Below are 144,179 nucleotides of genomic sequence, written 5' to 3'. Positions count from 1 at the left end.
GTGGATTTTGGGGGGGGTTGTATCATTTGCTTTACACAACATGCCTACCACTTTGAAGATGCAAAATGTTTTTTATTGTGAAACAGACATGAAATAAGACAACAAAACAGAAAACTTGAGCGTGCACAACTATTCACCCCTCCAAAGTCAATACTTTGTAGAGCCACCTTTTGCAGCAATTACAGCTGCAGGTCTCTTGGGGTATGTCTCTATAAGCTTGGCACATCTAGCCACTGGGATTTTTGCCCATTCTTCAAGGCAAAACTGCTCCAGGTCCTTCAAGTTGGATGGGTTCCGCTGGTGTACAGCAATCTTTAAGTCATAACACAGATTCTCAATTGGATTGAGGACTGGTCTTTTCCAAGACATTTAAATGTTTCCCCTAAAACCACTAGAGTTTTGATTTAGCAGTATGCTTAGGGTCATTGTCCTGCTGGAAGGTGAACCTCCGTCCCAGTCTCAAATCTCTGGAAGACTGAAACAGGTTTCCCTCAAGAATTTCCCTGTATTTAGCTCCATCCATCATTCCTTCAATTCTGACCAGTTTCCCAGTCCCTGCCAATGAAAAACATCCCCCAGCATGATGCTGCCACCACCATGCTTTACTGTGGGGATGGTGTTCTCGGAGTGATGAGAGGTGTTGGGTTTGCGCCAGACATAGTGTTTTCCTTGATGGCCAAAAAGCTCAATTTTAGTCTCATCTGAACAGAGTACCGTCTTCCATATGTTTGGGGAGTCTCCCACATGCCTTTTGGCGAACACCAAACATGTTTGCTTATTTTTATCTTTAAGCAATGGCTTTTTTCTGGCCACTCTTCAATAAAGCCCAGCTCTGTGGAGTGTACAGCTTAAAGTGGTCCTATGGACAGATACTCCAATCTCCACTGTGGAGCTTTGCAGCTCCTTCAGGGTTATCGTTGGTCTCTTTGTTGCCTCTCTGATTAATGCCCTCCTTGCCTGGTCCGTGAGTTTTGGTGGGCGGCCCTCTCTTGGCAGGTTTGTTGTGGTGCCATATTCTTTCCATTTTTTAATAATGGATTTAATGGTGCTCTGTGGGATGTTCAAAGTTTCGGATATTTTTTTTATAACCCAACCCTGATCTGTACTTCTCCACAACTTTGTCCCTGACCTGTTTGGAGAGCTCCCTGGTCTTCATGGTGCCGCTTGCTTGGTGGTGCCCCTTGCTTAGTTGTGTTGCAGACTCTGGGGCCTTTCAGAACAGGTGTATGCAGTTGAAGTCGGAAGTTTACATACACTTAGGTTGGAGTCATTAAAACTTGTTTTTCAACCACTCCACACATTTCTTGTTAACAAACTATAGTTTTGGTTAGAACATCTACTTTGTGCATGACACAAGTAATTTTTCCAACAATTGTTTACAGACAGATTATTTCACTTATAATTCACTGTATCACAATTCCAGTGGGTCAGAAGTTTACATAAAATAAGTTGACTGTGCCTTTAAACAGCTTGGGAAATTCCAGAAAATGACATCATTTGAGTCAATTGGAGGTGTACCTGTGGATGTATTTCAAGGCCTACCTTCAAACTCAGTGCCTCTTTGCTTGACATCATGGGAAAATCAAAAGAAATCAGCCAAGACCTCAGAAAATAAATTGTAGACCTCCACACGTCTGGTTCATCCTTGGGAGCAATTTCCAAACACCTGAAGGTACCACGTTCATCTGTACAAACAATAGTACTCAAGTATAAACACCATGGGACCACGCAGCCGTCTTACCGCTCAGGAAGGAGACGCGTTCTGTCTCCTAGAGATGAACGTACTTTGGTGCGAAACGTGCAAATCAATCCCAGAACAACAGCAAAGTACCTTGTGAAGATGCTGGAGGAAACAGGTACAAAAGTATCTATATCCACAGTAAAACGAGTCCTATATCGATATAACCTGAAAGGCTGCTCAGCAAGGAAGAAGCCACTGCTCCAAAACCGCCATAAAAAAGCCAGACTATGGTTTGCAACTGCACATGGGGACAAAGATCGTACTTTTTGGAGAAATGTCCTCTGGTCTGATGAAACAAAAATAGAACTGTTTGGCCACAATGACCATTGCTATGTTTGGAGGAAAAAGGGGTGCTTGCAAGCTGAAGAACACCATCCCAACTGTGAAGCACGGGGGTGGCAGCATCATGCTGTGGGCGTGCTTTGCTGCAGGATGGACTGGTGCACTTCACAAAATAGATGGCATCATCCGGAAGGAAAATTATGTGGATATATTGAAGCAACATCTCAAGACATCAGTCAGGAAGTTAAAGCTTGGTCGCAAATGGGTCTTCCAAATGGACAATGACCCCAAGCATACTTCCAAAGTTGTGGCAAAATGGCTTAAGGACAACAAAGTCAAGGTATTGGCGTGGCCATCACAAAGCCCTGACCTCAATCCTATAGAAAATGTGTGGGCAGAACTGAAAAAGCGTGTGCGAGCAAGGAGGCCTACAAACCTGACTCAGTTACACCAGCTCTGTCAGGAGGAATGGGCCAAAATTCACCCAACGTATTGTGGGAAGCTTATGGAAGGCTACCCAAAATGTTTGACCCAAGTTAAACAATTTAAAGGAAATGCTACCAAATACTAACTGAGTGTATGTAAACTTCTGACCCACTGGGAATGTGATGAAAGAAATAATAAAAGCAGAAATAAATCACTCTCTACTATTATTCTGACATTTCACATTCTTAAAATAAAGTGATGATCCTAACTGATCTAAGACAGGGAATTTTTACTAGGATTAAATGTCAGGAATTGTGAAAAACTGAGTTTTTATGTATTTGGCTAAGGTGTATGTAAACTTCCGACTTCAACTGTATATACTGAGATCATGTGACAGATCATGTGACACTTAGATTGCACACAGGTGGACTTAATTTGACTAATTATGTGACTTCTGAAGGTAATTGGTTGCACCAGATCTTATTTAGGGGCTTCATAACAAAGGGGGTGAATACATATGCATGCACCACTTTTCCGTTATTTATTTTTTAGAATTTCTTTTAAAAAGTAATTTGTTTAATTTCACTTCACCAATTTGGACTATTTTGTGTATGTCCATTACATGAAATCCAAATAAAAATCCATTTAAATTACAGGTTGTAATGCAACAAAGGAAAAACGCCAAGGGGGGTGAAAACTTTTGCAAGGCACTGTAGAGAGTGGAAGAGAGAGAGAGAGAGAGAGTGAGGGAGAGAGAGAGAGAGAGAGAGACCCAAACCATGGTCAAGGTCCGTGACAAAGATGAGAGGAAGAGTCTGGTTTTGAGATCGAGAGGAGAAGTAGACTCCTGAGGGAGGCCTTACGGTAACGTGTCTGTGGAATTCAACCGTTTATCCAACAAGAGACACTTAATCACCCATCCCATTCACAACGTAAATAAGACTGCTGCCTTACTTCTGCTGCGCCCCAGTCCACCTAACTGCCTAACTACCATCTGCAAAAAGACCTCCACTCTAAATTAGCCAAATGCCATATTTTTTATACTTAAATTTGTAGACATTAACATACAGTATAACGGTAGAATATCTGTGCTATGCAAATGGAAGTTCGTTTTACTAATGAGAACCACCTGGATCACCTGACCTGTGTGACGACTTCATCCTGGTACCTCAGTGTTGTTTGTTTAAACAGGAAGCTCCTATAAACTACATAAACAATATGGTTGACCTGTGACCTTAGATCTCTGCTGATGGTCCAATTGAAAGCAGGCTCGATCTCAACGAAACGAAGAAGAAGAAGAAGAAGAAAAATAAACTACTTTCTGGCTGAGTGAGTTTTCATTTTCAAAAGCAGAACTATTGCAGAGGACAATGTGAAAAACAAACAACAGCTTTTCATTAAAGGCCCACAGGCTCCCACTCTCCTACTGCTGCAAAGTCATTGGATGAGCCTGAGCCCTGATCAACAAAGCCACCTCTTCTTCTCCTAGAAACATTAATCACAGAACAGCTCACACAGGTAAAGGTTTGTCATAATAACACACACACAGGCTTACATGGCTAGAGGTGAGTCAGAATAACAGGCCCAGGCCACCCTGTTTCTGGCCTCATGGCACATGCATGATGACCTTAACGAGGCAAACATTTCTTGCGTTTATCTTTGAACTGTTCACTGCCCCAGGTCCCTCGGGAGGCAAGACACACAAAATATATGACCCCCACTTCCAACCTCCAACCTTTCACAGCTCCAGGCGTGGGATTTTGGATTGTTGACCCCAGGAAGAGTAGCTGATGCTTCTGCAAAAGCTAATGGGGATCCAAATAAACAAATAAATAAATCTGGGATAGACCCTAGCTATGGACTGGAGGGGCCATGCTAAGAGGAGGGGGTGTTCAGGTATGGATTAACTTGTAACCAAACCCGAATCCTCTAAATAATCTTTGATGCTCTTGTACTAAAGATGATAGAGGAATCCCATTCAGATTGATGACCATCATAGAGAAAAGAGAAGGAAGTAGCACATCTTAGATCAGTGTTTCTCAAACCTCTCCTCCCAGACATTTCACAATTTTGTATTAGCCCTGAACTAGCTCACCTGATTGACAAAGGCTTGATGATTAGTTGACAAGTAGAATCAGGCGTGCTAGCTCTGGAATAGATCAAATACATGGAACGGCTGTGGGTCCCCAAGGAGAGGTTTGAGAGCCACTGTCTTAGATAAAGCACATCTGAAGGGTGTCAGTGTCACGCCCTGGCTCTGGGGACACTGTTATGTTGAGCCAGGGTGTGTAATTCTATGTTTGTATTTTCTATGTTGGCCTGAGTGACTCCCAATCAGAGGCAACGAGTGTCAGCTGGTTGTCTCTGATTGGGAGCCATATTTAACTGTCTGTCTTTCACTTTGTGTTTGTGGTTTCTTGTTCTTATTTGGTTTGTGTTAAACCGTAGACATCACGTTATCGTCCGTTGTTTTGATCGTGTGATCATTCTATTAATAAATATGTACGCATTCAACGCTGCGCCTTGGTCTCTCCCTGACGATCGTGACAGAAGAAACCACCAAAACCGGACCAAGCAGCGTGTCCAGGAGCCATCGCTAGCAGATCTCCGTGGCAACCTCGACTGGGTCAAGCCTAGTGAGGAGCAGAGAGGGTGGACTTGGGAACAGTTGAGGAAGAGCTTCGACTGGGTCAAGCCCATTGAGGAGCTGAATAGCGGGAGTTGGAGACAGAAGAGCGAGAGTTGGGCGAGAACGATAGAGGCCTGGCCCACGGGGAGGAGAGAACCCCAGAAAATTTTTAGGGGGGGGCTCACGACGTCGGACCAGCAGGAGGCCGCGATAGAGCGGCCCAGCGGGTTGCCAGAGGAGGCCGCCAGGTTACGGGGGCCACTGGTTGAAGAGGGGGTGGAAGATGTAGAGGCACGGCGAGAGGTACTGGCGTGTGTTGCCAGTCCGGTCCGGCCTGTTCCTGATCCCCACGTAGGGCCAGTGGTGTGTGTTCCCAGTACGGTCCGGCCTGTTCCTGCCACTCGCACCAAGTCTACGGTGCGCATCGCCAGCTCGGCCCGGCCCATTCCTGCTCCCCGCACCAAGTCAGTGGTGCGTTTCGTCAGCCCTGTCCGGCCCGTTCCTGCTCTCCGCACCAAGTCTGTGGTGCGCGTCGCCAGCCCAGTCCGGCCCATTCCTGCTCCCCGCACCAAGTCTGTGGTGCGTTTCGTCAGCCCTGTCCGGCCCGTTCCTGCTCTCCGCACCAAGTCTGTGGTGCGCGTCGCCAGCCCAGTCCGGCCCGTTCCTGCTCCCCGCACCAAGTCTGTGGTGCGTTTCGTCAGCCCGGCTCGGCCCGTTCCTGCTCCCCGCACCAAGTCTACGGTGCGTGTTGCCAGCTCGGCCCGGCCTGCTCCCCGCACCAAGTCAGTGGTGTGCGTCGTCAGCCCTGTCCGGCCCGCTCCTGCTCCCCACACCAAGCCAGTGGTGTGCGTCGTCAGTCCAGCACGGCCCGTGCCTGTTCCCCACACCAAGCCAGTGGTGTGCGTCGTCGGTCCGGCACGGCCCGTGCCTGTTCCACTGGTGCCTGGTCCGGCACCGGTCAGATGCGTTACGCCGGAGCTAGAGCAATCCGCTCCATCAGTGTGCAGTCCAGCTCCGGCCAGCGGGGCCAGACCCGGACCAGGGGTACATTGGGGGGTTGGAGAGGGAGTGGGGATCAGGCCCGAGCCGGATCCGCCGCCAAGGCGGAGTGCCCACCCGGTCCCTCCCTGTGGTAGTTTAGTTGGCGCGGTCGGAGTCCGCGCCTTTAGGGGGTACTGTCACGCCCTGGCTCTGGGGGACACTGTTATGTTGAGCCAGGGTGTGTAATTCTATGTTTGTATTTTCTATGTTGGCCTGAGTGACTCCCAATCAGAGGCAACGAGTGTCAGCTGGTTGTCTCTGATTGGGAGCCATATTTAACTGTCTGTCTTTCACTTTGTGTTTGTGGTTTCTTGTTCTTATTTGGTTTGTGTTAAACCGTAGACATCACGTTATCGTCCGTTGTTTTGATCGTGTGATCATTCTATTAATAAATATGTACGCATTCAACGCTGTGCCTTGGTCTCTCCCTGACGATCGTGACAGTCAGTTGGAAACACAATATCACAATCTCTTTCAAACATGTCTACAAGTACATAAATACAGACTATGAGCAATCGGCCGTAGAATGTGTGCATACATGTGGACATTCGATTTTCCAGGCACACACAAACACTTTCTCCACCTCAGCACAGGTTTGCCCTCTTTTCCCCATGTGATTTCCTGTCAAGGCCCAGCAGACCTGTGGTGTGTATTTCCATCATGTCATATTTATACCTTTACCTCTAACTGCAGGTCAGTTCTGCTCCACTCATCTTTCAGTGGTGCCCTGAGCTACAGCAGAGTTTCAGCACTCTCAGCCCACCCTTCATATCTGTTTTCTAGTTGACAGCTTTCATTGATCGACTGGACATACCCTCGACCAATCAGAGCGGAGGTGTGTATTTGATGTGATTATTGGTTGAGAGGTTGTGTTTACAGCCTGGTAAGTAGTGCTGCTGGAGTGTTTTTATTCTGTTTGGTTGTGGTGGTGCAGAGTGAAGCAACAGAGCTCAGAGCCTTGGCAGGGCAGCGCTCTCTCTCCCTATTTCTTTCTCTCCCTCTCTCTTTCTCTCTCTTTCTCTATCGCTCTCTCCCTCTGAGCCATGTCTGGGATGGAATAACACATTTTAATACAGTCTGGCCCTCCTTTCCTACTTCCCTCCTAGTCCCAAAAGGAGCACAACATCTGTATCCAGTCTCAGGCAGAGAAACCAGGCAGGCAGACAGGCAGGTAGGCAGTCCAAGCAGGCAGAAAGACAAGCAGCCAGGCAGACCAGGCAGACAGGCAAGCAGACCAAGCAGGCAGTCGCTGGCAGCTGGTATCGGTGTGTTTACAGCCCTCTGCCATCCTCCAGGAAGATGGGTTTATTTTCCAAGAGGGCTTTAGTTTACAGTTTTGATTAAATTAGACTTTGCCCATGGTTTAATTAAGACAGGTACTTAAAATCCACTCCAACACCAGAGCCTGAAAAATGAGCCAAGCGCCTTAATGGCTCCAATTTTCAGTAAAAGCACAATAAATCAAATAAATGTTCATATTATTGGAATAACATTTTGGTGTTACCTGTATCATAAATCTAATTTTACATGAAGTACTCTGCATATATATGCGAATCTATACATAATTGCTTCAATGCTCAGTATTTCCTTATGGACTTTGATGGTCTTTAAATCGTCATCAATAGCTGTGTGTTTACTATAGTGTAATTACACTGTAACTACTGTCATAATGATTGAGAAGAATACAAATGATCACAGTCATTTAATTGATCCATCACAAGTGGTCTCCATTCTGGATGATTTTCTGTTTGAAAGATAAGCTTGCTTTGGTGCAAATCATCATGACAGAGTTGACTGTCAGTAGAAAATAAACAGCAGTAACCACACTCTCTGCCCATCTATAATCTCTCCCTGCTTCACAGTTTACACATAATCAAAACAAAGTCCCTCAGAAACAGCTATACAGTTTACAGATGTGTTCTATGTATGCATTCACATTTTCCATAATACTAACCAACTGTATGTTTATGCATACTACTGCATTGTGAAGTCTCACGATGTATTTGAACAATAGGCATTCCCCGTGAGCGTTGTTGTATTTGTGTTTGGTTTCAGTTTGCTGGGGAGAGTAGGGGTATTGGCCGTAATAGACCTCTTGGTTTAAGGAAAACATTGTCATGTCATAGTCAATACCGTGGGTTCACTTGAACTCTGTCATTGCCAGCATTCATCTCAGGGCTTGCAATCCTGCATTTGATAAGCAGATTTATAAACAGTTACTGCGATAAGGCTGGTTGCCCAAATAGAAAGGCCACAATGAGGAATTTATTTTTGTATAAAAACAAATCTGTGTTGTTTTGAGACCCATTTATGTGCTGTGTGCGTGTGCGTGCATGTGTGTGGTTGTGATTGGGCTTTTCCATTATGTGCAGTGGTGTGATTCTCTGTGGTTCTGAGGCTATGGATATTTTATTGGAATCGTTCCAGCTATAAAAGTGAGGCCCTCCAACCTCGCAAGTAAATATACACGTAGTACCCATGTGCCACAATCAAAACACCATCTGCAAGTCAGCAGAATGAGACTTTTTGAAGGACACTGGTAAGCGATATCAAATGTACCGTAGTCATTTCTCTTCATGTGTGGAGCGAACGGGGGCCATCTGTGCTAGGAGGCTAAACTTAGATTGTCTACTACTATGTCAGGTGTGGTTGGAATTTATGTCTGGGTCATACACATCAGCAGGGTAAACCTGTGGGGTTATCTTGGTGTTTAAGATTTGTTTGACGTTCGTGTTTCTGAGGGCTAGTGTTCATATCTAATGAACACTAGCACGCAGAAATCACTGATCATTAGTTTGGAGTCTGTAACAGGTGCTATGGTACACTGTATCTAAAGCCTACTCCGAGCAGTGTTTTTGGAAAAATTACTTTTCATAAATGCAGCATTGAAATGACAACTCCTGATCAGTATCTAAACCTCATAAGATAACCTCCCTCCAATCTCACCCACACACAACCTCCCTACCTCACACACACACACAACCCCCACACCTATCTCACACACACAGACACACCGACATGCACACACACCGATACGCACACACACACACACACACACACACACACACAAACACACATACAAACACTCCACACCAAGACATTACCCTGTTGTTCCACCTCTCTAACCACTCCAACGACCCCCCTGGGGATTGACCAATGGCTACGAAGCAGGATGTGGGTATCTGCTCTGTGAGGAGGTGCCCCAGACCACCTTGATAATGGTATTATAATGATGACAGAACTCGTGAGTTTGTATTTCAAATTTCGTGGTTGCACATTGAGTTTCATGGTTGCAAGTACGATTCACAAATGTGTAATTTAATTTCGCAAGCTTGTTTCATGATGTGTGAAAGATTGAATAACGGTCGCGAACTTGCAACTTGACATTTCAATACATTCAGTAAAATGTATTATTACAAGTCCATTTACGAGTATGAATATTCTGCTGTGAATCAAAAATTCATTTGCAGATTTTGAATCTGTGCGCTCTGAGTTCTGTTACTGTCGTCAAGTTAACGAGATTTGTAAGCTTGCAAAACGTTTTGTAAATTTGTAGAAAGACCTTTGCAAGTAAATCATGTATTTGCGCTCTGGGGGTAGGACCTTTTACTCCTGACCAATCAGTTCCCGCTGCCAAAACCACAGTCGCCTAACCATTGGCTCGATTGTTCCATCCATCAAATCTCAGGAAGTAGCTCCCCACATGCGCAAGAGAGGATGAGGTAAATGAAACCAAAACAATCTACTTGAAAGTAATCTGTGTTCATCGATTGTTTTGTGAAAAGGCATGACAGTAGTTTGCTTATCATGTGAAATCTGTTTGGATGTTAGGGATGTATTTAAACCTGAGGAAAAGAGAAAATCTCACTGCTCAAATGTCTGTGCTGGTTCAAGTTGCTGAGAACCACAACTACCTTTTAATGTGCCATCATTTTGTAAACAGTTTTACATAATCATAAGCTTGATCAAGTTGTCACCAGTTTACTTTTAGCTAGCTAATCTATTTGCAGTGAAATTGAGAGGGGCGTTTTTCTTAACCAACTTTTTCAGTCACCAATTAATCAATAAAAAGGCAGTGGAATGCTAGTAGACAATGCTAGTAGACAAGTGTTCAAAAGTCAGTAACATGTCTTTAAAATATAGGTAGCAAATATATAGTTTGTATTTTCTAGAAACCTAGCTACACTGCAGTGATGGTGGTGGGAGTTAGCTAGATAGCTTTCCCCCAGCAGTTTCAATTTAGCTAGCTATCTAGATAGCTAATGGCATTTATAATCAACTTTATCAATCAGATGGTTAACTAACAAATATATTATTTTCCCCCTCGCATCCAAAGCTGCCTGATAAAGCTAGCCAGTTGATAGTACAGCTAGGATGAATGTCAGTGGCCAGCTAGCTAACACAATAGTAGTTGCCAATGCAATAGTCTGGAGTTTGTCTGTGATGTACCATTATATTTCACATGAGCAAACTACTGTCATACCTTTTCACAAAAAAATCGATGAACACAGATAAAAAAGAAGATTTTCAAGTAGATCTTTTTGGTTTAATTTGACCTCATCCTCTCTTTTGCTCATGTGGGTAGCTACTTTCTGAGCTTTGATTGATGGAACAATCCAGCCAATGTTTAGGCGGCTGTGGTAACTGATTGGTCAGGAGTAAAAGGTCCTGCCCCCAGAGCACAAATCATTTTTACTTGTCAATCTCTTTCTACAAGCTTACAAAGGTTTTTACAAGCTTATGAATCATTTGGTAACGTGACAACAGTGACAGAACTCCGAGTGTGTGCAGATTCAAAATCTGCAAGTGTATTTTTGATTCACGGCAGAATATTCATACTCGTAAATGGACTTGTAATAATTCTGAAAATAAATTATACTTGCAAATATTATTGAACGTATTGAAATGTCCCGTCACAAGTTTGCGAACATTGTTAAATCTTTCACACATCATGATACAAAATTGCGAAATTGAATTACACATTTGCTAATTGTACTTGCAACCACGAATCTCAATGTGCGACCACGAAATAAAAAATACAAATTCACGTATTTCTGTCATCATTATAATCCCATACCTACTTGGCCATGTTCACTAACTAGGACATAAACAAACAAAGCCCCAAAAAACTTCAGAGTAATGGGTTAAATCCCAAATGGCACACTATTCTCTATGCCAGTGGTTCTCAAACCTCTCCTGGGGACCCCCAGATGTTTCACAATTGTGTTGTAGCCCTGAAATAGTTGAATCAGGTGTGCTAGCTCTGGAATAGATCAAATCAAAGCTGGGACCCAGAGACTGAAAAACAGCTTCTATCTCAAGGCCATCAGACTGTTAAACAGCCATCACTAGCACATTAGAGGCTGCTGCCTATAGACATAGACTAGAAATCACTGGCCACTTTAAGAAATGGAACACTATTCTACTGTATCTTAGTCCATGCCGCACTGACATCGCTCGTCCATATATGTATATATTCTTAATTAATTCCTTACTTAGATTTGTGTGTATTGGGTATATGTTGTGAAATTGTTAGATAATACTTGTTAGATATTACTGCACTGTCGGAGCTAGAACCACAAGCATTTCGCTACACCCGCAATAACATCTGCTAAACACGTGTATGTGACAAATAAAATTTGATTTGATTTGAATATATGGTACAGCTGGGGGTCAACGAGGAGAGGTTTGAGAACCACTGACCTAAGCAGTGCACTATGTTCTCTGGTTAAAACTAGTGCACTACAGGGAATAGAGTGCCATTTGGTCTTCTGGACAGTAGAGTCTGGTCCACATTAAAACTGGCTTCCCCAATATACAGTGGGGAAAAAAAGTATTTAGTCAGCCACCAATTGTGCAAGTTCTCCCACTTAAAAAGATGAGAGAGGCCTGTAATTTTCATCATAGGTACACGTCAACTATGACAGACAAATTGAGATTTTTTTCCTCCAGAAAATCACATTGTAGGATTTTTTATGAATTTATTTGCAAATTATGGTGGAAAATAAGTATTTGGTCACCTACAAACAAGCAAGATTTCTGGCTCTCACAGACCTGTAACTTCTTCTTTAAGAAGCTCCTCTGTCCTCCACTCGTTACCTGTATTAATGGCACCTGTTTGAACTTGTTATCAGTATAAAAGACACCTGTCCACAACCTCAAACAGTCACACTCCAAACTCCACTATGGCCAAGACCAAAGAGCTGTCAAAGGACACCAGAAACAAAATTGTAGACCTGCACCAGGCTGGGAAGACTGAATCTGCAATAGGTAAGCAGCTTGGTTTGAAGAAATCAACTGTGGGAGCAATTATTAGGAAATGGAAGACATACAAGACCCCTGATAATCTCCCTCGATCTGGGGCTCCACGCAAGATCTCACCCCGTGGGGTCAAAATGATCACAAGAACGGTGAACAAAAATCCCAGAACCACACGGGGGGACCTAGTGAATGACCTGCAGAGAGCTGGGACCAAAGTAACAAAGCCTACCATCAGTAACACACTACGCCGCCAGGGACTCAAATCCTGCAGTGCCAGATGTGTCCCCCTGCTTAAGCCAGTACATATCCAGGCCCGTTTGAAGTTTGCTAGAGTGCATTTGGATGATCCAGAAGAGGATTGGGAGAATGTCATATGGTCAGATGAAACCAAAATAGAACTTTTTGGTAAAAACTCAACTCGTCGTGTTTGGAGGACAAAGAATACTGAGTTGCATCCAAAGAACACCATACCTACTGTGAAGCATGGGGGTGGAAACATCATGCTTTGGGGCTGTTTTTCTGCAAAGGGACCAGGACAACTGATCCGTGTAAAGGAAAGAATGAATGGGGCCATGTATCGTGAGATTTTGAGTGAAAACCTCCTTCCATCAGCAAGGGCATTGAAGATGAAACGTGGCTGGGTCTTTCAGCATGACAATGATCCCAAACACACCGCCCGGCAACGAAGGAGTGGCTTCGTAAGAAGCATTTCAAGGTCCTGGAGTGGCCTAGCCAGTCTCCAGATCTCAACCCCATAGAAAATCTTTGGAAGGAGTTGAAAGTCTGTGTTGCCCAGCGACAGCCCCAAAACATCACTGCTCTAGAGGAGATCTGCATGGAGGAATGGGCCAAAATACCAGCAACAGTGTGTGAAAACCTTGTGAAGACTTACAGAAAACGTTTGACCTGTGTCATTGCCAGCAAAGGGTATATAACAAAGTATTGAGAAACTTTTGTTATTGACCAAATACTTATTTTCCTCCATAATTTGCAAATAAATTCATTAAGAATCCTACAATGTGATTTTCTGGAATTTTTTCCTCATTTTGTCTGTCATAGTTGACGTGTACCTATGATGAAAATTACAGGCCTCTCTCATCTTTTTAAGTGGGAGAACTTGCACAATTGGTGGCTGACTAAATACTTTTTTTCCCCACTGTAAATTCAGTGTCAACAGTGCCGTTGGCCAGATTTAATCCAAGGTTTCGTTTCCATATCTGTGATTCTATGGTTCTACGGTAATCCGCTCTCTGGGTTGTTGATATGATTCAATACTTTCTGATGTACAGAAAGTCTGTGGCCGCGTCCAAAAGGGCATCATATTCCCTATATAGTTGCATGGGCCAAAAGGTGCCATTTGGGATGCATCCTGTGTCTGAGTGCTTTAGCTTTGGATTGAACAAACTGATCTGGTCTGTTTGAATGGTTGTCAAGGGAGAAAACTTTTTCTCTGTTATAGAAAAGAATCATATCAGTGATCTCAACATCTGGCTGTGGATCTGAGGAGGTGTATGAATAAAGGGTTGGAGAAGTATGCAAAACAAATTAGTCATAATTTGGAGAGGGGCCTGTCTCACGGAGTGAGAAATCACTCCTGGACTGGTTCTGGGAGCCTTCACACACAGGTAACATAAAACAATGCTTGAAGCCAACTGTCGATCATACAAAAAGGGCTGAGCACCTTCATTCAGTTGCAATTTAATATTTGTTTGATTTTATTTTATTTTGCAAGCAGCATGTCTTACTAAAAGCCTATAAAGCCATGGGGAAACTGAAGATGTAGGGGCTGACAGTCAGGCACTCAGGCCAGCAGAGTGACATAATCTGCTAAATGGCATATTATTATTATTATTATTATTATACAGGCAGGGCCACATATGCTTTTTGCCCTCCAGTGGTCAGTAAGTTTTGAGAAGTGTGGCCTGGACTGGTCAACTCACAACATGGTTTGGGATGACATCATTATAAGATCTCCTATCCAACTTGTGTGTGTGTTTGCGAGCGTGCATGTCTGAGTGTGGGGGTACACGAGTGCACACGTCTAGGTGGTCTCCCCCTCGTCCCCTGTGCTAGATGGCCACATGGTCTGCATCATGTAATGACCTCACCCAAGAGGGGCCTGATGTCATCATCAACACGCTGCCAAACCTAACACATCATTACTACAACTCATTAGTATAAGACAAGGCCCACAGGACTAGGGATATCTACACTGTTCTGGGATAGATAATGACTTAAGTAAAGTACAGTATGTAGCATATGGCTCCGTCCTCACCAACATTCAATAGGCCGAAATTTACTTTCAGCCTGATGTTATTTTACAAATTTGCCGCTTGATAGAAACATAAGAAGAACTGTTTAATCAGAGGAAGACAACAGACCGAACAAGTTATGAAGGATTATAAGAATTTATTAGGTATAAAATTGTGGATACAAAATGTTATGCATATTTACAGCATATTTTATTTACAAAAAGCTTTGGAAAACAAAAACAAATCTTATTAACAAATAGCTTTGAGAAGAAAGGTATTTCAACTAGCATTTGAGAAGGGACTTTTTTGGTTGTGTTATGAAACTACAACAAAAAAAAACATACATATGTTTTATTGTCACATACACCAGAAAGGTGCAGTTTTAAAGGGTCAGTCATAGCAGTACTGCACCCCTGGAGTGGAGCAAATTAGGGTTAAGTGCCTTGCTCAAGGGCACATCGACATATTTTTGACGTTGTCGGCTCGAGTATTCAAATCAGCAACCTTTCGTTTATTGGCCCAACACTCTAACCGCTAGGCTACCTGCCGCCCTACAGCCAACTGACCAATTGTAGGGAGAGGGCATCTACAGTACATTGACTATCGAATTGTGGAAAAGTTTGAAAGATTTTAGACTTGAACATATACAGGGCCTTTAGAAAGTATGCACACCCTTAACTTTTCCACATTTTGTTGTGTTACAGCCTGAATTTAAAATGGATTAAATAGAGATTTTTTTGTCACTGGCCTCCACACAATACCCCATAATGTCAAAGTGGAATTCAGTTTTTAGATTTTTTTAAACAAATTAATTAAAAATGAAAAGCTGAAATGCCTTGAGTCAATAAGTATTCAACCCTTTTGTTATGGCAAGCCTAAATAAGTTCAGGAGTAAAAAATTTATTAACAAGTCACATAGTAAGTTGCATGGACTCACTGTGTGCAATAATAGTGTTTTAAATTATATTTTAATGACTACCCCATCTCTGTACCCCACACATACAATTATCTGTAAGGTCCCTCAGTGGAGCAGTGAATTTCAAACAGATTCAACCACAAAGACCAGGGAAGTTTGCCAATGGCTCGCAAAGAAGGGCACCCATTGGTAGGAAAAAAAACACTAATATTGAATATCCCGTTGAGCATGGTGAAGTTATACTTTGGATGGTGTATCAATACACCCAGTCACTACAAAGATACAGCCGTCCTTCCTAATTCAGTTGACGGAGAGGAAGCAAACCGCTCAGGGATTTCACCATGAGGTCAATGGTGACTTTAAAACAGTTAAAGAGTATAATGGCTGTGATAGGAGAAAACTGATGATGGATCAACAACATTGTAGTTACTCCACAATACTAACATAATTGACAGAGTGAAAAGAAGGAAGCCTGTACAAAATACAAATATTCCAAAACATGCATCCTGTTTGCAACAAGGCACTAAAGTAATACTGCTACAAATGTGGCAAAGCAATTAACTTTTTGTCCTGAATAGAAAATGTTATGTTTGGACTATATCCAATACAACACATTACTGAGTACCATTCTCCATATGTTCAAGCATAGTGGTGGCTGCTTCATGTTATGGGTATGCTTGTAATCGTTAAGGACTGGGGAGTTTTTCAGGATAGAAAATAAACGGAATGGAGCTAAGCACAGGCAAACTCAGAGAGGAAACCTGATTGTCTGTTTTCCACCAGACACTGGGAGATGAATTCACCTTTCAGCAGGACAATAATCTAAAACACAAGGCCAAATCTAAACTGGAGTTGCTTACCAAGAAGACAGTGAATGTCCCTGAGTGGCCGAGTTACAGTTTTGACTTAAATCTACTTGAAAAACTATGGCAAGACCTGAAGAGTTTTGTCTAGCAATGACCAACAACCAATTTGACAAACTTGAAGAATGTTGTAAAGAATAATGGGCAAATGTTGCACCATCCATGTGCGGAAAGCTCTTAGAGACTTACCCAGAAAGACTCACAGCTGTAAAAGGTGCTTCTACAAAGTATTGACTCAGGTGTTTGAATACTTATGTAAATTAGATATTTCTGCATTTCATTTTCAATAGATTTGCTATAATTTCTAAAAACATGTTTTCACTTTGTCATTATGGGGTATTGTGTGTAGATGGGTGAGAACATACATCTACAGTGGGGAAAAAAAGTATTTAGTCAGCCACCAATTGTGCAAGTTCTCCCACTTAAAAAGATGAGAGGCCTGTAATTTTCATCATAGGTACACGTCAACTATGACAGACAAAATGAGAAAAAAAAATCCAGAAAATCACATTGTATGATTTTTTATGAATTTATTTGCAAATTATGGTGGAAAATAAGTATTTGGTCAATAACAAAAGTTTCTCAATACTTTGTTATATACCCTTTGTTGGCAATGACACAGGTCAAACGTTTTCTGTAAGTCTTCACAAGGTTTTCACACACTGTTGCTGGTATTTTGGCCCATTCCTCCATGCAGATCTCCTCTAGAGCAGTGATGTTTTGGGGCTGTCGCTGGGCAACACGGACTTTCAACTCCCTCCAAAGATGTTCTATGGGGTTGAGATCTGGAGACGGGCTAGGCCACTCCAGGACCTTGAAATGCTTCTTACGAAGCCACTCCTTCGTTGCCCGGGCGGTGTGTTTGGGATCATTGTCATGATGAATGACCCAGCCACATTTCATCTTCAATGCCCTTGCTGATGGAAGGAGGTTTTCACTCAAAATCTCACGATACATGGCCCCATTCATTCTTTCCTTTACACGGATCAGTCGTCCTGGTCCCTTTGCAGAAAAACAGCCCCAAAGCATGATGTTTCCACCCCCATGCTTCACAGTAGGTATGGTGTTCTTTGGATGCAACTCAGCATTCTTTGTCCTCCAAACACGACGAGTTGAGTTTTTACTAAAAAGTTATATTTTGGTTTCATCTGACCATATGACATTCTCCCAATCCTCTTCTGGATCATCCAAATGCACTCTAGCAAACTTCAGACGGGCCTGGACATGTACTGGCTTAAGCAGGGGGGACACATCTGGCACTGCAGGATTTGAGTCCCTGGCGGCGTAGTGTGTTACTGATGGTAGGCTTTGTTACTTTGGTCCCAGCTCTCTGCAGGTCATTCACTAGGTCCCCCGTGTGGTTCTGGGATTTTTTCTCACCGTTCTTGTGATCATTTTGACCCCACGGGGTGAGATCTTGCGTGGAGCCCCAGATCGAGGGAGATTATCAGGGGTCTTGTATGTCTTCCATTTCCTAATAATTGCTCCCACAGTTGATTTCTTCAAACCAAGCTGCTTACCTATTGCAGATTCAGTCTTCCCAGCCTGGTGCAGGTCTACAATTTTGTTTCTGGTGTCCTTTGACAGCTCTTTGGTCTTGGCCATAGTGGAGTTTGGAGTGTGACTGTTTGAGGTTGTGGACAGGTGTCTTTTATACTGATAACAAGTTCAAACAGGTGCCATTAATACAGGTAACGAGTGGAGGACAGAGGAGCCTCTTAAAGAATAAGTTACAGGTCTGTGAGAGCCAGAAATCTTGCTTGTTTGTAGGTGACCAAATACTTATTTTCTACCATAATTTGCAAATAAATTCATTAAAAATCCTACAATGTGATTTTCTGGAAAAAATAATCTCAATTTGTCTGTCATAGTAGACGTGTACCTATGATGAAAATTACAGGCCTCTCTCATCTTTTTAAGTGGGAGAACTTGCACAATTGGTGGCTGACTAAATACTTTTTTTCCCCACTGTATATTGGGGAAGCCAGTTTTAATGTGGACCAGACTCTACTGTCCAGAAGACCAAATGGCACTCTATTCCCTGTAGTGCACTAGTTTTAACCAGAGAACATAGTGCACTGCTTAGGTCAGTGGTTCTCAAACCTCTCCTCGTTGACCCCCAGCTGTACCATATATTCAAATCAAATCAAATTTTATTTGTCACATACACGTGTTTAGCAGATGAAAATTACAGGCCTCTCTCATCTTTTTAAGTGGGAGAACATGCACAATTGGTGGCTGACTAAATAATTTTTTCCCCCACTGTATTTAATCCATTTTGAATTCAGGCTGTAACACAACAAAATGTGGATTAAGTCAAGGGGTATACTAGAGATCCTGGTTCGAATCCAGGCTCTGTCGTAGCCGGCCGTGACCGGGAGACCCATGGGGCAGCGCACATTTGGCCCAGCGTCGTCCAGGGTAGGGGAGGGAATGGCCGCCAGGGATGTAGCTCAGTTGGTAGAGCATGGCGTTTGCAACGCCAGGGTTGTGGGTTCGATTCCCACAGGGGGCTAGTATGAAAAAAATAATAATAATGAATGCACTCTAACTGTAAGTCGCTCTGGATAAGAGCGTCTGCTAAATGACTCAAATGTAATGTAAATATGGGTATGAATACTTTCTGAAGGCACTGTACAGAAAAACATAGAGCCTTTTCAACCATTACAACGTATTAACTCTCTCTCTTTTTCTCTCATACACATTCAGTACACACACACACACAAAATGAGGTAGATACACATTGATAAAAGCTTCAAACAACTAAAGCAATACAATTTGTAATTCAGGGATGTTCAACTCTGCTATTATGTACTGTATGTAAGTGGGGCCCCTCTTACGGGGTGGCTGAAACCAGCAAACCTCCCCTGATCTACTTTGCACAATACTGTATCACTGTAAGATTTACTAACAGTGATTTGCGATCTTCATTTACAAATACAATATCTAATCGAATCCAAATTCATAAAGTGTAATTTCAGATGTAACTTCCTATAGGGAGGTTATTCCTCTTCATAGGTATTTGGACAATAATGGGAATGTGATGGTCCTCATCCTCCTGTACCCCGTTAGACAGGGAGGAGACAGATTTATGGGTAAACGTCCCACAGCCGATAAGAAAAGCTAGTGAACTACAGGAATGTAATAAATGCAAATGATTAATGAAGACTGCCATTCCACTAGAGAAAGCAACCTTTCAGAGAGAACTCACATACACTATAGCTAAAACAAAAAAGGAAATACTTTTCTGGCACAATCACAGAACAAGACATTGACTAAGACCAGAGTTCAGAGAGCATGAATACAACTAAACCTGTAATATGACAGCTGAAAATGTGATAGGAACAGACATTTATTTTGATTCATGGAAATACAATGTACAATGTTATACTACTATTCCATTGTGTTTATATAGCACTTTAGTCTTGCTTACTTACAGTGAGGGAAAAAAAAGTATTTGATCCCCTGCTGGTTTTGTACGTTTGCCCACTGACAAAGAAATGATCAGTCTATAATTTTAATGGTAGGTTTATTTGAACAGTGAGAGACAGAATAACAACAACAAAAATCCAGAAAAACGCATGTCAAAAATGTTATAAATTGATTTGCATTTTAATGAGGGAAATAAGTATTTGACCCCTCTGCAAAACATGACTTAGTACTTGGTGGCAAAACCCTTGTTGGCAATCACAGAGGTCAGACGTTTCTTGTAGTTGGCCACCAGGTTTGCACACATCTCAGGAGGGATTTTGTCCCACTCCTCTTTGCAGATCTTCTCCCAATTCATTAAGGTTTCGAGGCTGACATTTGGCAACTCGGACCTTCAGCTCCCTCCACAGATTTTCTATGGGATTAAGGTCTGGGGACTGGCTAGGTCACTCCAGGACCTTAATGTACTTCTTCTTGAGCCACTCCTTTGTTGCCTTGGCCGTGTGTTTTGGGTCATTGTCATGCTGGAATACCCATCCATGACCCATTTTCAATGCCCTGGCTGAGGGAAGGAGGTTCTCACCCAAGATTTGACGGTACATGGCCCCGTCCATCGTCCCTTTGATGCGGTGAAGTTGTCCTGTCCCCTTAGCAGCAAACACCCCCAAAGCATAATGTTTCCACCTCCATGTTTGACGGTGGGGATGGTATTCTTGGGGTCATAGGCAGCATTCCTCCTCCTCCAAACACGGCGAGTTGAGTTGATGCCAAAGAGCTCCATTTTGGTCTCATCTGACCACAACACTTTCACCCAGTTCTCCTCTGAATCATTCAGATGTTCACCTTGCGGGCGCTGCAGGATTTCAGTCCTTCACGGCGTAGTGTGTTACCAATTGTTTTCTTGGTGACTATGGTCTCAGCTGCCTTGAGATCATTGACAAGATCCTCCCGTGTAGTTCTGGGCTGATTCCTCACCGTTCTCATGATCATTGCAACTCCACGAGGTGAGATCTTGCATGGAGCCCCAGGCCGAGGGAGATTGACAGTTCTTTTGTGTTTCTTCCATTTGCGAATAATCGCACCAACTGTTGTCACCTTCTCACCAAGCTGCTTGGCGATGGTCTTGTAGCCCATTCCAGCCTTGTGTAGGTCTACAATCTTGTCCCTGACATCCTTGGAGAGCTCTTTGGTCTTGGCCATGGTGGAGAGTATGGAATCTGATTGATTGATTGCTTCTGTGGACAGGTGTCTTTTATACAGCTAACAAACTGAGATTAGGAGCACTCCCTTTAAGAGTGTGCTCCTAATCTCAGCTCGTTACCTGTATAAAAGACACCTGGGAGCCAGAAATCTTTCTGATTGAGAGGGGGTCAAATACTTATTTACCTCATTAAAATGCAAATGAATTTATAACATTTTTTACATGCGTTTTTCTGGATTTTTTTGTTGTTATTCTGTCTCTCCCTGTTCAAATAAACCTACCATTAAAATTATAGACTGATCATTTCTTTGTCAGTGGGCAAACGTACAAAATCAGCAGGGGATCAAATAATTGTTTTCCCTCACTGTATATATTATCAATGTCACATTTGTGTTCATATGTATTACTTTTGAAATGCTATACAACATCTAATCGTCTCTATGTTTACATTGAACAAATTCAGTAAAAACAGTATCCTTTTAAGGTAGTGTGAGAACTATTGGGTTTGGAAATGTTCTTCAAATCAAAACATCACATTAAGAAAATTGCTAATATTTTAATATTTTTTTTTTAGAAACAGAAATATATAAAGTAATATACAGTGCATTGGGAAAGTATTCAGACCCCTTGACTTTTTCCACATTTTGTTACGTTACAGCCTTATTCTAAAATGGATTACATTGTTTTTTTCCTGATAAAATCTACACACAATAACAAGGCAAAAACAGGCTTTTTTTATAACTTGTTTGCCTTTAAAAAAAATACATTTCCCTTTATTACTTTCCAACCCCACCACGCCTTCCTTAATTGGAGTAAACAACAATGCTTAGGCCTCTACTTCCAGCTTATACATACCATATACATTTTATGGACACAGTCAATTTTACAAGAATTCAATTTTGTTTGTTTTTACTCCTGAACTTCCTCTACCCTCAACCTCTCCGATCATTTTCATGATGTCAATCCGGTTTGCTTCTATATGCCATATATTTCTAACTGTGCTCTCTCACAAAAGCTCTCAACCTATATACTTATTATGGACACAGTATGCTTACATGATTAGTTATCTTGTTATTATTAGTTGTTGTTAGTTGTTATTAGTCCCATCCTTCAACTCCATTCAACACCACCCATCTATCTCTTAACACCATATTGGATTTCAATTTGCCATCTATTTTTCAACTGTACTGTGATGTTTTACAAAAGTTCTGAACCTTTCTATTCTCATTGTTTCTACAGATTGTAAATTGAAAATAAACATTTAGCAAAAAAGTATTATTATTGATCGATTGACTATGACTTTTCAGATCACCCAGTAATGCTATCTGCAGGGTTAGCTCCAGGTAAATATTGCAATCCTTTAGCCATTCCTGGAACTGTGTCCAAAAACAAGCTACAAATGGACAGTACCAAAACAAATGATCTAATGATTCTGTCTCTTCGCAGCAAAATCTGCAGAGCTGGGAAGATTGTATCCCCCATATAAATAACATTCTATTGGTAGCAAGAATTTTATATAGTAATTTAAATTGAAAAAGTCTAAGGTTTTGTGTATCAGTTCATAAACACTATGCCATGGAATCGGTACATCAAAAATCTCTTCCCAACTATTTTGCGATCTATATGGGATGGCTGTCAATCCTTTGGTCCTTAAATGAAACTGGTATACTTTTTTATTTATCATAGTTTTCTTTAAGCAATTATGTTCTTTAATGCAAGGCCGACAGACAAGTACTTTACTTTTTCCCTCTTCCACTTTCCTCTTCCATTTTTGCGGTAATGCTGCAATTATTTGGTTGTAATTTTGGGTAGTGCAGACATTTCCTTATGTTTTTGTTAGCTGCATGTCCTACCGATGATATTATTTACGAAGATTATACCTTTAAAAAAAAAGTTTTTATCAATTAGCATATTTGAGTTTAACTACAATATCTGTTGCATTATTTGTTCTGTCGTTTCTGGAGGATTAAATTGAAATTGCAACCAACTTTCTATGGCTTGTTTTAGAAATAGATGATTTACTTTTCAAATAACTGAAAGTGAGAGGTTGTAATCTGAATAAAGGGAAAAAGGCCATTCTTGAACATTGGGTGAGACAATCTTACTAATTTGCTAGAGAACCAGTTCGGATTTAAGTATAACTTTTGTATGACTGAGGCTTTTAGTGATAGGTCTAATGCTTTAATATTTAATCATTTCTGTCCTCCGAATTCATATTCATTATTAAAAAAAAACCTGTCTGATTAGAATTAAAAAGGTATTGTCGGACATTATTCATTCTATGCGCTATACATTTTGCTAGAATTTTGGCATCACAACACTGAAGTGTAAGTGGCCTCCAATTTTTTCAATGGACTGGATCTTTATATTTACCACTTGGGTCCTGTTTCAGTAATAATGAAATCAGACCTTCTTCTTGAGTGTCTGATAATCTACCATTTACATACGAGTGGTTAAAACATGCTAATAACGGTCCTCTGAGTATATAAAAAAAGGTTTGGTATACCTCGACTGGTATGCCATCCAACCCTGGAGTTTTTTAGAAATGTTTGCAAATGTATTACAAATAAAAAACAGAAATATTGCATTTACATAAGTATTCAGAACCTTTACTCAGTATTTTGTTGAAGCCCCTTTGGCAGCGATTACAGCCTCAAGTCTTCTTGGGTATGACGCTACAAGCTTGGCACACCTGTATTTGGGGAGATTCTCCCAATATTCTCTGCAGATCCTCTCAAGATCTGTCAGGTTGGATGGGGAGCGTTGCTGCACAGCTATTTTCAGGTCTCTCCAGAGATGTTTGATCGGGTTCAAGTCCGGGCTCTGGCTGGGCCGCTCAAGGACATTCAGAGACTTGACCCGAAGCCAATCCTGCGTTGTCTTGGCTGTGTGCTTAGGGTCATTGTCCTGTTGGAAGGGGAACGTTCACCCCTGTCTGAGGTCCTGAGCACTCTGGAGCAGGTTTTCATCAAGGATCACTGTGTACTTTGCTCCGTTCATCTTTCCCTCGATCCTGACTAGTCTCCCAGTCCCTGCCGCTGAAAAACATCCCCACAGCATGATGCTGCCACCACCATGCTTCACCGTAGGGATGGTGCCAGGTTTCCTCCAGACGTGAAGCTTGGCATTCAGGCCAAGGAGTTCAATCTTGGTTTCATCAGACCAGAGAATCTTGTTTCTTATGGCCTTTTGGCAAACTCCAAGCGGGCTGTCATGTGCCTTTTACTGAGCTCTGTCAGCGTGACCATCGGGTTCTTGGTCACCTCCCTGACCAAGGCCCTTCTCCCTTGATTGCTCAGTTTGGCTGGGCGGCCAGCTCTAAGAAGAGTCTTGGTGGTTCCAAACTTCTTCCATTTAAGAATGATGGAGGCCACTGTGTTGTTGGGAACCTTCAATGCTGCAGAAATTCTTTGGTACCCTTCCCCAGATCTGTGCCTCGACACAATCCTGTCTCGGAGCTCTATGGACAATTCCTTCGACCTCATGGCTTGTTTTTTGCTCTGACATGCACTGTCAACTGTGGGACCTTATATAGACAGGTGTGTGCCTTTCCAAATCGTGTCCAATCAATTGAATTTACCACAGGTGGACTCCAATCAAGTTGTAGAAACATCTGAAGGATGATCAATGGAAACAGGATGCACCTGAGCTTAATTTCGAGTTTCATAGCAAAGGGCCTGAATAGTTATGTAAATAAGGTATCTGTTTTGTATTTCTAATACATTTGCAAAAAATTCTAAAAATCTGTTTTCGCTTTGTCATTATGGGGTATTGTGTGTAGATTGAGGAAAACATGTATTTAATCCATTTTAGAATAAGGCTATAATGTAACAAAATGTGGGAAAAGGGAAGGGGTCTGAATACTTTCCAAATGAAAAATAGAAAGAGCACAACACAAAAAAATTCACAGTATTCAAAGAGTCAACAATAGATTGTCTCTAGGTAAATACTTTCAAATATATATAATTTTATCCACAAATATATTTATACTCTGTTTTCTTCTATGGAGATCGCTACACATGTTTACATACAACACAGGCTCAAAGCTTTGAGATAACATACATTCTCTATCACAATATGCAGCAAGAAACACTTAAAACACTTAACACATAAAAGTAGGATCTAATGCAAATTACGTTTGCTTAATGTATTGGGTTTTCTTTTGCACTTCCAAACATACAAACACATAGTAAAATTAGTACAAACCATCCCTTTTCTCCTAAAAAAAGATATTTATATTCGAACCCCCCAAATACTAAAAGTAAAGGTATACCAAAGAACATTCATGGATTCTATGACGGTGGGACTCTTTTGGCTTTGCATTAGCTTTGCATGGCACATGACATTAAAAAGAACATGTTGTATCGTCACATACACCGGATAGGTGCAGTGAAATGTGTTGTTTTACAGGGTCAGCCATAGTAGTACGGCACCCCTGGAGCAAATTAGGGTTAAGTGCCTTGCTCAAGGGCACATCGAACAGATTATTCAGCTTGTCGAAATATAACTGAAGCAACACAATACAACACAATTACGTACATCTAAGTGCCCATATGTCTATAAACACAGAGAAAAACAATACATTTTGAACATGACACCAGAGCGTAAATAATCAGGATGTGGAATGTTTGTCGGAACAAGTACACCATTAAGATTCTAAGGTGGAACCAGTATATGGCAACGTTGAACTATTTCATGCCCTGGTGAGTAAGATTGCCAATGTATTTATCACATATAGCAAATAAACTTGAAAATTGAGAATCTGAGTCAGATTTACTGAACATTAGAACAGCAAAACCAGACAATGACTTTTTTGGCTTATATTTTCATTCCACAATCTCAACCATATCAGGTTCACAATTATTTGGTTTGAAAAATTTAAATATTGGTATGAAATTGTGTACAACATTATTATGTACAATCAGAATTAAAACAGCTGAAGGTCTAGTGGTGTCGGACCCAGATAGAATGGCACATTGTTTTGTGGTTTAAATGTAATGCCCAATTACAATACTGTATATATTTATGATCCAACACTGCAGCATGTAGCATTTTAGTTACCTCACAGTGGATACAAACATAAAACATTATAATATATTTGGGAATACTGGCCAAACATAGCCACTTTACAATGTCTTATTTAACAACATAATATGTATAAGGCTTCTAATGCACACAACCTTGCACTTTATATTTTGACTTTCTCCTTATAACATTTTAGATTATTTACAATAGTCGCAAAAATATATATAGCTTTACAATGGCTGTTTTTATATAGTATAAGAGAAACCCATAATGCCGAAAGCCAAGCTGTGTAACACTAATCAAACTTGAGACTAAGGACTGCAAAGTAATCATCACTCAATATAACCAAATACACACCGCTGATACTTTATCATCAATGTTGTAACAACAGTATGTTTAGATTGATGCCTTGCCAAAGTCCTACTATGACCGATGGTCATGACTAGCTGGCTTGCAAACAGGGTTCATCAAGATACCATTCACATTACTTCTGTCTTTCACATTTATTGGTATCTATCCATCTATGTATACATCATGCTTGGTTATTAAGTCCTTCCACATTCCAAGTGATTAATAGCGCATGGCAGGATGCTTTACTCTATCTGGCTTTGAGGGGAAAATAGACTGCTAAGAGGGTCCTTCTCACACCATTGCTCTCTGATTCAACTAGTTTATTTGACCATCTCCTATAGCATGTGGATAGGAGGTAGCATCTCTTATTTATATAGCATATGGATAGGAGTTAACACGCAGTCCGGTTGACGGCCATGCTGTTAATCTCACTAGTCTTGCTAACACCCACAGATAGTGTGTGCAGACAGGCAGCTTTACTGTCTCCAGTGCTATTGGTGTACACTAGCTTGTTTACAGCTTAAACTAGACATTTAAGATCAAAACAAAACTCTCTGTTGTGGTTGCAGAAAAAAAAGCAGCATTTGGATAAGAAAAAAGGGCTGGTATTTCACTAACAGTTGTTTCTTGTCCGTAGCTAGAGTTCTATCGCTCTAGCGATGTGAGGCCTTGTTGCCATTCTGGGTATTAGTACCATTTCCCCTTTCTGACCAGTCCTTCCAGTACAGTAGCTCAGTCACAAAACCTTAACGACTTGTGTTGAAATAAAATGGCACACATTGAATTTAACCAGGGACATCAGATGTTTTTTTTCCTTCTATCTTACAAAATCCTTTTGTTGTTTTTTGTCTTCTTTTCTAATAAATCATTCTTCTTCTTTGTTTTCACAAAAAAAAAAAAAAAAACTTCCTTTCATCCAGAGGGGAAACAAATGTTAGCAAACCCAGTTCCCTGTGACCTGTGTGGCCCTTCCTGTGGCCCTGCAGAGGGGTGGGGGGCTCTCCTTCTCCGCTAGCCCTGGCCTGGCCCTGGCCCCTAGGCTACGCTGTGCTGCTGCTGGAACAGGGCGTGCTTTGTGTGCTGCCAATACTGTGGGCCGCACTGCTGTTCTCTGAGGCTGGGGGCTGGGGCTTCTGGGCCTGCTGTCGGCCAGCTGTATCACCTGGATGGGGAGGGGAGGGGGGAGAGATAGGGAGGAGCGAGAGAGAGGGAGAGGGGTGGGGAAGAAAGGGGGATGGAGAGAGAAAAATAGAGAGGGATAGAAGTAAAACAAAACAGAAGAGTGAGAGAAGATTGAGTGAGGGAGGGAGGACGAGAGAGAGGGGAGAGAGGGAAAAAGAGAGAGAGATAAGGGTTGATGCAATACATCACAATTATACACATTTCAGCTATGTTCTTCTGTGCCACTGCCATTTATTCAAGATTTCTTGTTATCTAGAGGCCACAGGCTCAATCTGGTAACAGACTGATGTTTAAACGAATCTCCTTAGTTCTCCCAGTGCTGCTGATTGTCCCATGTGGTGACCATCACTTCACTGCGAATCAAAGCGGAGTGTCTCAAATGGAAAGAACTGAACTGAAGATTCTCAATCCAGCTCTCCCCTCTCTGTTATCTGCAAGCAATTAGCATAGCTTTAGCAGATGTAGCAGAATAAACATGAGACAGAGGCCTTCTGCCTGGATCTCAAACCACTGACTTATTATTCTGTGTTTAAATGAGCATTCCCGCTTGTAGATTCCTGGGCTATAGAGCTGGCAACAGAAAGTTAGGAGGCAAATTAAAATGCTTCCATTTTTTGGGAAAAGCTTGCCTGACTGAAAACTGAAGGCATCTGAAAAAAGCCCTGTGTTTGTTTTACATATCTGGCACACTGTGCTTCTGGTATTTAAATGCACTCTGTCTGTTGTTTGTTTGCAAGCTCAGCTGTCTTCTTTCCTGCATAGCTTAGTGAGGACCATAGAGGATTCTATGGAGAGAGAGATTGGAAAAATGTGGTATTTGGTTGCATCCCAAATGGCACCGTATTCCCTATATAGTGCACTACTTTTGACCAGAGCCATATGGGCCCTGGTGAAAAGTGGTACACTATAAAGCAGTGGTCACCAACCTTTTCTGAGTCAAGATCACATTGAGTTAAAAAGCAAGCCAAGATCTACCGCTCAGATTTTTCTTAAACATAAATTATAGAATATAAGCCTATGCAACATTAACCAATTAAAAACAGTTCTGTAGCAATGAGGTTTGTGCACTAAGCTATAGGCCCAATACATTATCACTGCATATTAGCTACAGTTGAAGTCAGAAGTTTACATACACTTATGTTGGAGTCATTAAAACTTGTTTTTCAACCACTCCACAAATGTCTTGTTAACAAACTATAGTCTTGGCAAGTCGGTTAGGACATCTACTTTGTGCATGACACAAGTAATTTTTCCATCAACTGTTTACAGACAGATTATTTCACTTATAATTCACTGTATCACAATTCCAGTGGGCCAGAAGTTTACATACACTAAGTTGACTGTGCCTTTAAACAGCTTGGACAATTCCAGAAAATGATGTCATGGCTTTAGAAGCTTCTGATAGGCTAATTGACATCATTTGAGTCAATTGGAGGTGTACATCAACGCCAACCTTCAAACAATGCCTTTTTGCTTGACATCATGGGAAAATCAAAAGAAATCAGCCAAGACCTCAGAAAAAAAATTGTAGACCTCCACAAGTCTGGTTCATCCTTGGGAGCAATTTCCAAAACGCCTGAAGGTACCACATTCATCTGTACAAACAATAGCACGCAAGTATAAACACCATGGGACCACGCAGCCGTCATACCGCTCAGGAAGGAGACGCGTTCCGTCTCCTAGACATGAACGTACTTTGGTGCGAAAAGTGCAAATCAATTCCCGAACAACAGCAAAGGACCTTGTGAAGATGCTGGAGGAAACAGGTACAAAGTATCTATATCCACAGTAAAACGAGTCCTATATCGACATAACCTGAAAGGCCGCTCAGCAAGGAAGAAGCCACTGCTCCAAAACCGCCATAAAAAAGCCAGACTATGGTTTGCAACTGCACATGGGGACAAAGATCGTACTTTTTGGAGAAATGTCCTCTGGTCTGATGAAACAAAAATAGAACTGTTTGTCCATAATGACCATTGTTATGTTTGGAGGAAAAAGGGGGTGCCTTGCAAGCCGAAGAACACCATCCCAACCGTGAAGCACGGGGGTGGCAGCATCATGCTGTGGGGGTGCTTTGCTGCAAGAGGGACTGGTGCACTTCACAAAATAGATGGCATCATGAGGAAGGAAAATTATGTGGATATATTGAAGCAACATCTCAAGACATCAGTCAGGATGTTAAAGCTTGGTCGCAAATGGGTCTTCCAAATGGACAATGACCCCAAGCATACTTCCACAGTTGTGGCAAAATGGCTTAAGGACAACAAAGTCAAGGTATTGGAGTGGCCATCACAAAGCTCTGACCTCAATCCTATAGACAATTTGTGGGCAGAACTGAAAAAGCGTGTGCGAGCAAGGAGGCCTACAAACCTGACTCAGTAACACCAGCTCTGTCAGGAGGAATGGGACAAAATTCACCCAACTTAATGTGGGAAGCTTGTGGAAGGCTCCCGAAACGTTTGACCCAAGTTAAACAATTTAAAAGCAATTCTACCAAATACTAATTGAGTGTATGTAAACTTCTGACCCACTGGAAATGTGATGAAAGAAATAAAAGCTGAAATAAATCATTCTCTCTCCTATTATTCTGACATGTCACATTCTTAAAATAAAGTGGTGATCCTAACTGACCTAAAACAGGGAATTTTTACTAGGATTAAATGTCAGGAATTGTGAAAAAATTAGTTTAAATGTATTTGGCTAAGGTGTATGTAAACGTCCGACTTCAACTGTATGCTTGAATTGCCCAGCCAATGTTGTTCTTCTCAGACCAATATGAAATTAAATTTAACAAAAATGTAGGTATATGATCACACTGGTAATAGATCATTTGTTGTATTACTTGTGAGGCACAGCTGAGTGAGCAAAATCATTTGCTTAAAATGTGTTTACTGGACTGATGGCCTGCATCTGATGGTCAGTCTGAGAGGGGGGGAGCAGCGATGAGGCTGCCTCTCACCCGACTCACTGTCCCTCTGCTCTCCCTCCCTCGGCTGAGAAAAGGGGACACAGTCTTCCAGCTGATGGCGAAACTCAAGTCAATATCCAAAAACAGGTAGTTTTTTTCCGCAAACCTGCATATCATCATCTTCTCTCTTTTGTGGCACCAATGTGAGGGGTTATGGCAGGGGAAACACTGTTGCAGTAGTCTAGTGTGTGGTGCGGGAATAATGGCAAGCGAACATGAGGAGCTTTGTGTTCGCATTGCCCTAAAAAGGGGAACCGAACCACAGAATTCAAGCAAACCGAACTCAGACCACCTCTCGAGATGGCCTCAGTTCGGTTCACATTGAGGGCTCTTCTGAGGGGTCTGAGTTCCTTTGGAGTGTTCACACAAAATTGAGCGAACTGCACTGAGTTCACAAAAATTGTCTGAAAGGGACCAAGTGTGAAAACATCCTAAGAGAAAATTCAACATAAATGGAAGTTATTATTCACCCCTAACAACATACTTGGCTTTCCACCATACACTCAGAGTTTGAACAAACAAAAAGCTTATAAACAAATGTATCTATAAATCTCATGATGAGCCATCCAAATAGGCTATATAAATCAAATTGAATGTTGTTGTAAATGTAAAAAATTGTGAACCATCTGGCCTGATTGAGAAGTGTCTCATATGGTGACATCACTTGTCATTGAAGTGAAGCAACAGTCTATTGACCCTTTTCCATCACACATTCCATTCAGAGTCCGGGTAACTCCCACTCCCTGTCTCCTGGGGCAACCTCCTTAACCTTTGGTGTGATCTATCCCAACACAGTCCGCAAGATCACAGCTCCTCTTTTATAACAGCATCCTTCCTACACATCTGCGTCCCAAATGGCAATAGAGCTCTGTTCAAAAGTAGTGCACTATATAGAGAATAGGGTACCATTTGGGACGCAGGCCAAATTCCTACCGTACCATGCCCTAAAATAGAGGGACACTGGGGTTAGTACTTATCACGTCCTGTATAAACAGGATGCACTACTGTACTGAAGACACTCACATTGCTTTAATAAACCAGCGAGATCACACCAGATAGACTTCAGTATTCAACGTTTGTCCAGGTCAATAGGACATCCGGAGATGCCTTCAATACCGTCCACTAGGCGCAACGTGTGCACATATTACCATCCAGTAGGCTCACAGCTTGGCCGTTGTGGATGGGGATAGAGAAAGGGCATAAACCGCGCGCCTCGGCTCTGAGGATCGAGGGTTCAAGCCCAGTGCAAGGCACTCGTTCTATTTTTTTTCTCGGTTTTAACCTTCTCCCAAACCTTAACCCTTACCTTAACCAGTCGGAATTAATGCTTAAACTTAAGCGTCAAGTTTTTTCTTCTTTAACAACCTTAATCCTTACCTACTTTTACTTCACCCATAGACGTTTATCCTCCCCCTGGACAAACATTGAATACTGAAGTGAGACTGTGAGAGCTTGTTGAATAAACAACTTTCTCATAGCTGTTTCAGTTTATAGTTCAAATAGCTCTTATTTTTTATTAAATAAATGTCCCTTCCCTGTGGCTGCAAACACAAGGTAATGATAAAGAATACTTGAGAGTAGACCCTCCACTTCCCTGGGTCTACTTGTGAACTTCTATACCAGTTATGGGGAATATCAAAGTAGGAGCTAGCTGTCCTATCTGCAGAGTCTGATAAGGGAAACCACAGTGCACACTGCTACCTGATTAGAATGTGTTCTCATGCCTAGTCTGTTGAAACGGTCAGTTTTGAGCCATCAGGAGAATGCTTCAGTCATCTTAGAGTTTTCTTTAAAGGATTTAGCCAAATGGGGTCCACACAGACCAAGGTGAGTATTTTGTAAGTGGGTGAGACAGTGTAGAATTTGTTAGTTTTTTGTGGTTTTGGCTTTTAATGTGAACAAACCTCTATCTAGCATTGTCCCTCGCCTCCTGAGGGGATAAGTGTGGGGGGTATATTTGATGTTTCATCATTTACTGGTTTTTTAAAAAATTAGTTTATTTTTTAGAAAATATATATTCTTGGAGTAAACTTCACTATGCCAATGTTTCCATGTAGGGATATGTTGGTCTTACAAGTCAATAGTTTCCAAGACTACAGCAGAATAGAATAGGGATGCATCCCAAATAGTACCCTATTCCCTATATAGTGCACTACTTTTGACCATAGCTACAGTGGGGGAAAAAAGTATTTAGTCAGCCACCAATTGTGCAAGTTCTCCCACTTAAAAAGATCAGAGAGGCCTGTACTTTTCATCATAGGTACACGTAAACTATGACAGACAAAAGGAGGGAAAAAAATCCAGAAAATCACATTGTAGGATTTTTTATGAATTTATTTGCAAATTATGGTGGAAAATAAGTATTTGGTCAATAACAAAAGTTTCTCAATACTTTGTTATATACCCTTTGTTGGCAATGACACAGGTCAAACGTTTTCTGTAAGTCTTCACAAGGTTTTCACACACTGTTGCTGGTATTTTGGCCCATTCCTCCATGCAGATCTCCTCTAGAGCAGTGATGTTTTGGGGCTGTCGCTGGGCAACACGGACTTTCAACTCCCTCCAAAGATTTTCTATGGGGTTGAGATCTGGAGACTGGCTAGGCCACTCCAGGACCTTGAAATGCTTCTTACGTTGCCCGGGCGGTGTGTTTGGGATCATTGTCATGCTGAAAGACCCAGCCACGTTTCATCTTCAATGCCCTTGCTGATGGAAGGAGGTTTTCACTCAAAATCTCACGATACATGGCCCCATTCATTCTTTCCTTTACACGGATCAGTCGTCCTGGTCCCTTTGCAGAAAAACAGCACCAAAGCATGATGTTTCCACCCCCATGCTTCACAGTAGGTATGGTGTTCTTTGGATGCAACTCAGCATTCTTTGTCCTCCAAACACGACGAGTTGAGTTTTTACCAAAAAGTTATATTTTGGTTTCATCTGACCATATGACATTCTCCCAATCCTCTTCTGGATCATCCAAATGCACTCTAGCAAACTTCAGATGGGCCTGGACATGTACTGGCTTAAGCAGGGGGACACGTCTGGCACTGCAGGATTTGAGTCCCTGGCGGCGTAGTGTGTTACTGATGGTAGGCTTTGTTACTTTGGTCCCAGCTCTCTGCAGGTCATTCACTAGGTCTCACCCCGTGTGGTTCTGGGATTTTTGCTCACCGTTCTTGTGATCATTTTGACCCCACGGGGTGAGATCTTGCGTGGAGCCCCAGATCGAGGGAGATTACCAGTGGTCTTGTATGTCTTCCATTTCCTAATAATTGCTCCCACAGTTGATTTCTTCAAACCAAGCTGCTTACCTATTGCAGATTCAGTCTTCCCAGCCTGGTGCAGGTCTACCATTTTGTTTCTGGTGTCCTTTGACAGCTCTTTGGTCTTGGCCATAGTGGAGTTTGGAGTGTGACTGTTTGAGGTTGTGGACAGGTGTCTTTTATACTGATAACAAGTTCAAACAGGTGCCATTAATACAGGTAACGAGTGGAGGACAGAGGAGCCTCTTAAAGAAGAAGTTACAGGTCTGTGAGAGCCAGAAATCTTGCTTGTTTGTAGGTGACCAAATACTTATTTTCCACCATAATTTGCAAATAAATTCATTAAAAATCCTACAATGTGATTTTCTGGATTTTTTTCCCTCATTTTGTCTGTCATAGTTGACGTGTACCTATGATGAAAATTACAGGCCTCTCTGATCTTTTTAAGTGGGAGAACTTGCACAATTGGTGGCTGACTAAATACTTTTTTCCCCCACTGTATCTGGAGTGAAAAAATGTATTAACACCCCTCCTTCCACACTGCAGATACAGATCAGTACTAGTAATTACAAATTACATTGGTCATGAAATGAATGCATGTAAAAAAATATATATATATTTATTTGAATTGAGACTGATTAACTGAATTATACCTCAGTGGAGTTTTCCACAATAATCCAATGTGCACTTCTCAGGAGACGGCTGTATTCTAGTATGACTGCCTGATGCCTAGGGCTGGGAATTGACCTCACGATACAGTATTATCACGATACTTAGATGCCGATACGATATGTATTGCGATTCTCACGATTCTATATGTACTGCAAATCAAAGCGATTTTATTGCCATTTGATGTTCCAAACATATTGATCACTATATGTCTGCTGCAGAGAGACAAGAGAGAGCATGAGAAAATGAGTTTTGATCAGTCATGGGAAAAAAAGTGCCGAAAACATGTTGGCTCACTATTTAAAAAGAAGATGGAAAGCAACATCTGACTAGCGCTAGCTAATGCTACCTAGCAAAATTGTGATACTTGTAGTCAAAGTATCGATATAATATCGTCCCCAAAAAATATTGCGATATGCAACTACTGTTGCCCTACTGCTTCTACATTATACTGTATCTGACACACATCTATGTAATGACCTCACCTAGATTAGATACACTTTATTATCCCACCTGAGGAAATGCATTAGAACTCCCTGATCCTATTCATGAAGAGATTTCACAGTTTTCCACTGAGAACACATCAGGGATTGGTGAAGAGTGGCCAAAAGCAGCATAGTAGGCATTCAGTATATAGGGCTGGCTAAACCGGCAGGCAGAATACAGTACTGGTCTGTTCTATGCACTCTTACAAAAAAGGTGCTATGTAGAACCAGGGTTCTTCAGTTTGTCCCCATAGGGGAACCCTTTTTGGTGCTGGGTAGAACCCTTTGCAGAGGGTTCTACCTAGAAACCTCTATGAAGGGTTCTACCAAGGACAATTGTATCTTTGGAGGGTTCATCCTAGAAAGCTCTATGAACAGTTCCACCAGCCTTTTTACCCTTTAAAATGTAATTATTTATGACAACACATGTCATATAAAAGGCCTTTCTTTGAGGCCCTAGTTATACTCTAACACAGGGGTGTTAGGAATCTCCTGGTTTACAGGCCACATCAGGCCTGCAAGTCACATTATGCCGGCTTGCAAAGTGATGTGTAATTCCTATTGCAATCCAGACAGAGTTAATCACCCGCAACCTGTATTCTGAATGACTGCCAGAGTAGGGAAGATTGACTACTGAGACTACCTCAATCATCTAAACAGGAACAACCATCTCAGTAACGGGTGCAATAAATCCAATTACTAACAGATTGGATTAGTTTAGGAAACTGTATGTTATTTATCTTTGTGTAGCATAAAATTAATCAACCAATCAATGCAAAAACACAGATATTACAGTAAAACAAACAATTCTGAAAATCTCCCTGCAATAAAGCATGCTGGGAAATATTATATATGGTTCTATGTAGAACCCTTCTTGCCTTCCAAAGAATCATCAAATAACCCTTTCTTCCAAAAACAGTTCTTAGGATGTTAAAGGTTCTAGGTAGAACCCTTTGCCTTACAAAGAACCCTTTTGGAACCCTTTTTTCTAAGAGTGTGTGCTGCCGGGGTACTCAGCACATAATCCACTGATCCTATGAATGATTTCATAGTGTTCTGTGTAGAACACATCAGGAATGGATGATGAAGGGTCACCAACATCAAGGCAGGCCAGGCAGATCCACGGTCAGCTAACCAGCACAGACCGGCCTGTTTTGTTCTACAGTATGTGCTGGAGTGTCCTCTACAGACCTCAGGGACCACCTCACTTCCTACTAGAGGTCAGCAGGGATCAGAGGTCATCAGAATGTGGATGCTGGAGGGGAAGGTATTGGCATCTAACGGACAGATTGTGTCTCTTCCTGCGAGCCGAATGGCGAGTGCCCCACAAAATGGCCAGGGGAAATTCCAGCTTCCAGCCAGTCCCCTCTTTGTCCGAGACGAGGCCATTGTGTCCGAGAATACTCACTGACCACTCCTGACCACCCCGCAGGACCCGAGACCCATTCAAAAGGCAGGAAAGAGAAGAGCCGCTTACGCTGACAAACAGGATATATTTACAGTAGAGGAGTCAATGTGTTATTGTTAACTCGCCTCTGTCAGCGCTTGGATGTTTTCCGATTATAGAATTGCAGCATTCTGGCACTGTGATGTTTAGGACATTCTTTAGATAGTCTTATCTTTCCATCAAATAGTCTGGCTATCCGGACCATTTGCATTGACCCCCACCCTCCCTTTTTTTTACGCTGCTGCTACTCACTGTTTATTATCTATGCATAGTCCCTTTACCCCTACCTACATGTACATATTACCTCAATTACCTCGACTAACCTGTACCCCCACACATTGACTCTGTACCGGTACCCCCTGTATATAGCCTCGCTACTGTTATTTTATTGTTGCTCCTTATTTATATATTATTATTTTTTAGTTTAGTACATATTTTCTTAACTCTTATTTTTCTTAAAACTGCATTGTTGGTTAAGGGCTTGTAAGTAAGCATTTCACAGTAAAGTCGACAACTGTTGTATTCGGCGCATGTGACAAATAAAATTTGATTTCATTTGATCAAGGTTGGGCTCAATTTGAATTGAAGGCAGTCAATTCAGGAAGTGATTTGAATTTAACATTCAGAAATGTAAAAACTATTGAAATAAATAGCTTCTACTTTTCCGTTGATTGAGAAGTCATTGAAAATAAATTCCCTTTTTTCGATTATTGAATTGTAATTTTAGTTTACTTCCTGAATTGACTGATTCAATTCAAATTGAGCCTAACCCTGGTGGCGAGAGGTTACCAAGGGAAACCTTCAGTCTTACATGAGGGCCAGCAGGTTGGACCTCATGCAGCAGCAGGTAAAGGGACAGTTTACAGATGTATACAGTACGTTCCAATGAGGGTCTATGTTCCAAACTAGCATACCACTAGTGAATGTTCCAATGTCCATACTTTCATAACACTTGAAATGAAGCAGTGTATTGGGAATACATTCTAAGTAGTATGCCAATGTAGATGTAACTGTATGATGTATTTATTTATTCTACCTTTATTTAGGCAGGGAGTCCCATTGATTCCAAGGTCTCTTTTTAAGGAAGCCCTGCATGGCAAGACCTACCTGTGTCTCCAGATACAGTAGGTAAAGGGACAGTTCAGAGAGACGTACCTGTATGAGAATAGATGAACCACAGGGCTCCGGTCAACAGGGCCCCGATCACAAATGCAGCGAAGGCAATCCCAACCACGGTCGGCGTGTCCAACACATACAAAACAGCTGAGGGAGAGGATAACGACGATTTGTTATTCAATGACTTGAAAACATGACAGCACCTTGGTTTGAAAGTGAGGTAGCGACACCATTTCATTTTCTTTGGGCACGACAGTATGAAAACAAGTTAGATGCAAATGACATAACTCAATCTGGTCAACAATGATTATTTTAAAGTGATCTAAGATCCTGACATATAAAAACCATTGGTTTAGAATCTCCTCGCAATGATTGACTTACTTTCTCCTGGCGGGTCAGGAGGGCCTTGTGATGCCGTGCGAGTGGGAGGCACTGAAACATAAAACACAGACTGGTGTTAACACAGAACAACAATGTAACACATTTGTAGATGCATGAAAACACCACATCTCAACTACGTGTTGAAGCATCAAGAACACTTGCTTTGACATAAAGTGACAGTGCCTATGAATGGAAGCTGAGCAACCCAATGAACCTAACTACCTTGGGATAACCAGATACTGAAAATGACATTGTGTAGATAACTGTAGTTCTAACAAATGTGGTACAGAGATCTGATGTAACTCAAAGCTGTTCCAATTGCTAACTAACAGAACCTTAAGTCTATGTATCAAATGGCTCCCTATCCCAAATAAAGTGCATTACTTTTGGCCAAAGCCCCACGGCCCTGGTCAAAAGTAGTACTCAATAAAAGGAATAGAGTGCCGAGATGAACCTGTTGACTTCTAACAGGTCTCAGCTTACTCCTTCATTTCCGGTCATCTGGATGGCTTTCAAAAGTCAAATTAGCTTCTAATTACTTCTGAACAAACAATACAATGGTGCTTATTGTGTAGAGGCGAACTCAAGAGCAGGCTTGGTCCGGGTCCAAGACTCCGGCACAATGACCAGCTATTCTGGGAAAGAACACCTTTGGGTTTTCATTCCCTCATGACAGACGATGACAGAACCATCACAGGAGAGTTTGATTTCACAAGGGGTGGTGGTAACATGACAGCCCCCTCTTTCTTCAACCCTCCATCCCTTCCCCCTCCCCTCCATCCCTCAATCCATCCCCTCTTCACCCCTCCCTCCCACTCCTCCTCCTCTCCAGTCTTATCTGTTCCTTCGGCTCGTTATTTAGAGAATGCAAAGCTGACCCGTCAACACCCAGGTCAGAGGAGAGGATAGAGGAGCCAAAGACAAGTTGAGACCAGCAAAACTATCACACTGTGGTTAAAGGAGTTACATGAACCACTACTCGTGGAGATTAGTTTTACAGTACAGTTGTAGTTTATGAAGTATGAAACAACGTATGAAAAGACTGTAGCGGAAGATCTTTCCAAGCCAGGTCAGACTATGAATGGATAGCCCCACCTCTGTTGGGGTTTTGGGCCAGCTGAGGTTCCAAGTATGGGTGAGAGCTCTGAGGTTCTGTGTAAGGGTCATAAAGATGGTTGAGTAGTCAGCTATCCCTGTGTCTTCCTCCCAGACCAACTCTGCAACTAGCAAATCTGACAACAGTATGAAAGACACCCTGAGATCCAACCATTCTCAATGTAAGAAGCAAAGCTTTGTTCTTTATACTAATTTAGCTTTCACAATGATCTCAGCTCTGCTACATGTGTGAGAGGAAGAGCGAGAGAGGGGGAGAGAGAGAGAGAGAGTGAAAGAGAGAAAGGAAACTTAAGGCAAGGCGATGTTCTCATCTCCGTATGGTCTAGGCACAGTTGACCCTGAACCGATTGTCGCTCAATAGAGTCAACGTCATTTGTTTGCCCAGAGTTTTCTGTTCACAGAGTGGAACAGAAGAACACTTCTTTAGTGGTGTGGTGCCTTGTTTCTCTTAACCTCTGAACCCTGAACTCCAACCTGTCTCCCCAAAGTGTGTAGAATTGACTAATGGCGTCCCTGTGAGATCCTTGACATCCGAGGTCTGTATTCAGATAAATGATACGCCAGTTGACTTGGTTGCACAACTTACTGCCAGTCAGTCAGCTAACAGGCACTCAGTCAGACAGTTTTGTGTGTTGTATAATTTATGTACTGTAAACAAGTCAAAGGAAGGGAGATATGGAACAGGGGATTCAAAATGGCGGCGCTCTAAAAAAGTTGGCTGTTGACTGAAAGCTTAGCAAATTATATCTTGTATCTGAAGCTTAGCACTGAAACCTGCATCTGATTCAAGTGTGGGGAGACTTATTTTCATAGCTCAAGGTTCTTACCACTATTCAACACTACTCACTGTCTCTTTCACTAATACCCACATGACAAAATACTATAGTATACTATAGTATAAATACTATAGTATTCACTGTAGTGTTTTTGCAGACTTTCCTGTAGTATTCACTGTATTGTTTCTGTGGACTAAAGTCTACATAAACACAGTAAATACTGTAGTATTTACATATATACCTCTATCACTCCAGTATCCCTGCACATTGTAAATATGGTACTGGAACTAACTGACCCTGTATATATTATGCTTACTTACTTTCTCGTATTCTTATTATTTGTATTTATTGTGTATTTTTGTACTACCTTATGTTATTTTTAGTAATACATTGTCATTGATTACTGCATTGTTGGGTTTAGAGCTTGCAAGAAAGTGCAAATAGTCCGGGTAGCCATGATTAGCTGTTTAGGAGTCTTATGGCATGGGTCCTCCCGCTTGCCGTGCGGTAGCAGAGAGAACAGTCTATGACTAGGGTGGCTGGAGTCTTTGACAATTTTGAGAGCCTTCCTCTGACACCGCCTGGTATAGAGGTCCTGGATGGCAGGAAGCTTGGCCCCAGTGATGTACTGGGCCTTACGCACTACCCTCTGTAGTGCCTTACGGTCGGAGGCCAAGCAGTTGCCATACCAGGCGGTGATGCAACCAGTCAGGATGCTCTCGATGGTGCAGCTGTATAATTTTTTGAGGATCTGAGGACCCATGCCAAATCTTTTCAGTCTCCTAAGGGGGAATAGGCTTTGTCGTGCCCTCTTCACGACTGTCTTGGTGTGTTTGGATCATGATAGTTCGTTGGTGATGTGGACACCAAGGAACTTGAAGCTCTCAACCTGTTCCACTACAGCCCCGTCGATGAGAATGGGGGCGTGCTCAGTCCTCTTTTTTTTCCTGTAGTCCACAATCATCTCCTTTGTCTTGGTCACGTTGAGGGAGAGGTTGTTATCCTGGCACCATACGGCCAGGTCTCTGACCTCCTCCCTATAGGCTGTCTCATCGATTGTCGGTGATCAGGCCTACCACTGTTGTGTCGCCGGCAAACTTAATGATGGTGTTGGAGTCGTGCCTGGCCATGCAGTCATGGGTGAACAGGGAGTACAGGAGGGGGACTGAGCACGCACCCCTGAGGGGCCCTCGTGTTGAGGATCAGTGTGGCAGATGTGTTGTTACCTACCCTTACCACCTGGGGGCGGCCCGTCAGGAAGTCCAGGATCCAGTTGCAGAGGGAGGTGTTTAGTCCCAGGATGCTTAGCTTAGTGATGAGCTTTGAGGGCACTATGGTGTTGAATGCTGAGCTGTAGTCAATGAATAGCATTCTCACGTAGGTGTTCCTCTTGTCCAGGTGGGAAAGGGCAGTGTGGAGTGCAATAGAGATTGCATCATCTGTGGATCTGTTGGGGCGGTATGCAAATTGGAGTGGGTCTAGGGTTTCTGGGTAATGGTGTTGATGTGAGCCATGACCAGCCTATCAAAGCACTTCATGGCTACAGACGTCAGTGCTACGGGTTGGTAGTCATTTAGGCAGGTTATTTTAGAGTCCTTGGGCACGGGGACTATGGTGGTCTGTTTGAAACATGTTGGTATTACAGACTCAGTCAGGGACATGTTGAAAATGTCAGTGAAGACACTTGCCAGTTGGTCAGCACATGCTCGGAGTACACATCCTGGTAATCCGTCTGGCCCTGCGGCCTTGTGAATGTTGACCTGCTTAAAAGTCTTACTCACATCGGCTACGGAGAGCGTGATCACATAGTCATCCAGAACAGCTGGTGCTCTCATGTATGCTTCAGTGTTGCTTGCCTCGAAGCGAGCATAGAAGTGGTTTAGCTCGTCTGGAAGTCTTGTGTCACTGGGCAGCTTGCGGCTGTGCTTCCCTTTGTAGTCTGTAATAGTTTTCAAGCCCTGCCACATCCGACGAGCGTCAGAGCCGGTGTAGTATGATTCAATCTTAGTCCTGTATTGACTCTTTGCCTGTTTGATGGTTCGTTGGAGGGCATAGTGTCACGCTCTGGCTCCGGGACTTTGTATGTTGAGCCAGGGTGTGTTCGTTTCGTTGTGTTCTGTTTGGTTGAGTTGTCTATGTGGTTGTTTCCTTGTTTGGTCGTGTGACTCCCAATCAGTGGTAACGAGTGTCAGCTGTCGGCTCGTTATCTCTGATTGGGAGCCATATTTAAACTGTGTGTTTTCACCTTGTGTTTGTGGGTTTTTGTTCCGTATCAGTCTTTGTCACTGTGGACTTCACGTCTCGTCATTGTTTGTTGTTTTGGTGTTCAGTACTTTAATATAATAAAGTCATGTTCGCTCAACGCGCTGCGCTTTGGTCTCATTCGTCAGACGATCGTGACAGAAAAACCCACCATCAAAGGACCGAGCAGCGTGTCCAGGAATCGGCAGCCTGGATGTGGGAGCAGCGTCGGAGGGACGAGAGGCACCCCCAATAATTTTTTAGGGGGGGGCACAGGGCATGGACGACGGGGCTGACGGAGGCAGAGAAGGGGCGAATTCAAAAGGCCACCAGGTTACGGGGGCCACTGGTCAAAGTAGGGAAAGGAGGTTTAGAGGCACGGCGAGAGGTACTGGGGTGTGTTACCAGTCCGGTCCGGCCCGTTCCAGTTCCCGGAGTAGAGCCAGTGGTGTGTGTCCCCAGTACGGTCCGGCCTGTTACGGCCCCTCGCACCAAATGGACGGTGCGCGTCTCCAGCCCGGTCCGGCCAGTTCCTGCTCCACGCACAAAACCTACGGTGTGCGTCGCCAGCCCAGCCCGGCCTGTTCCTGCTCTACGCACAAAGCCTACGGGGTGCGTCGCCAGCCCAGCCCGGCCTGTTCCTGCTCCACGCACTAAGTTAATGGTGCGCGTCGCCAGCCCAGCCCGGCCTGTCCCTGCTCTACGCACTAAGCCTACGGTGTGCGTCGTCAGCCCAGCCCAGCCGGTCCCTGCTCCACGCACCAGGCCCACGGTGTGCGTCGTCAGCCCAGCCCAGCCGGTCCCTGCTCCACGCACCAGGCCCACGGTGTGCGTCGTCAGCCCAGCTCGTCCTGTCCCTGCTTCACGCACCAGGCCCACGGTGTGCGTCGTCAGCCCAGCCCAGCCGGTCCCTGCTCCACGCACCAGGCCCACGGTGTGCGTCGTCAGCCCAGCTCGGCCTGTCCCTGCTCCACGCACCAGGCCCACGGTGTGCGTCGTCAGCCCAGCCCAGCCGGTCCCTGCTCCACGCACCAGGTCCACGGTGTGCGTCGCCAGCCCAGCCCGGCCCGTTCCTGCTACTCGCACCAAGCCAGGGGTACGAGTCGTCGGCCTGGTCCAGCCCGTTCCTGCTACTCGCACCAAGCCAAGGGTGCGAGTCGTCAGCCTGGTTCAGCTCGTCCCTGCTACTCGCACCAAGCCAAGGGTGCGAGCCGTCAGCCTGATCCAGCCCACTCCTGCTACTCGCACCAAGCCAGGGATGCGAGTCGTCAGCCTGGTGAGGCCCGTTCCGGCTCCACGCATCAAGCCTAGGGTGCGTATCATCAGCCAGGTCCGGTCCGTTCCTGCCTCACGCGCCAAGCCAGGGGTGCGCGTCGTCAGTCCAGATCCTACCAGCTGGGTCAGATCGGACCGGGGGCGCTACGGGGGGATTGAAGAAGGGTGGTGGTCAAACCCGGAGCCGGAGCTGCCTCCGAGGAGTAATGCCCACCCAGCCCTCCCCTGTTTGGGGTTTTTGAGGCGCGGTCGCAGTCCGCGCCTTTAGGGGGGGGTACTGTCACGCTCTGGCTCCGGGACTTTGTATGTTGAGCCAGGGTGTGTTCGTTTCGTTGTGTTCTGTTTGGTTGGGTTGTCTATGTGGTTGTTTCCTTGTTTGGTCGTGTGACTCCCAATCAGTGGTAACAAGTGTCAGCTGTCGGCTCGTTATCTCTGATTGGGAGCCATATTTAAACTGTGTGTTTTCACCTTGTGTTTGTGGGTTTTTGTTCCGTATCAGTCTTTGTCACTGTGGACTTCACGTCTCGTCATTGTTTGTTGTTTTGGTGTTCAGTACTTTAATATAATAAAGTCATGTTCGCTCAACGCGCTGCGCTTTGGTCTCATTCGTCAGACGATCGTGACACATAGCAGGATTTCTTATAAGCGTCCGGGTTAGAGTCCCACTCCTTGAAAGCAGCAGCTCTACCCTTTAGCTCAGTGCGGATGTTGCCTGTAATCCATGGCTTCTGGTTGGTGTATGTACGTATATGCAAATTAAATACTGTAGTATTTTCTGTAGTGTTTTTGCGGACTGTGGCATTTTTGCGGACATTACTGTAGTATTTACTACTGCTTATTTTTAGGATAAAACTGTCGTATTTACTATAGTATTCTACAGTATACTATAACATTCTATAGTAAGTACTACACATGATTGAGGGATACTGCAGTGTGTAGTATAGTATTCTACAGCATACTACAGTTTACTATAGAATTCTATAGTAAGTACTGCTATATTCTATAGTAAACTGTAGATTTTATTCATGTGGGTAACTAGGAGGAAATGGATGATTTTGTTAAAATGTTCCTTACAGCTCGCAGTTCCGTAGAAATTGTGAAAATGTATTGATGTTGTGAGGCAGTAAATGTAGCTTTGATGGCTGAGCTTTGAGGCATTTATGTTTTTCTGTGCACCAAACTGCCCACAAACAGCCCTCTTTGATTTGTAGATCAAGCTGAACTCATTGGGATCCTGTCCAGTGCAGGACTCCAGTTGCTTGAAAAGACTGCTTGTTTTCTTTGCCATCTCACCATTAGAGATGCCTTTGTATTAAAAGCATGGTTTCTGAGCCCAGCAGTCTTTTTTTCATTAGAGTTTTTGGCATATCTGTGCTTACTTAAAGACATGCTCCGGAACATTTGCGTAATGTACTATATAGGGAATAGGGTGCCATTTCTGACGCAGCCTGAGTCTGTGCCCAATGTTCAGGCCCTGCAGTGGCATGGTGCTCATTTGTTCACACAGGCCAAATCAAGTCCATTAGTAAACACTCCCCAAGTCCCCATTACTGTTTGCCATGCTTCATCTGCCCTTAGTGATTAACACAGTATGATTAGACCTGTGAGTCAAGTATTGCATCCTAAATGGCAGCCTATTCCTTTTATAGTGCACTACTTTTGACCAAGGCCCATAGGGAATAGGGTGCCATTTGGGACGCAACTTGTGAGACATCACACCCACCAACCACAGTCCACTTGTTGATGTTATCACCCCATAAGGGGATGCTGATTGGAAAAGCCCTGGCAGTGAAAATAGCAAAGGGGCTCTCATGATATCACCCCATCTATGGTTTAGATCATAATGGATGCAATGTGATGTTCGGTATAAGAACTCCCTGGACCAGACAGCCTAATGACGCATGGACCTGTCTGCCACAACACACACCCCCGCACACACGCAATCAGGTCGATGTCTTTACACAAAGCCACACTGAGGACTAACTCCTTGATGAGATCCACAACTAAGGACTTTCTAACGCCTTCAAAGGCCTGTCTTAATGAATTGGACCTGGAGTTCCTATCAGCTCAAAACTATGTTTTAATGTCGTATAGAGCTGCTCTTGTTTTTTAAATAATCTTTATTAAGAGCTGTTATTTTATTGTGAGGAACAGATATTTTTTCTGTTTTGTCCTCTTATGTGAGTGATCCTGGGCCTGCGTGATCCCAGGACCTCCCCAGTCTACCCCACCCTCTGATCACACACACATACACACACACACACACCCAGCCCTCTGCTCCAAAGAGGGGAATGACTGTGTGGCTGACGGAGTGAGTGAAAAAGCATTTGACTAATGCAGAGATGAGGGGGCCTCTAGGTCTGGATACGCTCCCAAAGCTAGCGAGAAGACCACTCCACTCCTCTCCCTCCCTCCTTCTCTCTACCGGGAAGGAGAGGCCACAGAGAAGGGCTAAGTGAAAACAACTGGATGGATGTGGATGACTCGTCTTTTTCCGCTCCTTCCGCACAGTACTGCTTGGTAGAACTGTGGTAGAACTGGGATGGAGCCTCAGCGCTAGCAGCAAGCCCCCCAAACCCCAGCTATGCTCCAATGAGCACACTTACCCCCCCACACCCACACTCCCACCACACGCTAATAAACTCCAGATGCAGAGGGATGGAGGGAGGATGCGATGCGCTTGCATTGTGACTAGAACCGTTTTCTCTGCCTCTCTTCCTGCAGAACTGAGGTTGGTTTTCCCTGGGATGTCCTTCCTGCCACCCAGACTGTTCTCTTATTTACTCTGTCTTCCTGTCCTTCTTCGATGACCCTCAACACAGCTCTGTCTCCTCTGGCCAACTGACTCAGCTCTCTGCATGTGTCTCAGCTAGACTCTCTCCACAGACATTCATATAAATGTTAGCCAGCCAGAATGAGACTTTCAGTATGTCTCGCAAGACTACACTAAGATTAGTCTCTGATGCAGTGTTGTAGTACTCGAGTCCAGTACTCGAACTTGACTCGTGCAACACTGTAATATAACTTAGTTTTTTTAAATGGTTGGACCGCAGCTTTTAGCACTAGCAAAGGACTCGTGACTCGAGTATAAAAGGACTTGGACATGGACTGGAGGTTTAGTGACTTGACTACATCACTGTTCTGATGTATAGGGAGGGAGGGAAGAAGGGAGGGAGGGAAAGAGGGAAATCAAATAAAATGTTATTTGCCACATGCGCCGAATACAGCCTTACAGTGAAATGCTTACTTACAAGCCCTTAACCAACAATGCAGTTTTAAGAAAAGAGAATAAAAAAAAGTGTTAAGTAAAAAATAGTTAAGTAAAAAATAAAAATAGCAAATAATTAAAGAGCAGCAGTAAAATAGAATAACAGTAGGGAGGCTATATACAGGGGGTACCGGTACACAGTCAATGAGCGGGGGCAGGGGTTAGTCGAGGTAATTTAGGTAATATGTACATGTGGGTAGAGTTAAAGTGACTATGCATAAATAATAAACAGAGTAGCAGCAGCGTAAAAGAGGGGGATGGGGTGGGGTGGGGGGGACAACACAAATTGTCTGGGTAGCCATGATTAGCTGTTCAGAAGTCTTATAGCTTGGGGGTAGAAGCTGTTAAGAAGCCTTTTGGACCTAGACTTGGCACTCCGGTACCGCTTGCCGTGCGGTAGCAGAGAGAACAGTATATGACTAGGGCGGCTGGAGTCTTTGACCATTTTTAGGGCCTTCCTAAATTACTTCTTACTTCAGCGAATTTATGCCATCCTCCACATATATTTTGGATAAGCTGGTTCATCATAGAGATTACATTGGTTATGAGGACTATACAATACGTTAGCGTTATTAGTCCACTCACCTGGTTCCTCTTCCTCTGTGTCATGTTCTTCCACCACCACTAGGGTCTTGGTAGAAGTCTTTGTGTTCATCATCATGGCTAGGATGATCTCTCCGTTGACAGATGTACATGCCTCATCCGGTTGGATACACTGCATAGAGAGAAACACAATAGGACCACTGAGAAATCCCTAATAATTCAGCCTTGGATTTCATATACCACATTCACTTTTAATGAATTTCATTAATTTCATATATAACATACCTCATGAATTTTCCCATTAAAATGTACCGTTTTTTGTATGATTGACTTATCAGCCATGAGACTGTTACATGTATTCATATGACAAAAGCAGTTTAAAAGACCAATCTACACCTTTACCCAAGACCAAGCATCCATTTTGATCTTTGACCACATGTATAATTTGTGGGAAATCATACCTAGTGAAAACTTGTGTTCCTTCCCCCTAATCCCTATACTAACCACCTCTACCTTACCAGATGACCTAGACCCACTTCAATTTGCTTACCGCCCCAATAGATCCACAGACGATGCAATCGCCATCGCACTGCACACTGCCCTATCCCATCTGGACAAGAGGAATACCTATGGGCTCCCGAGTGGCGCAGTGGTCTAAGGCACTGCATCTCAGTGCTTGAGGCGTCACTACAGAACCCCTGGTTCTATTCCAGGCTGTATCACAACCGGCCGTGATTGGGAGTCCCATAGGGCGGCGCACAATTGGCAGAGCGTCGTCCGGGTTTGGCCGGTGTAGGCCGTCATTGTAAATAAGAATTTGTTCTTAACTGACTTGCCTAGTTAAATAAAGGTTAAATAAAAAATAAAAATGTAAGAATGCTGTTCATTGACTATAGCTCAGCATTCAACACCATAGTACCCTCCAAGCTCAACATAAATCTAGGGGTCCTGGGTCTGAGCCCCGCCCTGTGCAACTGGGTCCTGGACTTCCTGACGGGCCGCCCCCAGGTGGTGAAGGTAGGAAACAACACCTTCACTTCGCTGATCCTCAATGCAGGGGCCCCACAAGGGTCCGTGCTCAGCCCCCTCCTGTAATCCCAGTTCACCCATGACTACGTGGCCACGCACGCCTCCAACTCAATCATCAAGTTTGCAGACGACACAACAGTAGTAGGCCTGATTACCAACAATGACAAGACAGCCTACAGGGAGGAGGTGAGGGCCCTGGGAGTGTGGTGCCAGGAAAATAACCTCTCACTCAACATCATCAAAACAATGGAGCTGATCGTGGACTTCAGGAAACAGCAGAGGGAGCACGCCCCTATCCACATCGACGGGACCACAGTGGAGAAGGTGGAAAGCTTCAGCTTCCTCGGCGTACACATCACTGATGATCTGAAATGGTCCACCTACACAGACGGTGTGGTGAAGAAGGCTGAAGGAGGCTGAAGAAATGTGGCTTGGCACCTAAAACCCTCACAAACTTTTACAGATGCACAATTGAGAGCATCCTGTTGGGCTATATCACCGCCTGGTATGGCAACTGCACCGCCCGCAACCGCAGTGCTCTCCAGAGGGTGGTGCGGTCTGCCCAACGCATCACCGGGGGCAAACTACCTGCCCTCATACAGCACCCGAAGTCACAGGAAGGCCAAATAGATAATCAAAGACAACAACCACCCGAGCCACTGCCTGTTCACCCCGCTATCATCCAGAAGGCTAGGTCAGTACAGGTGCATCAAAGCTGGGACCGAGACACTGAAAAACATCTTCTATCTCAAGGCCATCAGACTGTTAAATAACCATCACTAGGCGGCTTCCACCCGGTTATGTAACCCTGCACCTTAGAGGCTGCTGCCCTATATACATAGACTTGGAATCACTGGCCACTTTAATAATGGAACACTAGTCACTTTAATAATGTTTACATATTTTTGCTTTACTCATCTCATTTGTATATACTGTATTCTATTCTACTGTATTTTAGTCTATGCCACTCCGACATTGCTCGTCCTAATATTTATATATTTCTTAATTCCATTCTTTTACTTTTAGATTTGTGTGTAGTGTGTGTATTGTTGTGAATTGTTAGATATTACTGCACTGTTGGAGCTAGAAACACAAGCATTTCACTGCATCCGCAATAACATCTGCTAAATATGTGTATGTGACCAATACAATTTGATGTAAACATTCAGCTGCAGCTCTGGTGTGAGTCAGTTTGGAGCCCCAGCCTGACTCTGAAGAAGTTTTCGTGTAGAATACCACCAGAGACCCAAATAGAGGGTGGCTGGGCGAGCACTGAGCAGAAAGAACTGCTTGGAAAAGGTTCTGAAAGTGCAATGACATAGCAGAGAGAGAGAGAGAGAGAGAGGCTATAGTACAGCGAGGCGAAGGAAGGAAAAGTGACACTTGAGCTAGTGGCTTGTTTTGGTTCTACAGATGGTTACTTAGGAAACCTGAAGTAGATGTATGCTTCCTGCTCTGGTTCAGAATGGATTGAGACTGGCAGACTGTGCAGCAGGCCTAGCTCGGTGCCAAGTCTCTGCAGAGTGGAGCACAGACCTTCTGAATGACTGGCCTGGCCAGTCACACTGTAAACACAATCTAACCTACACTGAATGCTGCTCAAATTACCATAAAATGTATGAATCATTGCATAGACCACAGATTCAGGTCATGCCAGTTGTGTCTGTGTTACAGAAAGAGGCAGATGGTTTGGCAGTGGCGCAGCCGGCTCTGGACTACACCTGCCCCGTAAAAGACCAGGGTTCAATCCCTGGGCCAACCTCTACAACTCTTCATACTCCCCCTCTCTATTCAACACATACTGTAAATCTATCCCAATAAATAATATTACTGATATCTTTGTTGCAGAGGTCGGCAGTAAATGTACATAGTGTGCAGAATGAACAGACACGAAAGAAAAACAATGTACCATAGCCCGTCCCTGGTTGTTGTGGGGTCTCTTGGAGCAGAGAGACATTTCACAGTGCAGAAAGAGCAACGATTCGTTGAAGGGTGAGTTGAAAGTGAAGCTGAACCTCTTCCTGTCGGTCTGGGAGTGGGGGATAGGGAGGTCTCTCTGAGGGTAGTACTTGACCGTGTCGTCCGTAGGGCAGATGTTCTCAATCAGGGTGTAGTAAGACGGGATGTTGGGGTTGGACTTGGCAGAGATGAAGCAGGTCTGGATCATGAACCCTAGCTCTGGGTCGACTTTGAAAGCTCCAATCTGAAGCACGGGAGAAAAGAGAAAAAAATATGAAGATAAAATATTTTTTTATTAAAAATACAGGGAACATTGTGTCATTTTTCATAAAAACAATAAACTCAAGTCATACAAATGTTTTACCATTTCTAAAGTGTAAGCAATGTGTGGAGACTTGGGCTGTATGATTGCTACAGCCTCTAAAGGTGTCCAATGATTTTATTGTTGAATCCTCTCATCGACGTCGTCAAATTGACAAACTATCTGTTTCGGCCTACAAAGTTCTGTGAAGAGCACCATCTTGGCATTCGTCTGTACACTCTCTGTCAGTCCAGGAGCTGACAATTTGTTTTAACACAGAGAACAAGCTAAAGGAACACTATCAGAGTGTTATCAGGTCCAAGAATCACAAATCCTGAAGTGGATTTCAGTCCCTTCAAAAAGTTTTAATGGGATCTTTCCGTCGGCAGACCACAAGGCATTTCCTTGAGTTATTATCCCTCTGCTGCCTTTTCGTTCTTTTTTTCCACTGAAAACCTAAATGTGTTTTTCTGTTTTGTGTCTGTGCCATCCCCATGCCAAGGTTGTCAAAAAGCTTGCCCAGTCAAAAGCACAGACACACGCATGCACGCCACACACACGCATGCACAGGCACACACACACGCCCCTTTCAAAGGACAGTTGAGAGAAAGTCCAGACAATAAAAACAGGCTATGACCTGACCTATGAGTAACACATGTTATGACACACGTGTTGCACAACAGCAGTTTCCTACACACCTTAGTTTGGACCATAGTCTCAGGGACCAGGACAGGGCATGGTAGATCTCAGCCCAGTGTGAGAGGTGTGGAGTTGGGAGAGAGTGGGCTCAGTATGAATCTCTACCTTTTCTTACACAACCTCCCTGTAGGACCTCTCTAGTAATACTGTTCAGTACTAGGACACTTGAGACTCATGGGAGGACAGAGACAATGGCTGTGGGGCAGCTAAGAGGAGAAAGAGGATATGTTAGCTTTATATTCTTCCGACCCAGACCAAATATCAACGGACCCTGTGGAAGCTAAAACACTAAAAGATGAAAGTGGACCAGACAGTCCAGACACAGTGTACACACAGAACAGTCCTCACTGTTGTTTTGACAGGCCTCATATTTAAGAGAGACAGAGACACGGACACACACACAGACAACTTGTGAAATCGCTCCAACAATTCACGTCCTAACAACTGGATACTAGCCTACTAACTATATTCATCTGAGCGAATCACAAACAGGCTAAAAATGCAACAGACACAATGTATTACTTCAACATATTAAAAACGGTTACAGCCAGCCTGGTACAGTACATTTGTAGTAGTTCACTGCTCCATTTACCTCTACGAAGACCTGTTGATTTTTGGAAACGGTGTGGAAGGCCTGGGTTGACGGATAGCGGAAGAGTTGGGTGTTGTACAGCTCCATGTTGAACATCACGTCGGTTCTGACCGGTTCCTTAGCTGCCGGGGCGATATGGGAAAACGATCCTGATGATCCTGATCCTCCTAGGGTGTCCTGGTTCTTGCTGTAGGTGCAGTTGAACTGGGGGAGGGGGAGAGAGAAGGAGAGACAGCCAATCAAAACAGTTGAACTGGACGAAGAATGAGAGAAGAGCCAATCAAAAAATATATATAATTGGGTAGGAATTACACAAATAGCCCAGGGCAGATGAGTCGAAGTCGAAGTTGAAGCCAGAATTGAGGATAGTAACTGCCGATCTGCTATTCAAAAGTTGTTGTCGATCATAAGAAATTATAGAGGATAAACACCAAAAGATAAACACCAAAAGAATAACAAAATAGTAAAGTTGGATTGGCGCACGCAAGACGGCAGCCATATAGTACAGCGCCATCTATAAGATGAGACTCTATTTATTTATTGATGATCAGTGGTCTGGTCTTGACTCCCAGCTCTCCCAACCCCAGGCAGGCCCTGTCATGCAATGCTGCAATCTTAATTCATTTTTAATTTAGTCTTAATTTAACAAGGAGAAACTCACTTGAGGTTAAAAACCAACCTCTTTTTCGAGGGAGTCTTAATGTTTTACCAGAATGGATGACCTGTGATCAGGGCCTGTGGTGTGCTCAAGGAAAGCAGCCCTCTCCAGCCTCTCTAGCTCCTCTGCCTCCCCAGGGGTCACGTCTCCGGACTCTAGATCCTCGTAATCCAGGGGACCACCACTCCCATCCTTAGGCTCAGCATGACTTATCAGGATCTGGATGTCAACCATAGGGGAGTTGAACACATCAGTGAACACAGTTCAGATACAGTATGCGCCCCAAATGGCACCCTAGCTATTTCCCTTTATAGAGCACTAACTTTGTCAGGGCTCTGGTAAAAAGCAGTGCACTATATAGGGAGCCATTTGAGACACAGACCAGGACACTTTCCCAGTGATCGGCGCCAAACTATTTTCCAATAATTTTCTGCATGTGAATGGTGTTGCTTCATTCAAGGGCTCAGGACACCAGTGACAGGGCTCTGATCTGAATCTAGCTGCCAAAACATTCTGCAACAGATGAGCTGGAATTAAAACGTGGGAACGTCCAGAGATTTCAACAGTCCAGAGCTCACTCAGGCAGACCCCGTGAAGCATATTTCTCATTTAGTCAGTTTAAAGAAACACTGGAAGCCTGCTGTGTACTTCAGACATTTAGGGCTGGAGGACACGGGCTAAATGAGGTGAATTATTGTCATTGACATTTAGTTTATTCCTGCTGGTGCGTAGATAAGTAATTAAAATGCCTTATTGTAGGATGGGACAAACAAGGACCATACAAGGATATGTGGCTTTGATGTATTGAGAAACAGATAAATGAAGATTAATTTGTTTTGACCATAGGGGTCTGCATCCAAGACAAGAGATAAAAAATTGGGAGAACTTTGGGTGTGTGCCTGATATTTCTAATCTCTATTTGGACACAAATGTGTTTTGTAACCTTGCTCCGAAAATAATTTAAGAGATCCGCGGAGAAGTGATTTATCGTTGCTTGTTAGTGAAAGCACATGTTGCATTCCATGTTAATGATGAACTCTGCTGAGAAAGGGTTTAACGGTAATACTGAATCCCATAACATTTTCATAGTGTTGTCCTAAGTTTTGGCCCTGGGTGCTTCTCCCATGATATCAACAGAGATAACTGATTTTACCATTGTTCAGAGTAACAGGCTAGGGTTGGGGGATACAGCACTCATAGGTTTCCCAGACCCAGATTTGGCCTAATCCTGGACTAAAAACTATTTAAAATTGAGATATCCATTGAACCTTCTTTTTCAGTCCAGGAGTAGGCTTATTTGGGTCCAGGTATCTTAAATGTTCAAGCTTCACAAGACTTGGGAGTATGGTAACGCAAGACTAGGGTCTGGGAAACTGGCCCTCAATTAGTTTTTGTAGATGCTATGGCCATTGTGTGTGGTACTCACTGAGTTGATGTAGAGGACCATAGAGCTGGAGTGCATGGGGTACTTGGTGGTCTGACAGCCCTCCAATGGCGTCTCTAGGGTGTAGTGGGTGGAGTTAACCGTCGCTTTACATTCTGGGTCTTGAAGAGTCAGGTTGGTATTACCATAACCACTGGCCTGAGGAAAGAGACAAATGTAAAAAATGTAAAGTAAATTAATAAAGTATTGAAAAATAGAAAGAAAACAATATAATGTCAATCAATAATCTATAATATTTGCAATACAAATCATGATTAATGATCATCTCAATACTGTCAGAACTGTTGCTGAGACACAATGTGGCACTAGACTCCATTGGCATTATCGTCACTATGCCATTCTACAGCACAGACTACTTCTCGGTGTGATATTAAGTTCCCAGGAAGACATAAAAACCACAGGATGGTCCAACTGTAACCATAACTATCCCTAATTGCAGTGTGCGGGATTTAATAGACTGTGATGTGGTCTGTTGTGTTCTGCCTGCTTCACTGTACCCAGTGGTAGGGCACACACACACACACACACACACACACACACACACACACACACACACACACACACACAACACAACACAAACAGTCTGGGAAAATACACACAATTCATTCAACTACATGCCAGTCACTATTCCGTAAAGAGGAAGACTCAGAGATAAACCAAGGATGAAAAGTGTGAATTCCACAGCAGCCTGTCCTCTATTGCAGACACAATTAGTCACAGTAGGCTATTCATCCACTCACCTGCAGACTCTCTCTGTCGATGCTGACCACCATCCTGTTCTCCTCACACTGAACACTGAGCCCCACACTGAGGGTCCCCTGCTGCTCCTCAGGCTCCCCACCCTCCTCCCCTCCCAGCCCCAGCCAGGGATGGTCCTCCAGGGAGGGGGGCAGTGATAGGTAGGGCAGGCCCTGCTCCTTGGGCGGGGGGAAGGGGAATGGCAGGCCAATGGAGCGTGAGGCAGCACCCCCCGGACCACCAGACAGGAGGGGGTTGGTGTCCCACAGGATAGAAGGAAGGAACATGGAGTCCAGGGGATTCAGCACATCTGGAAGTCACAGAACACACACATTTTAGTCACAGAGAGACACACACACAAACGCACGTACACGCACAGACAGACACCTACACCATGCATGCACACACACAGAGAGAGACAGAGAAAGAAGGAGAGAAAGAAGGAGGGAGAGAAGGAGAGAGAGAAAGAAAAAGAGAGAGAAAGAAGGAGAGAGAGAGAGAAAGAAAGAAGGAGAAAAATAAGGAGAGAGAGAGAGAGAGAGAGAGAGAGAGAGAGAGAGAGAGAGAGAGAGAGAGAGAGAGAGAGAGAGAGAGAGAGACCTCTGTTAAAGTATCATCTGGTGGTTTTAGAGCCATGGAAATTGCACAGAGCAGAAACTGGCCCAAGTTTTCACGCTATTGTCTTTATAAGAACAGTTAAACTGTGTTGGTGATGGTCTGTGGTAGAAATTAATTATTTAACAGTTAAATACATTTATAACAATGTATGCTCATGAAAAATGTGTATAAATCAAAGCATAGCTAATTTATTTACATAGTAGATATCTTTATTGAATTGACTAAACCTAGGTCTGTTTGTCATACATGATCTACCGTATTAGTTTAATTACAGTCAACAAGTACTGGAACACAAATCTGAGTCCACTTTAAACAGCCTGGCTTGTCTTACCTGGCTCCCTGAGCCTCAGGTTGAAGGTGTTAGCCACAGGGGTGTGGGTGTAGGAGGTGACTGGTCCATAGCTATGCTCCTCTGCCCACTTGATCAGGGCCTGAGAGCCAGATGGGAGGTGGTGCTTGGGGGTCTTAGACACTTCCATCCGCCTCTCTGTGTTGGGGCTCAGACTGATGGTATCTGGCGTCTATTGGGGAAAAATATTGGGATTAACAGGTTTAGTAGCCTATACTGTAAATCATATGGAAATATTGGTAGAGGCAAAACTACCAGCAATTGATTTGATTCAAGGAGTTTTTAATCAATGTAATCTTATCAGTTATAATCAAAGAAAAAAACGTGCTCTAATTTCTTCTTCTGAGATACCATATCTTGTCATGATAATTTTTTTTACATGAACATTTGAGACATTTAGCAAACACTTAGGGTTAAGTGCCTTGCTCAAGGGCACAGACAGATTTTTCACCTAGTCGGCTCGGGGATTCAAACCAGCGACCTTTTGGTTACTGACCCAACGCTATTAACCGCTAAGCTACCTGCCGTCATCAATCAAAAAAATAATAATATATATATTTAACTTTGACCCCTTTATCTCCCCAGTTTCGTGGTATCCAATTGGTAGTTACAGTCTTGTCTCATCGCTACAACTCCACTACGGACTCGGGAGAGGCAATGGTCGAGAGCCATGCGTCCTCCGAAACACAACCCTGCCAAGCCGCACTGCTTCTTGACACACTGCTCGCTTAACCCGGAAGCCAGCCGCACCAATGTGTCGGCGGAAACACCGTCCAACTGACGACAGCTTGCAGGCGTCCGGCCCTCCACAAGGAGTCACTAGAGCATGATGAGACAAGGCCGGCCAGCCAAACACTCCACTAACCTGGACAACGCTGGGTCAATTGTGCGCCGCCTCATGGGTCTCCCGGTCACGGCCGGCTGTGACACAGCCTGGGATCGAACCCGAGTCTGTAGTGACGCCTCAGCACTGCGATGCAGTGCCTTAGACCGCTGCGCCACTCGGGAGGGCTTTGTCGTCATCAGTCTTATACAAACCAAAGTGGACGCTTTCTTCTTTTCTAGTTAGCATCATTTACCAGTAATCTCTACGTCTCGTTTCATTTCCTTTTTCTGACTGTATGAAATGGTAAAACGTCACTATAGAGCTTCAAAAACCGGCGTGACCACAACCCACAATGAAAGTGTGAGAATATTCATTTTACTCTCATATCTTGAAAGAGTCAAAGTCAAAAGAGCCACTTTACATTCAGGCCTCGGCATGGAAAGGCCCTGACCAATTCAGCAGCGGTGAAGGGTCACACACACACACACACACACACACACACACACACACACAAACGTCAAAAGCCTGATCAATGGTGGGACTAAGCCTAATGTGTCAGATTTCTACCAGAATTCCTCATTAGTTCCCCAGTGTTCCGTGCTGTATAATGTGAGGAGGGCTAATCCCTTCCCACAGACATTTCCCACATATCCACTCTGTCCAAAATGGCATCATATTCCCAATTTAGTGCACTACTTTTTACCAAGGCTCATAGGTCTCTGATCAAAAGTAGTGCACTATATAAGTAGTAGGGTGCCATTTGGGATGCACATCCCCTCTGTCCCCCGGAGCAGGAGCAGAGCTGTGGCCAATCCTCTGACAGTAGCTAGCAACACTTTGATTTTACGAGGCTATCATATCACGTACATAGCTGACATTCTCTGTTTATAGATATTCACTCTGACACAGTGGCTGGTTCCCAAAGACAGATTCTTATACTGGGACATGCATGCGCATGCAGGCAAGCACACTCACAATCACACTCATATGCACACACTCTCACACGCACACACACATAGCATTAATTAAGCATTTTGTCAATGAAACCCTTGCAATGATACTGGGCAGTTTCAGTTTACTTTGGTCCTAGATTGATTCATAGGTTCTAAACTCAGAAATCAAAACCAGAAGTGAAAAGCAAATCTGATCCATCATAACTGAACTCCTCCCAATGATTTGTGCTATTCTGCGTTTAGTACTGTACTCTATGTCTGGCCCTGGCTTGTACTTTCCTAGCCTGGTGCCAGATCTGTTTGTGCTGTCTTGCCAACTCCTATGGTCATTCATGGTAATGCCAAATGTCATGCCAAACAGATACGGGACCAGGCTAGTACTTTGGCAGTACAGTAAACTGTAGGTCAGCAGCACATCGCTGACATGTGTTCCCAGTTTCCAGTCCCCTACTCCCCCTAATGGTTCTCTTAGCGTAGCCTACTACTGTAGCCAACCGTAGCCCTGCTCTGCTGGCCTGATTGATTCAGTGCAGTGACAGCCTAAAGGGCAGCTGTACAAACAGCCAGGCAGGCGGTGGCTGGGGCTGAGCGTGGGCCAGCATTCCAAGTGGCACCTTATTTCCTATATATTGCACTAGTTTTGACCAAAGCTCCATGGGCACTGGTCAAAGGGAGTGCACTGCATAAGGAATAGGGTGCCATTTGGGACGCAGCCTGAGCCTGAACTGAGCTGGCTGAATGGGAGAAGTGCAGAGTCATGGACTGGCAGAGGCACACACAAACCCTGCCTGCATGAGGATCACTGTTACAGAGTGTGGGAACCAACCCAGGGAAGCAGGTACCTAGAGCCCATAAGACAATACAAGACACAGCAGTTAGCATAGCATAGGGACCACGGAATAGAGCTAAGCAGCACTCATAGAGAAGATCGAGCGAAGGGCAGGCCAGGTTGGTTTGGGCTACAGAGATGGTAGTCTAAATTGTGTCAACGCCACTTTTTTATTAATAGACAAAACACCTTTGATATCCACTAGGTATCTGTTGGCTATGTGCCAAACGTGTAAGAGCCATCCCTCATTATGACTTCAGATATTGGTAAAATCTATTTGGTTTCGTTAACATACATGTCTAGACTGATGTAAGTGGGAGGAAAACATGCAATGCCAGAGCAAATACGGTCATTGGACAATTTCCTATTGTTAACCTAAAACCAAATAAATCTCCCTTAGTGTAAGCCTTGTAAAATAGTGTATGTCTTTCAATGACCAGAACAGATTTTGTAAAAAAAAAAATGTAAGTGTATACACGACCACAGACTGTGTGGGTGTCAATGTTAACAAGTATGAAACAATATTTCAATACTACAGACAGATAGCCAGTTACTGAGGTATTACACAGTATTTGGGCAGTGATTGTGTTGTTACTGTTTCTGCAGTGTAATCCACAGAGATAGGCCCTGTCCTAAATGGCACCCTATTCCCATAGGGCTCTGGTCAAAAGTAGTGCACTATATACGGAATAGGGTGCCAATTGGGATGCAGACAGGGCCTGCAGCCAGCAACGCTCATAATTCACATTATGATGGACGGCAAACAGGTCAGTCTGTGCGAGGCTGTGAGCACAATAAAAATACTGTTTGTGGTGAGCCTGGCCTATGAAAATGTCTCACCCCCCTCCCCCTCTCCCCTCCTCCTCTCATTCAATATGATGACAACCCTTGGAGCTGTCAGCATGATATTTCACAGTTCATCTCTTTATCCCTCCCTCCCTCCCTCCCCTGCAGGCAGGTTGAAACCAGGTGCCACTTCAACACTCCTCGGATTGTGACAAATGTATTGGTCAGCAGTGAAAAGTGGTGACATGCCTGTCTGTCTGCTGTGCCTGTCTAGTCATGTGTTGTGACATGGATCCTCTGCCCGTCTCCCCTCATACCATTCGTGCCATTGTGATCAGTGGAGGCTGCTGAGGGGAGGACAGCTCATAATAATGGCTGGAACGGCGCTAATGGAATGGCATCAAACATATGGAAACCATTTGTTTGATGTATTTGATACCATTCCACTGATTCCGTTCCAGCCATTACCACGAGTCCGTCCTTCCCAATTAAGGTGCCACCAACCTTCTCTGATTGTGATGTGTTACTGAGACAGTGAAGATCTTGGCAGTTAAAATCTGAAAGTTGAACTAATCAATTCGAAAAACCACTCAATAGCAGTCCTGCCACTTGGTTTGCTATAAATCTGAGGGATAGAGTCTTAGGTCTCTGGAGTTGGCCATTAAATAAACTGCTTCTACTGAAAATATAAGTAGTTTTATTTAGGTCAAAGCAGCACTTTCCTATTATTCATGGATTGCAAGGTTTCGTCTCTATATTGCTTTGAACATTCATTTTAGGACTGCTGCCCGACTCAGCATTGTCAATCGGAGATTATGAAGATTTTATCAAAAGGGCATTACAGTGGCTTGGAAATACAAAAACATTTTAAAAGGAGGCAAATAATTAGTAGCAAAACCTTTTGCCATTATCGTGATGTTGTCAGATTGATCGTATTTCCAGGCCACTATAGTGTAATTTAGACTAAACAGTCGTTAGCCCCCGTTCAGAATGACTGGGCACAAGTAGACCTTTGGGCACCACTATGGCAGAGAACAGCTTGAGAATGTTCATAACAGTGGCGACCGAGTGAAGGAGGTGCAACCCATGAATAGAGGGGCTGTGTTTGTTACATTCAGAGTGACGTTTTGAGTCACGTACCACCAAGTCCAGTTTGCAGGTTACTGTAAATATAAGTATTTTTATTTAGAAACAAAACATTTCTCCGTAGTGTTCAGTGTTACGTACCACCACGTCCAGTTTGCCGATGACGCCGTGAGCCTTGATGACCCAGTTGACAGACTTCTCACACTTTAGCAGCAGCACAATGTCACGATACAATGGAACATCTGCCTCCAGTGGTCTCAGATCCACGATCACATCCACTTGGAACGCACTGCTCAGGGAGGGAAATAGAGAGAAATAGAGAGAGAAATAGAGAGAGCGATAGAGCGAGAGAGAGCGAGAGAGCGAGAGAGAGTGAGAGAGCGAGAGAGAGAGCGAGCCAGCCAGGAGAGAGCCATAAGAGTTTTGGAAGACCCAAAACACTCAGTATTTACATGCCTTACCTCTGTCTGGCCAACTGATTAAGAAACTGGAGGTATTCCCAGAAAGAGGAAGACGTGCGTAGCAGACCAGACCACATAGCAGCCGTATGGTGAAATACATCATGACTGCCACATTCCCTGTATTTCTGGGCTCTTTATGCGTATACAGAGTAATCACACCTCTGGGAGACTGAGGCCATTACCCGGCAGACTGGAAATACAGACTACACTCCACGTGAGGTTGTGTCCCAAATGGATGCCAACCTACACTATATATACAAAATTATGTGGACACCCCTTCAAATTAGTGGATTCTGCTATTTCAGCCACACCTGTTGCTGACAGGTGTATAAAATCAAGCACACCGCCATGCAATCTCCAAAGAAACACATTGGCAGTAGAATGGCCTTACTGAAGAACTTGGTCTTTCAACGTGGCACCGTCATAGGATGCCACCTTTCCAAAAAGTCAGTCTGTCCCGGTCAACTGTAAGTGCTGTAAGTGCTCAGCCAGGAAGTAATAGGCCACACAAGCTCACAGAACGGGACCGCCGAGTGCTGAAGCACGTAGCGCGTAAAAATTGTCTGTCCTCGGTTGCAACACTCACTACTGAGTTCCAAACTGCCTCTGGAAGCAACGTCAGCACAATAACTGTTCGTCGGGAGTTTCATGAAATGGGTTTCCATGGCCGAGCAGCCACACACAAGCCTAAGATCACCATGCGCAACGCCAAGCGTCGGCTGGAGTGGTGTAAAGCTCGCCGCCACTGGACTCTGGAGCAGTGGAAACGTGTTCTCTGGAGTGATGAATCACATTTCAATATATCTGGCAGTCCGACAGACTAATCTGGGTTTGGCAAATGCCAGGGGAACGCTACCTGCCCCAATGCATAGTGCCAACTGTAAAGTTTGGTGGAGGAGGAATAATGGTCTGGGGCTGTTTTTCATGGTTCGGGCTAGGCCCCTTAGTTCCATTGAAGGGAAATCTTAATGTTACAGCATACAATGACATTCTAAATGATTCTGTGCTTCCAACTTTGTGGCAACAGTTTGGGGAAGGCCCTTTCCTGTTTCAGCATGACAATGCCCCCGTGCACAAAGCGAGGTCCATACAGAAATGGTTTGTCGAGATCGTTGTGGAAGAACTTGACTGGCCTGCACATAGCCCTGACCTCAACCCCATTGAACACCTTTGGGATGAAATGGAACGCCGACTGCAAACCATGCCTAATCTAAGGGAGGCACCCTTAGACTTTGAGTCTGAGATAGAGTGCTCAACAAAACGTCAATATTATCCCCCTCTTCCTTGGTATCCAACACAGACTACCAGTGTGACTAGAGAGAAACCATCCTGACCTCTTGTAATGGGGAAATTACACTGAGATCATTAAGGTTTATATTTAGAGTTAGTGTGATCGACATAATGTGTAGCATATTGACATAAAGGGCCAGTTTCCCAGAGACAGATTAAGCCTACTGCTGGACTAAAAAGCATGCACAATAGAGAATCTCCACTGAAAGTGTTCTTTAGTCCAGAACTAGGCTTAATCTGTGTCCAGAACCCAGCCTAAACTGGATAAATGTGTGCCTTATTTGGGTCGGACTATGTTCTGGTTCTGGTGGTAGGCTACAGTACTGACCTACTGGAGTTCTGGTTGTGTTCTGCTTGTGTTCTGGTTGTGTTGGATTACAGTACTGACCTGCTGGAGTTGGGTGCTTGCAGCTCGATGATGTGGACCTCTTGGTCCTGGTCTGGCCCAGACAGGACACAGCCTTTAGAGGGCTGGGGCTCCACATAGCCAGCTAAGTAGTTCAGAGACAGGAACTTGTTGTCGATCTTACAGGTATCTGAGAACACTGGGTCTGAAAGACAAAAGGAGAGTGTGGTTAAATGAGATTATGAGATTATGACTCTATGTATAATTCCTACACTGGAAGTGATGTGATTATACTTGATTAATCCTCAAGAGGAATAAGTTCTGATGAAGGCAGTGAGGCTGATACGTAAGCTTAATATACTAAAGTGATACTGGCAAGCGCAGTGTGAAAGTTTTTTTATTTTCTTTCAAGATGAATCCTCATGAGGAAATGGGTGAGGTATTTAGGTATTTACATTCCTTTGTTCAGCCATAGCCTGAACAATTTGGGGTTGCTGGTAAAAGACAGGGACATACAGACAGCTTTTGTACTGAACACTATGATTTATGTTTCTGGGATAATGAAGGACAATTTTGAACAATAGCTGTCATAAACACGTCCAATCAGTCATTCCTGTCAGGTTTCCCACCATTCTAACTTATTAGCATTTATTTACTCAATTATTATTATTCTCCATCCAACTGCCCAGGCATGCAATCCTCTTCTCAGTCTTTTATAAAACATAAAAAGTTAAGCCCAGATGCTTCCTTATTTGGCAAACAAGCTCTTTGACAATATAAACTAAAGGGGTTGGCACCTTCCTCCCTAGACCCACATGTGCCCCCCTCGTACGTGTATTAATGGCCTGGTACGAAACAAAGCGGAAATCTGTCCAGCCTCATGAAAAAGTACCAGAGCGAGAGAGAGATGGGGGGAGACGGACTGAGGTAAACATGGCATATTGGTCCTTCGCCAAACCACAGTGTCTAATGACAGAGAGAGCGGCTGAATAGATTACTGCTTCAAGGCTAAGCAACCACACACGCTCTGTTTTCCTCTGAAGTGATTGACTACATGGAGAGAACAGTACATACCCCGGCTGTAATGTGTAATGGAGCCATGACTCCACTCCTGGCAGTCAAAGTGATATTGTCATGCAGTTGAAAGACAGTCGTTAAAAATGAGGTGCCCTATCTATCTGGATGTTGACGTAGGATGAAGTTGGACGTGCTGTCGGATCGGTTTACAAAGCACCAGTGGGGAGTGAAGAAGTGGAGGAAAGAGTGAAGCATGGCTTCAATGGATCAATCACACAACATCCCTGGAGGAAAGCCCTTGACTTCAAACAGCCTGAGTACCTGCTACAGTAACTCTACTGCCTGGTGGAGAGGAGACAACTCTGACAGTTTGTTTCCACTCACAGCTCACAGTTATCAAGGAACAGCTGACATTTGCTAAACCCAGCAATGCCTTCCACAGTTTAGTTTACTACAAACTCTGCTTCTCAGAAGTGGTCTTCTTACAGACAAGTTAAGGAACAAGGCCTCTAACGTCTTACTTATTAGCAGCTTAAGGAGTTAAAGCTAGAATCCTTAGTAGAAACAATAAAGCGATTCTCCACCCGTTTTGGTAAAAAGCTGAGGGATGGGCCCAGAGAAATGTAACCACTCTCAAATTCATAGACATACCTATGGATGCAAGGACTGACCATCCATGATATCAAAAGTATCATTTTAAACATGTTTTGAGGCTATAAAGTGTTTGTTTACATTTACATTGTTTACAGAGTAAAACAAGGTTATATTTTGGGTTCTGATGGGGTACGACAGTTGAACTAAGCTCATGAGGCATTTCTAAGTTATATTCTTCAAGAATCAATTTATAATTCCAAAAATGGATGTAGCAACTAACGATTCTAGTTTTAAGGAGGAAAGAATAACGTAAATGGATCCCTCTCTTGTCTGTTTGACTAAAACTGCTTGGAGACTTGAATAGCAAGAAACAGTCCCATGTTTGATCTCTTCAGTCTATAGATTTTCTTCTGTTGCGTCAACTTCAGTCTTTTCTTGTCCATCCAACTCCATTTCCCTTTTTCCTCTTCTTGTTTCCCTAATCCTCCCTCTGTCACTCCCCTCTTTTTCTCATAGCGCACAGGACTAGTCTGTCAGGCCTCGTCTAGAAGCAGCTAGCAATCAGAGCAGCGATCCTTCTCATAAACCTACTACGAAGACACACACCGAGAGGGTGTAAAAACCTACTCTGCATTTTCATCAATCACTTCTTCCTCACTCCACTGACTCTGGGCTCACAGTCAATGAAGAAAAGTGACAAGCAAGGAAAGCAAACGGCCAGATTACAAAAGAAAGAAAAAGTCCTTTCCTCCCGGCCAAGTCTATTTACTTTTTAAATGGAACTGAAAGTTGGCCAGTGGAACTGAGAATTCAGAACACAGAGAGTGTTCGCTCTGCTTCTCTGGGATTGTTTTATTTCTCTAGGGTCCAGTAACTCCCAGGACTGTCAATGGCCTCCATTGAGAGGCAATTACTGCGTGGGAACCACTTCATTAAAGATTTAGTGGGGAAGAAAAGGCCAGTCACAAGGCAAAGAAAATATACTGTTAGTGGAGGTAGGTGTAAAAGCCTCCCTAGGCATTCTAAACGGAAATGTGGCACTACCTTGGGACTGAGGCAACGTTTCTTACCTGCCTCTCAGAGTTAAACACACCTTCTCCCACTTTGATGTAGGGTTCCACTTGGAACCAATAGTTCTCCTACAGAAGGGACAGCCAAATAACCCTTTATGGTTATAGGTAGCACCTTTTTCTAAGAGTGTCCTTTGGAGAAACATTTCTAACTTCCCTCTGACAGTAAAACACACCTTCTCCCACTTTAATGTAGATGTCCAGGGCGATCTTGAGTTCGGAGAAGGAGGTGACGGCTCTGTACTTCTTGGTGGCCCAGTTGAGGAGGTGCTCGTTGCCATGGGGAAGCACCTCCTTCTGAACCTGACAGTGGAGGGAGAAGTTCCCTGGAGGGAAGTGGACATCAGATCCCTCAGATACCTTGAGGAAGGAGAGACACAACAATGTTACAGACAGACAGCCAGAGAGACACCATGGCTTTACAGACTGACGTACACGGTTCATCAAGAGTCATACCCCTGAGACATGGCTGTAGTGTGTTAGGAGTCATAGGAGTCTACAGCCATGTATCAGCGCTAAACGACACACAGAGAAGTGGACATTTGAGCTCTCTGATACCTGGAGGGTGGAGAGATACAATGATGTTACAGATAGACACTGTACATCAGGAGACATAGCCCCTAAGACATGTCTGTAGACTGCTATGGCATTGGGTGTACTATGACGTATAGACGTATTTGCCTGTGAGGAAAAGAGCTGGAAGCAGGGGTTCCACAGAATGACTGTGATACAGTAGGTTTCTGTATGACACTATGGGCCGGTTTCCTAGCCACAGATTAAGCCTAGTCCTGGACTAAAGTGCAAGATCAATGGAGAATCTCCATCGAAGATTATGTTTAGTCTAGGACTAGGCTTAATCTGTGTGTGGGAAACTGGTCCTAAGAGACTAGCTCTAGCATTATCGACCTGGTGTGACAATAATACAGAGAGGATCAATAATATGGTGTGGGGATTTACAGTATATCTAGTCCAGAGACCAATAAGCATCGATTTAAAGGTCAACTCAGCGAAATGACAGATATTGAGTTGAGCGAGATGGAAGACTTCACTTTCACACACAGTATCTTTGCATGTGCACGAGTTCGCTTCTCGCTGTTCACAGCGTGGTAGCCAGGGCACCAAAACAGCGGAGTTGAGCCTCGCTCTTCAACGCTTTTAGTTGTTGCGGAAATTGACCCACTATGCGTTTAACTTTCTGCATCTACATCATATCGCTGAATCTACCTTTAATATCAGTGGGTATGATTTTCTATATTCAAATTTACATCAAATAACTTTGGATTACTTTCAGCAGTCTCTATTTCAGCTACTGAAGGAACTACATGTAGAGTTACTGAGAATATAAAATGGTAAAGCTACAAAAACAGTTGTGGATCAGACCTTATGGGAAAATAAGACATTTGAAACAATAAAAGTCAAGGCCTGCCTCGAGGCAAACAGATAAAGGAGAAGAGAAGACCTTTCCCAATTCAAACCTTCCATCTAAACTTTGCCAAAAGACATCTTTCACACTCCATCCCCAATCGTTATTTCAAGGCCTCTCACAATGTGTGCTCCGTATTTTGACACATGGTCTCCTTACACAATAAGTTGTATGGTATCTACTGATTATGTAATCTGTTATTGTGCATCATCACTAGTGTGCAGGGATTTTTCAAAATGGCTGGAGTAGTATGGAGCTGTCTGTCATGAATATAGCCAGCAGACACACACACATGCTACTTTGTCTTTATCATAGGAAATACAATTGCAAGACACGCGTGTCTTTCTATGCGTGCTCATACACACACTTACAAATAAATCAGAGGCACAAAGAAAGAGACTACTTTTATCAATGCAGTTTGTTTGGAGTAAGCATCATAATCTAAAAGTAGAACATTTTGCCATATGAGAGCCAGCTGACAGCAGGATGAATTGTATCCAGATGTGATACAGTGGGACGTAGCCTAAGCCTAGGTAGGCAAAAGGGTGCGAGACCGCAAAACCCAGCTGTGATATGGTGACAAAAAAAGAAAATGAGCGAAAAATGTGTGCGGAGCCCCGAGCCCACAATGAAGTGCTGATTTGTCTTCTGGCAGGGAAGGAGGGAGGGATTGAGGGAGGGATGGAGGGAGGGAAAGAGAGAAACTTGGCTGAGCTTGGCATGTGTGTGTGCGTGCACAGAACAGAGAGCAGAGAGAGAGAGAGAGAGCATAGAGAGAGAGAGCGAGAGAGACCACCCCTTTGGCTCTTAACGGACCTCAACCCATATGCTTCATTTCAGCGAGATAAACATTCACATGTGCTGAAAAAACTACTGACTGTAGTAAAACTGTGAGCAGAGTTGAGCTGAGCTGAGTATCACAGGCCAGACAGGTAGCCCTAACACACGGTCTGGTCTAGATAGCCTACCTCATTATATTTATCGTGATCTTTTTCTTATTCCCATGGCCTCCTATCTAACATGTGGAGGGCAGCTGACCGTGCTACCTGGCAGGCCCAATTAAAACATTGCCTCATAACACTTTTGTTGCATTACCCATATTTTTGAAGTTTTCCAAAGAGGGGGAAAAGGAAAGCAAAACTCAAGAATCTAGCGCAACATTGGTTAGTTTTTCAGATCATGGTGTTTGCTTGTTTGTTTGACAATTGGGTATTTGGAACTCCAGACAGACAGGTTCTCCATTTCCCCCCAGCACACACACCCAAACACACGTCACACACACAAACACACGTCACACACACACACGGCCCAGCCAGCACCATGTGCAACATCTGCCTGACCCCTGGCCGCTCCTTTCTACGTTCCTGGCATTGTCACCACAGATAATAAATGCCAAGACCAGGGAGACAGACACTGTCGAAGAACTCACCGCTACGTAGCTATTTATTTCGAGTGATAACGTTTACTACGACTACAGCAGGAAGGAAAGGAAAACTTTAGTGGAGAAAGACGGAGTGCCTCTGCCTGACTGCCTCACCTCAGCGATCAAAAGTGATATAGAGCCGTGGACGAGTGCTGAACAATGAGAGAGGAGGAGGAGATGGAGGAGGAAGGGGTTGGGGTTTACTTTGGGAAACCTTGCCAAGCTCAACAGAGTTTATCAATTTAATTGCGGCAATACGCATGTAATTAGTCTGAAAGAATTAGAGGTGGAAGCCTAAAGAACCTAATTAGCTCCAGGCCTTTCGAGAGTCATTTGAAATGGGAATATGAAAGAAGAGACTCCGAGACACTGGGGCTCAACAAACCAGGCTCTCTCTCTCTAAACCAACCCGAGATCCATACCCAGTTAGCTGAGAGAGAGAGAGAAAGAGCGACCTTGTGAGAAGAATGTGTAAAAAAAACAAAAATACAGTAATGTTTTTATCAAAGACTTGAAAGTTGGAAAAAATAAGAGATTAGCATCTACTTTTACAAGAACACAAAGTGTGAAGCCAGGACTTGAAAGCGATACCTTTTCAAAGTTACAATATTGTTAATTGTTCAGCTCCCAGAGTATTAACAATACTTCAAAGTAGTGCTACATGCAAAGACATCAAATTAGTGTTACATGCATACACTCTTAGAAAAAAGGGTTCCAAAAGGCTTATTCGGCTGTCCCCGTAGGATAATCGTTTTTGGTTGCAAGTAGAACCCTTTTGGATTCAATGTAGAATACTCTGTAGAAAGGGTTCTACATGGAACCCAAAAGGGTTTTACCTGGAACCAAAAGGGTTCTATCTGCAACCAACAAGGATTATTCAAAGGGTTCTCCTATGCAGACAGCCAAAGAACCCTTTAAGGTTCTAGATAGCATCTTTTTTTCTAAGAGTGTAGACGTCAAAGTAGTGCTACATGCATAGTCATCAATGACTGTCACAAAGGGATGATTAACTCAATGAAACAATTGGGTGAAAAACATTAATACAATTCACAGTACAGTCATTTTTGTTGGTTTTATTGTCCCTACTGTCATAGCATGTACGCTACTCGTTGTCTTGAGCGTATCATCCCATTCTCCCTGAGAAGAGGAGGACCTGTCTGAACACAGGACTGAACGTGCAGAGAGAGAGGGCCTAATCCCTGAACACATACATTTGTGCTGTTTATCTGTCCTCTTCTCACAAACAGAACCAGACAGACAGACAGACAGATTACTCCTGGGCTCATTTCACTGTATGACCTCATACCTAATGCACCCAAGCAGGGGAGCGGACTGTCTGTTTGGCCTCTTTCTGTCTGTCTGTCTGTCTGGAATCAGCTCAGGTCTGCACTCAAGAGGTAAGAGCCATGGAACTTTGCAAAGCCAAGAGTTTACCTCATTCTACCTAACTGGGAATGGAACTAATAGAGCTGATCTCCAATGAGGTGTTCTTGAGCAGTTCAAAGTCAAATAAGAAGGGGTGCTTGGGTGGACCCAGGGATGGACCTCTAGTTTGGCAAATGTTCTACAAGCCCGCTCTGAAAAATACTAGCTAGCGGACTAGCCTAACTTCTCTCCATGGGTGTAAGACAATGAGAAGGGTGTAGGCTGCTCTCCACTTCATGTCTGTTGAAAAGCAACATCAGCTTTGACATCTGGCAGCTTCAACTGTTCAGCAGATTGCACTGAACATGTAATGTGATACAATGAAATATTACGTCCGAATTTTCAAAGAGATAGCTGGGCCCCGTGTAGCTCAGTTGGTAGAGCATGGCTCTTGCAACGCCAGGGTTGTGGGTTCGATTCCCACGGGGGGCCAGCAAAAAAATGTATGCACTCACTAACTGTAAGTCGCTTTGGATAAGAGCGTCTGCTAAATGACTAAAATGTAAATAGCTGCTGCAACAATTTGTCGGCATTAGTCTAAATGTTCCAAAGTCTACAGTTCCTAACAGCCATAGAGAGCTAAGCCTCCTCACTGTAAGATTGGTCCCTTCTTTCCCTCCCCAAAGTATAAATCCCAACAATAACATGTGCCTGCTGCCCAGTACCCTTTACGGTCCGTGGCTTTTTAAAAGCATATGCCTGTGGTTAGTTTCCTGGACTCTCTGCCTGTGTGTGTTTGAGCGTCTACATATTATTGCCATATGTGCTGGTCGGGGTAAGGGGAGAGAAGAGACGCCATGCCAAATGTTTTATATCAATTATCAGAGTGTTGCAAACCTCCAACTCTCTCGCTAAGCAACACTAAGCAACACCCACTGTACAACCTGAGAAAACACCAATGTCGGTCTGGAGAAGACGAGGTGTTCCAAACAGTGGGAGTCAGGGAGGGAGGCCTCAGGGACAGAGAGAGGATGTGAGATAATAGGAGCGTGCTCTAATGCAGTGATGATATGAATGTGATAAATGCTTTTGTGGGTGATTTGATCTGCTCTCTCTATATCGGCTCCAGATAGCTAATCAAGCTGCTGGCGTGTATGTATGTGTGTGAGAACTGGCAGGGAGAGCTGTTGTGTAGAAAACAACACCATCTGTCTCTGCACCATGGCAGAACGTTCCTGTAGATCTGAAAAAAACAATATTGGGCTGGCCATGGTTCCATTTAACGAGCACAGAGAACGAGAGAGAGAGAGAGAGAGAGAGAGAGAGACAAAAAGGAGAGAGAGAGAGACAAAAAGGAGAGAGAGAGAGACAAAAAGGAGAGAGAGAATCACACCAAATCCAAATAATGCAATAAAAGAAAGAAAAGACAGAAAAAGGAGAAAGACTTGGCAAACACAGAAAGAGCAACAAATTCCAACAGCTAAACTTTACAATGTTGGTCCATCAAAAGGCCAGAGAGAACAAAGATGTGTTCCAGATCAAACTAGTCAAACAATAAGGCACGATAACCCTTTAAAACATAGCATCTGCGTCCCAAATGGCACTCTATTCACTATGGGCCCTGGTCAAAAGTAGCGCACTAGATAGGGAATAGGGTGCCATTTGAGATGCAACCAGAGTCATATAACCAACTTTCATAAAGACCCCTCTCTAGAAATGTGCCCTCCTTAGGATCCTAATTGTCCCCTGGTGAAATTACTTTGGCATGATTTGCTGTGTCCATCTTTCATTTCATGTTAGACTTCATGTTCTTTCATTACTCAGTACTTCTGATTGACAGGGAGTGCTGCGGAGCATGTTTTACAACAGAATGTCTGGATTTCGGGCCAAAGATTTGAAAACGCTGCAGGCAGGAGGATCCAGTGGGCCAACAGAAACAGTGTGCTCACCAGGCAGAGCAGAGCAGGGCGGAACTGAAGCGGTTCCAGGGCACATATGTGTCCGTCTGTGGACCCTAGAATCGGGGACCAGGAAACGAGGCCTGGCAGCGCTGATTCAGGGCAGATTCAGAGCCTATTAGCCCCAGGAAATAGTCCCTCTAATGGGGGAACAGCATAGAGGAGGTCTGGCTGTGTGGCTGGGAGGATCAGGGTCTGAGGTGTTAAGACCTACAAACCATTACTATTGACGCTGTTACCCTATATACCCACCACACAACACCAGCTCCTCTCCAACTCTAGAAGAGGGTTTACTCAAACGCGGCCGGTGGTGCGCTAGCTGGACTTGGCACTGTCTGTCTCACTAGCGCAGCCTTTTCACCTACAGTATACATACAGTGTTCCAGACTGTAAAATGACCACCAGTGAGAGTATAAGTGTGGCTCTGATCTGTTTATTATGTGCTGAGGACGGTGCTGTGAGATTTTGAATCCATGCAGATTTTGCATTTATACTGCAGGTCAGAATGTTTGACTCAGACATGTGTACTGCAGTTGGTCTGAGCAGAGCTACAGGCCAGGTATGCAGAGTGAAGCACTGACTGAGTGTGACAGGATTGGGTATCCGTCCATTCTCTCAGCAGCTCGTCGTGTCTCTTTGTCCAGTCAGTCAGTCAGTGTTTGGGTTCCATAATGGCGGCATGTTAACGAGGCATCCCTGTTGGAGCCAACCTGAACCTGAGGAGAGTAGCTGACCTGACAGATGGGATGTAACAGGCAGTTCATTCTGCTCACAGCCAGAGGGCCCAGGGATGTCACACAACTCAACGCTAACCTTAATTTGCCATAGCTAAGGACCGGAGTGGCTCTCCACAGACAGACAGATAATCTGGTACATTCACCTCACTGTGAATGTGCCTGAATAGAAAACAGTTATGACTTAAGCCTTGAGACAATTGAGACATGGATTGTGTATGTGTGCCATTCAGAGGGTGAATGGGCAATACAAAAGATTTAAGTGCCTTTGAACAGGGTATGGTAGTAGGTGCCAGGCACACCGGTTTGTGTCAAGAACTGCAATGCTGCTGGGTTTTTCATGCTCAACAGTTTCCTGTGTGTATCAAGAATGGTCCACCACCCAAATGACATCCAGCCAACTTGACACAACTGTGGGAAGCATTGGAGTCAACAAGGGCCAGCATCCCTGTGGAACGCTTTTGACAGCTTGTAGAGTCCATGCCCCGACGAATTGAGGCTGTTCTGAGGACAAACGTGGGGGGTGCAACTCAATATTAGGAAGGTGTTCTTAGTGTTTTGTACACTCAGTGTATATATATGATTCTGTAAACCTTATGAGTGTACATTAAAGTATCCCTGAACAGTAAAACTGTCACCAGGGAGGAGTCCTATCCCTCCCCTTTGACAGTGGGAAAGCAGGCACAGGGCCCCATGTCAGATCCAATATCTAACAACATTAGTACACTACAGAATAAGGTCTGCTAGCCTAGTACTGTACAGTAGGCTGTGGGCTGGGCTTCATGACTGTTGTCAGCTGTTATATGTCTGATGAGGAGACATTTACTACACTGTTGACCTGCTAATGGCTCCCTCTGAGATGGCGTCCTGAATGGCACCTTATCCCTATATACTACACTACTTTTGACCAGAGCCCGCACTATAAAGGAGTAGGGTGCCATTTGGGACGCAGCCCTAGAGAAGACTGTCTCTAACTGCATGTAGAATGATCGTTTACAGCTCTGAAAACGTAAGCAGCCTGGATGCACATTCATCTGAATGAACTACATCCACTTTTTCAATCTTACATGGGAATATTTCCATTTAGTACAGGAAATAACTGGAATTGCGTTCTCATGTTGTCACGCTGTGTGATGTATTCACTAGGGGTGTCAGAGTGAAACCTGAGTCTGTGGTTAAGACAGAGACAGACTGAGGCTGGGATTGGGTCTGTTTTAGACCTGGGTTCAAGTACTATTTGAAATATTTCAAATTCTTTAAGCGCTTGTTTTAGCCTACCTGGAGAGCCAGATGGGCAGAATTTGAAATGTGCAACTTTTCTATTGGTTCCATTGCGCCACTCAATCAATCCCAGCGGATGTTTTTGGAATGACGTCAAATAGTATTTGAACCCAGGTCTGGTCTGTAATATGTCTATAATGGTTTATCTGCTCAAGGCAATACGCTGGGAAACAGAAGGTGGATGGATGTTAGCACGTCAGCTAGCTAGCTTCACATAACCACATTAATCCTACTCAACACAGAGGTGATGACGGAGACTTAAAGTCTTCTTTTTGCCGATGGAGACCAAGGTCTTCCCACTGCCGAAGGTCGGATTTCAGGCTAAGCCTCTGAGAATTTGGACGTGTGTGTGCGTACGTGTATGGGTGTCTGTGTTAAACATTGTATGGGCTCTGGTTTTCATGGTAGGATGTTTTGCATGCAATGAGAACACATCACCACCACATATGGAAATAATATGAAGTAGTGCCTGATTCTTGTGGAATGCTATGGTGTTAACGCACATTTGACAATGATTATTTCAGAAGAACCGCGAGCTGCATGAAAGTCTTCACAGCATATATGGCAAGGGAGGAGTGCACAGATCCAGCCAGGCTTACAGTGTAGAGCAGCATGGTTGAGTTAAGCCATGTAGGGCCTCTTGTTCTCATTTCTCTGTGATTTTCTCATGTGATACAGTGGCTTCGCCTCATTTTCTCATTAAGTCTTACACACACAGAGAGAGAGAGAGAGGCCCTCTGGTACCATTACTAAATATGGCTAGCTGTCCAGGGGGCCTGCTGGGGCCTGCTGCCTCCCAATACTCCTTCAAGAAACCTCCATGTTCCCCTCCCCATCGGGGTGTGTGTTTTTCGTCATTCGAGGAGACGCCCTGGATGATTTGTACTGCTGCCCAGCCATCAACAACATTGTTTGGATAGAGGTAGGGAAGGAGAGGAGAGGAGGGGAGGGAACAGCCCTCCACTGTTTAAAAGCCAGACTGAAAAACAATAATGTTGTTAGGGACTCCAGTGCCAACAGAGCTGATGTCACCGACCCACTTTATCTTCTAATATAAATACGCTTCATCCCCGACTGTGTCAGAGGGTTTCCGGCAGGCACACAACTCTCTATGTGACAATGGATGAGCGTAGCATAATGTAGCCTGGTGTGACAATGACAGTAGGAGTTGGCAAGACAGCACTTAAACAGATCTGGGAACAGGCTAAGCATATAGTCCATGCCAACCTATAGCCTATCATTTGGCATGTAAACAAGAGTTCACTAATCACTTGAGGGTTGATAGCAACGAAGTCCTACAGCAGTGGTGTGTTAGTCATTAAATTGGTATATGTTTGTCACTGATTATTAGGGTTTACAACAAGAGTAAGTGGAAAGTGTGTGTCTGCACAGTGTAAGGAAGAGCCTGTATCCATGGGTAAACCACTGCTGCACATTACACATTAACTACTGCCATACAGACATTAATGTCTCACCACAGGGCATGTGAGAGGGTGTGTGGTTGTGTGTGTCCGTGTGTGTGTGTGTGTGTCTGTGTGTGGTTGGTTGTTGTTGTCCACAGACTGTGGTTGTTGTTGTCCACAGACTGTGGTTGTTGTTGTCCACAGAGTGTGTGTAACACATGATACATCTGTAACCAACAGCTGAGAGCTCTTCTCGTCTAGACCATAACATAGCACAGGTTTCCTCTGCAAAAGAATTGCTTCCTTAACGTCTCACTGAGAAAAGTGGACGACGTTAATAAAGAATGGTATGAGGAAATAAATACATGGGAGTAAGTGGACTAAGAGAGAGAGATTGGAAAGGTACTTAGTGGAGTGGGACACAGAGAGAGAGCGAGCGAGAGAGAGAGATTGGAAGGGGAACTTGGTTGAATCTGGACTTACATGGAAGGTGTGCTTGATGCCCAGGGCTAGTTTCTCTGTCCTGATGTCCCACACCACAGGCTGGGGGGAGTTTAGCACGAACACCAGGGGCTTCTGGTGCACCAGTAGGGACTGGATGGGCTTTAGGTGCAGCTCCACCTGGGAACAGGATGACAGCAGGAGAGAGTTAGAGGACATTAGGTAACACTTTATATGAAGGGTACCTACAGAACATAAGGACTTCATGATATTCAAACCCCATGATTGATTGATTGATTTTGGGTAAAAATCGTAGAGTTAAAAGGACAAAAATACCAGAAGAATACGTATTTTCAATGTGGTTCTTGGAGTAGGAGAAATCATGACATACAGTGCATTTGGAAAGTATTCAGACCCCTTCCCTTTTTCCACATTTTGTTTCATTACAGCCTTATATTAAAATTGATTAAAATAAAAAAATATCCTCATTAAGCTACACAAAATATTCCATAATGACAAAGCAAAAACAGGTTTTTATAAATGTTTGCTAATTTATAAAAAATAAAGAACAGAAATACCTTATTCAGACCCTTTGCTATGAGACTCGAAATTGAGCTCAGGTGCATCCTGTTTCCATTGATCATCCTTGAGATGTTTCTACAACTTGATTGGAGTCCACCTGTGGTCAATTCAATTGATTGGACATGCTTTGGAAAGTCACACACCTGTCTATAAAAAGGTCCCACAGTTGACAGTGCATGTCAGAGCAAAAAACAAGCCATGAGGTCGAAGGAATTGTCCGTAGAGCTCCGAGACAGGATTGTGTCGAGGCACAGATCTGGGGAAGGGTACCAGAAAATGTTTGCAGCATTGAAGGTCCCCAAGAACACAGTGGACTCCATCATTCTTAAATGGAAGAAGTTTGGAATCACCAAGACTCTTCCTAGAGCTGGCCGCCCGGCCAAAGTGAACAATTGGGGGAGAAGGGCCTTGGTCAGGGAGGTGACCAAGAACCCGATGGTCACTGACAGAGCTTCAGAGTTCCTCTGTGGAGGTGGGAGAACCTTCCAGAAGGACAATCATCTCTGCAGCACTCCACCAATCAGGCCTTTATGGTTGAGTGGCCAGACGGAAGCCACTCCTCAGTAAAAGGCACATGACAACCCGCTTGGAGTTTGCCAAAAGTCACCTAAAGGACTCTCAGACCATGAGAAACAGGATTCTCTGGTCTGATGAAACCAAGATTGAACTCTTTGGCCTGAATGCCAAGCATCACATCTGGAGGAAACCTGGCACCATCCCTACGGTGAAGCATGGTGGTTGCAGCATCATGCTGTGGGGATGTTTTTCAGCGGCAGGGACTGGGAGACTAGTCAGGATCGAGGGAAAGATGAACTTATGTAAACGTAACAAAATGTGGAAAAAGTCAAGGGGTCTGAATACCTTCCGAAGCAGTACAAAAGCATGTCATAAACGCTTATGTCAACAACTACAATTTGCTAAATGCAGTAATAGTGACATTACTGTGACATTTACAAATTATATCAACTTGCGGTTGTTGTCATTAGCATTGTTATGATTGGAGCCATTTCCACCAGGTGTGGGCGTAACACTGCGTAACACACAACAATTAGGAACCGGAACCTTTACAGAGCTAAGGGGAGGAACCCACAGTATACAATGTACGAGTCGGCATAGGGTCAACTACAGTGAATTAAAACCACCATCCCCTTTCATTTCACACAGCTGCTTCACTAGGCAAATAGCAGAGCTTTTTCTTTACTGCGGCTGTTGTATCAATGTTATCAAAACATTGCAGACCACTCTGTTGACTGTTCCTGCGCAATTACAGAGCTATAATGTTACGGATTGTCGTCTTTTATCAGGGTTTTTGTTGTTTATATACACTAACTGTACTGATAATCTCAATGAGCCTGTATGACTGTGAGCTATGAATCCCTGGGGAAGGCAGCAACTCAGCTCTTATATGTGGTCTCTCTCTGGACGCTGCTATCTGAACGCTCACACACTGGAGGCTTTGTTAGGAGCGCTGAGGAAAAAAAACGTTATGAGCAAGCCTCTGTTACCCATAACCCCACAGCTTGGAGCTATGAGCGAGCTAGGTCTTCCCTTCTCCTTGACGTGTGTGTGTGTGTATGCGTGCACTACGGCTTCCAGACAGTCATTAAATTGTATTCTCGCAGTCTGTCAGTGACGGGGAGAGGAGAACTCCAGCGAACTCCCACTGTTGGGACGTGTGTTGTTGCCCTGCACTGCTGGCCCAGGCTGGGCCCCCAAGACCAAATCTAGCCTGGTGATTTAGAGGCCTGGAGGCCTCACTGAAACCAGACCCTGCTTTAGACATGTTAGGATTCAGCCCCCCATCAGCAGTTTGATAAATAGGCCACAACTTTATCACAATCAATGTTTTATGAGCTAAGCTCACTATCAAATTGGAAGAGGTGCTCTGTTACCTGGGGGTTAACCTTTTACTGCAGTGGGCTAAATCAGGGTCACACAGTGTTTATTGGTAGTCTTAAATAAATCTACTTTGAAACAAAAGTATACACCTCACACGGTTATGGTCTTAAAAAAAGAAGACACCTGTACCATTTTTAATTATGAAATTATGAAAAATATTAATAACATTCCACCCATGAGGCCACTAGAGGGCGATTTGGTTATTTGACTGCAGAAAAGGTGTCTTGATCCCAGACACTTCCGCCCAAATGCGCAAAGACTCTGGTGAACCAAAGCGTCAAACTTGGCCTTCATTAGCCAATACAGAAAGACCGGGAGAAACTTCCGCCGCATAGGCATTGGCTTAATCGGCTTAATCAACCAACCAATAATTTCACCCTAACCCTTTTTCCACGCCTCGCAGTCGTGTGATTCGCTAAAATTAAATGATGACAAATACTTTACTCAGTAGGTCACTCCCATAGATTTCTATTGTCACTCCCACTAAGGCCAACTTTGAATCGATATCCCAGGCTTACAGGTATTTCCATGTGTTTGATGCCATTCCTTTCGCTCCGATCCAGCCATTATTATGAGCCGTCTTCCCCTCAGCAGCCTCCACTGCTGGGGGTAAATACACTCGGAGAAGTTATCACATAGATACCTGTTCACGTGACATAGAGTACATATCTAGTTTTGATGGATACTGATACAGGGGAAGAGGAGGGGGGGAACTATAGTTTAACTTGTCAGTTTGTTAAACCTTCCTTCACTTCATCTTCTCCCTCCCTCACTCCCCTCCCGCTCTCTCTGTTCAGTCTAGCTTTAACTCTATTCCCAGGCTAATCATATTAAGCTCTTCCTGTGTGTGAAGGGACAGAGCTTGTAAATCACCCACAAGGAGTTCTGTCAGTGTCATATTATTTACATTTACTGGCCCTAAATCAATCCTAACTCAATCAGTCAAGGCAGGTTCAGATGACAAAAAGAGAGAATAGAGACTTCTTATGTTTTAAGTTGTAACTGGCGACAGCACATTTCAATTCACAGTACAGGGACTGCCAACAATTATGATGAACACATTAATGCACATTGTGTCTGGGAGTTTCATGATATTTCAGTTGTATACTAGAGCCAAGAAAATGTTCAGAGCAAGTACGTACAAACAAGTTGTTTGTTCACGGCTCTGCATCGTTCAAACCTCAGATACTTATCTTCTGAAGAAAACCTTTTGCAATGTTTATATGGTCTGTTACATTAACGGATAGGCTCTTAAGATGTAATGCTTGATATATTCCATGGTTACCCATAAACAATGATTACATTCTTCAGACTCTTATGAGGCAGACAACGTCTTTAAAGTAGCCGGTAAATTGCTTAAGCAGAACTGTTAGCTCAGACAACAGAAACTAAATTGAACCAGACCAAACTACAGTATTGGACAGACAGAAAGTTATTCGGTTGCATCAACCATACACTCCCACACACTTTCTCTCTCCTTTTGGGGTTTTTCATGCTGTCACTGAGACATGATATGAAGCGCGCACACACACACACACTCCACCACGCCCCACCTTGTCAGACCCAGTCTCCTCACACCATCTCCCCCATTGACCATCTCTAAAACACTCCAGTTTATGCCCCAACAGAGCTATCCAGGAGAAAGTGAAATGTTTATCCACTGTCTGTGACAGGCAGTTGATATTCAAAGTTGACAGTTGGTATTCAGAAAGCTGAGGTAGCCCTTTAACACATTTTCAGGCCAGAGGAGAGTGAGACACAGCTGAGAGAATAGTAATAGAGAGAGTAGATGCATGGCTTCAAAGCCTCCGGATAATAGTCTCATATTTAAGGCCCTGTAGAAGAGAGGAAGAGAAGAGAGGAGAGGAGGAGAGAAAATGAGAGTGTTTAGCGATATGGGCCATAAAAGTGCTGCAATAATCATACTAAAAAGGAACTCAGAGAGAGACGAATGGAAGAAATTACAGTACGCTTATCTCCAAGGGGACTTGGCTCAGAGCCGCTCCACACACAGTCACACACACACTCCTGGGAGAATAACCGAACGCAAGGCAATCCAGATACAATCATACCTGCGCTCATTCTGCTGGCTTCCAGGGCCTTGGCTTTGAACAGAGAGAGGGGGGAAGGATAGAGAGAGAGGGGGAGAAAGAGGAGAGAAGAGAGAGAGAGACAGAGAGAGTTGTAAAAGTTATGGAATTTTAGCACCAGACAGAAACAATTCCAAAAGAAGTGAGTCACCAGAAAAGCAAAGGCAATAAGGCATAAACACAGTTGCGGGGAGACAAAATGGCAGAAATTAGTGCAGGAGAGTCCAATATAAATCACATTAACAGTGTCGTGATACACTCTCTAATGTCAGACTGAATGCGCCAATGGGAGGGTCACTCACGTAGAAATACCTGGAGAATATGCTTCTCAATCTCCACTGTGAGGCCATTTAGCCAGTCAACTTCCAGACATTATAGATCAACTGCGGACAGCATCAATCCATGATCTTTCACACTTATCAATGTGGGAAGCTAAACTGAACGACCAGTGGGCGATAACGTGATACCAATCTATCAGATGTGGAAGAACTGGAACCAACAGCCACTTTCCCACTACACTCCCACTCCCAGTCCCAGTCCACACTCCCAGTGCCAACTCCTCATCCCCTCTCCTACTCCTACCAGTCGGATGTGTAGAGGACAGAGGAGAGCTGAGCAGCAGCTGCTGTGTGTCTCTATCTGCCCACAGAAAGACTGGGATGCCTTCCATCCGGGTTCCATCCGGACCATTACCATGGTAGCAGATAGACCAACACAAACACTGTCCAGCGTTGTGATTGTCTATACTCTGCATTCTACAGTCCTCAGTCTGTGGTAATGGGATTAATGTGGGAGGCTGCAAAGTTAGACTGTGTCTGAAACCAGGGGTCTCAGCAGGCATAGCCCAGCCAGGGTGTGAAGAGAGGAGGACCAGATGACCAGAGGCCCCTGGGATCAAAGCCCCTACGGCCCAACTACACGCCTGTTCAGTAGGCTGGGATCAGGTGGCGTTGCCCTGACCTGAAGTTCACAGTGAGGGTGTGTCCCAAATGGCAACCTATTCCCTATATAGTGCACTACTTTTGAATAGAGCCCTATGGGTCCTGGTCAAAAGTAGTGCACTAAATAGGGAATAGGGTGCCATTTGGGATGCAACCTGAGGTTGCCAGGCACCTCCAGATACCCCTGTAGAGAAGCTCTGAAAGTCCCAGCAGGAGCCAGGAAGCCCAGCCTGATTGATGATGGGGAGCCTGGTCCAGGGATTTGTGTGTCCTGGGTCCATTACAGTCCCAGTCAGACCTCAGTCCCAAATGGAACCCTATTCCCTGTATAGTGCACTACTTTTGACCAGGGCCCTGTCCACTATATAGGGATGGGAATAGGGTGCCATTTGAGACACAGCCATGCTAGTGACTGGCCAGGGACGGAGAGGGAGGGAGGTGTGGACGGGATTGCGGAGGGAGGCTTGTCTGGACCTATCACGTTACGCTGAAATCAAACCCCTCACAGAACCCTCACAGGACGACAGCTGTTGCCAGCCCCAGCCCGCCAGGCCAGTCCCAGACGGCATAACGTGACTGGTCTGAGCATACGGACGTAAACAAGGAAAATACCATTCCATTAAATACAAAATTCTCTCAGTTAATTCATCATTACTGTAGACATATTTTACAGATTTTCCGTAAATGACCAATACAATACGCAAAGGGAGGATGATGCGATTGCAATAAACAAGAACTATGTCTGTTATTAATGTATGGCGAAAACATATTCCAAGTGAGACATTCTTCTCTGCCAGACAGTAATAACTACAGGATGATTCAAGGCATTTGGCCAGCCGCCTGCATCGAGCATTCCTAACGCAATTTCATGACCTTTCAGGCCCCAGTAAAATAAATGATGTTTCACGACCAAACATTCATAAATACATCAGCATAGTAGATAATGATACTTTCATAAGCAATGTATGCACAGCCTCCTGGTATTAAACTAACTGTCTTTACCCCGGTAGTAGAACACAGCCGTTAGAGACCTCTCTCTTTACACATCCATCCAGTCAGTCAGACCTGACACCATTACACACAACGTGCACACAGACTCACACACACACACCTCCAGCCTTCAGTAGCCCTGGCAGCAGGAACCAGGACCAGGGTGTTTTCCTTTATTGACAGAACTAATTATGAGCCTAAAAGTCCTCAGTGACTCAAATCTAACTCAAAACATCCTTCAATTAGCCAGCTAGTAAGACTAATCTATCAAAACATTCTCTCTCCCTCCCCCGGCAAATAATAACAAGGGAAATCAACTTCAGCATGAAAGCAGCAGGCACTTTATTATAACAGTGTCCTCTGTAGCTCTGCTGGTAGAGCACAGCGCTTGTAACGCCAGGGTAGTGGGTTCGATTCCCGGGACCACCCATACACAAAAATGTATGCACACATGACTAAGTCGCTTTGGATAAAAGTGTCTGCTAAATGGCATATTATTATTATAACAGAAATAGAGTTGGTTGGAGCAGCTGCCTATAATAATGGATAATGCCTTTCAATACAGTACCTCTAAGTAGCCATTTGTAGCTGGGTTTATATATTGTAGAAATAACCATAGGGTGACTTGCCATATTCTATACCTAGGCCTGGGGAAACATGTCCCTGCATGCTCAACATAGGTTGCTCAGCAACACAATCAACACTTGTCTACAGCAGACAGACAGCACTAGATGAGAGCTGAAAAGTCAAGGCTGTTGGAAAAGCCTTGCACTGCCTGGAACTTATCCCATGAACATTAAGATCTAGCTTTATCAGATAAGTGTGTGTGTGTGCGCATGCAGGTGTGTGTTGTCTGTATCTTGGTTCTTTCTGGATCACTGCTCAGACAGAGGGGCAGAAGGGAACCTGTTGACTGCTCCTATCGCTGCCCCACCGGCCGTCACCCTGCTGATCGGAGGGCCGATGGGGAGCCTCTCCACTGCACCTGATGCTAATCAGTCTGCCTCCAACCTCCAACTCCGGGTCACACACACAGAGACACACACCTCAAATGGGCCCAACAGAACACAGCAGGCAGATAAGACGTCATGGGCAGATATGGTTTCCTAGGATGATAGTAATCAGGGTCTGATAAGGGATGCAGAGGAACACAACACTGCATCAAGGAGAGAGAACAAAGTAGCCCCGAATCTCTGCCAGATTAGTTTAAGTGGACGCGGTCCTCACAACTCCCCGCCTCTATCGCTGAATCCATTCATGTCATGTACAGTAAGCCTACTGAGCCCCCTGGGGACAACAAGTCTAGATGTGGCATCACATAACTACATATCCATTCAACATGTTAAATGATCCTTTAGATTATAGGCGGTCAGTCAGCATGATTCAAATGAACCATACATCTACAATATGTGTGCTCAGCATAAAACACTGTCAGGACACCCAGGAGGAGGTATGTTTGAAGAGATAGCTGTGTCAGTGCTTGTTGTGACATCTGACTCTGGTGATGTCTGGGTCTCATCGCTGCTTGGTTACTACCAGGCAGATGACTAGAGAAATGTTGTTCTCTGCTACTACCTTACCCTTTTTCCAAGAGAACCTGTTTGGAATGGAAGGCCCCAAAAATTGTCTAAGACTCCAGTCACCCTAGTCATAGACTGTTCTCTCTGCTACCGCACGGCAAGCGGTACCGGAGCGCCAAGTCTAGGTCCAAAATGCTCATTAACAGCTTCTACTCCCAAGCCATAAGATTGCTGAACAATTAATCAAATTGCCACCCGGACTATTTGCATTGACCCCCCCCCCTTTGTTTTTACACTGCTGCTACTCGCTGTTTATTATCTATGCAGTCACTTTACCCCTACCTACATGTACAAATTACCTCGACTAACCTGTACCCCTGCATATTGACTCGGTACCTGTACCCCCTGTATATAGCCTCGTTATTGTTATTTAATTGTGTCATTTTTTATTTATTTTAGAGTTAAGAAAATATTTACTAAATAAACTATTTTCTTAAAACTGCATTGTTGGTTAAGGGCTTGTAAGTAAGCATTTCACCTGTTGTATTCGGCTCATGTGACAAATAACATTTGATTTGATTTGAATGGTATTGTCTCCTTGTTAGAATGAGTTCTCTAATAACTATGTTACTAGAGAGTGAGAGTAATGGTGGAAATGTGTTTATGTACAGTATGTAGCTTAACCTGTCTCTTGCCCTTTGGATTGTCTCTGCAATCTACTGTTAGTGCCTGAGGAGCTGTTATACTCCTTTCCTTTAGAAGCTGTGCCTGGGGGGCTGTACTGCCAGTCACCCTCCAGGCAGAGCTCCGAGCAGCTATCTGAATTCCACCTGATAAAACAATCATCTGCTCAGCCTCACGCTGATCCGCGGCCAAGAGCCTCTCGTTTCATGTTTGCCTTTGGTAAGTTGATTAGACAAAGATGGCCTGAGAGAGAGAGAGAGAGAGACAGACAGACAGAGAGAGAGAGACACAGAAACAGAGGAGACAGAGAGAGCGAGAGAGAGAGAGAGAGAGAGAGAGATACTGCTGGCCGGGCCCTCCCTCACTTTGTTTATTTTCAGCCCTATCAGCCAATCATATGGCCAGACCCAGACATGTCTGCATCCCAAATGACACCCTATTCCCTATACAGTGCACTACTTTTGAAAGGGACTGGACAAAATTAGTGCAATAAATAGGGAAAAGAGTGCCATTTTGGACACAGTCCTAGACTAGGGCAAGGAGCTTCGCTCAGACCTCTGTTTATCTCTTTGCTGCTACAGCAGAATTACGTTTGTTTTTCAGAAAGTATCTGTGCTTGTTTTTGTGTCACAGATGCCAGTGACATGGGAAACGCCACCTCGAGGAAATGCCTGCCTGATCATTCCCACGATGTCCCTCACTGAGTTAGCAGTGGATGTGTTGGTGGCAGAGTTGGCGATAGAGGTGTGAAAGGCCACTTTGCCACATTGATATTACCCGTAAAACGGAAATTAAGTGTTTATTTGCTTCGCTTATTAGAAACAGGATTCTATTTGAGCCAGGCATCTATTTCCTTAATGCACACAGCTTTTGCTAAATAAAAAGTTGAAAAAACTACCACACTGTTTATTGTGACCAGTATGACTAAATCCATTGCAGTCAGATCAGACGTGCAAAGACTAGGCTGCCTATCATACATCACCGATTTCGCAAGATCTCACGGCCTCACTTCAGTATTCAACGTTTGTCCACGTCCCCCAGTCGAAATTGATGCCTAAACCTAACCGTCAAATGTTTTATGCTTAACTGCTGAGTTTTTTCTGTTTTAACAACCTTAACCCTTACCTACGTTCACTTCACTCAGACATTTATCACCCCCCCCCTGTACAAATGTTGAATAATGAAGTGAGACCATGTGATCTTGTTTTTCACTAAAGTTCATTCGTAAACAATTTATTTAGAACTGCCGTTTATTCGAAACAGGTGTTTATTTGCTGAAATGTGTGCTGATGCCCGGCTATTAAAAGGGACAGGCGGCTATTTGAGACTGTGTTAAATTAAAGTTTTACGGTAGTTCTTTGCAAGAACACATGGAGAAACGTTAAAACATGACACCAAAACCTGTGCACAAAGGCTTGTGGCAAGAGCAGAAATGTAGACTTCTAATGAGGTCATGATTTTGGTAGAGCTAAAGAGAAACAACTTTAACACCTAAGGGTCAAAACCCATCCGGAAAAAGGTACGTTGGAACAAAACCCAGGGGTTTACGACCTGGCTGAAATATGAGCAACATGGCAAGTAAGGTACAGATCTAATTCTAAGTCTAATACAGTTCTAAGTCTAATACAGTTCTACGTCTAATACAGTTCACTGTTCCCCTCTATCCCTCCCTCTTCTCTTCCTCTCTCTGACTCTGGGATACTTATTAACATTAGAAGTGGTGCATCTAATCTTGTGCAAATGTGCCACAAAGTCTCTTACAGTGAGGGAAAAAAGTATTTGATCCCCTGCTGATTTTGTACGTTTTCCCACTGACAAAGAAATGATCAGTCTATAATTTTAATGGTAGGTTTATTTGAACAGTGAGAGACAGAATAACAACAAAAAAATCCAGAAAAATGCATGTCAAAAATGTTATAAATTGATTTGCATTTTAATGAGGGAAATCATTATTTGACCCCTCTGCAAAACATGACTTAGTACTTGGTGGCAAAACCCTTGTTGGCAATCACAGAGGTCAGACGTTTCTTGTAGTTGGCCACCAGGTTTGCACACATCTCAGGAGGGATTTTGTCCCACTCCTCTTTGCAGATCTTCTCCAAGTCATTAAGGTTTCAAGGCTGAAGTTTGGCAACACGAACCTTCAGCTCCCTCCACAGATTTTCTATGGGATTAAGGTCTGGAGACTGGCTAGGCCACTCCAGGACCTTAATGTGCTTCTTCTTGAGCCACTCCTTTGTTGCCTTGGCCGTGTGTTTTGGGTCATTGTCATGCTGGAATACCCATCCACAACCCATTTTCAATGCCCTGGCTGAGGGAAGGAGGTTCTCACCCAAGATTTGACGGTACATGGCCCGGTCCATCGTCCCTTTGATGCGGTGAAGTTGTCCTGTCCCCTTCGCAGAAAAACACCCCCAAAGCATAATGTTTCCACCTCCATGTTTGACGGTGGGGATGGTGTTCTTGGGGTCATAGGCAGTATTCCTCCTCCTCCAAACACGGCGAGTTGAGTTGATGCCAAAGAGCTCGATTTTGGTCTCATCTGACCACAACACTTTCACCCAGTTCTCCTCTGAATCATTCAGATGTTCATTGGCAAACTTCAGACGGGCCTGTATATGTGCTTTCTTGAACAGGGGGACCTTGCGGGCGCTGCAGGATTTCTGTCCTTCACGGCGTAGTGTTTTACCAATTGTTTTCTTGGTGACTATGGGCCCAGCTGCCTTGAGATCATTGACAATATCCTCCCGTGTAGTTCTGGGCTGATTCCTCACTGTTCTCATGATCATTGCAACTCCATGAGGTGAGATCTTGCATGGAGCCCCAGTCCGAGGGAGATCGACAGTTCTTTTGTGTTTCTTCCATTTGCGAATAATCGCACCAACTGTTGTCACCTTCTCACCAAGCTGCTTGGCGATGGTCTTGTAGCCCATTCCAGCCTTGTGTAGGTCTACAATCTTGTCCCTGACATCCTTGGAGAGCTATTTGGTCTTGGCCATGGTGGAGAGTTTGGAATCTGATTGATTGATTGCTTCTGTGGACAGGTGTTTTTTATACAGGTAACAAGATGAGATTAGGAGCACTCCCTTTAAGAGTGTGCTCCTAATCTCAGCTCGTTACCTGTATAAAAGACACTTGGGAGCCAGAAATCTTTCTGATTGAGAGGGGGTCAAATACTTATTTCCCTAATTAAAATGCAAATCAATTTATAAAATGTTTGACATGCGTTCTTCTGGATTTTTGTTGTTGTTATTCTGTCTCTCACTGTTCAAATAAACCTACCACTAAAATTATAGACTGATCATTTCTTTGTCAGTGGGCAAACGTACAAAATCAGCTGGGGATCAAATACTTTTTTCCCTCACTGCTGTGCACGCAGCCCCGACCTGGTACTTACAGGTCTTATCAGGAATCTGCTGGTGGAGAATGAGCGCTTTGTTCCCTCTATTCTAGGCTAGTGCCTTTCCAGTCCCCTGTCTGGAAAGGGGGGGGGGCAGAGAGAGAGAGAGAGAGAGAGAAGGAGAGAGAGCAGGAGCGAGAGAGAGAGTGAGAGAGAGAGCTTTGATCTGATACTTTGATCTCGGTAGGTCAACATAGACTGATGACATCATAGCTGTTTAGTACATAAAAAGGCTATAGTGGCCGTTAACCTGGAACTAAAGGATTACAGATTACAGCCCACTGAGCCAGAGTCAAAAGAAAACATTGCCATTTCATGGAGAGAGAAAAACAGATTGTCACATATTACAGCCAGTTCTTTGTTGAAGTTGGTGATGATTGAAGAAGCAGGCTGGGACGTGAGATCTGTGAGCTGATTGGGCGCTTTCTTTAAAAATACACCAACATTCTCTTGAGTGACGTCTCAGTCCGTCCGATCTCGATCTGAAGGAAGCTCAGGCCAGGAGCATCAGTCAGTCCTTCTGAAGTCTCATCAAATACAGCCAGCTCCCCATATCACTCTCTCTCTCTCTGCTCAGAGACATACAATAAGTACTGTAGCTTCCTTGTTCTAGAATTTCTAAAGCAGGAGATGTGTGCCTTGATGTCTTTGGTTACAGAGAGAAGTCCTGCTACGATTCTATTCATCAATAAATCATAAAGAAGAAAGGTGAATATTTCAGCTCAGCACTGTCCAGACAGAAGGATAACAGCAATCCAATTCACAAAAGTTTCACAAAATGCATGATATATTTCAGTACTTGGTTTAGTTGTAGGTACAGTAAGTGTCAATTGATTTCCTCCAAGCCTTAGCGCAGTAATTGACCAGAAAATCATTCACTGAGTGGACAACACTCAGCCAGAGTTGGTGGTGTGTTCCATCAGAAATGATTTGGTATTGTTTGAACAGTGAGACAGAGGTAAAAATGTGAGCTTATCACTGTCAGTCATACCCGCATGCACAGTCACCACCGAGGTGTTCTGTTTCACTTAATTTGCCAATTTATCTGTGGAGATTTGGACAGCAGCCAGGAGGCAGCGTATTGTGAAGCAGGCAAGTGCAGCTGTGCATTTCTCTCTGTTATTGGAAGGATAAGGGCCCAGACCCTCTGACTGCATCCCAAATGGCACTCTATTCTCTACATAGTGCACTACTTTTGACCAAAGACCAAGTAGTGCACTATACAGGAAGTAGGGTGCTATTTGGGATGCAACCTCTGACTGGTTTATGCCCATACAGAATGGGTTCACTGGGAGCATGGCAGGAAACTATTAATTTCTCTCACTTCTGGAGTGAAAATGTGGAGGAACTCAAAAAGCATTTGAAGGTTTTTCACGTAGATGTGGAGAAGATAGAGTAGGCCTGACATAATGCAGCTGGTGTGTGTGTGTGTGTGGTGGTATACAGTGCCTTTGGAAAGTATTCAGACCCCTTGACTGTTTCCACATGTTACGTTACAGCCTTATTCTGAAATTGATTACATAGTTCCCCCCCCCATCAATCTACACACAATATCCCATAATGACAAAGCAAAAACAGGTTTGTAGATTTTTTTGAAATGTAGAAAAAATAAAACACTGAAAATACACATTTACATAAGTATTCAGACCCTTTCTCAGTACTTTGTTGAAGCACCTTTGGCAGTGATTACAGCATTGAGTATGCTTGGGTATGATGCTACAAGCTTGGCACACCTGTATTTGGGGAGTTTCTCCCATTCTTCTCTGCAGATCCTCTCAAGCTCTGTCAGGTTGGATGGCGAGCATCGCTGCACAGCTTTTTTTTGATCTCTCCAGAGACGTTCGATCGGGTTCAAGTCCGGGCTCTGGCTGGGCCACTCAAGGACATTCAAAGACTTGTCCTGAAGCCAGTCCTGCATTGTCTTGCCTGTGTGCTTAGGGTCGTTGTCCTGTTGGAAGGTGAACCTTCACCCCAGTCTGAGGTCCTGAGCGCTCTGGAGCAGGTTTTCATCAAGGATCTCTCTGTACTTTGCTCCGTTCATCTTTGCCTCTATCCTGACTAGTCTCCCAGTCCCTGCCGCTGAAAAACATCCCCACAGCATGATGCTGCCACCACCATGCTTCACCGTAGGGATGGTGCCAGGTTTCCTCCAGACGTAACACTTGGCATTCAGGCCAAAGAGTTCAATCTTTGTTTCATCAGACCAGATAATCTTGTTTATCATGGTCTGAGAGTCTTTAGGTGCCATTTGGCAAACTCCAAGCGGGCTGTCATGTGCCTTTTACTGAGGAGTGGCTTCCGTCTGGCCACTCTACCATAAAGTCCAGATTGGTGGAGTGCTGCAGAGATGGTTGTCCTTCTGGAAGGTTCTCCCATCTCCACAGAGGACCTGTAGAGCTCTGTCAGAGTGACCATCGGGTTCTTGGTCACCTCCCTGACCAAGGCCCTTCTTCCCCGATTGCTCAGTTTGGCCGGGTGGCCAGCTCTAGGAAGAGTCTTGGTGGTTCCAAACTTCTTCCATTTAAGAATGATGGAGGCCACTGTGTTCTTGGGGACCTTCAATGCTGCAGACATTTTTTGGTACCCTTCCCCAGATCTGTGCCTCGACACATTCCTGTCTTGGAGCTCTACGGACAATTCCTTCGACCTCATGGCTTGGTGTTTGCTCTGACATACACTGTCAACTTGGGGACCTTATATAGACAGATGTGTACCTTTCGTACAAATAGGCTTGACTGTACGGAAGATCATGGGTGCACTGTCTGTACATACAAGGTGTTACTACTGGGTGGAAGTTGGGTTTGGAGGGAGCTCTGTACTTGGACATAGCTGTGTACTTGACTTGAGAGGTCAATTCAGTTGGGAAACTGACCCTGGCTGCTGTACAGTCAGTTCAAAACAGAAAACGACATGTTCCACATCGGCCCCTGAGCCCAAACAGCCCAGCCAGAGAAGAGCGTCTCAGCCGGAGCAGGCCACAAGACCCCTGCTTGTGCTGCAGGCCAATCCAGTCTCTAAACATCAAAACACACACACACACAGTCCGTTCTGCGGCCCAGACGCCACTTCGTCTTCCATCACGAGAGGCAGAGAAGAAACAAATAATCACTGCCTGCCCTGACTGACCAGCCACCTCTGTGCTTACTCTGACAACAACAAGCATCCGAAATACACTCCAAAGCAAACAGAGGAAAAGCCTTTAGGTACAGAGGAAGGTGATGAATGTGCATGCCTCCTGAAAGGACTGAATGAAATGTATTTGAGTGTCGGTATTAGCAAACTTTCCCTCATGTTTGTCTCAATACAGAGGCCGGCAAGCCATCTTAGCTCAAGGAGATAGTAGATGCATGACTGCAATTTGATGTTGGTAACAGAAGCAGATACAGACTAGGCAGAATTAGTCAACCAGTTGTCCAGTGAAATGTTTGTGTGTCCGAGTATCTCCTCCATCTGCCACTGAAGGTCATGATCACGGGCAGCTTGTGTACCTGTGATGCACAGCTTGTGTACGTGTCATGGGCAGCCTGTGAAACCAAACCCTGATCCCTGCCTGGGCGTAATGCTGCGTACACGTGCTAGTCGGAACTAGGAAACTCGAAAATGTGCGACTTGCTAATTGGTTGTAGTTATACACGCGCCACGTTCAACAAATCAGCAAGTCGGAAATGTCACAGTTTTCTAGTTCTGACTAGCATGTGAACGCGGCATAAAACACCATGGATTTTGACTGAAGGACAAGCGAGGAGGGATGGCAAGACAGAGACAGAATCTGCATCCCAAATGGCACCCTAATCCCTAGGGCTACAGTATATAGTGCACTACTTTTGAGCAGGATCCATAGAGCTGCCATTTGGGACGCAGACTGAGACTACTGAAGGTCCAGCTGGACACATCTGAGCCCCCGTCTCAGGTAGGAAGGCCAGCCGTTATAATGTCAAGGAAAAGGATTGTTGTCTATGGGCCAGACGGCAGGCTGCCAGGTGTCCTTAGTTCGTTACAATGCTTATCTCCACAGAAATACCCACCCACGGTCACAGGGAGAACCGGTGCAGGGCCAACTTATCTCTATCTCTCTCTGCCTGAGATGGAGTGGCCTTCTGCAGCCAAGGACAGGGTCAGGAGGGGTGAGTGGAGGGTGGGGATAGAGGGGTTGACCAGGGACAACAGGATGTATGCCTCTTCCACAATCCCACCCTAGAATTCTAGAGCAATTCAGCACGTTCTGTTCTATCTGGTAAGTAACCCAGCAATTCTTCAACGGCAGAACGGAGTGTGCGAATCATCATCATCCATACATGTGTTGTTGAGCAAAGAATTGGGACACATCTTGGAACTGGCCCAAAACAAACTGCTTAGGGGGGTTAATGTGACATTCGCCCACATAAAAAAAGACTACAGTTTACTATAGAATACTACAGTACCTACTATAGAATTCTGTAGTAAACTGTAGAATACTATACTACACACTGTAGTACCCCTCGAACATTTGTAGTACTTAGTATAGAATTTTGTTGTATACTGTAGAATACTATAGTAAATACTACAGTATTATCCACAAAAAAAACACTATAGTAAATACTACAGAAATGTCCGCAAAAAATCAACAGTCCGCAAAAACACTACTTTACTATAGTAAATATGACATTATTTAATTTGCATTTACCCTGCCCTTTCCCCTCCCCCATATCCCAATTTGTGCCACCCGTAAGTGAGAAACCTACATGCCAAGTATAGACCATATATTGCGAATATACATAAAGTACCAGTCAAAGGTTTGGACACACCTACTCATTCAAGGGTTGTTCTTTATTATTACTATTTTCTACATTGTAGAATAATAGTGAAGACATCAAAACTATGGAATAACACATATGGAATCATGTAGTAACCAAAAAAGTGTTAAACAAATCAAAATATATTTTATATTTCAGATTCTTCAAATAGCCACCCTTTGCCTTGACAGCTTTGCACACTCTTGGCATTCTCTCCACCACTCCACCAGACCAACCATGACTGACTGACAAATTGACGGACTGATGATTGTTTCATGTTATTTGAAAGAATGCATTTGTTTTTTGTAATTGTTTGTTTTACTTTTGATTTATTAACTTAAGTTGGATTGGTTATTTATTGTTTGAATTGTTTATTATTTAGAAGTTGAACTAAATTTGATTTCATTTGAAATGTTAACATGTAATGATTTTTGGAATAACCAAATAAATTGACCTAACTACAGGTTATGGAAAATATGCTCTTTTAGTATTTCTTCAGTAGCAAAAACACTACAGTATACCGTACTACAGTCCGCAAAAATATTTCTAACATTGTATACCCTATAGTATTTTTTTCCATGTGGATCTCAACGATGTGTAATGAAACTCGTGAAATGAAATAGTCTTTGCAACGATGACATGGACAAGCATTTCCCATGACATTTGAAAATGTCCCTTTTCCCTCCCTCTATGGAAGACATCACTTATATAAATTACCATCTATTAGTCTGATGTACAGTCCAGCTAATGCAGTCGGAAGATGAACAATGACACAAAGTCACAAAAACATTAACACTGGCCAAAATGACAAAGAAAATCACATTATATACACTGCTCAAAAAAATAAAGGGAACACTTAAACACATCCTAGATCTGAATGAATGAAATCATCTTATTAAATATTTTTTTCTTTACATAGTTGAATGTGCTGACAACAACATCACACAAAAATTATCAATGGAAATCAAATGTATCAACCCATGGAGGTCTGGATTTGGAGTCACCCTCAAAATTAAAGTGGAAAACCACACTACAGGCTGATCCAACTTTGATGTAATGTCCTTAAAACAAGTCAAAATGAGGCTCAGTAGTGTGTGTGGCCTCCACGTGCCTGTATGACCTCCCTACAATGCCTGGGCATGCTCCTGATGAGGTGGCGGATGGTCTCCTGAGGGATCTCCTCCCAGACCTGGACTAAAGCATCCGCCAACTCCTGGACAGTCTGTGGTGCAACGTGGCGTTGGTGGATGGAGCGAGACATGATGTCCCAGATGTGCTCAATTGGATTCAGGTCTGGGGAACGGGCGGGCCAGTCCATAGCATCAATGCCTTCCTCTTGCAGGAACTGCTGACACACTCCAGCCACATGAGGTCTAGCATTGTCTTGCATTAGGAGGAACCCAGGGCCAACCGCACCAGCATATGGTCTCACAAGGGGTCTGAGGATCTCATCTCAGTACCTAATGGCAGTCAGGCTACCTCTGGCGAGCACATGGAGGGCTGTGCGGCCCCCCAAAGAAATGCCACCCCACACCATGACTGACCCACCGCCAAACCGGTCATGCTGGAGGATGTTGCAGGCAGCAGAACGTTCTCCACGGGCGTCTCCAGACTCTGTCACGTCTGTCACATGTGCTCAGTGTGAACCTGCTTTCATCTGTGAAGAGCACAGGGCGCCAGTGGCGAATTTGCCAATCTTGGTGTTCTCTGGCAAATGCCAAACGTCCTGCATGGTGTTGGGCTGTAAGCACAACCCCCACCTGTGGACGTCGGGCCCTCATACCACCCTCATGGAGTCGGTTTCTGACCGTTTGAGCAGACACATGCACATTTGTGGCCTGCTGGAGGTCATTTTGCAGGGCTCTGGCAGTGCTCCTCCTGCTCCTCCTTGCACAAAAGCGGAGGTAGCAGTCCTGCTGCTGGGTTGTTGCCCTCCTACGGCCTCCTCCACGTCTCCTGATGTACTGGCCTGTCTCCTGGTAGCGCCTCCATGCTCTGGACACTACGCTGACAGACACAGCAAACCTTCTTGCCACAGCTCGCATTGATGTGCCATCCTGGATGAGCTGCACTACCTGAGCCACTTGTGTGGGTTGTAGACTCCGTCTCATACTACCACTAGAGTGAAAGCACCGCCAGCATTCAAAAGTGACCAAAACATCAGCCAGGAAGCATAGGAACTGAGAAGTGGTCTGTGGTCACCACCTGCAAAACCAGTCTTTATTGGGGGTGTCTTGCTAATTGCCTATAATTTACACCCGTTGTCTATCCAATTTGCACAACAGCATTTGACATTTATTGTCAATCAGTGTTGCTTCCTAAGTGGACAGTTTGATTTCACAGAAGTGTGATTGACTTGGAGTTACATTGTGTTGTTTAAGTGTTCCCTTAATTTTTTTGAGCAGTGTATATTACGTCTGAGAATTTCAGTAGCAAAACAAGCCCACTCTCAAATGTCGACATAAGGAATTGGGGTTCTCCTTAGGGACCAGAGTGTGTGCTTTGGACTATGGGTTTTGTGGGCTCTGTACCTCCCAAGCAGAATCAGTTGACAGTAAAATACGTCATTATTTGGGTGGTGACACCAAGCAAATAGACAATAATGGACAATAATTGCAGGATTTTGGACAGTTAAACTCTCATGGGGTATCCTCATTGCTCAGTGTCAAGAGAACAACCTCAACACTGCAGAGTGAGAAAGAGAGGCCTTGGTTTCCACATTATGGCTGAGTCTCAAATGGCACACCTTTCCCTACACAGTGCACTACTGTATATAGGGAGTTTGGTGCAATTTGGGACGCATTCTTGGTTTCCCCATTATGTCTCTGGTTGTGTATCAGTCTCCAGACCAGAAAGATCCCAGATGTGAAAACTGTAGTGTACGTCAAAAGGCCCTCTCTGGCCTTTGTCCCACTTTTTCCAAATCTCTAAAATCAAAGAGGCCCAATAATTGGGCAGGAGATATCAAAGACCAATAAATACCTGAGAGGTTGGAATGCGCTGGTAAGCAGTGAGCGGAGAGCAGTGAGTGGAACAATCTTATCTGCCAGCCACTGTAGACAAAACTCAACCTCATGCAGATTGGGGGGGTTGTAGGAATATCTCTGCCACACTTCATAATCTGTCCTGACACAAGTATATGTTGCTGCTGTTGTTCAAAAGCAGCAGAGATCTCTGTTCTTGGCAAAGTTGTTCTTCTATAGAACAATGGTACACTCTAAAACATGCTGGGTTGTTTGGTTGTTCCAACTGCTGGGTTGCAGGCATTTGGTCACTTAGTTGAGTTGTTTTCTTTAAAAACTGCTGGGTTACTGATGATGGGTTATTGCGCTCAGAAGACGTGGCTTAGTAGAGGCATGGCTTTCAGATAGTTAATTTTGGTCAACCGTGAAAGTACATGTCATTCCGGTTCATCTGTTCTGTTGTATTGTTATCACATGTTAAGGTTGAACATTGACACTTTTAAAGCTTTAAAAGAGGTTTACACAAGTGTATAAATTCCTTAAGAGCCCATGCACATCCCAATGTTGGATTATGTAAATAATGCATAAGCCAACATTGTATCTCAATGTTGGGCTATGTAAATAATTATGTTATGAATTTTATATTAGAATATGTGATGTGAATTTTTTTTAAGGAAACTTGAAACTTCCAGTGTACAAACTTAACATGATGAAAATGAATTACATTTACTCTTACGGGTGGCCAAAAATAATGATCTGAAAGCCACGGATTTGGAGTTATGACACATATGGCATCATGCAGACTTCACTTTGCTGCATACCTTCCTTTTCAGTGTAACAATTACTTCAATGTGTTCCATAACATTGTGTTTATACTATGGTATTCTATTGTTGAACATCGCTCTTGATCCTTATTGAGAAGTGTGTTGATACGTTTCAATGTGTTGATATGTTTCATTATTTGTCCTTAAGCTTGTTCTTTCCAGTCTGTTTTCATCATAAAGGCAGTATGACTTGTTGAAGCTAATGAATCACAAAATCAAAATCCTATTCAATCACAAGGTTTCATTCCAAAAGGGTTATCTACTTCAGTTACATAAACATTACTGTAGTATTCATTCAATCACTAGTAGCAGCCATTCACACAGTACTCAGTAGAAGCAGAGAGGGCTTTAGTACAATATTGTAAGGCCCATTCCCACTTGGGCCAATAAATTAAAGAGTGTAATAACAGACCTTAACACATCTCAAATATGACTTCCTATCCTATCTCCTATCTATACCACTTACTAGATACTTACTACTTACTTCTAGTCCTATCTACACTACTTACTTACAGTACTTAGGCTCATCGCTCCTTTGGGAGCATAGGCCACAGTGCAAGTCCTATCTATGCAATACAGTATTAACACTAACGTGTTATGATAGAATCACAAGAGTGATATCTTTATTTACATGCTGACTCAACATAACACACCCAGCCTGACACCCAGCTCCTGTTCTTGTCTATGCATCTGGCCTTGGCAACGTTTAGGTCTGCCTACCTCAGCAGTAAAATCCCCAGGGCAGGCTGCTTTTCACACTACCATGACTGAAGGAGTGGTGACACTTAAATATCCTGACACAGCACAAGCACATCCTTCAGTCCACAGGCTATAGAGAGATCCAACTCCCTGGACTTATGGTAGAGCAAATGTTAATGAAAACAGAGGGGAGCCTTGTCATTCAATAGCCTGATTAAAGCCCTGAAAGAGATAAGGGTAGATGGGTTCATGCTTATAGGCACAGAGGTACGCATAGTACAACTCTAAGGATCGGGAGAGCTAAGGACTGTCTTGTTCAACTGTTATTAAACATGTATATTCATCTCCTCAAGTATTTACTGCTTAGCCTCTCTTGAAAATGCTTGGATATCATTTTGGATACTCATTTTAAGAGCAATAAAAGAATGTGATGACAGGCTTCTTTTCTGTCTCGTTACAGTGTGAGGAGGTGCAGAGGCTAAGTAAGGGGTTTGTTGAAACACAGCCATCGACATAGCTGGGGGAGATAACATTTTCTCTGCTTTTGTTTTATTGTATGTTGCTGAGCCGTCCAACAACAATGCCTGTGTCCCAAATGGCACCATATTCCCTATATAGTGCAGAAAAAAGTAGTGCACTATGCAGGAGAATAGGGTGTCATTTGGGACGCAAACGTGGAGCCCTCCAACAAAAATCAGATCTCCCACAGATGTTTACAATCTTCTCCTGCATTGCTTTGGCCAACAAGCCTTTCTTAGGCTTCCTGTCGGCACCAGGGGGGAAGGAACGGACGCCATTTGCTGGGCCCCTGATTACAATGGGGGCAGAAGAGGGCAGTGGATAGATGTACCAGATAGTGTTCTCTACTGTATCTGAAAGCACCATGGAAGGAGCAGCTCACAGGGAGAAGAGGCCTGGGTGCAGTGTTGTGAGAGACAGATAACCAATGCCTGGGAAGTGTTCAATAGGCACAAAAACAGAAGAACACGATGTGAAACAGGGAGGTACTACCTGTCCAATAAAAAACGCTTGTTTACGGTTTTGAAACATTTGCCTTATTGAACATGACCCACCCAGCTCTCTGATGTATCAATCACCAGAAAGGTAATATAGGGCTCTCTCTAGTGTCTAACGTCACTCTGGGTCAAGTATTCAAACTCCTATTGCCAGCAACATACAGACAAAGTATAAGATCTGTATAGCGGATAACACCTAACTACTGTGCATTGTAAAATCTCCCCTACATTGAGCAACACAGATTCCTCTGCACACTCCACCATAGTGCAAGCGAGTTTAAACAAAGACTCTACAACCCCCCACCACCACCTCCATCCTCAGTTAAAGCTGCTGTTATTCTTGGGACGAGTTCAATTTGAGAAGCGGAGGGGGTCCACTATATTTTCTTTTTCTATTTCTTCCCTCTCCCGTTAATAACATTCATGATCTTCTGACTGAATGTGAGCAGAGCAGCTGCTGAGCAATGATAAAGTAAACACGAAATGATGCCGCTCTCCCCAGAAAGCGCTTGAGTCAGCCTAACTTACAGCCTTCCAGTAATTATAGCATCAATTAACTTGGTACAGAGCTGTTGAAAGCTGAATGCCAACCCATACTGGGGCGGCAGGTAGCTTAGTGGGTAAGAACGTTGTGCCAGTAACCGAAAGGTCGCTGGTTCTAATCCCTGAGCCGACTAGGTGAAAAATCTGTCGATGTGCCCTTAAGCAAGGCACTTAACCCTAATTGCTCATGTAAGTCGCTCTGGATAAGAGCGTCTGCTAAATGACTAAAATGTAAATGTAAAAAATGTACTTTCTTAGGATGGCATACTGCCCATGGAACGATACGGATCGAGTTATCAACAAGAGGTGACGATTTTTAAATGTGCTCATCTGCTGAGGCCACTAAACTCAAAATGACACCAGTGTTTTTGTTGACATCAATGTTAAGGTTATGGTAGAAACAGCATGCTTGGAGCATGTTGGATGTTTAGCTGTCTGACAGAGGTGTGTATTATAGGTTACAGATATAACAGTATACACAGGTGTGGATAGTGTGAGACTACAGTATATGACTCCCTGGACCAGGTATGGCTGTTCTGGGTTAGCTCAGCCAGGTGGGGGACTGACCTCTGTAGGTGTGTCCTCTGGTCCATCATATTATATACAGTATATTCTTATACATTGTATTGTATTATTTATATATATATAAATAAATAAGAGAGAGAGAGAGAGAGAGAGAGAGAGAGAGAGAGAGAGAGAGAGAGAGAGAGAGAGAGAGAGAGAGAGAGAGGTGGTTATATCATATACAGGTGACTGACTGACCTCTGCAGTCTTGTCGTCTGGCCCCTGAGGGCCACGGCCCCTCAGGTTGATGATGTGGACCTCTTGAGGTAGTCCTGTGGTGCCGCGGGAGGCACAGCCTGATAGGGCCGTGAAACTCTTCAGCAGGGCCTGCACTGGGTGGCCTACGCCTACTGGCAGCAGCTCACACGGGCTACGAGACAACGGGCCTGTGGGGCAGAAAATAACAATTATATGAGTGCTAATTCATTCAATCGTTTTTGGAGAATCCAAGATCACCAGTGTGCAGCTAGAGAATCTTCATCAAAAGAAAAATGTAAACTTTAACATCAACTGTAGTTCTAAAGAAAAATACAATAACACAGACACAAGAGGCACGTTTTCCACACAGCAGCTTCAGTCCAACAAACTGGAGAATACTTTATATGGAGGTTATGGAAATCATTTATAGACTGTTCATAATTAGATAGCGTATGAATCAGCTATTCTTTTATGAATGATGAGGACAAATACAGGAATGTCCACAGGCAACCATAATGAGTGGCATAATCATCATCTAAATTGGGCATAGCAAAATAAAACACTGCCTGCGCACATTGTCTGGGCACAAAAGCTCACTACATCTCAAAGTAGGCCGTTCTCTCCAGTCCACAGCCCACTACACAGCAGACTGGCCTCTCAACAAAGAGCAGCACCATTCTTTCTGACCCTCAACAGGCCACTAACACAGACTGGCCTCGCCTCTGAACAAAGCAGTGTCTAGCTAATCCTCTGCAGGCTGTTATGGTGCCAGACGTATAATCAAGTTGACCCAAAGAGCCCTCCAATTATAATCCCCTTTGTCACTTTCATTTCTTTCTCTTTTCCTCTTAAATTGTATAATCCCTTCCCTTAGTTCCCTAAGCACTACAGGAGGTGGACCAGACTTCACACTGTAGTGCTCTTGGCTCTGGACAGCCCATAATTAGCCGTTATGACTGGGGTCAATTATAGAAGTTGCTGTGGAGATCTGGCACTGGAGGTGTTCCTGTGAGAGTCTGAAGCGAGAAGCCTGTCAGATTGGTCTACAGTGTGTGTGTGTGTGTGTGTGTGTGTGTGTGTGTGTGTGTGTGTGTGTGTGTGTGTGTGTGTGTGTGTGTGTGTGTGTGTGTGTGTGTGTGTGTGTGTGTGTGTGTGTGTTTGTTTCACTCCGACTGGTGCCCTGCAATACTGAAAGACTAGTGACCTTGGAATTGGAGGACAACAAGAACGGATGCACTATAACAGGGATCATGTAATTGAACATAATGAACACAACTTGTTAACAACACTTCCTTGAAGTAAAAAAAGTTATTTTATGTTGGAGGTGGTGGGATACATTTTTCTCTCGATGGATCAGAATCTCGCTTTTTGTATTTTCATTTCACTCCACAATGATTAGCCTAATAGGTGGTTCAGGTAACTTTGTGAGGTATAATCACTAAGAACTGAAGGTAGCAAAAGTCAATTATAATAAATAGCATACATCTAAATCTCGGACTGCCATAGATGGGACTTGGTTAGTCTGAGGGCAGTGGTCCAAAAATAGGGCCTTCTGCACCTTTCCTCTTGCTGCTGTCCATCCATCCATCCATCCATCCATCCATCCATCCATCCATCCATCCATCCATCCATCCATCCATGGCTGTCGTGTGGAGAGGAACAGTAGAACTAGTGAGCCCTGTCAGGCAAGCGTGGTAAAACCCCAACCCCATCTTGCAAGCAAAACATTTTAGCGGCCCCCCTCATAACAGCGAAGATAACAGCAATTGTCTAACTAATTTCATGCAATTCTACTCATTATGCCATGGGCAGAGAGAAAAACTAGCAGTTTTCCAGCTCATTTCCAGCAATTCTACACATTTTACCATAGGGTGGAGGCAAATGTTTGCAGTTTTTTATATGATAATTGATGATCAATGGGCCCCACCCCAATCGGTAATTCGACCATGCTTACTAGAAGTTTAGATAGCTGGCCGCAAGACTAACTTACCAATCTAAATACAAATTGCTGATATGGGCTAATTAAGTGACTGCTGATGCACAACCAAATTTCTAAATTGCACCTTGTGTATTCTATTATTCTAACTCAACAGTTGCCCATCCCTGCCCTATACAGTACATTACTTTTGACCAGGGCCCTGGTCAAAAGTAGTGCACTATATAGGGAATAGGGTTCCATTTGAAAAGCAGACTGGGAGAAGACACTAAGGCCCAGTCTGTCTGGGATGCCTGGTGGGGGCCTCAGGAGCCGTCTGGGTTTGGTCTGCTGGCCTGGAAGAGCACATTTGGCCCTCACCTACAGAGGAGGCAGCTGTGAGCGTCTGGAGCGCTTAGATTTAACTCAGATCATATTATGCTTGTAAACTCATCAGCACATTATCAGGGTCATAATGGTAAGCTCATCAGCCAGCTAATCAAATTGCAGCTCTGTGGAGTGCATCAGGACATAGCCTTAGCTATGTCCACAAGCACCGCATGCCACTTACCACAAGGCTTCAGGTGGGCTACAAGCTTAAATTGTCACTATTTGACATGTATCTACAGTTTAAACATGTTTTACTTTTACATCACTGATTTTACCCACTTAAACACACACACACACACACACACACTCTCTTATCATGACACACACACACACACCCTCCCCCTTAAGGTTTTGTGACAGGCCTTTTCCATTAGAGAAACTGTGTCTCAGGGGACTGGTTGTGGCCAGGCTTTCCTCCTGTAGGTCAGTCCCTACCCTTTACTCTGCCTGACAGCCCTAGACTCGCCTCGTGCCAGCCAGCGCAGGCCCAGCTCACGTTTCAAACACTGCACGATAAACATACTATGGTTGCCGATGGCAATCAGTGGGGAACATTTGGAAATAATTAAAGAGAAGTGAAAGACATGGGAGATAACAACTCAGTCTCTGACACAAATGCTGTCCCTCAACAGTTGGTTGCTAGAGGAAGGTTTCTCTCAGAGCAGACCGCTATTGTTTTGCAGTACTGTACACACAAACACACACACTGCACATGTGAGCCGCACAAAGCCTGAGACATGCGTACCTTCCTCTCTGCATGTCCCCCCCCACTCCCCCACCTCCTCCCTCCTTACCCCCTTCTCCTCCCCTAGGAGTACACACTGATCCCTCTCAAACCAAAGTCATCACCCCTCACCCCTTCAAACCTCATCTCACAGCACTTAAACTTACTTTTTCCCCCAACACCGCACATTGTGGAATAACAACCACCCCATCAGCCAGACCAGACAGAAGTAAGTGTCCTTTTTGGAAGACAGCCAAGAGATTACGGTACTTGTTGGGCAGTGATGTTGTTTCTTTATTTAACTTCATGGAAAAAATGTCTATACAGAGACAATACAGTGTACTGGAAGATTTTGACAATAATTGAAGGAAACCAAGCAATTGTTTTATAACCCTGAAACACAAATGCAGCTGTGGGTAACAAACAAATACAGTGTTTCCATCTCATAGAATATTGTTTTGGAGATCCAGGGTATCTTGTTAAAAATCATATAATGACAAAATGGTTTTGGCTAAGATGCAATTACATTTACATTTTAGTCATTTAGCAGACGCTCTTATCCAGAGCGACTTACAGTTAGTGAGTGCATACATTTTCATACTTTTTACATACTGGCCCCCCGTGGGAAACAAACCCACAACCCTGGCGTTGCAAGCGCCATGCTCTACCAACTGAGCTACACAGGGCTCAATACGAACATAATTTCCCCCAAAACTAAACAGTGTACGAAAGAGAAAGAGATACACAAATTCAGACAACAGCTCTGATTTTTTGTGTATTATATATTCATCTATGGGCCAGACATATTTACAACATTATTAAACAATGATGTCTATTGGACATTTGCAAGCGGGAACATAGTTTACTATAAATATTTACACAGGAACTTTAATAGACATATACTTATACAATAATCCGCTATTATAGCCAATATATCCTGGTATTACTGATATTTGTCTGTGTAGCTGAAACCAACTGGAGTCTAATCCTGCACATCTGGTATGGTCATCACAGTCTGCAGCATCCACAGAGAGAGGGGAGAGAATAAAAAGACTTGTGGCCTTGCCACAGCTTTGTCTCTTCTGTCACCTTGTCTGATCCCTCTACCCCTGTCTGTACCTCTCTCCCTCTACCCCTGTCTGTACCTCTCTCTCTACCCCTGTCTGTACCTCTCTCTCTACCCCTGTCTGTACCTCTCTCTCTCTACCCCTGTCTGTACCTCTCTCTCTCTACCCCTGTCTGTACCTCTCTCTCTCTACCCCTGTCTGTACCTCTCTCTCTACCCCTGTCTGTACCTCTCTCTCTCTACCCCTGTCTGTACCTCTCTCTCTCTACCCCTGTCTGTACCTCTCTCTCTCTACCCCTGTCTGTACCTCTCTCTCTCTACCCCTGTCTGTACCTCTCTCTCTACCCCTGTCTGTACCTCTCTCTCTACCCCTGTCTGTACCTCTCTCTCTACCCCTGTCTGTACCTCTCTCTCTACCCCTGTCTGTACCTCTCTCTCTACCCCTGTCTGTACCTCTCTCTCTACCCCTGTCTGTACCTCTCTCTCTACCCCTGTCTGTACCTCTCTCTCTCTACCCCTGTCTGTACCTCTCTCTCTCTACCCCTGTCTGTACCTCTCTCTCTCTCTCTCTCTCTCTCTCTCTCTCTCCGAACAAACGCCCACAGGAGAAGAATGAGAGAAGTGGTTGTTCGCTCCGCATGGAAAAACAACCAAGAATCAGAGAGCCCACAAGACAATTCACTAAACAGACTATACACGGCAGAGCAGACTCCTCCAAGACCTAAGCCCAGCAGATCTAGTCATATCTGATAGTAACAAGTGATCTTCAATCTGTGATATCTACCTTAACAGCAAAATATTTATCTCAGATTTTGGTTAGGAGGAAAATGTCATGGACCTGTGAATCTCAGCAAGAATTAACAGTGTAAGAACCAAGCCAATGTTGGTTGAAAAAAATCAAAATAATTACAGCAATTGAAGGATATTCTGATTTTATTTAATGTCTAGGATATATGATCCTATTCATCAATGTCCAACCCTCTATTATGGGGTCTGAGGGTCTGGCTTCTTTCGTCAGTCAAACCTCCCTACCAGGGGAGCCTGAACTAAAAGAAATGCTGGGTTGTTTAGTTGACCCAACTGCTGGGGTTATTTGTGTTGTTTTCTTTAAAAACTGCTGGGTTATTGATGCTGGGTGCTGGGTTATTGAAATATGATCCAGCGGATCAGAAGACTGGAGGCGTTTTTTTAGTTCAGGCTCCCCTGGTAGGGAGGTTTGGCTGACGAAAGAAGCCAGACCCTCAGACCCCATAATAGAAGGTTGGACATTGATGAATAGGATCATATAGACAGTTGTTTTTAGCCACCCATGAGATAAAATGTCATTCATGTTCATCTGTTCTGTTGCATAGTTATCACATGTTAAGGTTGAACATTGACATTTTTGTAGCTTCAATGACACTTACAAAAGTGTATGTGTAAATCCTATTGTTTGGATACGAGGTGGTATATTTTCTTATAACATGAATAATCTTAATTTTATACAAGAATGTATAAAATCAAGAAATGTCAGTACGTAAACTTAACATGATGAACAGGAATGACATTTATTGAAGACACGCCCCGAATAAGCCACGCCTCCTTAAAATAAAAGGATTACATGAAAAAGACACAGCTCCTAGGTCAACCTAGCATGAGAGTAATAAATACCCAATTGATGGTTACATTAACCCATGTTTGGCTAATCCCAACAACCCAATTTGTTGGGTTATTCACGCAACCCAACTGGCTGGGTCAAAATAACACATGTTCTGTCCACTATTTAACCAGTGCTGGGTTACCAAATTACCCAAATTGGGTTGTTTTAGCCCATAATTTTTCAGAGTGTGGTTCCCACAGGACTCTCTCTTCCTGTCTCAGCCTGGGTCCTGACAGAGATGAGACAGACAGAGGACCCTGCAGGAGTGCAGCACGTAGGACACCTGTTTGAGTGAAGACAGCATGGTCTGGTCCTGCCTGGCATGGCCTGGACCCACAGACTCAACATCAACATCCTACTATCCTCACCACCCAGACCTAGCCACAACCAGGTGCACCGAGTAGAAAACACAAAACTGTCCAAAATAAATACTCCAAATCCACAGAAGACCATTCTGTGTACCTCAACAGTTTAAGAGCTGATAGAACTGACTGATCTAGAACAGTAAACTCCTGTTTCCTTTCAAGGGTTCAGTGTAGCTGTAACAATTTACGCTGGGAGTCGGGAAGCAAGTACAGGGAGTGCATTTAATGATAAATAAACATGAAACAAAACAAGAGTAGCGTACAGACAGGAACAGAGTAACATAATCAATAATGCCTCAGGAAGGAACCAAAGGGAGTGACATATATAAGGGAGGTAATCAGGAAGGGGATGGAGTCCAGGTGAATCTGATGAGAAGGTGATGCGCGTAACTACGGTGACAGGTGTGCATAATAAAGAGCGGCCTGGTGACCTAGAGGCCAGAGGGGGAGTATACGTGACAGTAGCATACCTTCACTAGGAAATAATTATCTGATATCATAAATGAATAACTAAAGTAAGTAACAGAAAGATGAGGTTCCAGTTACAGAGATGATGTACTGTCGTTGATGGTAGACATTCAAGATAAATGGATGCATAAAAGGTGACATGTTTCTGTTGCTACCTCAACTTCCTGACTGAAGAATCTACGCCTATATCTTTCACACCCACACACACCTGTTTAAAGAGGGCAAAGGCAAACAGACAACAACTGTTACAGCTATTGACCTACATATTCTACCTTAAGTTAACACATTTAGATGTGATTTTTTTTTCTTGTGGGAGGTTCCAGTATGAAGGGTGACTGAAATAACCCATTCCTGAAACCATTTGCAAAATGTAAATGTCACTCAGTTTGTTTGGTGTCATGGGGCAACAGTACTGAAAAGGCATTTGTTATATAACTTACATAACCGTATGAGCCACAGTTTCAATTAAGTCCTGTGAGTGGAGGGAGACGTATAAGCCACCCACACACATGCTTCACGGCCAAAGTAAAAATATCCCAGAGAAAATGAAAAAGAGCTGATAACCTGCTGTGCCTTTGACCCTCTCTCTTTCCCGCTCCACTAAGTCTCTCTCACTCTCTCTCGGTACCAGAGGGGAGGGCTGTCAGAGTGAGTCAAGGGGACAGGAGTCTGAATGAATATGCTGACTAGGTTATATAGAATGCGTCCCAAATGGCACCATGGAATATCAATCAATCAATCAATCAATTTTATTTTATATAGCCCTTCGTACATCAGCTAATATCTCGAAGTGCTGTACAGAAACCCAGCCTAAAACCCCAAACAGCTAGTAATGCAGGTGTAGAAGCACCTGGGATGCAGATTTAATTAATACGCTGACTGGGTTATATACAGTGGGGGAAAAAAGTATTTAGTCAGCCACCAATTGTGCAAGTTCACCCACTTAAAAAGATGAGAGGCCTGTAATTTTCATCATAGGTACACGTCAACTATGACAGACAAAATGAGGAAAAAAAATCCAGAAAATCACATTGTAGGATTTTTTATGAATTTATTTGCAAATTATGGTGGAAAATAAGTATTTGGTCAATAACAAAAGTTTCTCAATACTTTGTTGTATACCCTTTGTAGGCAATGACACAGGTCAAACGTTTTCTGTAAGTCTTCACAAGGTTTTCACACACTGTTGCTGGTATTTTGGCCCATTCCTCCATGCAGATCTCCTCTAGAGCAGTGATGTTTTGGTGCTGTCGCTGGGCAACACGGACTTTCAACTCCCTCCAAAGATTTTCTATGGGGTTGAGATCTGGAGACTGGCTAGGCCACTCCAGGACCTTGAAATGCTTCTTACGAAGCCACTCCTTCGTTGCCCGGGCGGTGTGTTTGAGATCATTGTCATGCTGAAAGACCAAGCCACGTTTCATCTTCAATGCCCTTGCTGATGGAAGGAGGTTTTCACTCAAAATCTCACGATACATGGCCCCATTCATTCTTTCCTTTACACGGATCAGTCGTCCTGGTCCCTTTGCAGAAAAACAGCCCCAAAGCATGATGTTTCCACCCCCATGCTTCACAGTAGGTATGGTGTTCTTTGGATGCAACTCAGCATTCTTTGTCCTCCAAACACGACGAGTTGAGTTTTTACCAAAAAGTTCTATTTTGGTTTCATCTGACATTCTCCCAATCCTCTTCTGGATCATCCAAATGCACTCTAGCAAACTTCAGACGGGCCTGGACATGTACTGGCTTAAGCAGGGGGACACGTCTGGCACTGCAGGATTTGAGTCCCTGGCGGCGTAGTGTGTTACTGATGGTAGGCTTTGTTACTTTGGTCCCAGCTCTCTGCAGGTCATTCACTACGTCCCCCCGTGTGGTTCTGGGATTTTTGCTCACCGTTCTTGTGATCATTTTGACCCCACGGGGTGAGATCTTGCGTGGAGCCCCAGATCGAGGGAGATTATCAGTGGTCTTGTATGTCTTCCATTTCCTAATAATTGCTCCCACAGTTGATTTCTTCAAACCAAGCTGCTTACCTATTGCAGATTCAGTCTTCCCAGCCTGGTGCAGGTCTACAATTTTGTTTCTGGTGTCCTTTGACAGCTCTTTGGTCTTGGCCATAGTGGAGTTTGGAGTGTGACTGTTTGAGGTTGTGGACAGGTGTCTTTTATACTGATGACAAGTTCAAACAGGTGCCATTAATACAGGTAACAAGTGGAGGACAGAGGAGCCTCTTAAAGAAGAAGTTACAGGTCTGTGAGAGCCAGAAATCTTGCTTGTTTGTAGGTGACCAAATACTTATTTTCCACCATAATTTGCAAATAAATTCATAAAAAATCCTACAATGTGATTTTCTGGAAATGTTTTTCTCAATTTGTCTGTCATAGTTGACGTGTACCTATGATGAAAATTACAGGCCTCTCTCATCTTTTTAAGTGGGAGAACTTGCACAATTGGTGGCTGACTAAATACTTTTTTTCCCCACTGTAGTACTACTGGGAAAAGCATCAAGCGCAGATGACGACGGTTTAGGTGACTGAATTTACTGGGTTTTTATAGTAATACTGGGAAAAGTGTCAAGAGCAGATGACGACGGTTTAGGTGACTGAATTTACTGGGTTTTTATAGTAATACTGGGAAAAGTGTCAAGAGCAGATGACGGTTTAGGTGACTGAATTTACTGGGTTCTTATAGTAATACTGGGAAAAGTGTCAAGAGCAGATGACGGTTTAGGTGACTGAATTTACTGGGTTCTTATAGTAATACTGGGAAAAGTGTCAAGAGCTGATGACGACGGTTTAGGTGACTGAATTTTGGCAGGGTAGAAACCACAGGCATTCACATCTTCACACATCAAACCAGGAGTTTAGTAAAAGACATGAGCGAGAAAGTGAGAGTGAGTGAAAGTGTGAGAGAGAGTGAGAGGTCACGTATGGGGGAGGCTCTGACACTGACAGATAAAAATGCACTCGGACTCAGATGAGCATAACTCCTTACTACTCCACTTAACCTTAACCTAGATCTGAGGTTGTGGGAGTTGAGAAGCAAAGGCAGCCAGTAACAGGACTGGTCTAAATAATAATATAATATGCCATTTAGCAGACGCTTTTATCCAAAGCGACTTACAGTCTAGTTCTCAATCTCTACCAGTCTTTATTCTACCCTTGTCACGCCCTGACCTATAGAACTCTAGTTTGTTGAGTCAGGGTGTGGAAATCTATGTTAAAATTTCTATGTTTATGTTCTAGTTTTTCTATTTCTATGTCTGGCTGGGTATGATTCCCAATCAGAGGCAGCTGTTGCTCGTTGTCTCTGATTGGGGATCATACTTAGGTAGCCTATTGCCTACTGTGTATTGTGGGATCTTGTTCCTGTTAGGCTTGTATGTGTATAGCCCTTTGGACTTCACGTTACGTTGTTTCTTGTTTTGTTCAATGTTTATTTAGTTAATAACCATTTACGCTTTTCACGCTGCACCTTGGTCTGACCCGTCTCTCAACGTTCGTGACAACCCTTTACAATACATATTACATCTACTGAAGTTTGCTGTTCTGGTTATGCCTCTTTGTGAATTACAGTTGAGCATACATAGATTAAATCAGGTGGTCCCAGTATATCAGTCTCTGCTCAGAAGATATATATGTGAACTGAAGATTCTGTAGTAAAGGCTTGTTGACTGCTTTGATTATTACACTAATGTTGAAGACTGGGGAACGTGGATATTTTGGGATCGCTCACAAAAGGGTTAGTATTAGGAGGAGAGTTAGGATGTGAGCGTATAGAAACTCAAAACGATATTTCAGTCTCAGAGACTCTAAGCCAACCCACTTAAGACGTATTTAAACACACAGGATGCGTCCCAAAGGCACCCTATTCCCTATACAGTGCACTGTTTTGACCAGAGTCCTATGGGCCCTAGTCAAAAGTAGACTAAATTCCAAGAAATGCACTCTGTTGCTTCAACATGCTGCTGGTGACATGCCAAGACTTGGGTACAGGATGTGATGTCATACCATGTGCCTGTTAGGAACATGTCTAATATTCCCACAAAGCCATTTCCGAAGAGAAACAAACAGAACCTTCCCCCAGCGCACTATACACACACACACAGCGTGTGCACACATACACACACGCCTGCCCACACACACCCTCACGTGTCTTGTTCCAGGCATCCCTCAGCAGCAGACTATTGTATATACACTATATATACAAAAGTATGTGGACACCCCTTCAAATTAGTGGTTTCGGCTATTTTAGCCACACCCGTTGCTGACAGGTGTATAAAATCGAGCACACAGCCATACAATCTCCATAAACAAATATTTGCAGTAGAATGGCCTTACTGAAGAGCTTAGGGACTTTCAACGTGACACTGTCGTAGGATGCCACCTTTCCAACAAGTCAGTTCGTCAAATTCCTGCCCTGCTAGAGCTGCCCGGTCAGCTGTAAGTGCTGTCATTGTGAAGTGGAAACATCTAAGCGCAACAATGGCTCAGCTGCGACGAAGTGGTAGGCCACACAAGCTTACAGAACGGGACTGCCGAGTGCTAAAGCGCGTAAAAATTGTCTGTCCTCGGTTGCAACACTCACTACCGAGTTCCAAACTGCCTCTGGAAGCAACGTCACAGAATCTGGGTTTGGCGAATGCCAGGAGAACGCTACCTGCCCCAATGCATAGTGCCAACTGTAAAGTTTGGTGGAGGAGAAATAATGGGCTTTTTTCTTTATGGTTTGGGCTACGCCCCTTAGTTCCAGTGAAGGGAAATCTTAACGCTACAGCACACAATGACATTCTAGACGAGTCTGTGCTTCCAACTTTGTGGCAACAGTTTGGGGAAGGCCCTTTCCTGTTTCAGCATGACAATGCCCCTGCGCACAAAGCGAGGTCCATACAGAAATGGTTTGTCGAGATCGGTGTGGAAGAACTTGACTGGCCTGCACAGAGCCCTGACCTCAACACCTTTGGGATGAAATGGAACGCCGACTGCAAACCAGGCCTAATCGCCCAACATCAGTGCCCACCTCACTAATGCTTGTGGCTGAATGGCCTCCTGTAGCTCAGTTGGTAGAGCATGGTGCTTGCAACGCCAGGGTTGTGGGTTCGATTCCCACGGGGGGCCAGTATGAAAAAAATTAAAATGAAATATGTATGCACTCACTAACTGTAAGTCGCTCTGGATAAGAGCATCTGCTAAATGACTGAAATGTAAATGTAAATGAATGGAAGCAAGTCACCGCAGCAATGTTCCAACTTCTAGTGGAAGAGTGGAGGCTGTTATAGCAGCAAAGGGGGGACCAACTCCATATTAATGCCCATGATTTTGGAATGAGATGTTCGACAAGCAGGTGTCCACATACTTTAGGTCATGTAGTGTATTTTCAGAAGAATATGAAGGTCACTGTAAAGAGAGATACTCTTAAATTCCCAGGGTCCGTGGACCACGCAAACTAGTTTAGGGAGAGCAATATTCTGCCCTGTCATGTTTTTCTAAGGAGCTTTAGTTAGGAACTACACAATCGCTAGGGCTGACAATAACAGTAACTCACTCAGCGCTGAGTTAGCCAGGGGCCACAAATACAGGAAGTGAATAAAGCTTTCATAGGGATAGTACTAGCTCAATTCATTGTCTGCTAGCTATGAAATATGGATTCATCATGAACCAATCAGTGCCTGTAAAATTGGAAGCACGGTAGAGAGGAAGTTGGTTGAAGCAGGATAAAAGGGAGACACAGAGGAGGCAGGCGATGTGAGGGGGGAGGAGAGGGGGAAGACGGGGGCTGTCGGTCAGGGAAGTCGTAAAACTTTCCCATCAAAGCGTGAAATCTGAGAGCAAACGTCCCAAAAACCTGTCCACAGTCCAACGTCACACAAACAATCCCTTATTTGATTAATAAATCTGATCTGACAAAATGGCACCAGCTATTGTGAAACAATGGTAATAAACAATGGAGTTATATAATTATAATTGAAAGGGCTGCCATTCTGAAAAAGAAGATTTATTTTAAGCTTGATTGCATGCCAACTTGTCTGAGGAGATTTACATAAGGAAAAAACTAAGGGGGGAGGAAAAGATTCAAATGAATCTTTGTTCCATCTCCAAGTGTGTTACCAGGTGTGTGGATACTAGTCATAAATCCTACATCTGTGTCCACAAAAAGTACAGTGACAATTGAGCCACTGACCTACGACTGAAATCGTCACTCCAATGGGGACCCATCTTTCAATCAAGTGATAATAAACAGACAGTCTAGGAATGGCTACTTTTTATGATTTTACACACAGGCATAGCAGTTGCAGAAACTGTACGTCATGAGATGGAGTCATACAGGAGTGGGCTAGAGTGTGAATATACCTTAACCATAACAGTTTAGATCACCATTGAAAAAATATAAGTCCAGTCTACTGTGCTGACTTAATCATCCAGTGCTTGGAAACAATGGAAAGAGGAATCCGTGAGTCAATAATTTTTCTGACACAGAATAAGGCAAGTAGATAATCAACACTATACTGACTGTGTAGGGGTACAGTGGACGTCTGTTACTGTACTAAAACATCTGAATGCACTTTAAATCCAATTAGATTAAGCTTAGAGGGGAAATAGACATTAGCGCTCTACTAAGTCCACAACATACTACAGTGCCTTCAGAAAGTATTCATACCCCTTGACTAATTCCACATTTTGTTGTGTTACAGCCTGAATTCAACATTTATTAAATATTTGTAAAAATCTCACCCATCGACACACAATACCCGCTAATGACAAAGTGAAAACATGTTTTTAGAAATGTATTGAAAATGAAATATGGAAATCTCATTTACTTACCCCTGAGTCAATACTTTGTAGAAGCACCTTTGGCGGTGATCAGAGCTGTGAGTCTTTTTGGGTAAGTCTCTAAGAGCTTTGCACACCTGGATTGTACAATATTTGCCCATTATTCTTTAAAAAATTCTTCAAGCTCTGTCAAGTTAATTGTTGATCATTGCTAGACAGCTATTTTCAAGTCTTAACACAGATTTTCAAGCCGATTTAAGTCAAAACTGTAACTAGGCCACTCAGGAGCATTCAATGTCGACTTGGTAAGCAACTCCAATGTAGATTTGGCCTCATGTTTTAGGTTATTGTCCTGCTGAAAGGTGAATTCGTCTCCCAGTGTACTTTGGAAAGCAGACTGAAGCAGGTTTTCCGCTAGGATTTCGCCTCTGCGTATAGCTATATTCCGTTTATTTTTATCCTAAAAAACTCCCTAGTCCTTGCCGATGACAAGCATACCCATAACATCACCATGCTCATAGAGATATTCAGCTACTGCTTTTTTATTTTCACACATCTACCAATCGGTGCCCTTCTTTGCGAGGCATTAAAAAACCTCCCTGGTCTTTGTGTTTGAATATGTGCTTGAAATTCACTACTCGATTGAGGACTTTACAGATAATTGTATGTGTGGGGTACCGAGATGGGGTAGTCATTCAAAAATCATGTTAACCACTATTATTGAACACGGAGTCCAAGCAACTTATTATGCGATTTGTTAAGCACATTTTAATCTTGTTATTTAGACTTGCCATAACAAAGGGGTTGAATACTTATTGACTCAAGACATTTCAGCTTTACATTTTTTATTAATTTCTAAAATGTTCTACAAACAAAATTCCACTTTGACATTATGGGGTATTGTGTGTAGATCAGTGACACAACATCTCAATGTAATCCCTTTTGAATTCAGCCTGTCACACAACAAAATGTGGAAAAAGTAAAGGGGTGTGAATACTTTCTGAAGACACTGTATATGCTCCTCATATACCCTACAGGTTGGTATGTCTCTCTCTAGTCTCTATCCCTGTATGCATATAGGTCGGTCTTGGTATGTCTCTCTCTAACCATGCATGTATGTAGACATACATCTGCATCCTTTGAAGTGATGGATGACATGATGGATAGCATGGCTAGTTCCCCCAGGAACACAGGAGCCACTGTGTAAAGTGAGACAGCTGGGATAGCCAGGAGAACTAGGCCAGTTACATGTGCTGACTACCTCCTCGTCGGACATAGCGAAGTTGATAAACCTGTGAACATGGCTAGAAAACAAGTATGGACTCATAGGTGTAGAGACCGGAGTATGTGAGCGGAGTTGAGCGGTTGGAAGGAGCTCCACGTCCTTTTCAACCGCTCCGCTAAGAACCGCTCCACTCTCACAGAAAAAAATATTCGCTCCATTCATTAAAATCACAATTTAACCAACACCCATCTATTTTTGTGACTAGCTGGACCTACCATTTGGTTTTGAAGTATTGAAACCAAACCATATGATTTGAATGAAAAGTATTTGAATAAACATGAAAAGGTGAATGTAAGAAGCGCTCATCATTTCAAATAGGCTACATGTCATATTAAATAGCATATAAACACTATAAATAGGTCAGGAGCCAGACAGGGAGCTGAATTATTTAGGCTATATATATAGCCTACAAAGAAATACATTGTGAAGCATTTGCGAGTGCGACACACTAGGCAGGTAACGACTTGAAGAATGGCGCCGGAGAAGATGGCTGCCGTTTTACAGCCTTCTAACCAATTGTACTATTATGTGTGTTTTTCCACGTTATTTGTAATTTATTTTGTACATAATGTTTCTGCCATAGTCTCTTATAACCAAAAAGAGCTTCTGGATATCAGGACAGCGATTACTCACCTCGTATTGGACAAAGATTTTTTCTTCAACGAGGCGGCCGCGAAGGATATCCTACAGACACCCGACAAGGCCCAAATCCCCGTCATTCGCATGAGAAAGAGACGGAGATATCGTGGAAGTAGGTCGGGGTGCCTTGTAAGGATCCGACGGCGAGCGAGTAAACTGCCTCTCCCATCAATCCTATTAGCCAATCTTCAATCATTTGAGAATAAATTGGATGACCTAAGATTACGGTTATCCTACCAACGGGACATTAAAAACTGTAATGAACGACGACATGGACAACATACAGCTAGCGGGCTATACGCTACATTGGCAGGATAGAACGGCTGACTCCGGTAAAACAAGGGGTGGCGGTCTGTGTATATTTGTAAACAACAGCTGGTGAACAAAATCAAATACTAAGGAAGTCTCGAGGTTTTGCTCGCCTGAGGTAGAGTATCTTATGATAAGCTGTAGACCACACTATTTACCAAGAGAGTTTTCATCTATATTTTTCATAGCTGTCTATTTACCACCACAAACCAATGCTAGCATTAAGATTGCACTCAATGAACTGTATAAGGCCATAAGTAAACAGTAAAATGCTCATCCAGAGGCAGCGCTCCTATTGGCTGGGGACTTTAATGCAGGGAAACTTAAATCCATTCTACCTAATTTCTACCAGCATGTTAAATGTGCAACCAGAGGAAAAAAAAACTCTAGACCACCTTTACTCCACACACAGAGACGCATACAAAGCTCTCCCTCGCCCTCCATTTGGCAAATCTGACCATAACTCTATCCTCCTGATTCCTGCTTATAAGCAAAAACTAAAGCAGGAAGCACCAGTGACTCGGTTAATAAAAAAGTGGTCAGATGACGCAGATGCTAAGCTACAGGACTGTTTTGCTAGCACAGACTGGAACATGTTCCGTGATTCTTCAGATAGCATTGAGGAGTACACCACATCAGTCACTTGCTTCATCAATAAGTGCATCGATGATGTCGTCCCCACAGTGACCGTACGTACATACCCAAACCAGAAGCCATGGATTACAGGAAACATCCGCACTGAGCTAAAGGGTAGAGCTGCCGCTTTCAAGGAGCGGGACTCTAACCCGGACGCTTATAAGAAATCCCGCTATGCCCTCCGACGAACCATCAAACAGGCAAAGAGTCAATACAGGACTAAGAATAAGAATCGTACTACACCGGCTCTGACCCTCGTCGGATGTGGCAGGGCTTGAATCTCGCTCCGTGCTCCAGTCAAATTGGGCACGCTCCACTCCTTGCTCTGCTCCAGCTCTGCTCACATACTCTGGTAGAGACTAGAGAGAGTTTTCCCAAGTCATGTGATTCTTTAGTGGAGGGTCAAGTATGTGCTCACAAAAATGACTACAATGGATTGTGTTAGAAAGAGAAAAATGTTTCTGGTGGCACCGTTTTATTACTGGATATTCAAGAATGAGGGTGACATGTTATGTCATGACCATGAAATGAAAGCCAATCATTTAGCCAGTTTTAACATCATCACATTTCCAAAATAACATACATCTAAAATGCCTTTGCTTTTTCGTCCCTTGGCCTTTTGCAACAGGAGACAAGAATTGTAAATGAATGAATGCCCTGCCACTTCAAGGACCTTTCACCCATCACTCACAGGCTTTAAAGAGACCTCAGGCATTTCATCCAGTCTTATCAAAGAGGTCTCAGGAGCACCCTCCTACCCCTGTCCTCTTAGCCTCCCACCCGTCTCAGTCCTCTTTTCAGGGTATCAGACCCAGTGTGAGTCAGACACACACACATTCAGGCCTCTCAGCCAGGGTCTCCGGCCCAGCGGGGATCTTGAGTGCCACTTGTCCTGCTTGTTCCGGACACCATTCATTTTCTGAATGACACACCCAGCCAGCTCTCATCTTGGCCCTTTGTATTGTTCATATTAATAATGACTTTGAGACAATAGAAAAGGCTGAAAAGGCAGTCTAGTTAACTAGTAATGTGAAGTTTCCTCCCACCTCACTTGAAGGAATGAAGAACACTTGTTGATGTCCTTCAAACTAAGTCCCATACAGACCATGTGAAGGTTTGGCAGCTACAGGTTGAGGAGGCTGCAAATGCTGTGGACAGGAATGTATTTTTTAATGACTGTCTGACGCCAGTTGTTTTTTAGTGCTTATTGGGCTAAAATATCAGACGAAAATGCTAACATAACATATATCACAGTGCTCTCTCTCGCTCTCTCTCTCACACACTCAAAAATGCGGAGTATGATATCAACTGAATAAACATACCCCTGCTTGTTTGTACTCCACCATAAACAGCAGGAAGGGATTGGGTATCAGAGTAAACACAGTAGAACCTCAGTTGCGGTTTAACTATACTGACTCATACACACGACAGATCCAGCCTCAGCACATATCTACAGTATGTAATGGTTCTACAGGAAATAATGTAACCAACTATAATCTTCCAATGGAGATATAACCTACTGTACTGTAAACAAGTACAGTCGACTGAAAATATTTGGGGACATCACAACATAAAATATAGGACTATTATACATAATGTCCTCTGGATGCCATGGTGATGGCCGGACCGTTTTTGAGGGATTATCTCCCAAACATGTAAATCACTCTGTGGTGCTACCACCTAACGTTATGATCATAGACATTTCTATATTACATGGTATATACATCATTGGTTATTACTGATGGGTTGGGAGAAGCAGCAGGTTGCTGGCGAGGCCACAATGAATAGAAAACAAAGGCAGGTCTTTGTGTTAAGGAGTCTGAGAGGCGACTAGAGAGGGCAAAGGACACGACACACAACTACTTTCACACACATACACACAGCTACTTTCACAGAGAGCCGAATGAGGAGACCACATTCCAGTGGACCTCCTCGTCTCGTTGGGAGGGTGAGCTGAGGAGAATGACATGATGTCAAATGTCATGCCGCCTTGCCGCCTCACATATTAACACACACAAAGTACCCTGGGAGGGAGGGAAGGCCCCTGGACTGAGTAGAAAGGGAATATGTGCTGCTGGTGAATGAAGTCCTCTGTCTAAGGAAGACCTCAGATCAGCCTCCACTAAAACCCCATGGGAGAGGAATTACACAACTGAGTTGGCCCACCAGCTAGACAAATATTGTTATTTATACAATATAACAATTGAAATATGGTATATTTAAATTGTTGATATAGTTCATCAAGCAGGGTGGACAACAGGTAATTTTTCTAAACAAAATGGAAGATACTGTACCATGACATCAAATTAATAAAAATGTGGGTATGAAAGTGAGTGGCGCGTGGGTGAGACTTTCACATTTCTACACTGCAATAAACACTCCAAATGAGAATAAATGCATATCCCACCTTACATATAACAGCACATCACACTGTGGAGGGGAAACCTTTGTGGTTTCCCCTTCACAGCAGCAACGAGGCTAACCACAACCAACCACTCTCTCTCTCCCATCTTCCAGAGCTGAGGCCCAAGGTGAAAAAACAGATAATTTTCCATTTGTGTGTGACTGTGTATGTGGCAATTTAAATCTGTTATTTAGTGTTCAGACTGAGGAGGGCCTGTGTCTTGGGAAGAACCCTTTTCCGCTATTTTCCAAATAAACTTTCCGACGGTGGGGCCTGGCCGACACGGCCTTTCAGCACGACTTATCTGAGGGAAATGGAGGGGGGAAAGGTGGGTCCGCCTGAGACCCAGGCTGTGGAGAGACTGGGACGGTGAGAGGAGAGCCACCACCTGGAAGCCTTCAGCTAACTCACTCACATCCCTGCTCCTACTTAAGATGGGGGAGGGAAGGAGGGGCAGGTTGACGTTTATTTCATAAATTTTGCCCTGGAGTCAGAACTGAGCGATTTCCACTAGATGAGCCAGCTGCAAAGTAAAAATTGTATATATCATAAAAATTCATCGGGGGGAGAAAAAAAAAATCGCTTTTTGGTCTCAATTTAAGGTTAGGATTAGGCATTAGGGTTAGCAGTGTGGTTAACGTTAGGGTTAGGTTTAAAATCTGATTTTATAATTTTTTGGCTGTGCTAACTAAGTGACCACTCCGCAGAGCTGACTCCAGGTCAACGTAATTTTCCAATTTAGCTCTCCAATGCTAGCCCGTGCTCGTTATGAGGGACCAGTCTAGCAGGCTACCAGAGTCGCTCGAGTTGCATGTACTATTACCAAAATCATCATGGAAAAGTACCATGCAATCTGCAGAGCTACAATTGTGAATTAGTTATTCCCTATCTAGTTAATACTTAATAAACAGCCGTATACATTTTAAATCTGTTTTGTCTGCTGATCCACGTCATTCTAATAGCTAAAGGGGGTCACATTGGAGTAGAGCAGAGTTGGCCAAACTCTGCCTTGTTGTGGTCTCCCCTGGGTGCACGTTTTGTTTTTTGCCCTAACACTACACAACTCATCAATCGTTGATTATTTGAATCAGCTGTGTAGTGGCCTCAAGACCGAGTTTGGGAGACCCTGGAGTAGAGAAGTGCTGCCTACATGAACGAATATTAGCCTGCGAGTGAAACGCGGATTGACCACCTGGTTAAATTGAAAGGTGCGCTGAGATTAATAATATCGAATTAGCCAGGGAAACTCAGCGTTCAAACCGGGGGCAGGTAGATGTCAGCCTTCAGTGCTAGTTGGTTATATTCTTGGCTCCAGTGCGGGGTTCTAATTCTAAATGTAGATGCCATGCCAAGACATAGGTCAGAGTCTGTGCCAGAGTTTGGGTTCACAGGTCAGGGGAAGATCCCATTTGGAAACAGGTTGCCAAAGCTGACTGACTGACAGACATACAGACCGGGCTGGTACATCACCTTCTGTCTCACACATTATCCACTACATTCTGGCAGTGGTGTAAAGTATTTGTGTAAAAATACTAGTATTACTTAAGTAGTTTTTTGGGTATCTGTACTTAACTTTGCTATTTATATTTTTGACAACTTTTACTTCACTACATTTCTAAATAAAATATGTACTTTTTACTCCATTTCCCTGACACCCAAAAGTACTTGTTACATTTTGAATGCTTAGCAGGACATGAAAATTGTCAAATTCACACACTTATTAAAGAGAACATCCCTGATCATCCCTACTGCCTCTGATCTGGCGGACTCACTAAACACACATGCATCGTTTGTAAATGATGTCTGAGCTCCTGGCTATCCGTAAATAAAAATTAAAACAAAAAACAAGAAAATTGTGCCATCTGGTTTGCTTAATATAAGGAATTTGAAATGATTTTTACTTTTGATACTGAAGTATATTTTAGCAATTACATTTACTTTTCATACTTAAGTGTATTTAAAACCAAATACTTTTTGTCTTTTACTGGGTGACTTTCACTTTTACTGGAGTCATTTTCCATTAAGGTATCTTTACTTTTACTCAAGTATGACAATTGGGTACTTTTTCCACTACTGCATTCTGGGAGTAACTTCACTGGTCTTGACTGTACACATAACATTGCTATTGGAATCCACGCTGTCTTTCGATAGCTGAGGAGCGCTCAGCTCCTTTCTCATATGTCGGGGCGGAGTTGAGTGTTGATGGCGGGTCGCGTGGTTTGCTAGCAACAACGTTGAGTCCCCATCAATCGATACTTTTATCGAATACAACCACCTACGTTCCTAATTTGTGTTGCTCGGCGCAAATGCGTTTGTGCCAATTGGATCTCAGTTTATGTAGTATTTAAAGGGCGCTACGTCTCCAGTTAAGTAAAACAAATGAGGAAAAAGTTGGTGGTTGTATTCAAAAGTTTTTATTAACAGTATGAATTTCAGTACCCAGCGGAAGGACCGCAGTTAGGTACATACTTAAGTAGAGGTATGTGTTTTAAGAATGAAATGTTTTACTAGTATCGACTGATGGTGACTCAGTGTTGTTGCTGGCAAATCACGCAACCAGTTGTCAATACTCAACTCCGCCTCGGTATGAGAACAGAGTTGAGCGTTCCTCAGCTATCTTTGGACAACCTGCATTGTCATGGCTGTTTGAAAATGGGGGACATTTTAAGTTGGTCACCTTTCTGCACCGCCCTGTGCAATTCTACACATTTTGCCATGGGTGGAGAGAAGATTTAGTGATTTTTATAACTAATTTCATGCAATTCTACTCATTTTGCCACGTGGCAGAGAGGAAAATGGGCTGTTTTACAGCTAATTCCCTGTAATTCTAAACATTGTGACATAGGGTGGATAGAAATGTTTGCAGTTAATGATATGAGTGAGACTAACTAACAAAATGAAAGGGTGCCCCCGAGCCGGTAATTCCACCACGATAACAAGTTTACATAGTTGGCCACTAAACTAACTTGGCAATCTAAAAATGTTTAGCTGACATGGACTAATTGACTGACACAGCAAGATTAACTGCTGATGCACAACCACATTTAGAAATTGCACCCTCTGTCGTAGCCGGCCGCGACCGGGAGACCCATGGGGCGGCGCACAATTGGCCCAGCGTCATCCAGGGTAGGGGAGGGAATGGCCAGCAGGGATGTAGCTCAGTTGATAGAGCATGGTGTTTGCAATGCCAGGGTTGTGGGTTCGATTCCCATGGGGGGCCAGTATGAAAAAAAAAAATTTATGCACTCACTAACTGTAAGTCGCTCTGGATAAGAGCGTCTGCTAAATGACTAAAATGTAAATGTAAATGTAAGATTCATGACAATAAATGCCAAACTGCAGCGGAGGGAGGGTGGGTAATAGATTGTTAACAGCAGAGACAGAAAGCGACACATCATGTGTGGTGGTGATGATAATGAACCTGTCATCAATAAAGAACTCAAAATAAGAGAATATCAAGTGCCAACACATATCCATCCAGAAAACATGTGGGGACAGAGATCAGGGCTTATGGCTAAACCTGCAGTGAACACAAGACTCAACTCAAACCCATTCGCTTAGTCAGAAGAAGAGTGAGGCAAAAAACGGAGACATGCCCTACTACTCTGTCTATCTTCCTCCAACACCAGGAGAGTTCAACTCTAGTTATATTTTCGTCAATGAAATGCTCCACATAACTGCCTTACTCTTACCCTCTCCAGCCTCCATTCAGTGGCCTGCCTATGTGTTTCACAGCTCTATGAAAAACAATGGAAAATGCAGGATCACCCCAGCTGTCTCCCAGTAGGGTTCTGGCTGAATATTATCAGAGAGGAAGAGGCGAAGCAAGAGGTTTTACGCTCGCCAAAACTTCTTGCCTGCCTTCCTGGCTTGGGACAACGACTCCCATTATTAGGGCGAAGACATGAGCATCTCGTATGTATGTATGTATGTATATATATATATATATATATTTATATATATATATATATAATATTATATACAGATCTCTGATATTATTTAGTCGAGAGGGAGCTAGGGAGACACAGACAGACAGGATAGATGGATAGATACCCAGCCATCACCTTTGTCTTGAGACGTCTTGAGATACGCAATTGAGACGTCTCAAGATATCTTGAGATACTTTTGTTCTCAAGAAGTCTTAAGTCACATTTTGAAGAGGTCTTGAGGCACAGACTGTGTCTTCAAGACATGTCTCAAGACACCAATGTAAAATGTGACTAGTTTCAGGAAACTAGGCGTATGTCGCACGTCATTACTTCACATGAGCGGCATTTGAACGTAAACGTTTATCTTTAATCAAAATGTGTTTTTTTTGGCAGAAATGCCTTCTGGAACATGTGAACTTTATTGTGCCTTAATAACAAACTTGTATTCCATACATAAATACAAATACAATTGTTAAATTACGAGCCTACTTGGTTTAGCCACGGAAGAAGACAGGAACCTTCCCGCTAGCCATGATTGGCTGAGATAACGGATGGGCTGGACATGCCGGGACTTGAGTTTGGATTGGTTTGCCATGTAGCATGCTTCTGTCTATAACGTGAGCTGTTCAGTATATGTTGACAGTCCTTTCTACCGCGCCGTTTTTAAAAGAAATAATGTTAGCCATCGAGAACTACAAACGTTTTGCTACTTTTCTCAAAAACAATGATGTCCTGAATTTAGCAGACGCTATCGACAGATCAGTTGGAAAAAGTGATGGGCTACTTTCTGCACACGCCACGGTCAGTGTGAACCGGAGTGACTTGACACAACGCTGGCCAAACAAGATGTAGCTACAAACAAAACAGAGTTAAATGGTTCCAGTGAGCCGTGAAGCATTCATCCATGTATACGGGTAAGAGTCTAGCTACTTTCAGATATACGTTTCTAATTTTGTCAGAAAGTCGTTTTTATTGCAAGTTAAAGCGTACTGTTAGTTAGCTAGCAAAGGTTAGCTTGCTGCCTCGCTAGTTCACTTGACGTGTATGATCTGTGTAGTAATATTATTTGAATCAGAAATCCATTTGCATCGCTAGTTATAGCCTAATATTAGCTAGCTAACATTGAACCTAGTTTGTTAGCGTTAGCTACCTGCAGATTCATACTACAGCTATGACAATGTTTGTATTGGTAGTAGTATGAGTTGGGGTTATGCCGGTTCATTGTTTAGCTAGCTAGCTACCTAGCTACAGTTGAAGTCGGAAGTTTACATACAATTTAGCCAAATACATTTAAACTCAGTTTTTCACAATTCCTGACATTTAATCCTAGTAAAAATTCCCTGTCTTAGGTCAGTCAGGATCACCACTTTATTTTAAGAATGTGAAATGTCAGAATAATAGTACAGAGAATTATTTATTTAAGCTTTTATTTCTTTCATCACATTCCCAGTGGGTCAGAAGTTTACATACACTCAATTAGTATTTCGTAGCATTGCCTTTCAATTGTTTAACTTGGGTCAAACGTTTTGGGTAGCCTTCCACAAGCTTCCCACACAAGTTGGGTGAGTTTTGGCCTATTCCTCCTGACAGAGCTGGTGTAACTGAGTCAGGTTTGTAGACCTCCTTGCTCGCACACGCTTTTTCAGTTCTGCCCACACATTTTCTATAGGCTTGAGGTTAGGGCTTTGTGATGGCCACTCCAATGCCTTGACTTTGTTGTCCTTAAGCCATTTTGCCACAACTTTGGAAGTATGCTTGGGGTCATTGTCCATTTGGGAGACCCATTTGCGAACAAGCTTTAACTTCCTGACTGATGTCTTGAGATGTTGCTTCAATATATCCACATATAAGCACCCCCACAGCATGACTTTCCAACAGGACAACGACCTTAAGCACACAGCCAAGACAACACAGGAGTGGCTTCGGGACAAGTCTCTGAATGTCCTTGAGTGGCCCAGCCAGAGCCCGGACTTAAACCCGATCTAACATCTCTGGAGAAACCTGAAAATAGCTGTGCAGCAATGCTCCCCATCCAACCTGACAGAGCTTGAGAGGATCTGCAGAGAAGAATTGGAGAAACTCCCCAAATACAGGTGTGCCAAGCTTGTAGGGTCATACCCAAGAGGAATCAAGGCTGTAATCGCTACCAAAGGTGCTTCAACAAAGTACTGAGTAAAGGGTCTGAATACTTATGTAAATGTGATATTTCCGGGTTCTTTAAAATATAAATTAGCTAACATTTCAAAAAAACAGTTTTTGCTTTGAAATTATGGGGTATTGTGTGTAGAGTGATGAGGGAAAAAAAACTATTTAATCAAGTTCAGAATAAGGCTGTAATGTAACAAAATGTGGAAAAAGTCAAGGGGTCTGAATACTTTCCGAATGCACTGTATGTAGACCGACAGATTAAAAGTACATTTACATTGTAATACTTCTGACAGCCAACTTTCTAACTCCTCCCTTGACTTTTGGACTTTATAACATTCCCAGAAGGCATCGATTATTGAGTCATTGTTAGTTTTACACTTAAGACATGACTCTGCCATTGTGCTGTAGAATTTGTGAATTTTGTCTCGTATAATAAATTCTATAAATTTGTTTATACTGGATTAAGCATACATTTTTCGCTAACTGCAATTTCGTTAGTTATGTTCCAACATTCCCTCCATCTTGTGCCAATATCAGTTCTTTTTAAGTCTTGGTTCCAATAGTTTATCTTTTTTTCTAAGATATTGTCAGTTGGATAGGCTCTCTAAGATTTATTACAGCTTCCTATCATATGAATATCCTTTTCTGACTCAAATAGGATTCCCTCAAGATTGCTCTGATCGAAATTTCGCAATATAAAACTTTGAAGTTACATGTATATGAAAAGATCTACATTGGTCAATCCAAAATTGCTTTTTAATGTGGTCATGGAAATACATTTATTTCCTATTACCAAGTCATTTACAATTTCTATGCCTTTGGTTTTCCATGTGGACCAATTTATCAGTGAATTCAGAAAAGCTATCCAAGGATTGTTCCATAAGGTTGTGTTTATAGGGAGTGATACTGGTTCTTGTAGAATACGTTTCATTTTCTTCCATGTCGTTATAGTGTTCTTAACTATGAAGTTGTTAATGTTCTTAGCTTTATCCTTTGAAATAGACACATGACAAGATTCTGGGGATGTGCATGCACATCCTCAATATGTACCCATTGTTCCTCTTTAGTGCATTTAACTATATGTTGCAAGTAAAAGCCCTGGGTGGCGAGTTGATACAATTCCAAGTCGAAGGTTAAAACCACCCTCAGACTTAGGAAGATGGAAAACTTTCCTTTTTATTCTATGAGTTTTATATATGTGGTATTGTTATTGCTGTAATTATGATTTGATACATAAATGGCATTTTCTTTTCCAGCAGATTAAGGAGGAGCAGTTCTAAGTTCTGAGATCCCCAAACAAGAGTTGATCATCTGGCTGTAAAGACTTGAAGATAGCGCTTCAAACAGCGCCTATACCGCCTTTACCACACGTTATTTTGTTGCATCTGAAATTGTTATTTTGGTCAATGAATCCTGATCACTTTGATTTGGTGTGCAGTACAATTTGTGCTATGAATGTGCATGAGAGTTCTAGACTGAATGATTAGTAATAAAGAGATTCTCCAGTACTTTTGTGTACTTTTTAGCCAGTAGTTCTGAAAGTCGCACTCACAAGCCAAAAGTGGTCCCCGAAAAATGCATACTATATCACATGTGCAGATATGAGCATGATGTCATTGCTCTCTCGCTCTCTCTCTCTCTCTGCTGTGTCCACTGAGCCATTGGGCCCATCCTGTAACCTAATTGGATAACGCTGGGCAGGCCTTTTGCTAGCTGTCACTCAAATGCGAGGGGCTGAAGCTCATTGGCTAGAACACGAATTGCTAGGGATCTGGCCAACGTGGGGGGAAATGTAGGGGAAAATGGTGCGGCACAGCTTCAAGAAAACAGTTGCTTTCAACCTAGGGATTTTGTGGCTAATTGAGGTAAAACAGCAATTCTGCTCATAGATTATGCATGTATGAACTACACATTGAAAATCTAGCCCAAAGCGGGGGGTTTAAAAAATATTTTCTTAGTCACCAAAGTACCGGATTATTCTTCAATAACTAATAAAACATGAAAACAATAAATTATAAAATGTGTTGAGATGTCTTAAGACGGATTTCCAAGATGTCTATAGATGTGTCTATAGAATGTCTTAAAGTGTTGAACTCATTTTGCCCCAGGGGACGCATTCAGTCTTCAACAAGGTCCAGAGGGTCGCACAATTGTTTTTATATTTCCTTGCAAAAAACAGTCCTCTATCCATTGTTTTGGGAATTTTCGATTCTCCCTGACTGTCTTATTAGCGAGCTGGAGAGTCAAGTAACTGTATGAAAACAGGTTCATTATAATTACTACACAGTTTCGATTTGGTCATTTTTAAGTATATTGAGGTTGTTCCACCCCCCAAAAAAAATATGTGCACAAAAATAGTCTACATACGCAGGCCGTATGGTTGATACCCCGGTCTTAAGACATTGATATGATTGAGAAAAACAGAGACCGAGAGAAAAGAGAAAGAGAGACAGAAGATAGAAAGAGAGAGATGGGGGAGAGAGAGACAGAGACAGAGAGCGAGAAAGATACCGAGAGAGAAGTAGAAAGAGAGAGATAGGGAGGGGGAGAGAGAGAGACTGGAACAGTGAGAAGAGCCCTCCTCCATGTGTCTGCTTTCGGGGAAGCTAGCTGACGTGAGGAAGTGTTTAGGAGATGCTTCAGTAACAGCACAGCTTGTTTATCTGGTGAGACTTTACTGGCACATGGAACCCAGCTCTCTGTGCTGCCAGCTCTGACTCACTGATCAAGCGAGAATAACCTACATGAGTGCAGGCCAAGTTTCTAGGTACGAGGTGTGCGTGCATGCATGCATTTGCCTGTGTCTGAGTGATTTCTTTCTGACAATGAACACCCCTGAGGCCATATTCAGTATGACTCGACTGTCCCTTTCAGGCCCCCACCTACACTCGAGTCTCTAAAACTATATGGGTATACCAGCCTACAGCTTCCTATACATCCACTGCTGCTCATCACTAATCTCAATAATACATCTACACTTAATTACAAAATGACTTTCTCAAGCCGAGAGAACGCCTGCATCTCTCCCTTCTCCCTCATAGGCGGTGTTGTTGAGATAAAGGACTCATCGCGGGGAACGGCACAGACCTGTAGGTAGAGACGCTCAGGCAACTAGGGCTCCCGTTGCTAGGTAAACATCCCTACCACTCTCTAGTCTATAGCACCACACAGTCATAAGTGTGTCCCAAATTGCATCCTATTCCTCACATAGTGCATCACTTTTGACCAGAGCCCTATGGTCAAAAGCAGTGCACTACTGCATATAGGGAATAGGTTACTAATTGGGACGCAACCATAGTCTCCGCACCGCTCTGGCTAGCTGCTCTGACTGTTAGCATGAATCACACTCCAACATCTGGTTTAACGTCCTGGGAAGGAAATCTCTCTTTTTTTGGTTTGGCCCAGTGTGTGTCTGTGCGCGTGCAGAGTGTGCCCATTTGGACTGACTCTCTCTCCTCCCACTCTAGTCCGCCATCCTCCCCTCTCAGATTACAGCGGTTGCACAATCCATTTTGGCAGTCCCCTCCTCATGCTGCAGGCCTTAACAGCAGCGTTGTGGATATAGATGGTGATTTACAGGCTAACCTTTTGTTCAACTATGGGGAATGGGCTAAAACAACTTCTCTAGCACCCTGAGGTGTGTGTCTGATAGCCAAGCTTGAAGCTGGAAATAAAATAAAAGTACTAAGAAAGTTATATACTAAATGTGGTACACTGACAACATTAAAAAGAAAAAAGGGTAGATTGCTATCAAAGTGGAATTCATAAGAGTATTTCAAACCATATTTATTGCACTTGGAGTCAAGGAATTAAAGTCCCACTCCAGCTATTTTTTTTACTTTTCCCATTGAAAAACGATATTCCAAGTATAGATACAGTAAAGTACACACACTTAAGGTAAAAAAAATATGTTTTGAGCAATGCGAAATTCAAGGATTTGGCAATTCAAGTAGTTGGTCTGATGGTGCACCCTGATGTCATCTGCCTCACCCTTGCTTGCGGGAACAATAAAGGCGCAATTGAGAACAAACGAGTAAAGGCCCACCCCCCACTTGTGCCATGTACCACCTATTGAGATGTGGCTTTTGTTAAGTAAATCAGGTGATCAATGAGGTTCTAAGGAAGCTGGAGTGGGTCTTTAAGTAATTGGTTACTCACTTGGTTTGTCACGTTACCATTGTCTTTTAAAGCTCTTAAAATAAGATATGAGTGAATCCTGAGCCCCATCTATATGTGTCGGTCATCATTCCAAAGGCAGCAAAACAGAGTGGGGCAGACAGACAGACAGACAGATGGGAAGAGAGACATCAAGGTGCTTTGGGTAAAACTTCAGAGAGAGTTATGGCTTGTATCCTGGATTGCATTACGATGAGAGAAGATCCATCACAGACCAATTTAAACATTACGTAACTAAAAGCACTCCTGACAAGTTTACAGGGCAGATGTGACTCTTCAGGATAGAGAGCGAGAGAGAGAGAGAGAGACCGAGACACAGAGAAACAAGAGATTTTCACGTCTTTAACACCCCTTAGTTAAATGACTGAGACAATATATAAGAGTATGATCTTTCATCATCAGTAGGATATTCACACTTACAAGACTTCACAAATATTACTCCTGTGGGAAACCCTAAACCTTGTGATGATAAAGACGTGATCTAAGACTAACTGTGCTGGTCATTTATTAACTAGTGTGGTATGTTTAAACATTTCAAGAGCTATGGATTATAAGGTTCTAGCTGCAAGAGGATGATTCTGAGATAATTGGCTTTAAAGTTCCTAACCCTCATTGGTTTGAATGGCGTCAGCTGTTTTTATCTTGTATTCTTTTGAACTATTGAACTTTTAGAGTACATTAGACATTGAACAAAGCAAGGCTATGTCAATAACTCAATTTCAACAAAAATGCAGATAGAACCTTATAGTCCCAAGCTCTCGCACTGTTACTGTGTGTGTGTGTGGTTGTGTCTGTCCATCTGTCCGTCTGTGTGCGTGCGTCCATGTGTATGCTGTGAGGTGTGAGGTGCATTGGGACATTAGGAAGGCCTCAACAGAAGTGCCTCAAGAACGCACATATTTACTTTATGTAAGAACTATGCAGGAAATGCCAGAGGTGGTCCTCTGTAGCTCAGCTGGTAGAGCACGGCGCTTGTAACGCCAAGGTAGTGGGTTCGATCCCCGGGACCACCCATACACAAACAAAAAAAATGTATGCACGCATGACTGTAAGTCGCTTTGGATAAAAGCGTCTGCTAAATGGCATATTATTATGATATTATGTGTAAAGTAACTAAGTAAAAATACTTTGAAGTACTACTTAAAAGTTACACTAGAATTGTATTTGTCACATGCTTTGTAAACAACAGGTGTAGTAGACTAACAATTTCCGCAACAACTAAGTGCGCTGAAGCACAAGGCTAAACTTATCAGCTGATTTGGTCCCGTACCTACCACGCTCTAACAACGTGAAGTGAAACCATGCACATGCGCAGATACTGTGTGTGACTGTAAGAGCGAAGTCTTGCATCCCGCTCATCGCAATATCTGCGGAGCTGCTCGTGGCAACGTCATTTAGCAGTCTACCTTTAAGTAGTTTTTTTGGGTATCTGTACTTGACAATTTATATGTTTGACAACCCTTACTTTTACTCCACTTCTGTACATTCCTAAAGAAAGTATGTGCTTGATGACAGCTTTGCACACTATTGGCATTCTCTCAACCAGCTTCATGAGGTAGTCACCTGGAATGCAGGGCGGCAGGTAGCTTAGTGGTTAAGAGCATTGTGCCAGTAACCGAAAGGTCGCTGGTTCTAATCCCCGAGCCGACTAGGTGAAAAATCTGTCGATGTGCCCTTGAGCAAGGCACTTAACCCTAATTGCTCCTCTAAGTCGCTCTGGATAAGAGCGTCTGCTAAATGAAAAAAATAATAATAATAAAAAAATAAACAGGTGTGCCTTCTTAAAAGTTAATTTGTGGAATTTTTAAGATAGCCCTATTTGGTAAAAGACCAAGTCCATATTATGGCAAGAACAGCTCAAACAATCAAAGAGAAACGACAGTCCATCATTACTTTAAGACATGAAGGTCAGTCAATACGGAAAATGTCAAGAACTTTGAACGTTTCTTCAATTTGCAGTCGCAAAAACCATCAAGCGCTATGATGAAACTGGCTCTCATGAGGAGCACCACAGGAAAGGAAGACCCAGAGTTACCTCTGCTGCAGAGGATACGTTCATTAGAGTTACAGTGAGGGAAAAATGTATTTGATCCCCTGCTGATTTTGTACATTTGCCCACTGACAAAGCAATGATCAGTCTATAATTTTTATGGTAGGTTTATTTGAACAGTGAGAGACAGAATAACAACAAAAATCCAGAGAAACGCATGTAAAAAAAATTATAAATTGATTTGCATTTTAATGAGAGAAATAAGTATTTGACCCCCTCTCAATCAGAAAGATTTCTGGCTCCCAGGTGTCTTTTATACAGGTAACGAGCTGAGATTAGGAGCTTAAAGGGAGTGCTCCTAATCTCAGTTTGTTACCTGTATAAAAGACACCTGTCCACAGAAGCAATCAATCAATCAGATTCCAAACTCTCCACCATGGCCAAGACCAAAGAGCTCTCCAAGGATGTCAGGGACAAGATTGTAGACCTACACAAGGCTGGAATGGGGTACAAGACCATTGCCAAGCAGCTTGGTGAGAAGGTGACAACAGTTAGTGCGATTATTCGCAAATGGAAGAAACACAAAATAACTGTCAATCTCCCTCGGCCTGGGGTTCCATGCAATATCTCACCTCGTGGAGTTGCAAAGATCATGAGAACGGTGAGGAATCAGCCCAGAACTACACGGGAGGATCTTGTCAATGATCTCAAGGCAGCTGGGACCATAATCACCAAGAAAGCAATTGGTAACACACTACGCCGTGAAGGACTGAAATCCTGCAGCGCCCGCAAGGTCCCCCTGCTCAAGAAAGCACATATACAGGGCCGTCTTAAGTTTGCCAATGAACATCTGAATGATTCAGAGGAGAACTGGGTGAAAGTGTTGTGGTCAGATGAGACCAAAATCGAGCTCTTTGGCATCAACTCAACTCGCCGTGTTTGGAGGAGGAGGAATACTGCCTATGACCCAAGATCTCCATCCCCACCGTCAAACATGGAGGTGGAAACATTATGCTTTGGGGGGGTTTCTGCTAAGGGGACAGGACAACTTCACCGCATCAAAGGGATGATGGACAGGACCATGTACCGTCAAATCTTGGGTGAGAACCTCCTTCCCTCAGCCAGGGCATTGAAAATGGGTCGTGGATGGGTATTCCAGCATGACAATGACCCAAAACACACGGCCAAGGAAACAAAGGAGTGGCTCAAGAAGAAGCACATTAAGGTCCTGGAGTGGCCTAGCCATTCTCCAGACCTTAATCCCATAGAAAATCTGTGGAGGGAGCTGAAGGTTCGAGTTGCCAAACGTCAGCCTCGACACCTTAATGACTTGGAGAAGATCTGCAAAGAGGAGTGGGACAAAATCCCTCCTGAGATGTGTGCAAACCTGGTGGCCAACTACATGAAACGTCTGACCTCTGATTGCCAACAAGGGTTTTGCCATCAAGTACTAAGTCATGTTTTGCAGAGGGGTCAAATACTTATTTCCCTCATTAAAATGCAAATCAATTTATAACATTTTTGACATGCGTTTTTCTGGATTTTTTTGTTGTTATTCTGTCTGTCACTGTTCAAATAAACCTACCATTAAAATTATAGACTGATCATGTCTTTGTCAGTGGGCAAACGTACAAAATAAGCAGGGGATCAGATACTTTTTTCCCTCACTGTACCAGCCTCAGAAATTGCAGCCCAAATAAATGCTTCAGAGAGTTCAAGTAACAGACATCTCAACATCAACTGTTCAGAGGAGACTGCGTGAATCAGGCCTTCATGGTCGAATTGCTGCAAAGAAACCACTACTAAAAGGACACCAATAAGAAGAAGAGACTTGCTTGGGCCAAGAACCATGAGCAATGAACATTAGACCGGTGGAAATCTGTCCTTTGGTATGATGAGTCCAAATTTGAGATTTTTGGTTCCAACCGGCGTGTCTTTGAGATGTAGAGTAGGTGAACAGATGATCTCCGCATGCGTGGTTCTCACTGTGAAGCATGGAGGAGGAGGTGTGATGGTGTGGGGGTGCTTTGCTGGTGACACTGTCAGTGATTTATTGAGAATTCAAGACACACTTAACTAGCATGGCTACCACAGCATTCTGCAGCAATACACCATCCCATCTGGTTTGCGGTTAGTGGGCCTATCATTTGTTTTTCAACAGGAAAATGACCCAACACACCTCCAGGCTGTGTGAGGGCTATTTGACCAAGAAGATGGAGTGATGGAGTGCTGCATCAGATGACCTGGCCTCCACAATCACCTGACCTCAACCCAATTGAGATGGTTTGGGATGGGTTGGACCGCAGAATGAAGGAAAAGCAGCCAACAAGTGCTCTGCATATGTAGGAACTCCTTCATGACTGTTGGAAAAGCATTCGAGGTGAAGCTGGTTGAGAGAATGCCAAGACTGTGCAAAGCTGTCATCAAGGCTGTCATCGAGGCGTCTGTTTCTCAAACTAGACACTAATGTATTTGTCCTCTTGCTCAGTTGTGCACCAGGGCCTCCCACTCCTCTTTCTATTCTGGTTAGAGACAGTTTGCGCTGTTCTGTGAAGGGAGTAATACACAGCGTTGTACGAGATCTTCAGTTTCTTGGTAATTTCTTGCATGGAATAGCCTTCATTTCTCAGAACAAGAATAGACTGACGAGTTTCAGAAGTTATTTGTTTCTGGCCATTTTGAGCCTGTAATCAAACCCACAATTGCTGATGCTCCAGATACTCAACTAGTCTCAAGAAGGCCAGTTTTATTGCTTCTTTAAATCAGCACAACAGTTTTCAGCTGTGCTAACATAATTGCAAAAGGGTTTTCTAATGATAAATTACCTTATTAAAATGATAAACTTGGATTATCAAACACAATGTGCCATTAGAACACAGGACTGATGGTTGCTGATAATGGGCCTCTGTACGCCTATGTAGATATTCCTTTTTTTTTTATCAGCCATTTCCAGCTACAATAGCCATGTACAACATTAACAATGTCTACACTGTATTTCTGATCAATTTGCTGTTATTTCAATGTACAAAAAAATTGCTTTTCTTTTGAAAACAAGGACATTTCTAAGTGACCCCAAACTTTTGAATGGTAATATATAAATAATGGAGAGAAAAAAATGTTTGGGGGAGGGGTTGGGGGCACCACCGCCTCACACTGGCTGCGTGCTACGCCACTGCTTGTAACTGTAAGTGAAGTATAACGACAAGAAATCTAAGATGTGTCAAATGAATTATATCCAGCTCAGGGCTCCAGCTATGCATTTGTTTGCTAACTTGCTTGCTAAGTGGCTACATTTCAAGATAAAGCTTCTTGGTTACAGCAGAGACATTCAATCCACTCCTTGATCAAGATGCCTGTTGCTTAAATTGTTTTGTGCATCATAAAATATATTAATAGTGTCCCTTGTTTGCATATTCGGTAATACCGTATACCCCGGTATGGTACAGAAACGGTATGAAAGTCTGGATACCGCCCAACCCTAACTCCCATACACTTTCCCTGACACCCAAAAGTACTTGTTACATTTTGAATGCTCAGGCAGGACAGTAATATGGTCACTAACACACCTATTAAAAACTAAACACAAATACTGCATTTGTAAATGAGTGTTGGAGTGTGCCACTGGCTGTCCGTAAAAAATAAAAATAAAAACATTGGGCCGCCTGGTTTGCTTAATATAAGGAATTTGATGTATAGCATTTACTTTTTACTTAAGTATGACAATTGAGCTCTTTTTCCACCACTGTACTGAAGTACATTTACGCAAGTTGTATTTTACTGGGTGACTTTCACTTTTACTTGAGTCATTTTCTATTAAAGATGCACTATGCAGAAATCACTCCGCCATTTCCTGGTTGCTAAAATTCTAATAGTTCGCCTAATTTCAGTTTATGTGACAAAACAAGCAAGTATAATTGTACCATCTAAACCACTGTGAAATATATTTTCCATAACCTAAAATATTGTATTTTCAGCTGTTTGAAGCTGGTGTACAAAACCAAAAGTAAAAGATGTACAAATTAAACTTAAGAATGGGAAGCATAGAAATAGCGCACATACCAGATCTACCACTTCTTAGACTTGCTTTCAATGAGAATGACAGATTTATAACTCACATTTTTATGTCAATTTGGTCAGGTCGCCCAAAAAGTTACATATTGCAGCTTTAAGGTATATTTCCTTTTACTCAAGTATGAACATTTTGTACTTTTTCCACCACTAGGAAATGCAACAATGCTGGCAGCTGAGTGCATTTGGAAGAATTTAGTGGAAAACATCATGCGTGAGCTCATTGTGTCAACGTGGGAGAGATAGCGTTTGCTCCACTCAGATCAGATACAGCCTGGACCGCTATTGTTTGCTATATGGTCAACATCAAGTCTCTGGAGAGAGTGGTTACTGCCTACAGAAAATAGTGCAAAGGCTGTAGTCAAAGCTGATGTGTTATGGTAAGTTCTTTCCTACGATGATGGTTGTTATCAAAATGTTCCACTTCAGGCACTCACAATAAAAAAAAACGAAGGTTTTTTATGTTAGATCACACTTTACAGGCCGTATAGGGCATTCATCGATTCTTACTAAATAACATAAATGCTTCACAAATCATTTACAAGCATAGTCATTACATAAAAGGTCATTACTTCCATTCACTTATGAATGATTTCTGAAGAATCTACATAGGTCTTACAAGGAGTTCATGAAGTTTGTTTAAAGTGGGACCCAATGTTGATAAGCAGACTGAATCTTCAACATCGGACACCCTTCCTACAACCAACCACAGGTTTTCTGAAAGCGGCATCCTATTTGTTTGCTTGTTGTTGTTTTTCTCTGTGGTCTGCCTTGCCAAATGGCTGTAAATCACAGTGCTTTTGGCTTCGTCTGAAGGCAGATACATGTGGAGGCATCATGGAGGCCTTCTGGACCTGCTGTAAGATTGAAGCTGTCAGCACTTAACACAAATCTCCCTGCCTGAGCCCTGCCTCAACTCTGTCTCAGCCCTGCCTCCTCAGCACGGCCTCAGCTCCAGCCCTGCCGCCTCATCCCTGCCTCTGCCCTGCCGCCGCAGTCCTGTTTCAAAACTGCCTCAACCCTGCCTCAGTCTCAGAGCTCTGACAACCACTCTCTGCTCTGGGGAGGCTTGCCTGCCTGCTGGGAGGAACAGTGGAAATTCCCAGAGTGTGTAGAGATTTGTTATTGCCTGACAAAACAGGCAACACTAGGCTCGTCCTGACGAGGCCTGGAGTGCAAAGTGTACTTCCAGTTCCTACGAGTGAGTCCACTGCTTGGCTGCCTTCCACAGTGAAGCCTCAATAGAATTCAGCATGCATGTGTACTCACTCAAACAGAAAAACATCTCTCTCTAAACACTGTTTCCATTTCAATGATTGCTACAGCATTACCAAAAGCCCTTATTCTTATCTTTCTGAGAAAACTTGTAATAAAAAGTATAGCCTGTAATATATCATTCAAATCCCTATGTCTACAGATATGCAGCCAAACATAACTTACCTGCAAATGCTGAGCAGCAGAATGCCAGAAGCAACAGGGGTAGAATGGGTCTGTCTGCCATCAGAGTATTGTAGTAGTACTGTAGTAGTACTGTAGTAGTACTGGCCTACAGCTTCTCCAGAAAAGGACAGGACGTGATCACTGGCCGGCCTTCCCTTCCTCCTGGTTCTTCACGAGGACAACTCTTCTTCCACCTCACAGTCAGTCAGTAGAGAGAAACCTCACAGGAGCTCCTGCTGCAAAGTCAATGAGATGAAGTAGAGAGAGTTAGACAGAGAACTGTGGTGCCTAACCGTTCAGCATGGCCAGAGTAAAGAGTCAGAGTGGGTGTCTCAAATGGCATCCTATTCCCTGCATAGTGCACTACTTTTGACCATACCCCTATTGGCCCAGATCAAAAGTAATGCACTATATTGGGTGCCATTTGGGACACAGAAGTGGTAAGTAACAGAAGGGGCATTAGGATCTAGTTCCCTGTGGGACTGATGAGAAGAGACATGAGAGAGCGGAGAAAGAGTGAAGACAGCGGCCTGGAGACCAGGAGGATTAATCTCATAGTGATAATTAGACGTCGTGTGAGTTTAGGGTCCCTGTTCTTGGTACCCATACCAGCCACCCACCTACCCCACCACAGCCCATGCCCGGTCAGTTAAAGAGGGGTGTCTGAGGGTCGAGGAATTTCTGGGTGGCTGGTGGGTGTAAAAACCCTGTTTTCTGAACATGGTATGGGGGGGGGGGGGGGGACAGATTTCAGACAGTTTAATTGAGATCGTTGGGAAAGACTGGATCCTCCACCGGGGTCTTGGCTAAACTGCTTAGCGCTGGTGGGGTCGACCGCGCTGCTAATCAGCATGACCATAGCTGAACTGTTGAACTTGACAGGTCTAACTAAGCCCACATACTGCTAGCCAACCCTCTCTAACAGCGCTAAGGACCAGAAAATCCTTATGTCTCAATTTAATCCATTGCTATTGCTTCATCTTAACACAATAACAATAAATACTCTCAAATGAATTAATGGATAATCTAATGGACCATATAATGTCCTGATAAAACAGAATATAATTCATTAAAAACTTCTGTTGTCTTTTTACCATTATGTTTAATTAAATGCTTCTGTATTGTATTTCTAAACCACTGGTTCTCAACCTCTCGCAACTCAAAGCTTTGATGTCAAAAACGGTAATAACAAATCAGTCTTAAAAAAAAACCTTATCAGTCATTTTCAGAAACACAAAGGCATTTGAATTAGACTGGTGGTCCAGTCTGTTTGTGTTTTAGCCAACTGCTCTCTGTGTCCATTTGTTGGCATGCCAAAGTTGTATTTGGGTGAAACTGTTTGTTAGTTTTTTTCAAAACATTATGAGCAGACTTAACTTCTGTTTTAAAAGTAATATGTTGAAATATTTTGTCAAATAATAAGTGAACAGTAAGCCTGCCTCAGTCTCACCATCACATCAGTCAGAAAAGGGGAAAACATTTTTCATAGCTCATTGAGTTGTTAGGATTACTCTATAAAATCAGAGGATTCTCTGAACAATAGTGCCGTAATGCAGCACACACAGGAACGCAACACCACAGCACAGCCATTCAGATTATGACCCCAGTGCAGAGTCCTGACAGGCCAGAGGCCAGCCCCAGTGGTTTCCTCTCTCTGTAGAGACAACACAGACCTGATAAATGCATTGTGCTCTGTATTTCTCTACTCTGTATGTAGTATGCCTTTTCATGTGATGATCTGATGTGTCAACATCAGAATTTAATTAAAATGTTCATGCTTGTTCCCCTTAGACTTACCTGCCAGCCCACCTCAAAGCAACATGAGTACAGAATCTATCCTATAGAAAATGTAATAGTTGGGCCAGTGGCCAGCAGTGCTCGTGGACCATGGCAGGTGTAAGAAGACATGCTGGTCACCTGGTGTGACCGCCCGGCCAGTGATGAGATCAGAGAGAGAGAGATGTGGTGATGTTACAGATGGAGCATCTCTGTGTTTTTCCGACTACACACCGCTTCACCTTTCCACAGCAGCATTCATGGGAGGAGAGCTGTACGGACGGAGGCCTAAGGAGGGCTAAGGTGCATCGCTGCGCTCCACAGTGCAAACAGCTGCTGGAACAAAGGGCCTTTCAGACCCTGGCGGCTGCATGGGCTGGGAAGTCATTTTGGAGGATCACGACAAATATTACACTTCCAGCTCGCCGGGCGGGGCTAGTGCCTTCTTTTGATTTGTGGGCCCCTTTCCCAACGCCCCCCTTCATAAGTGGAGGTAAACTTTGTCCCTCCATTCTCCTCTCTAGGTCAAAGACCATATCAAAGGGAAAGTAGATGACAAGATATTATTCACACGCTGACCTCGGCCAGGGCTGAACTGTTTCGCGACACCACAGAGTACAGAGTGGCCTAGAGCAAGGAGAGCGAAACAAGAGAAAGTGCTGAGAAAAACAAACGGACTGAAGGGTTTTTGCGTCCTCCCAGAGATCAGATTGATTGTTGTGACAGTTGGTTCAGCAGCACTTTCACTATGCCTAATTGTTGCCAGAGGAAAAAAGCACTGGCCCAGCCTATAGCGAAAGAGTCAAGTCAACCATTCTATGGGTTGATTGCATGGGTCTGGACTCTGGATTCAAACCGATGCGAGAAACTGACAGACTTTTTGTTGCCGTAACAGTAGGATCACCTCATGTGACTCTTTAAACTCTAGCCGTCCATCCAAGCAGAGCTTCCATTTCATTCTGAGCTGCTCTGGAAAAAACATTAGAAACACTGCAAACCCCAGACTGAACATAATAAGTAGCTATGAAGTACTCTACACTGTTGCAGCGTCAGAAGAGCAGAAATGCCACATGGTTTACAAAACAGGCAGAGTTGTTTACATAAACATAAACTGGGGCCTCCCGAGTGGCGTAGCGGTCTAAGGCACTGCATCGCAGTGCTTGAGGCGTCACTACAAACCAGGGTTCGATCCCAGGCTGTGTCGCAGCTGGCCGCGACCGGGAGACGGCGCACAATTGGCCCAGCGTCGTCTGGGTTAGGGGAGGGTTTGGCCGGCCGGGATGTCCTTGTCCCATCGCGCTCTAGCGACTCCTTGTGGCGGGCCGGGCGCATGCACGCTGACTTCGGTCGCCAGTTGTACGGTGTTTCCTCCGACACGTTGGTGCGGCTGGCTTCCGGGTTAAGCGAGCAGTGTGTCAAGAAGCAGTGCGGCTTGGCAGGGTCGTGTTTCAGAGGACGCATGGCTCTCGACCTTCGCCTCTCCCTACTATCCATACAGGAGTTGCAGCGATGGGACAAGATTGTAACTACCAATTGGATACCACAAAATTGGGGAGAAAAATAGGTAAAAAGTATGAACGAATGTACTACTATGGCCGTATGTAGCAAGCGTCTAGGTGTAGGAGTGCTGATCTAGGATCAGTCAAGTCTGTCCATGTAATCGTATTCATTGTGATCTAAAAGGCAAAACTGATCCTAGATCAGCACTCCTACTCTGAGATGCTTGAAACATATGGCCCTTGGTCATGTCTAAGCCTAACCCAAAATGATACTAAAACAGTTTTAGGCATCCCTAGTAGGCAGATCATTAATCAACAGTGTGATAGAGCTGTTAATGTAAGTCCCTCCTATCTAACAAAGGGAAAGGCTGTGAAGGATGTCCATTGCCGATCGCAAACCACCTAGGGACCAGTTACTTGCATGCTCTGCCACCCTTACGCCGGATCAAGCATAAATCACCTATTAAATACGGCTAATGTCACCTATTAAATACGGCTAATGTGTCTGAATGAGCATCCCCAACCAACTCATCTCAGCTCATTACTCCATCTGGACATTAGTCCATCTGGAAAACTACCCCTGCAGAATATGAACTGTTTCTGCACTAGGATACTGAAAAGTTTCATAACCTAAAATGACACTCATTTTGGCTGCATTTTGGCTGGCTGGTTCTTCAGACTAAACAAAGTTCCGTTTCTCAATTGCGTAAGACACCGATGATGCAGACTAGAGTAACTCCACTTGTTTATAATAGAAAATGTGGTCTTTCAGAAGAGACCAATCTTCCCTCCCCACATCCCCTCCACGTGTCAATGCAAGGATACACTAGGGATGCATGTCTTAACCAGCTGTGTGTGAGTGTGTGTGTGTGCGTGCGTGACCGGGACTGACCAGCTGCACACTCTCCCCATCCATCTGTGTACTATTTACTATGCCTATGACCCCTGAGTGAGTCAACCCACATGCAACACACATACAGCCAGACCCTCCGCTCATACACTGAATGTCGTCAGTATTAGTGATGGGGCGGGGGGGTCGATACAGTTACATATCGGGATATTATTTTTAACTATATATCGTATCATTTTGACAATGTCGCAATATAATTTTTGTGCTAGTTGGCTGTACCTGCACCAAAACTCCAGTACTCTTCCTTTATAGCTTGTTCTTCATCTTACATGTATTGTTAAATAGGGAGCAATTTGTTTTCAGCAATTTTATTTCCATGATTGATCAAAACTCGTTTTCTCATGGCTCTCTCTTGTCCCTCTGCAGCAGACATATGGTGAACAATATGTTTGGAATAAAATCATAGTATCGAATCTCAATACATATAGAATCGTGAGAATTGCAATACATATCGTATTGGCACCTAAGTATCATGATAACATCATATTGTGAGGTCCATGGCAATTCCCGGCCCTAGGCAGTATTTGTGATCTATAAGAGTGAGTCACAACTGAGTACATACACACAAGCACCAACAAGCACATATTCCAGGCATTTTCCCTGGCCCTGCTTCACTCTCTGAGTCAGTTCAGTTATATAGAGACTGAGGGCATGCTTTGTTATCAGGCACGGCCTCACCTTGTGTGTTTTCATCACCTCACTTAAGGCATGAGTCACAGGTCTCTCAACCGTCTCCCTACTTCTGACACCATGGAATAGGTTCAAGCCCTTACCTCAGCTAACAAACCCAGCTATCAAACATATAGCATTCAAACATTGGCATAACAATATAGTTGCTATCAAACATAAGTATGTCTTATTATACAGTACAATGGGCATAGCTTCACCTGATTAACACAGTATATCATGCCCCAAACTCTGCCTATCATGCCCTACTAAGCTGCACAACAATAATCCTCCACAGAAATCGCTAAAGCAAGTCTTTAGAATGCAATTAAATCAGCTTTCTGACACAGAGCACGATTTGAAATCGAAAGCTTTTTTTTTTGCTCATGTTTTAGAACTACATTAATTCCAACTTTTCCCATATCAGACATACTATATCTCGGATATTCTTTCATCATAACAAGGGAAACAGTTACTGTATGTCCACTTTCATCAAGTCAATAATATTATTATGATGCATATCAAGGGTTTCTGAAAACGGCTCCTAAAATGACAAAATCAGCATTAGTTCCAGAGAACTCAAACTAAAAGGAAGATACTGTACATGCATACTGCAAAGGTAACAATCGTTACTGTAAATGCATTCACATCCTATTGGAAGTAAGTTTGTATCATGCATTGCTTTCACATCAGTGATGCCACACAACTTGTTGAAGGCAGGGATACACAACAAAATAACACATAAGTGTGATGTTCAGCACTAAGATGCTATAGGCCTATCTGATTATGGCAGGTCAGTAGTGTAACTTTGAACTTAATTCCCAATAGTGATCCTCTCACCTTGTTGTCTAAATCAAAGGTTGCACAAATAAATTGCCTAGTCTAATACTAATTTAACCTAATATCATATTAAGCCTACATTACTATGTTTACAATGTGAATATTTAATTTAGTTATAAACCATTAATTGCATATTTGAAGCAACAATGGTGACACATCAATTGAGAGGTGATAGGTAGCTGTAGGTGTGTGGAAAGACCATGCAACTGCCATGTGTGTTTGGTTTTGAGAGCTTAACAGTTTCAATATACTCAAAATGTTATGTTCGCAAATAGCTGTTGGGACAGTTGTTTAGCCATGACAGCATGGGACGTCATACAAGTAGATAATAGGAAAAACACCCATAATGCTGAATTTCATGTGTGAATTCATTCGAAGAACATTATGCGCAGCACTTTGCCGTGTTATCAAATAAACAATCAAAGCAAATGCACTTTTTGGTTTGCGAGTGTGTCACACAATGGACAACAATTTTCACTTGCAACCATAGTCTATCAAAGAATATCAGACATAAAACGCGCCGCATTTTGTATCCAGTGAGGGGATGTGAGCCACGGACACAATAATGATTTGCTCCAGAGTCAGATGTGTTCAGAAGAAATGCAAATAAGTATAATATAAACATTATTTTCATAAAACAATTATTACGTAGGCCATAGTCATTTTAATTTTTTCTGCCTGTACGCTAGCATAACACGTTGGAAAGCTTGTAACACTTCAAGAAGAACTCTGACGTAGCCTACCATGCAGAATCTCCAGAAATGTCAAAGTAAACTTTGTTGGAAGTTGTTGCTTGCCTTGTAGTGGTTCGAATGGATGCGAAATGTATCCTGTCCTTTCCTTGGAAAAACATAAAAACACAACTGCGTCCTTGCAAAACAACGTTAGTTGTCGGGTTACAGAATTTGCCAAGTTTATGAACAGTGAGTTCCCTACTATCGCTTAAAAGTTTTAAATAGGCTACTTATCCCCGTTTTCACTAGGCACTTCATTTTGGGGGTGGGTCTTGTGGTAGGAGGAGGGTGAGAGGTAGATAGCTACATCAATCAAGAGACTAACGGTGTCATTGGAGAAGAGCATACAGTGTGGCCCTGCTGTCATTCAAGTGAGTATAATTATGGTCCAAACAGATTGCACATTATGGCATTAGACAAACACAATATAGCCTAATAGACAGACCTCGACTAACCGGTGCCCCCGCACATTGACTCTGTACCGGTACCACCTGTATATATCCTCCCTACTGTTTTTATTTTACAGCTGCTCTTTAATTATTTGCTATTAAAATTTTGTACTTATCTATTTTTTACTTAACACTTTTTTTATTTTCTTAAAACTGCATTGTTGGTTAAGGGCTTGTAAGTAAGCATTTCACTGTAAGGTCTACACCTGTTGTATTCCGCACATGTGGCAAATACAATTTCATTTGATTAGAACTATCTAATTCATAACAGATTACTGTTTTATTAGCCTTGAATGATCAAGAAAATAGGAAAATAATTGAATCTGTAGAAAAAATACAAATGTCGATTTTCTGCAAGGGGCTATATTTAACGTTAAAACATATTATTGTCAAGTGTTCCATGTGCTCTCCGCCTCCAAGAGAGTTATCAATTCAATTTCATCTGGCATGTGTGTAACTACCTAGAGTGTGTTCGTAAATTATATCTGGAGTGCCAGAGTGCGCTCTGGGCGTTCGTAAATTCAGAACTTTGTCAGATTGTCCGTTCGTAAACTAAGAGCGTTTCGCTCTCGGAGCGTACACTGGACGCTCTGGGGAAGGAGTAGGGTTGATCCAAGCGTTCTGAACTCACAACGGCAGTCAAGCACCCAAGCTAACTGACTAACGTTGGCTAGTTAAATGAGAGAACACCTCACTCTGACCATTTTACTCGCCCTAGCAGAGCTGGTTAGACTGTAACTGTGCTGATGGCAACAATTTAATTACGTATTTTTGCCAACGTTCACGGACACCGGCTGTTTTCAACTGGTGTTGAGCGTTCGTAAATTCATCAGTTATTCTGCACTCTGGCACACTGACGAGTACACTGAAATCGGAGTAGGTAGCCAGAGTGAATTTACGAACGCTAGTAGCGTTTCAATCAGTGACGTCACTCGGTCTGGACCTCTCGATGTAGTTGTTTGCCATGCATTGCAAAGGCTGCAGCTTTTGTAGAGCGATAGGTAACGATGCTTCGTGGGAGCTGTGTTCAGTGTTCCTGGTTCAAGCCCAAATTGGGGCGACGAAAGGGATGGAAACAAGTCTGTCACATGCGCGTGTGTATTTTTGGTTATACTATCCTTGTGGGGACATTTCGCCAGTCCCCACAAGTTAAAATACTATTTTAGGCTTAGGGATTTTACAATTAGGGTTAGGTTTAAGGAAAATAGGATTTTGAATGGGAATCAATTGTTTGGTCCCCACAAGGATAGTAAAACAAACGTGTGTGTCTGTGGTAGGGAGGATATTGATATTATTACCTGCATATATGTACCTACCTCGACAACTCGTCTCAGCTTGTATCTCTGAACAAACAGGTGAGTTTTTCTTTGCTGTGATATCATCTCTCCACAGAGAGGGAAACGCTATATGGAAGGGTACGACACAAATGTCAGAGAGCGGATTTGCCACTAATTAGCCGGCACCTGTGACAGGAGGGGAGGACATTTTGTTATGGAACACCTTGATAACTTCACAACAACACTGATGTGCCGCTTCTGAGAGTTGACAAGCTAACGCTCAAAGGGCTCAAATAATTGTACATCTCATACATATCATTGATGATGGTGAAAGGCCTGCATGTGTTGTGTGTTTTTTTGTGTTGAATGTTTGGGTTTAAGGTAGGCCGACATCTCAGACAGGGAGAAAAAATAAGTGTGAATACGAAAATAAAAGTAACATGATACCTTCTAATTTCAGTGAAGTAAAAATTGTACTAGAGTTAGTATAGTAGGCTATACTATAGTTAGTAGCCTACTTTTCGGGTCAATGAAAAGAGAAGAAAAAAGTAACATGGAGAATTGGCTAAAAAGAGAAGAGGAGCTGGGGTGAACTTTGTATGAAAAATGAATTCTTTACATTTTAATATAAACTCGAAGAGTAAGGAAAAAATACATTTGGCTTTGATTTAGAAGAAACCGTTGCAGATGCAAGGTCATTGCTTCAAACCACATTCTCTTTTATCGTGAGCCAGTCAAATGATGTGCCTTTGGCATATTTGGCTCTACACTTAACTTGTTATTCATTTACTAAGCACAGTTTGTCACAGGAACCATTTCTCACATATGAGCAATGATCTATGTCGAATGTGTGGTAGTACCCCTGACCTCTGTCTCACAAAGAGTGGTAGTACTTTTTTACCCGAGGTATGAATGCGCGAACATGCAAAGGCATCAAATATGTCCATTGGACAATAGCTCACAGTTTGAATAGAGAGTGAAAAAGTCAAGGACTAGCCAACAGAATTGCACAGCATGTTCATCTTGTGCAGAGAAAAGAAAAGCCCGATATGACAGACTATTGATTGTTGATAGATATACACATAATATCTCAATCAAACAATACATGGTAAATAACAGTATATTAAATGCATGGTCATGACGTCTTCATGATAACCTATTT

General features: G+C 43.5%; 1 protein-coding gene across 1 annotated transcript; it reads right to left on the bottom strand.

Moving 5' to 3' along the window:
• Nucleotides 1–27,294: 27,294 nt before the first annotated feature.
• On the bottom strand, nucleotides 27,295–141,526 carry LOC121540519 (transforming growth factor beta receptor type 3). Its single transcript, XM_041849453.2, has 17 exons — nucleotides 141,301–141,526; nucleotides 134,867–135,102; nucleotides 98,506–98,693; nucleotides 74,863–75,000; nucleotides 64,969–65,152; nucleotides 62,154–62,316; nucleotides 60,156–60,303; nucleotides 55,517–55,706; nucleotides 54,570–54,877; nucleotides 53,812–53,967; nucleotides 52,437–52,604; nucleotides 51,728–51,931; nucleotides 50,086–50,379; nucleotides 47,190–47,319; nucleotides 37,929–37,979; nucleotides 37,587–37,694; nucleotides 27,295–27,579 (listed from the first exon to the last, which is right to left on the bottom strand). The coding sequence occupies exons 2-17, from the start codon at nucleotides 134,925–134,927 to the stop codon at nucleotides 27,458–27,460; spliced, it is 2,613 nt and encodes an 870-aa protein (XP_041705387.2). The 5' UTR covers nucleotides 134,928–135,102; nucleotides 141,301–141,526; the 3' UTR covers nucleotides 27,295–27,457.
• Nucleotides 141,527–144,179: the final 2,653 nt, after the last annotated feature.

This window comes from Coregonus clupeaformis, chromosome 26 (genome assembly GCF_020615455.1).
Source record: "Coregonus clupeaformis isolate EN_2021a chromosome 26, ASM2061545v1, whole genome shotgun sequence".
Lineage (NCBI taxonomy): Eukaryota > Metazoa > Chordata > Actinopteri > Salmoniformes > Salmonidae > Coregonus > Coregonus clupeaformis.
This window is presented reverse-complemented; position numbering and strand designations above follow the sequence as displayed.

Coding starts and splice junctions, on each gene's coding strand:
- LOC121540519 (XM_041849453.2), bottom strand. CDS start 134,927: ATGGCAGACAGACCCATTCTACCCCTGTTGCTTCTGGCATTCTGCTGC. Junction 98,694..134,866: donor CTGCTGCTCAGCATTTGCAG/GTAAGTTATGTT, acceptor TCTGCCCCACAG/GCCCGTTGTCTCGTAGCCCG. Junction 50,380..51,727: donor ATCAACAGGTCTTCGTAGAG/GTAAATGGAGCA, acceptor CCCGTGCTTCAG/ATTGGAGCTTTCAAAGTCGA.